General features: G+C 42.1%; 1 protein-coding gene and 3 long non-coding RNA genes across 6 annotated transcripts; 2 read left to right on the top strand and 2 right to left on the bottom strand.

The window, feature by feature from the left end:
* Positions 1–48,087: 48,087 nt before the first annotated feature.
* LOC119141672 lies at positions 48,088–56,702 on the bottom strand. 2 transcript variants are annotated; one of them, XR_005102007.1, is made up of 3 exons: positions 54,026–56,702; positions 52,485–52,713; positions 48,088–51,086 (listed from the first exon to the last, which is right to left on the bottom strand). It is a non-coding gene; the product is annotated as an uncharacterized LOC119141672 (long non-coding RNA). The 2 variants fall into 2 exon arrangements; XR_005102006.1 differs by having other exon boundaries at positions 52,485–56,702.
* Positions 56,703–59,934: 3,232 nt separating this feature from the next.
* LOC119140955 lies at positions 59,935–64,874 on the bottom strand. The gene is made up of 3 exons (XR_005101796.1): positions 64,792–64,874; positions 63,024–63,084; positions 59,935–60,057 (listed from the first exon to the last, which is right to left on the bottom strand). It is a non-coding gene; the product is annotated as an uncharacterized LOC119140955 (long non-coding RNA).
* A 15,799-nt stretch (positions 64,875–80,673) lies between these two features.
* On the top strand, positions 80,674–140,277 carry SLC1A1 (solute carrier family 1 member 1). Of its 2 annotated transcripts, none has more exons than XM_037373221.1 (12): positions 80,674–80,742; positions 96,531–96,671; positions 118,109–118,201; positions 120,131–120,245; positions 122,499–122,541; positions 124,313–124,420; positions 125,572–125,756; positions 127,791–127,898; positions 133,675–133,797; positions 134,331–134,525; positions 135,003–135,137; positions 138,144–140,277. In XM_037373221.1, exons 2-12 carry the CDS (start codon positions 96,545–96,547, stop codon positions 138,388–138,390), a joined length of 1,479 nt encoding a protein of 492 aa, XP_037229118.1. In that variant the 5' UTR covers positions 80,674–80,742; positions 96,531–96,544; the 3' UTR covers positions 138,391–140,277. The 2 variants fall into 2 exon arrangements, with proteins under 2 accessions (XP_037229118.1, XP_037229117.1); XM_037373220.1 differs by lacking the exon at positions 80,674–80,742 and adding an exon at positions 80,989–81,235.
* Positions 129,774–132,365, top strand: LOC119141215. Its single transcript, XR_005101875.1, has 2 exons — positions 129,774–131,324; positions 131,632–132,365. It is a non-coding gene; the product is annotated as an uncharacterized LOC119141215 (long non-coding RNA).
* Positions 140,278–144,179: the final 3,902 nt, after the last annotated feature.

Genomic DNA, 144,179 nt, shown 5'->3' with positions numbered 1-144,179 from the left:
TAAATCTAAAAGATGTGAAGCCAATTATTCACAAAATCAAGTACACATATCAAACAAAAAGAAAGACTGTAGATTTCCAATGCCAAATATATGCACTGTTATGCCTGCATTTTGCACTTGACTTCTATATGAAAATATCTAATATGGGTACATAGAAGTGTACACTCCTAAAAAAAAAAACCACACACAACAACAACAACAAAAAGAAAACAAAACCCACGGCACTAGCACATTTTTCTGTACTGACAAAAATCTATCATGATCCTGTTTTATGTTTCATATGCACAACATAGTACTAGAAAGCATATTATACCATCAGTACCACACAGGAGGTAAAGTAACTGAAGTCAGAGATGTTCAACAGTACCCGTTCTGACTTGCTTTTTTTTCCTCCATACAGTAACACAGCACAATGTGCTTCAGGTTCACACCATGCACAAAAGCGTAAGTTTCTCTTAGTGTGACATATGCGGCATCCTTTCTAAAAAGCATCCCCTTTCAAAGTTTTGTAACATTATATAGGATGCAGAGAATTTTCATGCAAAGTGAAGACTGCATGTTGTGGTTACTGTAGATTATTACTGTTCTCTTTTTATGCATTCAGCACCACCTTCTGTCAAAAAAAAACCCAACACCCCTGTATAAAAAGGCGGCACACAATTGGATTGCTCAAAACTATTCTGTTCTTTCCTCCATCCCAAACTGAAGCTCCTGGGTTTTTCTTTAAACTGTTTTAGCCATTATTGAAAGAATGCTGGGAAGCTATTCCAAAACCACCACCAAGTCATTTACTTGTGTATCTTGCTGTTTTTACTATCCCATGTGTTTTAAAGTAAAAAAACACAAAACAACAAAAACATAGTGCAAACCTCTATAACTGGTATTGAGACAACTGCAAAAGGAGAACTGTTGTCTTCTTGAAATTTAGGTTTAATTAAAATAACTACCTACCAAAATATGTTTCCCTCCATGTACTCACCACTAGAAAAGGACAAAATATGCAAGAGCTACACAAGCATAAACTACATAAATAGTTTTATAAGGTTTACAGTCTTATTTGTATACATGCCATGAATTATGCAGCATAGCAAGGTTCAAAGTTTTAGCAAATTATCTGGGCATGACCAAGTGAATGAGTCTTAGCTCTTCTATAGTGAGTAGATTCCCAGTATGCCTGATCTTCAGCCCTGTGAGTGGTCCTGCTAATAAGAGCTCAAAGTATGAGGAAGATACCCCAGTCCACAGAAACACAGAATCTGAAGTCCATCACATCAGAAGTCCACAGTATGTTGTCTAACCAGCACTGTTTATACATAAGCTTTCCTAATACCAGCCCTTCAGCTGAATTGTCTACTCACTGTCCCACAAAACAGCAGACCTAATCAGGCCAAGAAGGAAAGATGGAAATGGCAGAAGCTAGGAACAGGGCAGTCAGGCACAGCAGATCAAAATCCCCAAACGAAAGACATTAAACTAGGTGATGCTCTCTTCACCCTGTGATGCTGCTCTGCAACACATACTGCAGGTATATTAGCTATTATGTTGGGCTATTCCCAGCATGGATTCCCTGGTTTTAGGCATGTAATTTTGAAGATGGCAAGAACTGGGCTCTCTACCTGTAGTGAAAGAGACAGAAAAGTTCCTGCAAAGCTCATCACTTGAGGAGTCCACATCTCTTTGCTGCAGCAGAAGCTTAAAGCTATATACCGCGAATACCACCACCACCAAAGCCAGCACCAGATGGGTGATCTCAGAGGTCACCTAATGAATATGCATATACATTACCACTGGTCTGACTGAGCAGAGCACTAAAGCATGCAGTTAACTTTCAACTTGTTCTGAAATGATACTGGTTTGAAGCCTGCAAGCCTTGCAGAAGGGGGATGAGCTTCCTAAGTTTTCAAAGGGAAGCAGTGAAGGAAAACAGAAAACAGAGAGGACCACCTTGGAATAAAATCAGAAATCTGTCTCATTTTCAGCACTTTCAGTTGGATATCAGCCCAAGCTTTTCTTGGTATTTTAAACCATTTAATTCTTTTCTATGGATTAAATTCTTATTTCTATGTACATTCAGTTCCTAAAGTATGATACCAAAACTCCTCCTAAAGAGTATCCCCATCTCTAGCATGACCAGAGTCAAGTAGTACTGAAAACTTAAAAGTTCTGGTTTGACTTCAAAGACCCAAGAGCGGACATCTCATCTGATGCACAAGCACTTACTCACAGAGGACTAACCTTCACATTTTGTGAGGGCTATGCATCATTATTTTCTACAGCATAAACAGTGGTTCCAAAAATGGATTCCAAATCTATGATAGGGGCATGCTCCAAAGTGCTTTACAGCTTGTCCAGCCTAAGCACTCTAAAAAAAGCATGACTACATTGCTGCTTTTGTCAGTAAGCAGCTGTTAGTCACCAGTGGAAAGCTGTGTTCATGCATTCAAGAAGGAGTATTTCTGATAGCACTCACAAATTTCTGGTGCCACAGAACATAAAATGACTATCTGGATTTGTTGAGTCAAGAGGTTAGGTTAGCAAAGCAAAATCAAACTACACTATTTGTAAAGAATCTAAGGACAACTCAGGGATTCTGAGCAAGTGCAGTGTAGTACAAAGCCCCTGCAAATAATCAAACAATTAATTACTTTTGTGGAAAACAGCAAAACATTTTGTTTCAGTATGTCTTCCTTTGTAGTAAAAGAGTAGTAAAGAGACTGGATTCTGTCCACTAAAACCAACACCATATCGGTATGTGATACTGGAGAAGAAATGCTATTACTAATAGCAATAGAAAAAGGAGTCTTACCTTCACCAGTGCATGGGGAGAAAGTATTTCCAAATTCTTGCTGTTTTGGTTTTAAAGACCATGAGGCTGACATTCCTGGGGGCTGTGGGACTTGTAATAAAGGCTTTCCATTTGTAACCACTTGTTTCCTGGGACTTAGAGCAGGGAGGTGAATAGTACTGTCAGTGATGCTGCTCTGGTGAGCTACCCATCCTCCAAGGGGCATCTTTAAGTATAGGCTGGCAGACAAGTTTCCAATAGCTGGGCCTGGGGTGTTGCTATTTGAAGATGGGCAGGGTGTTCCTGCATGAACTCTGCTACATGGGGTCTGCTGTCCACTGATCATCCTAGGTCCATGAGGAACACCTGTTGTCCGATGGCTCATACTGCAAGACCTCCCATTCATTTTTAAGAAGTTAATGTAATCAAAGTGTGTTTTTACAGACCCCACAGCTATGACTGATATCAATCCAAAGTCTGTAAGTAATCCACTGTGTATTACGCCTGTTATAAAAAAATACATAAATAAAAATAATTTATATTGTAGTAAATTATGCATGAAAAAGGACTGCACATGACTGTTAACTTTGTGACATTACTGGTTACAAGAAACAAAGTACAAGCGCTGTATGGTCTGTCAGGGAGAAAGAGGAAAGCCAAGCAATGACTTAGAGCTCTTACACGGAGAAAACCTGCCTCTTCAAAAGCTGAAGTTTGCAATAAGGTCAGCTGCCTTCACATTAGCTAAACCAGCCATGAAATTAAGTGAATGCTGACCAAGTGCAAGAAGGCAGCTCGGAGTGAAAAGAGCCTCTGGTAAGGAGTCAGGATGACCCTGGGAGTCATTAGGATGAACAGAGCTATCGCCCCTTTTCCTACCATGTCCTCATTCTATTTATGAAAATGGCGTGAAAAGCACACACAGTAGGCCAGCACTATGCAGACACAGACAAAACAGGGAAGATATACCAGTTCATATTTTAAAGCATGTGCACACAACAAAATGAAGAGGGAGCAAAACCATAGAAATGCCTCTATGGCCCTTCAAACTCTGTGGCACTTCGCAGTAGAAAGTATTGCAAGAAAGCACAGCACAGAAGTATTCATAAACATAACTGCAATCACTTCAAAAGTGGATGCTTATTGTAAGCCTATAGATCTGCCACAATTTAAATGTAATCACACAGTAGCAGATCTTCAAGGACACCTTTCAAATTATACCAATAATTTTTGAACTCTGACTTTTTGTGACTTATGTTTTCCTGCAATTTAAATCTTAGAAGACAAGACTGGTAAGCGTTTGAGAGATCATCTCAGCCACAACCTAGCCAAAGGCAGAAACAACTAGATCTAAACATATCCTGACATAAAAAAGATTTGTAGGCAAAAGCTGCACTTGTCAGTGTAAATCACTGGGCTAAGATATCACACAGATGGTGTAATTTCAGCTCTAACTCAGATGAACAGCACATGCCCAACTTTCATCACTAGGTTCATATGTTTAATATTAAGCACATGTTTAAGTAGTTTGTTCAGTCACAGACTCAGTGCCTAATTAACTTGTTCAGACAAACAAAATAAGTTGACAGAAATAAAACTGAAGTACGGTTTCAATTATGTTTTTTTGTTCATGTATATACATTAAGGTTTTAATTAAGTATTATGATCTTGCTGAAGCAAAACACAGAACCACAACTTTTACCTTCAGCACCCAAGATTTTCAACACTGAAGCCAGTAAGATTATAATCAGTACATTCATGATTGAATTTCATGTGAAACCTTTATACTTAACCCCTCCCATACTATGATTCTACAATGTCTCAATTTTGTACACCTGTGAACTGTCAAAAAAAAAACAGACAAAAACATCCCTGTTTATTTTGCAAAACTGCATTCGTAGCACACTTCCAGATTAAAGTCACCCAACTGCCTGTATAGACACGTATGCATAGATATCCACACACACCCTCCAGTTAAAAATTACTAATAATGAAAGGCCTAAGCATATTATCTTCAAAGGCAAGAGCAAAATCCCTACTGACATTAGTAAGACAGATATGCCCTAACCATACTTAAACAGTCATAAAAGGTTTTTTCTACATACTATTTTTCATTGTTACATTTTTGTTACAGGAATAAAAATTGTAAAGCACACCAATTAAAAGCAGTATTATTTATTTTCATGCCTGGCTGAAGCATAAATCACCCTCTGCAATTCAACCAAGGACAGGGAGAGCTGAATGTTCTTAAATTCTCAAGAGTTTGTTTTAAAAGCAGAATGTACCTTGACCTAACACAGGTGACTAGATCCTTAGAAAAGGGCATGCAATCAAAGGCAGTTGTTTTGCTGGCCAGCCTATACACCATGTCACTATAAATTGGCTACAAATAAAAATCATTATTGCCTGTAATTCTTGTCCGCAATTTTAACCACTTTAGAAAAGTACTAATATAATCAAGAAAAGATTACACATGACAAATGCATTAGCTTTACTCAACAAAAGCACCTTTAGTTTGATCAACAGAAGAGTATTTCTACATAGCTTACACAGACCTACCAGCCCTATAAAATCCAGGTCAATATACAACTTGTGTTGTTAGTAGGTTGGTGTGCTTTTCTATTCTCTTCCAGTAATATTATATCTTACAGTAAGTAACAGTGTTCTCAGCTATCGTCTCAATTTTATCATTAGCTGATGCTGGGTTTATTTTACACTTGAAGGCAGGCCTCTGGATCTGTAATTTCTTTCCTCATGCTAGTAAACTGTATTTTCAAATATAATGACCTGGAAGTCCAAACAAACAACCTTTTTTATGAAAGCAGAAACAATTTTTCTACAACTTCCTGTAGTCTCCTTCCTGATTCTATCATGAAAATGTGTAACGCTAACATGCAAATCAGTGCTTCCTTTCTCCAAAATATCAAAGCACCTTGGAGAGCGTAACTTTTCCCATTTTTAAAAAATTATTGTTATGTGGTATTTTCAATATTACTTACTTGTTCATGAGCAGCCTTTCATTAATTAGATTTGTTTAGTGTCAACTTCCATCATGATGTCAGGGGTTGTCAAGCATTGGAACAGACTGCCCAGGGAAGTGGTTGAGTCACCGTCCCTGGAGATACTTGAAAGACATGTGAATGCAGCACTTAGGGACATGGTTTAGTGGTGGATTTGGCAGTGCTAGGTTAACAGTTGGGCCTGATGATCTTTTTCAACCTAGATGATTCTATGGTTCTATGACCTTCTCATATCAGAGTGGCCAAACTGATTCAAACCAAAACAGCAGATTACCTAGAGATGCGTTAAAGTATATATATAACCAACTAAATGCCAACTGGACATGTATTATATTCTAAAATTCTAACTGACTTTTGCATCAGTACATACATAGCTCCCAATTATAGCTACCTGTAATAGTAAAAAGACATGATAAACTTCTAACCAAAGTGATCTTGGAAACTGTAGGAATACAGCAATAAATACAACAGCTTATTTAGAAATAAGCTTAGAAATCCTGAACAGGATTGAAGCTTAATGTGCTATGTTAAAACACAAAAATAACACAGAAAAGGATACTACCCTGAGACTGAATGGCTGTGCTGACAAATTACTTTGTTCTGCCAAAGGAACACAAGCACTTGCCACCTTTTTATAAAATATTTCTGTCCATCAGTGAGATACTGTAGTGACCTTTTCATGCTCCCATGGATGTTAGAGGAAATAAAATTACATCCACTGCTTCTAAAGTCTCTTTTTTGTAAGCTAACATTACTCAAAGCTCTATGAATCTGCATTTATCAACAACAGCATGACAACATGATTACTTAAAATCCATAACAATGATTCATAAATTCACTTTCAGAAAGTCATGTAGTAAAACTAAAATTCAAGGGTCTGAAGCCCTGGAAAAATCCAAACATTAATCCTTCAGAAAGCAAAACAAAAGAGGAATTCACAAATCTATGCCTGCAGCACAATACGCCATATACTCTACTTTTATGGTCCAGATTTGAAAAGTAATCAGAGTTGGTTTACCGCTTCACCCACTGAATTAAGTAGTAAGATACATTTCAACTTCAATAAAACCTGAATTACTCCACTGCAGAGATCAGTTTAAGGAATCCTAGTAAATCCAGCACAGGAGAGGCTTTCACAAAAGTAGTTATCAGACACTGGCACTTTGCACATAGGGTAGCAAGCAGTATCCCAAGCCAATGGGCCCAACTGAAAGACAATGAACCGAACAGTCCCTCCTTTCTATTCTTCCACTGGAGACACTTCACCTCTACAACAACTACCATACACCACAGAAAGCCAACATGAACCGTAACACCCTCTCTTGGGACTTGTGTGCTCAAGGCTATTGAGTGCCTTCCCTCATCACCATGGCCAGGGACAGCCAAGCCTCAATCCATGTTCCCCTCCACGATCTCCTTGGCACAAGTCCAGGAAAGCATTTACCTCCTACTAGGGCTGAGCTATTCACAAGGCCACCCAAAGCAGCTATCTCCCCTTTAAGCTCTGCTCTTCCCAGCCAGTCCTTCCCTCCTTTTGTGGCCATGGTATTTGGAGCATCACCTGTCAGTGGCACCATGGTGAAATACTCAGAAGTCACTCTCTCCGCTATCACACCCCTGATGAGTCAATCTGAGTGGACACAAGGACTTCCATAGAGAGGGAGAAAAGACAGCCAGCAAGAGCCACAGGGATGCCTCACCTCAACCTCACTGACCACTCACTGTCTACACAAATGGGGCGCTGGAGGCTCAGGAGGTTTTTGTGTCTCACAACTGCTTGTGACAAGGACACACCCTAACACAGGTGTAAGCCACCTACTCAACAACTCAGTTTCTAAAAAGCACACACATACATATAGGAAGTGTTGGTATTACAGCTTTTTTACAGTTATCTGGCTATAGCTCACAGACCAAAGCATGCTAATAAATTTTTCTTTGGAAAGGAAAATGACACAAAGATTTAACTAGGAAAAAAAAATTGATAGCCGAGAGCTCAAAGCTAGGCTTGGAGCAATATGCACATTAAGGATCACTGCTGCAATAAAGGAAGACAATGTGCCTTCAAACCAAAACTACAAAATAAGCTTTCCACTCACTTTATAGAGAATCTCTTCCCCACCCTCCATCACAGCCAGCATCTCAGAAGTCATGCACTAGTGAGAATAATAAATTCCTTGCATTAGCATCCACTGCTTTGGTCATTTGTATCCATTTCTTGACAATAGTACTCTTGGACTACCACAGGGGGCTTAATTCCAAACTGCAGTACTCTGAAAATATCACATTTTTCTTAGGCCCAGGTGGCCAGCCAAGGAAAACTAGACAAGGGTCACACAATCTGAGAGTTTCTAGTTCTCAAACACCAGCAGAATGCCTTGTTAATACAACACCAACAAGCAAGGCAAATGAAAGCTAAAGGAGGTCCTCTACAGCACTGTGAGATAATCAGTCCCCAAACATGACTGAGTTTCTCAGAGCTAGCGTAATGAAGTATACTAATTACTTATTACTTGCATCACTATAATTCCTAGGAAGATTAGTCACAGAAAGGAATGCCTTTGTGTGAGGGACTGTACAAACACAGGGCAGAGCATAATCACTGATACTGCTGCAACTGCTATAAAAAGAGCAGCTGTTATCAGTGGACAGGATGATGTATATCCTAGTACAGTTGGGACCAAGCATTTTTACCATTCTGCCAGAAAAACCTCAGGTTTTTATTATGGTAATTAAGATCTCCTAGGCTTTTTCTGTATCAGGACTGTAAGTGTCAGAGCTGTGCTACTGCAAGCAATTGCTGTAACAGAACAGCATGAGCTTTCCAGGAGCAATGTTACTGTCGTTAGACCTAGCTACAAAGTTCAGACAAGCTGCTTGAAAAACCCAGTACCAATCTGGCTGCACAGAGGAACAGTCAGAGGCATGCTTTCTGTTATGCTGTCACCAGTAACGAAAAGCTCCTGCAAACCTTGCCTTGTGCACCTTTTACTCACACTGTTGTCCTGCTAGCTTTGCTTGTAATGACTTTGGTCTTTCCAGGAGCACAGCCACAATTGCTAACGTTGCAGCATCAGCAACAGGGAGAGCTTCAGTGCATGCAGAACACGGGAACCCCCCAACATCGTCCCCAAGAGAGGTGGGGGCAATGCAGAGGCAGAGGGCCAGCACGGGCACCTGCCCTGTCCTGGTGCCCTCGCTGTGACTGCTGCTTCTGGGGCAGTGTGGGCACCCACCACACTGCAGGGCTGGCAGCCTGGGAGATACCCACCGCCACCCTTCATCACACCATGGCTTGTGCCACAGACCTCGCAGCTGAAGCACCAGCAGCTTCCACCAGGACCAAAGGCTAACAGGGGTCTCAGGAGCGGTGGGCACCGCTGAAAGCCATGAACTTCAAGACCATTACGTTTAAGAGACTGGAGTTACCAGCAAAACACACAGGCCCGTGAATGGGGCAGAGCTGTCACCTCCCTGGACACAAGTCCGGGTTTTGTGCCCGCAGGGACACTGCCTGGATGATGACAGCAAGCCCCGGGCAAGACACTGCTCGGGACGGGGGCCATGGGCCTGTGTGGGGCAGCCCCACCGGCCGCGCATCGCTCTGGCCGGCACCCCCGGCCGGCCCCGGGCCCGCCGCCCGCGCTGCCCGCTGCCCTCCCGCTGCCCCCCGCGCTCCCGCCGCCGGAGGGGCGGCCGGCGGCAGAGGCTCGCCGCTCGGCAGCCTCGTCCTGCGGGTACCTATCTCCGCATATTCATCAGCGGGATGACAGATCTCCCGGGCGGGTGTCTGCCCCGTCCTCCCAGCCAGCGCTGCGTCCTCATCTCCGCGTCGGGCGCGTCGGCGAGGTGAGTAACTGCGAAGCGACTTCGCCGCAGGACGGTTTGTTTTGCTCTTGCTTCGCCTCCCTCCCCTCCCGCTCCGCGCGGAGGCCGGGACCCGCCGACTCACCCTCTCCCCGCCCGGGCCGGCGGCGGGGGGCGCGGTGCAGCGGAGCGGCGGCGGGGCCCAGCCACCCCTCGCACGCCCGGGCGGCCGGAACGGGCTGCGCGGCACTCACCTCCGCCTCCCCCGCCGCCGCCCCCGGGCCGGGGCTGCACCGCCGGCCGCGAGCAGCTCCGCGCAGAGCCCTGCCGGGCCGCGCCGGGCCGGCCCGTGCCCCGCGGCTGTCATGTGCCCGCCGGCCCCCGCCGTTAACCCTTGCCGCGGCCGGCCGCGGTGGCCCGCAGCGGTCGCAGCTGCGCTGGGCTCCCCTCTCCCCGCGGAGCGGAGCGGCGCTGGCTCCGCCGGGCGGGGGGCGCGGGGAGGTGCGGCCGCCAGCGCGCCCCGTGGCCCTGCCTTGCCCCGCGGGGCGGGGGGGGCGCGGCGGGGGACGGCCGCGGCGGGGCTGGGGGACCCGGCGGCTCTGCGGGCGGTAGAGGGGGACCCGGCGGGGTGGCTTTGCAGGGGCTCGTGGAAGACGCTGGGGGGGAAGCTGGGGGGCTGCACCGGCGCTGTAGGGGCTGGGGGTTGCCGAGAGGCTGGAGGTGGTCGCACGGGGGACCGCGGAGGGGCGGCGGGGGGAGCTGCGGGGCGTGCGCGAGCGCTGGAGAGGGGACGTGTGGGAGCGCCCCAGGGACGGCGGGCGGGCTGGAGGGAGCCTGGGGGCTTCGTGCGGGCGTTGTGGGGAATTGCGGGGGGGCTGTATGGGGGCCTACATGGGGCCTGGAAACTGTGTGGTAGGGCAGAGGAGCAGGTAAACACTGCGGGTAGTACCTTGGGGTGGGGAAGAGGGTGAAAGGGCTTGATGCCTGGTGTCACTTTCCCATGTGCATCTCAGAAACCTGGTGGTGAAGGCAGGACCTCTTCTCAGTTATAAGGTGAGGATCCTGCTTGCAAATACCAGAAGACTAGAAGTGGAATAAAGAAAAATTGAAAGGAAAATATTCAGGCACATCTGCTGCCTCCATCCCCAGGGATATTTAGCTCCCAGGCTGATGATCTGCCTCTTGCAGAGACAGTTGCTGCCCAGAGGTATGTGCCGTGAAGAGTACCCGTCACTCAGGAGGAGTCTCCTACCCATTGAGAGGCATGGCCCAGTAACTGAAATGTTGGTTGTTTCAGTTCCCATGGGTTTTATTCCCTGCTGCTGTAACTGGGGAACTGGGAGTCTAAATGAGTTGAAGACAAGCAGCTGAAAAGCCACGCACAGACAGCAGCGGCTTGCCCCGTTAGTCTAATGGGCATGAACATGCAAACCTCATGGCAGGGCACCCTGTCAGCAGAGAGGTCTCCATGCAGGAGAGCCCACCCGCATGCATGGGCACTGGAAGAACGCAGCAGGCTCAGGCCCTTCATGCAAAGCAAGATCAGCCCAGCACTCAGAAAATACGTTAACTGCAGTTTTCTAAGAATGAGAGTGGCGCTGTGGCTGTTGTGATTGCTCCTCCCAAGGAGAAGGGGAGTCTGTGTCCCTGCTGCACTGCGGGGGCCTTTAGGTGGAGGGTTGTGGAGGGGGGACATGTCATGGTGTGCCCAGATCACTGGGCTCCTCAAGGCCAGCCTTGATCTCCTTAGCAGAATAAGCTCTTCTGAGTTAAAGCTTCTTTGCCGTTCACTCATACTACCTCAATTTAATGTGACTGTGAAGTTGCTAAAAGAACACTGTATGTTCTTTACCCACCCAGAAAACATAGTGGAGATGTTGAGGCTTCAGGCTTTCTTGCAGAGTTACACTGCTTTCCAGGCTTTTTGTTTCTGTGTGTATGGATGTTGAGGCAGTGAGTCACTTCTAAATAAAATTACTATAGTTAGCCTATTTAGAACAAAAGTATTTTTAAGCTGTGCCTCACTTTAAAAAGCATATTAGAACTGATAACGGAAGAATGGGTCTTTACCATTTGAAAGCACAGAATTTCCTTGTGAGCCCAATGACTTAAGGTATCCATTGTGTTTACTGTCTTTTTATTGGTACCACATGTCAGAATTTTCTATGCAACTACATATTTTAATTGGAACTCATCACTAAAAATTTCAAGGATTATCCCTGGACTGACATAGTAGCTACTGTAATGATAGTGGTAGATTTACTCATACTGCAAATGAGAATACAGGTTTAGCCAACAAAAAGGCTCATTAAAAAAAAAGGAAATTGTCAAAGTACTCATTGTAATTCAAATCTACCAAAGCAACTAAATAGCTTGCTTTAAATAAATTGGTTTACATAAACACTGTCAATATTGTCAGAAAATGAATTTGACAGCCATTAAAAAAATACATTTTCTTTATTGAGTCATATCAAAAGCAGATTGCCTCAGTTCTTCAACTGAAACAAGTGATGGATCCTAGCTAGCAATGTACCACCTTGAAAAACACATGGTCTAAAACACAAGGTAAAGGCAGCCTTTAAACACAGGATAAGAGTCTTTGCTGGTGTGATTCAAGTCCACTGAGAAATATCTTGAGGAGGGGACAAAAAGGACAATCCAGATCTCTTGTTTCCAAAGTCAACATTAGACACTGCAACTCACATCTAAAGATCATCCTTTATTTTTTGATGTGCTGAAGAAGCAAGTGAAGTTTATACAAAATAAACCAGGTAAGACTAGTAAGTATATTAATAGTGACTACATATAAAGTTTTCTTAGTGGGTAACACCATTGCATGTTCATACCCATCAGTCTAGGCCCATACTTATTCCACACATCATCCATTTTGATGATGAAAAGGCTATGCCTTAGTCCTTCAGAAAGGACTCTATTACATCAAACTTGGTTTTCTCTATTGTAAATTTTCTTCCCTATAGTTAAGAGCATGTATCTAATGGAGGTAGTGGATTCAGAAAAGGACTCATTAAAGTTCACTGTGTCAGAATCCACAGGAACATCAGTGAAGTTACTCTGTCACCCAGCCAAGTCCTGAGGGTAAGAATTGCTTGTTGTCACTTCAGTCCCAACTACATTTTCTGAGTTCAGTAATATCTTTTGGTTGTCTCTTGAGGAAATGTACAGTTACATGCTATATGAAGGTACCGTGAGCCTTAAATCAAGCCTTCACAGAAGCATTTTTACACAAAATTTTTTGAGGAAAAAAGTGCTCTCATTTTTCTGTGTCCCCCCCGCCCCTCACAGACTGCTGGAATAACACAGTCTTCAAAAGTTCTAGCCCAGTCTCTTTCTAGCCTGATTTGGGTTGCATTGTGCAGTCAGGTTTGTTGTCCAAAAGAGTGTTACTACCAGGCATACTGGAAAAGACATCTGCTCATATAATCCTTGTTTCCTTTGTCCTATAAAAAGACCATCTTTCAGGGTGAGCCCTGGAAGGAGATGCTGAGTGGCTAAAGATGACTGAAAAGAGCTTATTCAATGGGGAGAGAGAAACTGCATGAAGAGAGTCCTCATTTTGTTTGCTGGTATTTTTGGAGGGCTATTTGAACAAGGGAATGACTCTGGCCAGTGAAGCATGATTTATGGAAAGTCAAATTATTTCCTTGAGGGCCTGAGGAAAATCATTGTAGCAGAGGGAACAGAGAACAAGGAACATGACAACCTGAGGATACGGCTGGTTTTAGTTTTCCTCATCTCTCTCTTCTGTGTACCAGCAGCAGTACTGAGTTCTTAGGAGAGAAAACTAAGCAGAAAGAATATAACACAGATTAATTTTGTTGCATTTCTGTAGCAAGACTGATAGAATGTTTTGGACCCCAGTGCTTTGGAAACAGTGTCAGTCAGGCTAACTGGAGGACAAGATCACCTCTGAAAACCAGGAGAATCCAAGAGAGTAGCTACAGTACAATTATACTTGGTTAGAGAAAACTAACAGAACTAGAACTGTTTGCTTCTTGATGCCTCAGACAGACTAGAATGAATCTAAGTTTGAACATTCACTGCTCAGATGCAAACAGATCCACAGAAGCTTTTTCAATGTTTGTAGGGCAACTGAGAAAAAAAATCTCACCAACTAACAATTTCAGTCTAATTCTTTAATTTTTCCTCAGATCTTCCATTTCATATCTATTCTATTTCCATAGTTACTGTGTAACTCAAAACAGTATTTTTGGTAGTTGAGGGGACATGACAAAAAAAGTAATCACTTTTGCATCTTGAATAATATAATGTATAACAGGTATCTTGCGCTGACACTAATATATTTGAATATCATAATATTGGGTTTTCCTGGTTTAGCTGTAAAAGTAAATCTTGCACCTCCCCCATCTTAGCTTAGGCTGACTCCCTGGCAAGAAGGAGCTCTGCCAGCATTCTCTGTTTCCCGTCATCCATGGTCCAGCATCTCAGGGCTGATACCCCTTTCTATTTAGTAGGAAGGTGCAGCAGAGCGGGTGGGATCTGGAGATCAGAGGTCTGGAGGAACAAGTTGTGTATCGTGGGCATCAGTTCTGAGCCCAGTTCGTTTTTCTTCGTCTTTCCAAACACAAGTCAAAGGTTGTATTCACCCACTCCTCATATGAGACCAAGGAGGGCTGTCTGACACCACCATGACACAGCAGGGCCACTGAGCTTTGTTTTCTATGTAATTCTATTTCCCATTTCTATATCTGTATTTCATAAATAACACTTTTCTAGTGAGTTTTACTTGCTACACAGGAGACAAGGCAACATATTTCTCTTCCCCTATGCAATACACCAACACTACGAAAGGCATACTGCTAAGATTTCCAAGGCTCCTAACAGCATCTAGAGATCCTTGCAACAAATCAGTTCCTATCCCTGTAGCTCCAGCAACTTGTCCTGCACTGTGATGTGAAGAGATGTATGAAGACGGTTCCATTAACATTTTTGAATGTAAGCTGGCAGGTGGAAAGAAAGTTGTCTGTGGAATAAATACGAAAAAATATATGCATTCTACTTACCTCCTCAAAGAAACAGAGTTGTATTCTTATACAGACGAAACTGGCACTGGTAAACAGGATTCATTTAACTAAAATGTAGTCCAAATATATATGGTATGAACATAGGTGCAGAACTGTTTCAGGACAATGCAGTCACTTTGTGTAACAGCATCTGGTGATACTGTGCAACTCTTTAAAGTCAGAAACTAAAATTATAGGTGAAAATTAATTGCAGGGGAGTTCTAAGTTCCTACAATGTGCCTGAAGAAGCTGGAACTGGTTCTGATGCATAAATTTTCCAACTCTCAAAATAATGTAATCAGGGAAAAGACTTGATAGCAGCAATGCAGTTTAGCTAACACAGTCAGATATTGGTAGTTAACTGACACTTTTCACTAGGTATTTCTTACAATAGTTCTGTTCACAAGGTGTGAACATCACATACATCAACAAATAGGTGAAGAGAACAGAGAGACCACATTTGCCTGGGAACCTCCGTCCTCATGCCTGAACAGAATTTGAAGTCAAATTAAGTTTGATGTGGACCAAATTATAATAAACCAAGCCTAATTTCCATTCAGAGAGTATAAAAGATTTCAGTATCAAGAGCTGGTATGACATATATTCCATTCCCTATTATCTATTGGCACTGCTACAAGTAGCATGATAGGTAGGATGCTAACTGAGGGTGAAGTAAGAAGCAAAGAAGGAAATTTCCCACGGTCCACCTAGAAACCTTAGAAGAAAATGCTGTGATAAAGTGGAGCTACTGTTTGTTTGTCCTGCAGTAAGATCTTCTGATATTAATAATGATTTCTTTTGTAGGCCCCAGCAATTTAAGATTGAACAGCTGATAAGTGCAATGTTGAAACTCACTTTTCTTGTTTGGAGAGTAAGCATTTTATTAATCACTTTTGTGGCATGTACATACCACTGCAGTTTTAATCCAACTCTTGTTTCTGTGCCTGCTCACTTCCACGCTGATTTTTCATGTTGAATTATACTTCATACCCTGTAATAGATACCTACACGTATGTAGTTAGCTTTCATCAGTACAGTGCCTTAGGATTTTTCCACACAAGGAAATAATGTAGTTCAGAAAATACTGGTGGAAAGCACCTTAAAAAGTAGGTCCTTCATCAATCAGAGGAACAATTCACTCCAAGCCTGCAACACCCACATATATGGCTACTCATGGAGAGATCTGTTCCCTTTTTCCAGGTAATGGGCTTCCTGTGGCCATACTATACATGCAACAGCAACGGCTTCATGGACATGCTTTCCCCAAACCCTTTTTTAAATTACTTGTCATCTTTGGGAAGAGGCACACTGACTGCTGGAGGTAGCCCCAGATTTTCAGAAGTCTGCCCGCTGGCAGCAGGAGAAAGTTGTTATGATCCTTTCACACTGTCTAAGATATGTACAGTCTGACCGTGCCCATGTAGCATAGGTTTTGCCTGAAGCCCTAGAGGGAGAACAAGAGTGGGCTGTCACGTCAGGGAACTGATTTGAGATGACCAGTCACCTTTCCTGTGTTTAAATACAGTAGGAGAGGAACACAATGATGTGTCATCCAATCTGGTAGATGAAAAATCTAAAAGGTGTAAAATTAAACTTTTTGGTGGTTTAGGAGCAGAGAGAGGTTAGCCTCATTATAAATAAATATTGTTTCTCAGGCTTGTCCAAACAAAGCTAAAACCCAAGTAAAAGGTGTCTTGACTTTGTACTTTCTACCATGTCTTTAAGAAAATTACCCAGACTCCCTTATTTTCATTGTTTAGTATGTGTCCACCATGGGAAGATGTGCAATTTAAAAATAACGTGAATAATTTGATGCTACCTCTTTTTTGTTCCATTTTACATGCAATTGATTCCGATGGATTGGAAGACTAACTTTTTCCTAGGATCATGTCTTTCACTGCCAGAATTTGCTTCTCTCATGTCTTCTGCTTCTGCATGGTTGAATATACTTCCTGTATTTTTTATTTATATAATAAAGACTTCTGTAGTCTTTATTGAAGTTAAACCAAGTACCAGATATGGGGCTTATCACACAGTATTCTCAGAAGTTTCTGTTTAGACATATGATAGAAATTAGAAAGATGTCTACATGCTAGCCAAGTCTCAAAATACTGACTTTCCTGACTGTTCTTACAACAGTACACAATCATGTGCCCAGCACTATTTATATAACTGTGTAAACATACCTTAATATTTAATTAGCTCTATGAGTATAAGAATCTTAAAGTACAGGGATACAGTGGTTTAGAAACCCAGATCCTAAGTCTTGCCTTGATCTTTGCTTGATAAAGCAACACCAACAACTTACCTCTTTTCATCCATTTGTAGAATGGATATTAAACCAGCTGTGGTGATCTAATATTACAATCTTTACTTAATTCCATTTTCATTTTGTATTGTAAGTTGAAATAGTGTACATTGCATAAAAACCATGTAGCTGTTGCTAATTCCCTATTATACTACTTTGTTCTTGTTAAAAGGACCCTAAACAGAAAAGAGTAAACAGGTCACATGCTCCACTCTTGCTAGGGATATGATGTGTCTCAGAAGTGACCAACAATCCACAAATGCACCTAAATTTATTAGTAAGCTATGGATTATTTAGTGTGACATCAGTAAATTTGGTATGTTTAAAATTTAATACTGTAGTATTCTGCACTGCAGAATTGCAGAAACATAGTTTCTGTAAAAACAGTGAAATAGATGTGTCGTCTTTTACAATAATTTCAAAAGTGCAAGAAACTTTCAGAAATCCATTATTTCCAAATTTTGGGTTTTTTTCAATTGCAAAGGCTTTCAGCTTAACTGTGGTTCAGCACATTTGCATTACAGCAAATACTGGAGATTAGATCCCACTATTCTAGTTTATATTTTCAGACTTCTACACCTATGTTCAGCCTATAACTCTGAGAAGCCATGGTGGAAAGTACTTCACAAGACTTCTAGGCAACAGCATGAAACCACATGTTCATGCAATGAACTTGAAAATTTATCTTAGTCACTTCAACTTTTGAATGCTTCCTGCTGCATTTTTACTTACTATTTCTTACACTACACGAAATTCTGGTTTGATATGTCTATGCAATTCACTAACTTCTGTGAGCATGACAGTACAAATCCATAAGCATAAGTTATTTAGCTACATTTCTATCCATTTTCTCCATATTGCTAAAAACATATTCTTATCCCTCTAATATGCTGCTTTTTTATGTACTTAATTTATTCTGTAAGGACACTTGAAGCTCACTTTTAAAATCTCTTCATTCAAAGTTACTAGTTTTCTGTGCTCTGTAACTGAAGGGGTTTGCACTTCCTCTGGCATTCATAGATTTAAGATGGATCTGACTTGGAAAAATGACATTGTCAGAAAAATTCTACAATATAAGGATTAGAAAAACAAATCTGGTGAACTTTAGCTTTAGAAGAAAACTCTTCCAAGCTCTCCAGAGAAGTGCTGTGATACTTAATGAGATATCTGACCTTTTCTGTTCTAGGTTCCCATTTATACCTGTAAGGAAGACAAGAATCAGAATGCATGCAAATTATTTCTTGTGCAGCTGAATTCAGACTGCCTGTTGTTTCTGGGTAAGATGCAAAGTGTAATACATGCTAAAATGTTTTTTTATTTCTAACAATTCTGACAACACACAATGTTGCATAGCCTGGGGACACATAAATTGTGGAAAGACTTGACCACAGAGAAACAGGAAGATTAAATACTAATAATCTTTAAAAACCATAGTGTCACCTTTTTCTTTCCTATTAGCATCTGAGAGCTCTGGCTCAAGCTATTTTTTTTCAAGAAGAGGTACTGTATCTCTAGAGGGAATATATACACACATATACACATATATACATTCAAGAATCCAATCAAAATTATTCATATTGGTATCTAATGCAAGCCTATACCCATTCAAATAAAGCAATAGTGCATGTCGCTAACAACTGGCAATACTTGTGAACATTTTTGTTGCAATGCATTGCTAAAGTGCTGGGGTTTTTTCTTGGAATTTTCACAGCACTGCATGTTACTATTACTGGGAAATGTTTCTGAGACCTGAAGAAGTAATAGAATTGGTTTGGATTTCAATACAAAAATTGGAAAATATTTAAAATTAAACAAGTTTTAAATGTTTAGCTGGATTGCAGCCATGATTTTCTGTGCCTCATAAAGTAAAGATGCTAGCAAAGAAGGAAAATAAAGAAATACAGGCTAGCTAGAAAGCATGGGTGAACTGAAGGGCTTTTCTCAATCTAATGATTTTACAGAGCATTTCTATTTATGTACTAGCATAAATCAAAACCTGACTTCTCAAGTAGATGCTCATTAGCTTTCATTGCTGTGCCATGAAGGGTTCAGGCTGGTTCGGGCTCCTCACTCCATGGAATATATTTGCCCAGGTAGGACTGTCCTACAGGACCTAATATTATTGGGAAGGAAAGACAGTAAGAAAAGGGCACCCAAACATGAGAATGAGGCACTGGGTCTTCCATACTGAGAGTTTGGCATCACATTTTTTCACTCAGGTCTTACTGGAATTCTTGAATAACTGTACCTTCAAAGACCATACCACTTCAGGGCTTAATAGAATGACATTTTACTCTCTCTTTGCTTTGGATGAGTTATTTTGGAAGTTGGCCAACTATTAAACTTCAATGATGAATCTTTTTAAAATTACAGATTGAACTGATAGATTAGTAATATAAACCACATGGTAAAAAAATCCCAGCCACCTCTGTCTTCAATGCCCGTATTGTAATCACAGGTCCTAAGATAATTTCTGTTACATAGCATAATAAGATCATTAGGTGATTTCTCAAGTTCCTATGATTATACAGCTCAAGACGGAGCAGCTGTTACATCATAGCTTCACTCTGAGATTGATCTGCTTCTTACTCTACACCCATTACTGCATGGACCACAGAAGATGGTGACAGCTCAAATAACAGGTGTAAAATCAGTGGATTTATTTTTGCCTGATATTCAAGCATGGCAGACTCTGGAATCACCCTTTGTTATTATAAAGTGGCTATATTCAAGTGTCTTTGTTCAACATTCTGCATTTCACTGTACATTTATTTTTTTTCTATGCTTTAAAGCAAATCAAAAACCAAGAGGGTTTATTATTTAGAATCATAGAATCATAGGATGGTTTTGGTTGGAAGGGACCTTTAATGATCATGTAGTCCAACTCCCCTGCCATGGGTAGGGACATCTTCCACTAGGTTGGGTTGTAAAACCAGACCTTGGACACTTCCAGTGGCCGGGCATCCATAACATCTCTGGGCAACCTGTTGCTGTGTCTCACTATCCTCATCATAAAAAAATGGGTTTTTTATATCCAATTTAAATCTACACCCTTTCAGTTTAAAACCATTGCCCCTTGCCATATTACAGCAGCCCTTGGTACATTGTCTCTTTGCATTTTTCTTACAAGGCTCCTTTATACATTGAAAGGCAACAATGAGGTGTCCCAGAACCTTCTCTTCTCCAGGTGGAACAGCCCCAACGCTCTTAGTGTTTCTTCACGGGAGAGGTGTTCCATCCCTCTGACTGATTTTGTGGCCCTCCTCTGGACCAGCTCCAGGTCCATGTCTTTCCTGTGCTGAGGACCCCAGAGCTGGGCACTCTACTCGAGGTGGGGTCTCACAGAGTGGAGCAGAGGGGGACAGTCACATCCCTCAGCCTACTGGCCACACTTCTTTTGATGCAGACCAGGATACAGTTGGCTCTCCGGACTTCAAGCACACACTGCAAGCTCATGTCCAGTTTTTCACCTACTCTACCCCCAAGTCCTCCTCTGCAGGGCTGCTCTCAATCCCTTCATCCCCCAGCCTGAATTGATACTGGGGATTGCTCCAACCCAGGTGCAGGACCTTGCACTTGGCCTTGTTGAACCTCATGAGATTCACATGAGCCCACTTTTCAAACCTGTTGAGGTTCCTCTGGATGGCGTCCCTTCCCTCAGGCATGTCAAACCACACCACTCAGCTTGGTGCCATCTGCCAGCTTGCTGAGGGTGTACTTGATCCCACCGCCTATGTCACTGATGAAGATACTAAGCAGTACTGGTCCCAATACAGACCCCTAAGGGACACCACTTGTCACTGATCTCCATCTGGACATTGAGCCATTGACTACTACCCTCTAGATGCAACCATCCAACTAATTCCTCATCCACCAAACAATTCACCCATCAAATCCATTTCTCCAATTTAGAGAGAAGGACATTGTTGGGGACAATGACAAAGGCCTTACAGAAGTCAAGACAGATGACATCATAGCTCTTCCCTTGTCCACTGATGTAGTCACTTCATCATTGAAGGTCACTAGGCTGGTCAGGGAAGGCTTGCCCTTGGTGAAGCCATGCTGGCTGTCTCAAATCACCTGCGTGTCCTCCATGTGCCTTAACTAGCTTCTAGGAAGATCTGTTCCATGGTCTTCCCAGGCATAGGGATGAGGCTGACAGATTGGTAGTTCCAGGGTCCTCCTTTCTACCCATATTAAAAATGAGTGCAATGTAGCTACCAGGGACTTCACCTGACTGCCATGACTCTTCCAGTATAATGGAGAGTGGCTTGGTAACTACATCGGTCAGTTCCCTCAGGACTCTGGGATGCATCTTGTTGGGGCCCATGGACTTTTGTATGTTCAGGTTCCTCTGGTGGTCTTGAATCTGATCTTCTCTTACAGTGGGAGGGACTTTGCTCCCCCAGTTCCTGTCTTGTGTGGGAAGACAGGGAAGTTCGGACTAGAAATAAGTGAAAAGTTTTTCACCATGAGTGTGGTCAAACTCTCAGGAACAGAGAAGTTGCGGAGTCTGTCCGCTTGTACAAGGTTGTGAATAACTTGGTGTACTTGACCATGGAGGGTAGACAGGGTGATGTCCAGAGGTGCTGACCAGCTTCAGCCACTGTGGTTCTTTGAAATGGCTTCTACACAAGATCACGCCAGGAAATCAACACTGATTTTTTTAATTTGCTGCTCTTTAGCACAAACCAACAAAAAGAAATACCTATGCAGTTTCTAACTCTAGATTCTGAGAACAGAAGTGCTGCACTGGCAAGTACCATGTGCCTCATGCTTGTGAAACGAAAAAACTTCAGGCAACACTGAGAGTTCAAAGGCTATAAATAACTAAAAGAAAAAACGTTGCATACTTTTCCAGTTGTAATTATCATGAGCAGGCACTCAATTTCAATGAAGATATCCTCAAGATATACTGAATTAGGAAATGCGTATTGAACTGAGACATCTATATCAATCTTGCTTTTACCTCCAACTATGTACCTTAAAAGGTAAGTCATATCAGTGCTGAAAACCCCTAGAGCTATTAGGTGTATTTAAATGCTTTTTCTGTTGAGATCACATCAATTAATGGCAATACAGCTGGTGAAAGGATGATCTGTATTTACAGGATAAAAGCCTGGCTGAGCCTGGCTGTATTTACAGCCTCTCTCAGCAACCTTAAGGTCAGTACTGCGGTCTTTGCCTTGAAAGCTACCAAGGAGCAGGTCTTCAGCAGTCACCTATAACATGAGCAGGAACAGAAAAAGCTAGGTTTTTTGCATCAGCACTTATCTTGCAATTTCACATCATCATGATTCACAAAGTAAATTGCTATTCCCACAGCCATTTGGGTGATCATAGGAACAGGGCGCACACAAGAAAGAAGGGCTTCCTGCAGCACATAGAATCACAGAATGGCCAGGGCTGAAAGGGACATCTGGGAGATCTTCTAGTCCAACCGCCTGCTAAAGCAGGTTCATCTAGAGCAGGCTGCACAGAGTTGCGTTCAGACGGGTTTTGAATGTCACCAGAGAAGGAGACTCCACAACCACTCCAGGCAGCCTGTTCCAGTGCTTGGTCATCCTCAAAGTAAACAATTTTTTCCTCATATTCACATGGAACTTCCTGTGTTGCAGTTTGTGCTGGTTGCCCTTTGTCCTGTTGCTTGATACTACTGAAAAGAGCCTGGCCCCATCCTCTTGACAATTTCTCTTAAGATATCTGTAGACATTGATAAGGGCCCCTCTCAGTCTTCTCTGCTCCAGGCTAAAGAGGAAAGGCTCTCTCAGCCTTCCCTCATAAGGGAGATGCTCCAGTCCCCTCATTGTCTTTGTAGCCCTAACACAGGAAACTGGTGCCTGAATCTTGTTGAAGACCATGTATCTGTTCTTGAATCGAACCCTGTCTCTCCACCTCCACAGACAAGCATGGCAACACCAGCACTGTCCACCCAACAATCTGGATTTCACAGCCTACCATGTTTTCCTTTCTGCCCAGCACCAACTGGGCATTACCAACACATCCCAAAGACCTGCATAATCAAATAGCTCTAATCTCCTCATCAGCCATCAAGGCAGAAGCCCACAACGACATCCACTGAACACAGCCTACTTGCATGGCTTGTACATGAACAGAGTTGCTTCATGCCATTTTGTTCCTTTCCAGCCCCTGTACAGGACACTATCTGGTCCCTGCCCAAGCACATCCCTATCAATTCTCCCACTGGCAGCAGAAGGTGCTGCACCCAGCTGCACCACCGCTGAACAGGCAATAAGCTCTTCACACAGCTGTTGCTCACCTACATTGACACCTACAGGCCAGCTGAATAGTGGGGCTTTTTATCTGAATAAAATACAGGCCCATGCCTCCCATACTTTCTCACGAGTTAGTCAGGGCTCCACATACAAGGGCTTACTGGTTGGAGGGATGTTCCAGGTTGTACATGAAAGAAGTGACTCAGGAACAGCCAGACTCTGGAAGACATTGGCAGGGATGCCACAAGGACTAGTGAAATAGAGGCAGGACAATGTGCCACAACAAAAGATGCTCTATACGGTACATGGTGTTGGCATTGACTAGGGTGACGTGGAAGACTTCAGGGGCTTCAAAAGTGAACACCAATTTCAACATAATGCATACTCATTGGGCTGCAGGTATGATTGGTGAAAAAAAGTGTGGACAGAGAAATGCGTCCAGGGCCATAACCTGTTAGCACAATTCACTTAATAGTGCAAGAGGTGGAATTCAGAGATCCAATCACTTTCACAAGTAATCTTTTAGTTTGTTTGCACACGACTGATTTTTAAAAGCTATTCCTTTCAGAGCTCCCGGGTTATTTTTGGTGGAAATAAAATGTTCTCTTATCAATAAAATGAAGTTACTCAGCAGACTGGGAAAACAACTTGGATCTCTGAGCATAATTTTCCACATTAGAACAACAGATCCACTAATATGTTATTCTACCTTAGCTGACAAACAAAAATATTAAGTTTCTAGTTTTAGTTCCTTTGACATTCAAATAGCCTGCAAGTAGGAATGCTTCACAAACAGCTTATGGTGACCATCATATCTGAGACTGGGCAATGCCTTACTCAAAGTTCCCACTGTGGAATAAACACTCGGCTGATCCTGCAGGAATTTTTCACATTAGGTTCATATCCTCTTTTCTGAGTGGTTGCCTACAACCCTGGGAAGACCAGAAGCCCTACCTGGCCAAGTATCTGAGGTCTGTCCCCTAGCCATGCCCTAATCACATTTATACGGTGCACCTGTATATGTTTCAAAACAGTGTTTTCACTTCCCTGCTGCTTCAAGCTACCTGTGAGACAGCAGTAAAGCCTTCCCTAAATGCTGTTAACTTTTCTTGAGCATCATTGTTCCCAGAGATAATCTCACACTTAATGCTCAATTTCACAGCAGATCTGTATAAAAATCTTTGTAACTTGTCAAACATTTAATATAAAAATTTTCTGTTATATGTTTTAGGCTTTATTCTTTTTTTATTATTTTGTATGGAGACTGCACTGATTTAATGGCTTTAAGGCTAGGCTGTCTTTGTGTGAACAGGTTGGAGGTGGTGTTAAATTTTCTTTACTCAGAAACTGAATTACATCTTAGATGTGGCATAAATGGGGGTCCCTGCATGGGCAAATAGTGACAACACGCAGTGGCAGAAGTTTGAGATATCTGAGATGGGAAAGACACTCCTGGCAGGTGAAACAGTCCCTTTGGTAGAGTAGAATGGGGAAGGTGTCCAGCCCGGAGACTCATCTGTACTGCAGCAGCTGACCTGATACTCAGTATGCCTCTGTCAGAATTCTGTTGTGTCATTTTAATTTGATGCTGTTCCCTTCATAGATTTAAGAAAGGAAAAAAAAAAAAAGAGGAAGAAAAGAAGACAAAACTTTATATAAACCAAGTGTTGAACAGTTGGGGAGGAAGGTGTTTCCTTGTCAAGCTAGAGGAGGAGGAAAGTAACAGGAGAGGATGCCAGAATCTACCATTTAGCTCGAGATTTCTCAGGTAAACCCTCAGAGACACTCCTTTAGTTACGTAAAAAGTAACAGGAACCCAGGTATTCCTGACTCATTGCTAGCTCCTAGCTCTCCCATCCAAAAGGAAACACCTAGTACCTGGTGCTGTTCCATTGCCCTGCCAGGCAGTGTTCCCAGCCCTGCCTCTTCAGAGGGGCAAAGAGCAGCTAACCACTGCAGCAGTTGCTTTTGCAGCTGTGAAGTTGCCAGCAGGCCTCACTGACTAAACAGATTTGGAAAGTAATCTGTTAGTTTTCAGCTGCTCTGACACTGTAAACATCCTGAGGTAAATTCAAAAATCCTTCGTACGTGGTTTACTGGCATTTCTTCCCTTGCGAATGGCACAGTGTGACAGGCGTAAGCAGTCAGTATAAGTGCTTAAATCTGTATGTGGGGTAACATATACTATTTATCGTTCTCAGTGTTACGTCTTTGTAGACCTTCAGCTTCTGCAGCTTTGGAGAGCTGCTGTCAGGCAAGGAGGAGCTGAAGGGAGCCATAAGGGTGTGGTGTGGCCCCATGGAAGCCCCAGCAGCTTCTAATGAGCATGATCTCTTGACCCAGAGTGCCTCAAGCCTTGGTTGCAATGGCCTGTTAATTAGGCAGGGCTAAGTGCCCTTTTAGCTCGTGCTTAGTTGAGGCTTAGACCACAGGTCCCAGGGTACAACCAATAGGCACAGCAGTTTGTAAAGAAGAGGGCCTCGGCTGAGTTTGTACCACAGCAACAGCCTCAGACATGGTACCGACATGCCACAGAGCGCTTTCCCCAGCAGGTGTTGGAGTAGTTGTCCCTGTTAGGGTAGAAGCTTTGACACAGGCTGAGCTCTGGATGGCAGGTGGAGTGCGTCTCTATGATGCCAGGTGAGATGGTTCTCTTCCTGCAGGAGGTATGCTGTCTTGGAAGATCTGTGCTGCCAACAGGAGGAGTTACAGGAGGAAGTGAGCAGGCTGCACAGCATCAGGGAAGAGGAAAGGGAGATAGAATCTTCTCTGAGACTCAACAGCTTGAAGAACCACAACCCCTAGCTGCAGTAGAGAAGCTGGCAGTCTTCACCCCTAATATTAAAGTAAGTGCAATCTCTGGAGAAGGGAAAGGATGGAAGCTGGTGACATCTGGCACAAAAAGGAAGGCTTCTACCTCACCTAAGAGCTTGCAACTACAAAAGAGGTTAACCACACTCAAAGATGAAGACGAGCCTCAAGTGCCTTGAAGCAAAGGATCTGGCCCACCTGACCCTAAATCATGAAATACCACTAGATATTTGTATTGGGTGACTCCTTGCTGCAGGGGACAGAGGCACCCATCTGTTGACATGACCTGTCAACTAGAAAGGTTTGCTACCTGCCAGGGGCCAGGACCCAGGATCTTGTGTAGGGACAGCTAAAGCTTGTCTGACTCTCTGACTACTGCTCCCTGTTGATCTTCCATGGAGGCACAAATGATACCACTAGGGGAAACTTGAACAGTATCAAAAATGACTACAGAGCTCTGGGGTCCCAGGTGGTAAAAGGAAGAAGAGGAAGAAGGCACTAAGGGTACATGTCAATAATTGGCTGTGGAACTGGTGTTGGCGACATGGTTTGGGGCTCTACAACCTGCGACCCTGTTTGCAGATGATTCTCTGCTGGGGATAGACAGGATCCACATCGCTAAACAGGGCAAAGCTATTTTTGCCAATAGAGTGACGGACTTCATAAGAAAGGCTTTAAAATCAACAAAATGGAGCATAAGTGGGGTCACATCCAGCATTTGCATATAACCAAGTAACTGCGGACATGCACAATTATGGAGTAATCCCCCAAACCTCTTCTAGGAAGTGAACATGCTGGGATGCCTCTCTAAAGTGCATACTAATGCATGCAGTGTGGGGAATAAACACAATCAATTAGAGATCCATGTGCAGTGGCAGGGCTATGATTTTGTTGGGATGACAGAGACATGGTAGGATGGCTTCCATGACTGGAGTGTTGCAATGAAGGGATATCAGGTCTTTAGGAAGCACGGGAAGAAAAGATGAGAGGCAGTTGCCCTTTACATGGGAGAGCAGCTGGACTGCATGGAACTCTACCTGGGGGATAGATAAGGAGCCAACTGAGAGCTTATGGGTAAGGATATAAGAGTAAAGATGATGTTATACTCTGTGTCTACTACCCACCACCTGACTAGGAAGACCATGTGGATGAGGCCCTCTACAGACAAATGGGAGCAGCTTCACATCTGCAGGCTCTGGTCCTCATGGGAGACTTCTACCACCCTGATATCTGCTGGAAGGACAACACAGCAGTACATGAGCAATCCTGGAGGTTCCTGGAGTGCATTGATGATAAATTCCTCTTCCAAGTAACAGAGAAGCCAACAAGGAGAGGTGCTCTGCAGAACCTCATACCCACTGACAGCTTGTTGGGAATGTGAAAATCAAAGGCAGCTTTGGCTGCAGTGACCATGAGATGGTGGAGTTCAGGAACCTGAGGGGAGGAAGAAGGGTAAAAAAGCAAGCTCACAAGCCTGGACTTAGAAGAGAAGACTTCAGCTTCTTCAAAGATCTTCTTGGAAGAGTCCCATGGGATAAGGTCCTGGAGGGCGGAGGTTTCCAAGAAAGCTGGTTAATACTTGAGTGTCACCTCCTCCAAGCTCAAGAGTGGTCCATCCCAATTAATAGGAAGTCAGGCAAAAATACTGGGAGGTCTCTGTGGATGAACAAGGAGCTCCTGACCAAACTCAGGCACAAAAATGTAGCATACAGAGGGTGAAAGCAAGGACAGGTAGCCTGGGAGGAATATATTCTCCCAGAGAGACACATTCTCCGACCATGCAGGAATGAAGTTAGAAAAGCTAAAGTCCAATGAAATTGAATCTGGCTGGAAATGTGAAAGAGTGTAGAGGAATGAAGCTGGGTTAATTAGCATTGATAATGTACAACTGTGGTTTGGCTTCAGGGGCGGTGGGTTGACCGATGTAGATAAGGTGCAGGTGTGGCTGGTTAAGTTAAGTCGTTGAGAGCCAATGAAGAGACAGCAGCCAAGGAAGAAGCAAGAACACACGTCTTGGATGAGATGAGGAGAAGGCAGCAGAGGGGCTGTATGAAGAGTGTGTTGGTATGAGATGGTAAAAGACCTTGCTGTAGCTTGATAGTTTGGAGAGTGCTGAGACAAAAGAGTAAGAAGAGCTCCTGTAAGTATATAGGTGACAAAAGGAAGACTCTGGAAAATATGGGCTTATTGATGAGTGAGACAGGACTGGTTACACAGGACATGGAAAAGGCTGAGGTACTGAATGCCTTTTTTGCCTCAGTCTTTACTAGCAAGACCGTCCTTCAGGAATCCCAGAGACCAAGGAAAAGATGTGGAGCAAAGAAGATGTACCCTTGGTGGAAGAGGATCAGGTCAGGCAATACTTAGGCAACCTGAAATATACCAAAGTCCATGAGCCCTGATGGGATGCACCCATGAGTATGGAGGTAGCTATCAGATGTCATTGTGAGGCCATTCTCAATTATCATTGAAGATGATCTGGAAGAGCAAGAAGAAGGACCAGGGGAACTAAGGCTGGTCACTCTAACCTCGATCACTGGGATGGTGATCGAACAGCTAATCCTTGAAACTTTTTCTAGGCACACGAATAATGAGAAAATCATCAGGAGTAGTTAGCACAGCTTCACCAAAGGGAAGTCATGCTTGAACAACTTGATAAACTTCTATAATGTAATGACTGGCCTGGGAGGTGAGAGTAGTGGGTATTGTCTACCTGGACTATAGAAAAGGCATTTAACACTGTCTGCTATAGAGAAGCTGTTAATGTGTGGTGTGGATGGGTAGATTGAAAACTGGCTGAATGGCTGGTGTCAGAGGCTGGGTACTAGTAGGCCAAGTTTAGTTGAAGGCCAGTAACTAGTGGTGTACCCCAAGGGTCAGTAGTGGGTCCACTTCTGTTTAAGATCTTCATTAATGTTCTGGTTGACAGGGCAGAGCGTACCCTCAGCAAGTTTGCTGATGATGCAGAACTGATACACCAGAGATTGTGCTGTCCTCCTGAGGGACCTCAACAGGTAGGAGAAATGGGCTGACAAAAGCCTCATTAAATTCATCAAGGAATGAAGGGCAAAGTCCTGCACCTCAGGGGGAAAAAAACCCAACAGGAACCAGCACATGCTGGTGTTCATGTGCAACACCAAACTGAACATGAGTCAGCAATGTGCCCTTGCAGCAAAGGCAGTGAATGGTATCCTGCACTGTGATAGGAGGAATGCTGCCAGCAGGTCGAGGGAGGTGATCCTTGTCCTCTCCTCAGTGCTGGTGAGGCCACACCTGGACTGATGTGTCGAGTTCTGGGCTCCCCAGTACAAGAGAGACATGGACATATGCCAGTGAAGGGCCAGGAAGGTGTTGAAGGGACTGGAGCATCTCTGCTGTGAGGAAAGGCTGAGAGAGCCGGGACAGCTCAGACTAGGGAAGAGAAGGCTCAGGGAGGACCTCATCCATGCATATCAATACCCGAGGGAGGGTGCAAAGAAGGCAGAGCCAGGCTTTTCTCAGTGGTGCCCGGTGACAGGACCAGAGGCAATGGGCACAAAATGAAACACCCGAGGTGCCCTCTGAACATCAGGAAACGCTTTTTTACCATTAGGGTGACTGAGCCCTGGCACAAGTTGCCCAGAGAGGTTGTAGAGCCTCCCACATTGCACATATGCAAGAGCCATATGGACACAGTCCTGGGCAACTGGCTGTAGGTGGCCTTGCTGGAGCAGAGGCATTGGACCAGATGACCTGCAGAGGTCCCATCCAACCTCAGTCATTCTGTGAGATTCATAGGCCAAATCGGTAATATGTCTTTATAACAGAAATGACAAATAACTTCCATTTCTTTTTCAAACTTAGGCCTCACATGATGATAAAAGGCCTAATGCTGAAAATGTCTCTAGCCTCTTTAACCAGTTTAAAGTGCCATAAGAGGGAGCAGCATCAGGCCAGTGAGCAATCCTTATTAGGTGATTTTGCCATTGCTTTCAACGGGGCTAGTATTTAGGTAAACATCTCTGAGAGTCTATTTTGTAATTTACTTCTGCTATCAGACCTAGATCAGATTGCTCAAAACATGAGCAGTTCAGACATGTAGTATTCTGTGCACAAACTATAAGATATAGAATCCCTGATTCTAACACTATTTTTTATTTTTTTTTTCCTTGTGGTCATGCAAAAGCTTTTGTGCAAATGTTTATCTTAATCCTTCTCTGGATTTCTGGTGTTCCCAGAGCAGGGTCAAGTACTCACTCATCATACTGTTTCTGTATATTATATGTTCTCTCACTAGTAAGCCTAGAGTATTTCAGCCCTATATACACCGATGCTTTCTTTAATGTTAGGATGTTACTGGTACCAGCACAGACTGCTATTCCCACCAACACTGATCAGTTAATTGAGCGCTTGGGCTGTGGCTTGGTAGGGGACACTTCAGAGGTCCTCCTCATTAAAATTTCAGCACCTAACTGAAATCCAAGACTACACTGATGTTGCAGGCATTGCAGTTCATGTATTGCTAAGCATAATGCCTCTGGGGAGCTCTTAAAAACACTTCTCAAAAATACATTGTTTGCCCTTGTATTAACTCACAGAGTCAGGTTTCCTTGGTCAGTATTCCTGGGAGCTGCACCTTACTTCCCATTGCCATTCCTAGCCCTCCCACATGTCACTCAAAACATATAGAATGCCAGTGGAAATTGGCTGGAACAACAATAAAAAAACCCCTTAACCACTTTTCCTGAAAGGGCCAGATAAAGCTACCCATGTCACTATGACCATGCCAGGCAGCCAGAAAGTTATTTCTCTTGACAGTTTGGCCTGCTTAACTTACAGTGACACTTCCTTTCTTGTTAGCGATCAGGATAATGTATTTTGGTTTAAGATGGCAAGCAAAAAACTCAGTTTTTTACAGGCTTCATCAGCTGATTTCTCTGTACTGTACTAATGCTGATAGTTCTGGTATACAGTGCGAGTCTGATGTTAACTTTTGGGGAGCACAAAATATCCAAGTCATTTTACTGTAGCCAGATCACACACAAGATAGGATGCTTAGGACTGTGACATTTGCAGTCTCCTTGGTTTGGCAGCTACATAAATAGCTCTCCATCTATTCCATAGCTTTATTAACCAGTCCTCTTCATCAATAAATGTTTAGCTTTCCAGGTATGAATAATGAACTTTCTGGTACACATTACTTAGAGCTATAACTGGTTTGAATTTTTTTCCTCCTTTCTATCTATGGCTGGGGTATGAGATTTCTTTTGACTCTTAACTTACACAGAGCTATAACAAACCAAAGGAAATTTAGCAGCATAACAGGCAGAGAAAAAATTTATTTTCCCAGTATCTGCTGTCTATTAATAAATAACTGGCAGCCAGAAGGATGAAAAGTTTTGCCTAGACTGAGGATGTAAAGGTGTGAAACTCATTTAGTAATCCCCTGCATCAAGTGATCTATCCTTGAAGTTAGTTTGGTAGCATCTCCTAGCAGTCTGAAAAACAGGAAATCTAGCAGAACATCAGTAGTAACTTCAGGTGCCTGTAAGCATTTGGAATGCCACAAGCTGCCAGACTGCTGACTTGACACAGCTGCCTTCCAAACCAAATGCAGTTCCTATTGATTTAGATGGGAGCTGAATGAAGGCAGTGCTGAGGCGGTCATCACTGTTCAGCTGATAACCAAAAGAAGATAATCTTTTGGTTATCTTCTAAACAAAACACAGAGATCTACACAAGCCTACCAGCAATCGCGTGGCCCATGTTAGTATGTTAATAAGCTTATACTAAAATGCTGGCAAGTTTTCTGTCCAGGGACATAAAAAGTATAAGACCTTGCCAGTTTTCACATAATTAGTACCTTTTTGTTACACAGCTTTTATACTGTATCTAGACAGTCCAGCCTGGAGGCCAAGTAAACCCCAAACTACGGAAGAGACAAATCTGAGGTTCCAATTTTGATTATTTTCCACTAAACACAAGCACATCCCTGTTGTTTATTCTATAATAAAAACAAAACAAAAACAAAAATATGGAGAACACTGTAGGGTGCTTGCCAATATATAGACGCCAGAAATCAGCTGTGACGATTCACAGGCAATAACAAAGCATACCGAGACCCTTAGCTAGGTCTTTTTCTTTCCAGTGACCTAAACCAATTTTACTTGTCTACTTTTGTTAAAATATGTACTATCTCACCAGTCTGAAGTTACATACTCCACTTTTATCAATTGCAGAATACCATCACACAGCAATAATCATGTCTCTGCAGAGCAAGGACAGCAAAAGCAACAGGTGTGATTTACCATGAGTCAACTTACCACAAGATGTCACCAGTGTCAAATATAAGAAAGTGTAAGACAACTTCACAGACTTCTTCAGCAGCTGTATTTGCAAAGCTGATTTACAAAATACACATCCTGTCAAAATCATCATTATTGTAAAAATCAGGCCTGTTAAAGGAAGAATTTTTATATACGTACAAGTGACTGATGGTACACCAATGTATATTTTTTTCTAATTCTTTTTTCAATCTTTCTACTGTTGCCTGTTTACTAGGCCAAAATGATTATAAATGTGGTGTTTATTATTTATGCATCCTGCTGAGTACATTCACATGGTGTCAATAATACCGTTGCTGTGAATAACTAGAATAACTAAAAAATCCACTAGGAATGGAAGTTCAAGACATTCAGGCGCATGAGAGGCGCATTTGTTAGCTGAGGGGAAACAGATACCCATCTACCTCCCAAGTTTAAGTAGAAATGTTCTCTTAACTGCATTTTAGATCTGAAAATTTACTTTGGCAATACTGTGAAGTGAAACGATTAATTTTTTTCTAGAATTAATTTGGAAAGGGCAAAGCATATTCCTAGAACAATTTTTAGGGATGAAGGGTGAAATATTTTTCAGTGGTGGATTATGGTACATCCCATTAAGGTAACCATTGCCTATTCACAGTGGTCATCCAAATCAAATTAAATGCTGTTCTCCTGAGGCGTTTGCTGGTAAACACTGCATTCAGTATCACTCAAATTTATTTGGAAAGCACAGTGTTGCAAGGCTGTGGAAAATTTGTCATAGTCCTGAGGTGCTCAGCATGATCACTATATCTCAAGGCTTGCATCTTTATAGGGAGGAGGAATCAGCCACCAAATGTTGCCTCTCAAACTGGCAGTCTTGGTCTTTTTGCAAACCAGCAAGGCAGGGCACATAAGTGTCATGAACAGGGAAAGCCGCAGGAGTGCCTCTTTTCTTTGACATTTGTCTTTTCTGTCCCATGACCTGGTTTGGAGTTGTCTTTAAAATCTCTTTTCCAAATGCCCCAGATACAGTTAAATTGCACAGGGTGCAGTCAGACTGTTTGTTGCTTCCATGTGGCAGCTTGATGAAAATCTAATTCTCTCACCCTTTCCTGATGTCCTAATTACAGCAACATTGTTTGTTCCATAAGATCCCCTATTAGGTATGTTTCCTCCCTTATCATCTACTAAGGAGATATTCAGACGTAAGTTTTACTGACTGAAATTGTCACAGGGGGCCATAATATACTGTGAATACTAGCAATACTGGAATTAATTGGTTTTGTATGAATAATGGGGTGGAAGTATAAGCAACATGAAAGCCCACTTGTAGCTTCGAAGCATAAGTATTCAGCTCTGCGCTGTTCAGCTAGGCACTAATGATAAAATACCTGGGTAGTGTACAGTGGGTGTACTGTGGAGCAGTATGTATTCAATTGTAGTGAAACTCTCTTAGACTCACTTTTCCATATGCTTCACCTTGTTGTTGTACATATGATAGCACAAAGCACAAGCCTTTCACCGGTGCTGCCAGTTTTGTTATGAAGTAATAATCTAATTTTGGAGAATGTGAAGTGACAGTGTAAAGAGAGCTTTTGCTGACATCAGTGACAGACACAGAGAAGAATGCAAAACTTGCAAAACTCTCAGGTCTAGTCCCCGCAGCCTATTACTTACAGCAGTTCTTGGCATTGGCTTAAGCAGTCACCAATCTCTCCCTCTGTCTTTTCTTCTTACCTGAGAGGGAGTCTTTTTACAAACTCATCTTCTTAAAACAAACTGCATACTGCTTGGATGAATATACATTGGCAGGAATATTCTCCATTTTCTGCAGGTAAAACTGTTAAATAAACATATAATATTGACATGACAGGTGTTTTTTCCTTTTTATTTGCATTATACTTGTTTTTGAATTTATTCTGCCAACAGGATTTACTAATGTATTAAATAGAAATATTCAAAGTTCTTGTTGCTTGTTTAGGATGAAGCTAAATGTGAGGATTCAGAGAGTTGTTCCAGTGTTCTTATTCACATGGTGGAGCTGCCAAATGGACATTTGATAAGGTAAACACCTTATCAATAGCATATACTCATCAGTCTCATTCTGTGCCCAGTCTTTCTCCTAGCTTCTGACCTCAGAAGGTAAAATGTTAATGCATTATAATATGCAGTGAGAAGGATTTATCTGTGCAGTGCACCGAGGAAAGAATACTGAAAGGAAATAACTGAAATATAAGGCCAAAGTACCAAGAAATTCAATAACTGGATGTAACATCAACATATACTTTTGAAAAAAGAAAAAGGAAATCCCATCCACATACTGTACAATAAACTTCAAAGAAGGAAGGATTTGCAGGTACTGTACCATTTCTTGTCACTTTGACTAAAAGAAAGCACCCAGCCATAAGTTGTTGAAAGAGTAGATTCTGCAGTAATCTCTGATCTTCTTGAAGGAAGAAGAAAGATGCAGAGGACTGTGAAATCAAGCTACTAAGAAGTTGATGTTGTATGAAGGACAGAATGAAAAATTTTGCTCTTTCTTGCAGAGGAAGAAGCCACCCAAATTTTGCAAGTCAGTGCCAAGAATCACCAGATATTTGTTTTAGAAGTTCCAAGAGCTCACCAGTCACCATTGCTGATTTGCAGGATTTAAAATTGGATTTTAAATGCCTGACTTGCCTCATGTGTGTCATAGAAGTATGCGTGATCTCATCAAACCTGTTGTTCTGCTTTTCTATATCTAGGTATCTGTAGGAGCTCATTTCTCAGCACTGCAGATAGCTAGACCAAGGTCAAATCATGGGGCCTTCATTGACTCAGCATTTCTAGATGACTGGCCTGATCTCAGCTAGCAAAGCTGTGAGGATACTTATTCAGCACTACTGCTATGATGGGTGAATGCCAACAAAGAGGTCTTTGTGAGCCAATTTGCTGAGCACCATCAATTTACTACTTGAAAGTCAAAGGGATTTGAGATGTGCCTGGTTATTGTCTCAAAAACAGTGCCAGTCTCTGGTGCTATGTCAAGAAAAAAAAGGTGTAATGTTGTTATTGGACTGACATATAACATGGTTACATGCCCCTAAATTCATGGACAAAGTGATACAGTGTGATTGCTATGAAGTTCATTACTTCCTTCTCTGATGTAAGGGAGGATGCAGCACCAACTTCTTTCCTATTGGTTTCTTTAAATTTGAGTTGAAGAAGTTGTTCAGACTTGAGTTGATGTTTCTTTCAACCTTGAGTTGGTCCATTATTTCCATTATGCTCACTTTCCTAGGGGTTTTGAGCTTTTTGGTTGTTTTGGGGTGTTGTTTTTTTTTTTTAAAAAAAAAAAAAAAAGTCATTCTGAGAGAAACGCTGTTTAGGAGTTACACAGATTTCCTTACAACAACCAGGCTGAAGAGTGGCAAAACACTCAATGTATTCCAAGCAACTGTCCAAACTAGTTCATTGTTACATTAGATTCATGTGACCCAGATATTTCTGCTTTCCACACATATTTTCTTTGCTTGGTATACAAGAATTTAGTTTACAGTTGCTGCTTGAATCTAAACCAGTTTATTGGTTTTGTTTTTAACCCTTTATCACTTCCTAAAATATGTCTTCAAGATGAAATACTGACCTAACAGTACTGTGAGTAGCCAATATTCATTCTGAACATTGTGCGCTTTGTCAGTGAATTTGTTTCTGAGCATTGACTCTGTGAAAGATTCTAAGATCTATTAAGAGGATTTCCAGAGTAATGTCATAGTAGGAAAGATTTCCTTTTTTTGTAGGCTTGTTTGGGGTTTTCTTTTTTTAAGCGATGTATGCTATGTTTGGAGACACTGCTTGACATCTTGCATTTTAAGGCATTTACATCAGCAGAGTTTGACGCATTATCCCTCTAATCTGCCAGTGGTTTGTACCTGCATCGTGTTAGTAAAGTGAAGAAGACATAACGAAGATGAAAGGTTGTGGAGTTACAGTCAATCTCTTCACAATTCCCTTCTTCCTCTTATATTTCTTTCAAATGGGGGCAAATTCCATGTAATAAATGCATTGTGTTTAAATAATAGCCCTTAACTTAAACTGTACCTATTTGTCTCCATTACAGAGTTGTTCTATATGAAAAGTCATCATCACAGTCATTTTAGTGGCGGACATCTCCATTTTTCTTTGCTGTCATATAAAAATAGGGGAAATAGGGTAAACTGCTCCCAGATGGATATAAACAGGACCCTGTCCCCAGCACTGATCCATCAAATGACTTGAAAGGGGAGGTTCTTGTTCCGCCAGCAACTTCAGCAGGCAAACCAATAAGTTAGAATTCCAGGAATGCAAATATTGTTGTTCTACGTCTACTTTGAAGTCTTTTTCTTCTTCCATACTTTAAGCATATACAGTCATCTCAATAGCCCTCAGTCTTTTCAAAACTCTCCCTCTGGAGGGTTTTGATTCTTATCATCCTCCTTGTAAAGCACTTTGAAAAGTTATTTCCAATGGGGCTGTGCACATCTTTCCATGAAGAGTGTTCTCAAAAGGCACTTGAACATTACAGCTCAAATGGAGATTCGGCTGTACACATTTCTGCCACCAAAAGGGGATGTCCCTGTCTCTCCATTTGGGTGACATGCTGATTTATAATCATCATCATATGACTATGCTGATCCTCAAATGTAATGGTTAAGTATTGAGATATTTCTCCTGATTTTAGAGCTACATGAACCACTCCAAGGTGATCAAAAGGCCAAAAGCCAGAGAAGCATCACTGAAGCAGGAAGTGTATGTGAAAAAAGTCAGGAGCCTCCAGTACCAGCAATCTTCATATCTAACTGAAGATCCTGCAGTACATGACTGGCAAGAAGACATAATACAGACGCCTGGTTTCATAGTAAGATATAGAGCAAAGCCTTGCATGAGTCAAGGGCCAGGGACCAGGGCTCTTGGCTATGGAGAGTACTTTGAGTCTTTCATCCTACATGTCTCTATGCCATGTCTCCAGTGTGGGGTCGTCTGCTACTTGCCTGAGGTCTGGAGGTTAATCTTTCCATCCTGAGCCTGGAATTCTCATTTGGAACTGAGTTCATGGGGGACTGGGCTGAAGTGGATGCAAAGATAGCAAATCCACCTGTACTGCAATCACTGTCACAGACTAACTGTTCACTAGGAAGAGGTTTTTTGGCAGTCACATGTACTAGTCAGAGCTCAGTGGCTTTCTCATTTCATATGGGATCACTGCAGGCTACAGTCCTATTGCTTTTCCTTATTGTTGTCATGTGCATGTTCTTCTGAAATTGACTTTTTATTCTGCTTTTCCATTATTGCAGAAAGTGTTGCATCTTGCAGAACCATACAAAGCCCCAAGTCTGCCACAATAACTCTGCATGACCAGCCTCTAAAGCCAGATGTGGGGGCCTCCTGGTTCAGCTTACTTTGCACATAATGGGATTGCACCAGAGGCCCCTTGGTGGCCTCTTGGAAGAGGTCTGTAGTCCTCAGCTATGTTCTAACATGTTTGTATCCCTCCACCTATTCATAGCCCTCTGCTCTCTTGATGTCTCCTCACTCCAGACATGTAGTGCTTGTTATGGTGCCTGGTAAAGTTGAGAGGCATGAATCCTCCTTTTACTTTTCCACAATTACTTTCCATTCACATTTGTACTTTAATTATTCATTTCATTAGCTATTATTAAAGAACATTTTATCCATTTTATTACTATGCTTTATAGTTATATGCACATAAAAGGTCTTTACCTTTATAAATATATATACACATACCTTTATAGAGTTGTATATGTATAGAATAGTGTATCTAAGTATAAGTAAAATATATATTTATACTATTTTGTACACTATATATGCTTGTACTATTTTGTACACTCCATTATATAGATACATTTTTACATATGTGTAGATATGCCTTGGGTGCTCATGTGTCTCAGTAAGGATGTGGGTGCACAGCAGCCCCTTGGTACCTAGTCATGGCTAATCTGGAAAGACCAAAGGCCCAGGCTTTACTAGACAGCATGATGTTATATGGCATGGAATAGGCTAATTTTAGTTTGATGTCCCAGCTGCATGCCCTCCCAAACTCTTGACTATTCACTCAGGGACATGCAAAGAGAAAACGCTCTGCGTTAACCATGGGATAGACATGGTGGAGGCCCAGAGGCTAAAGCCTTATGCCACCTTCCTTCCATACATTGATGGCATACCATCAGTGCCCTGCTTGCAAGGGGATCCTGCCCAGCCCTCTTCTCCCAGGGTGCAACCAGCTTCCCCCCTCTATAGGGCATAACCATCCCAAGGTTTCTCTTCTTGCTTATGGTCTGGCCATGCCCCTGGTTTATCGACTAGAGATGCCTCAGCCCAGGCATCACCACCATGTGAGTAACACATGCCTCTGGTGTGGATGTGCTCAGCTGTGTTCTGCAGTGGGTCCACTGGAGCTGGTGGGACTGGCTGTGTCTGGCAGGGGGGCAGCCCTGGCCTCAGCCCACAGAGGGTCCCTCGGCAGTCCCCCTGCTGCCAGCACCTGGATGTGGACACCCAATACACTGAGCGAGGGTGTCTGGAGCAGCGCAGGTGCTGGGCAGGGACAGGCAGCAGCCTTGGTGGAGGGACCGCAGCAGATGGAGGAGCCAGGACAGGAACATCTGCACAGGCCTTCCAAGGTTTGTCTTCTGGCCAGGGCTTCTCTTTGCTTGCATGGTTTCTGAATTTCAGTGGCATGAAACTGGCTCCTGAATTTTGCTCACATTGTTCCTGAATTTTATTTGGTCTTCTGAATAGAAACTTAAAAGGAGTTCATTTATGACCTGGGTTTGGGTATTACCTTAATTTCCACAGTGCTAATGGCAAAGCTTCTGTCCATTTCAGTTGAGATCTCTGCAAATTTTTGCCCATTTACTCTTTGGATTACAGTTCATTCTGTCTACCTGTACCAAGGATTGGGGGTGGTAAGATGTGTGCAGTTTTTCTCAAATTCCTTAAGCTTTTTACACGTTTTCTTATATTGCAGCTGTAAATTATGTTCCTTTATCCCAGTTTATTTTTACAGGCACTCAAAACCATGGTATGATACCTTTCATTAAAGCTTTAACCGCCACTTGAGCAATTGCTTTTCAGGTAGGGAATGCCTCTACCCAATGGGATAATTTATCAGTAATAACCAGTAGGTGCTTTTGTCTGTCTTTGGACATGTATCTGTGAAGTCATTTTATAGTTGCTGGAATGACATCCACGCCCAAGGGTACCCTCCTCATCCATCCCCCCACCCTCCATTTTTGGTTTGGGTTTTTTTTGCCTGTGTTTTAGACTTTGCTTTATATTCTGCACATATCTAGCATACTTTTGTGACTTTGCTTGGGTTGATCCACATGCCACCTATGACTGAGACCTGATTTTCTAGATAAGATGGTCCTCCATGTGTCTGACAGAGAAGTTCTCTGACCAAAGGTATCAACATAGGCCTGGGGAGAAAAAGTTTTCCCTCTCATGTCCAGATTCCATTTACTTGCTTTGCTCCCAACCTTCAATTTCTTCTGTGGGTAAGGTTTCATGTTCTCTTTTTGATTCTTCTTCATTTATGGTCACTGTCATTTCTTCTTGTATTTTTAGTTGGACCTGTAAGGTTTATAAGGCTGTAGTCTTAGCCCCACCATTGTTGAGACTGTTTTCTTCGGGCAGATCAGAAGTATCTCACTGGTGGGCTTTGTGGTATAATATTGCTACTTTTTTTGAGTTTTCCAGAGCATGCAGAAGATCCAAAATTTGTTCTTGTTGTGCTGGTTTGTATCCTGCTTACACTAGAAAGCCTCTTTCTTTCCAGATAAGTCCTGTTGCAAACACCACTCCTAGAGCCTATTTGGAGCTCTACATAGATATCAGTGGTTTGATTTTCTGCCAAAACAAGTGCTTGAGTTAATGCTATTAATTCTGGAGCTTTTGCCGTGAGGTGTCCTGGAAGAGCTCTTGCTTCTGGCACCATAAAATGCATGGCAACAGCATATTCTGTAACTTGTCATCCCTTTCCATATAGAATGATCTATTGCAGAATAACACCATGTTCGGGTTATCTAGGGACTGTTCCTTTGCATTTGGCAGCAGTGTTGCTTTCAATTCCAAAATCTTAATTCAATTTCTAGGCAGTCATTAAGGGATCCCTGTCCTGGCTGTAGTATTTCTGGCAGTTAACACATCACACTGTTCTAAGGTAATACTTGTTTCAGTTAGTAGTATCAATTCATAATGGTGCAGACATTGACAGGTAAATAAGTGATCCCTCTGATTTAATACAGCCTTTGCTACATGGGGTGCCATTAGTTGTTACTGGGTGCTCCAGGACAGTTTTTCATGCTTTCTCAATCAACAAAACTGCTGCAGCAACAAGCCAGAGTGCATGAAATCCTGACTTGAATTACAGGGTCTAGTTGTGCTGAGTATGCTATGGCTTGGAGATGTTGGGCTGTTTTCTGGGTGCCATGTCATTGGCTACTCCTTTCTGTTCATGTAAATGTAATAGAAAGTATTTTTTGTAATCTGGCAGGGCTAATGAGGCAGCTTCCATGACTGCTTATTTTAGATCTTTACAAGCTTTTGGGGTTTCCGGAGTCCGTACAGTTTGGTCTGCCTCTTCATCTTTAGGTTATGTTGTCAGGGGTTTTGCTTTTTCCCCAAACCCAGGTACCTAACCTCATCTATTAAATTCACCTGCACCTCAGAATGCTCTGATCTGTCTCTTTATTTGAGGCAAAGGTATCTTTTGTATTGCCTGTATTCATTCTGATGATATCCTTTCCCCAGGCTGAATTATTAATGTACTTGTTACTGCCACAGCTGCATCCTGGTAAGGGAGACTTCATGACCCTTTTCTGCTAAGGCAAATACCGTCTTGGTGTCCCATAAACAAACATTACAGTCTTTGCTTGCAATTAACAAATTATCTACATACTGTATTAATACAGCGTCATTCAACAGCATTATTGCCTGTAAGTCCTGCTTTTATATTAGTGAAAAGAGTGTGGGAGAACCAGTGAATCCCTGCAGCAGTCTTGTCCAGGTATATTGTTGTCCTTTCCAGGTGAAGGCAAAAAGGAGCTGTGATTCTTCGTGAAGAGGTATACTAAAAAATGCAGCAGTTAAATCTAAAACTGTAAAACAATTTGCTTCAGAAAGTATTTTGGTGAGTACCTGTATTGGATACGGTACCACAGGGCACAGGAGATCTGCTCTTTTGTTTAGTGTTCCTGGATCCTGTACAAACCAGTACACAGGTTTTCCATCTGGCCTTAGCTTTGGTCTTTTAACAGCTAATACCGGAGTGTTGCATGGGGATATGCATCTAACTAAAATTCCATTTTCCATTAGGTCGTTAATTACAGGTTCAATCCCTTGTTCAGCTTCTCAAGGAAGGGGTATTGTTGTACTGATGGCCAATCATAATGTTTTACCAAAACTTTTACAGGCATAGCTGATTTTGATAGTCCAGCCTCAATTCCAGCTGTAGCTCATTCTCACTTAGGGACATCTTTCAGTTCTTCGGATATTGGTTGGAACTTCTCAGCCATGATTATCTGACCAATTACTTCTGGCAGTTCCAGCAGTACTCCCTGGTTTTTAAAGATAACTTCTGTCTGTAATTTTTCCACTAAATCCCTTCACAGTAAATTAATTGCACTGCTTTCCATTATCAGAAACTGATGGTATAATAAATATGGACCTACTTCTACTAGTAAAGACTGTTATCCCCAATGTCATGAGGGGGACCTCAATTCCCTGCACTTGTGATTTCTCTTGACTTAATTCATCCAGATGCTGATTTAGCATACAGCAGGTCACACCCATGTCTATCAAAAATTCTGAAGTGTGATTACTGACTTTTGTCATTATTTGAACACAATCTCCTACCCGCTGGTTTGCATGCTGCAAGGGTTACAGGCTCTCCCACCATCAGTCACTGCTGAGAGTCATACTGAGGGAATTCTGCCAATTCCTCAGCATTTTTGCTGCTTGCTGGTTTCCAAACAGGAGGATTCCAAGTCCTCTGGTTGGTTGTGGCTGAACTAGACATCTCTCTTCCAGTGGCCTGGTTACTTACAGTAATGAATTTGCTGTTACCACACCCCTCCTCGGTCCTGTCCTCTCATACTCATTCCTCTTTCTCCCCTTACTAGAGTACTTCCCAATGATACCATCAACATACTTACTTCTTGCTTTCTTCTTTTCTTTCTTTTCTTTTTTTGACCTGCTGCCATACACATAGACTGACAGATACGCTACCTTCTGTAGATCCCCCCCTGCCATCCCAGAGTATGCTTTACAAAGTATTGAGGAGTGTCTAGGGCTGTCTGTTGAATGAATACACTCACGGCCAATTTTTCCTTACAATCATCCTCATTCTTTCCTTCATATTGCAACCATGCTCGCCACAAGTGATTCCAAAGTCGCTTGGGTGTTCACCTGATCTTTACCTCACTTCCTGAACTCCTTCTCAGTTAACACCAGTTTGTCCAGCAGCCTTTATTGTGAGAACCAGATAATGGCAAGCTGTTTCACATACAGCTTGGTCATTTGCATGGTTATAATCCCAGTTAGGTTTTGCTTCTGGCCATGTCTGTCTGTTTCCATCACAATTTGCTTATTCTTCATCTTTTTCCAGTATCCACTCTTTGTCTCCAACCAAAATATTTGCTGGTACAGCACTCAAACATCCCTCCGACAGAAGTGATGTCCCTCTATTATTGCAGACAATAGTTGGTCAGCCTTTTCCAGGTCTCATACTTGGGGCATCTGTTGTGCCCATTGAGCCAAATCTCCTGGAGCCCATGGCCAATAGACATGGGCATGTTATGGAGCAGGTGGTTGCCGTCCTTCTGCCACAAGCATTCCTGCAGCCAGATTAGCCATCACCAGCATGGGAGCTTTCAAAGCAGAGTGTGATTTTCAGGTGGAAGCAGTGAGTACAGCATAGGCACCCGAGAAGCAGGAGGAGCAGGCACAGGGGCAGAGTGAAGCAGAGCAGGGGCAGAGTTTAGACTCGAATATCCCAGCATTTGCTGTGCTAGCATCTGCCTTATCTTAGCTGAATCCCAGCATCCCTTGATCATTTAAAAGCCCAGTTATCCCAGACAAACCAGTAGTCCATTTGCTGAGGTTTCCAGTCCTGCAAGCGTTGACACAGGAAGGTCAACTTACTCATATCACATGAACCTTCCAGGGGCCACTGCTTAGAGGGTGTACCCTCCCGAGTCCCAGCTAGCCACTCATCCTGACAGAGTACTATGGCTCAAATTTTGCTGCATCCTGGAGTACAAACAATTTCGCACCAGTTTTCCAGAATCTCCACCAGCCACTAACCCCGTTTTATCTTACCTATTGACACCGCCCCACACACACACACCCAACTTATTCTGCACCTAGTTTTAGTACCTCTCTGATTAATGTGAATCCTGCAAGGACAATCAGGTGAACTCACCCAGTACCAGCTGTGTCATATGCAGTAGCCATGCTCACCAGGTTGGGAACCTGCACAGTCTCACCTGGGTCACCAAACTGTTACCAAAATGGATTTGCTTGCATTTTTCTTTTCTTCCAGGTCGTGCATGGGTACTGGGAAAAAAAAACAGACAGCAGAAGTATGCACTAGCTAAACCTTCTTTTTATTACAAAAAAAGTTCCTCTCAGCTGGGAGACAAGGACCCCATGTTACAACTCTTGATTCTTCATATGCAGTTTTCAGAATATTTACATATTCGTTTTTACAATTTACATAATCAATTGGCTTTGGCCATGATACCACCATGAGTTACCATTCACTTTTTACTATTTCTACATGTCAACCCCCTGTGCAAGCACTCTAAATGCATATTTATTAGCTGAGGTTGCATGATTTTGTTGCAACTTTGCCACTTTCAGCTGGTTTGGTCTGGTTTCTTCTAGCAGCAAAACCACTTGTATAGGCAAGGTCACTCTCCATCAAATTCTCTCACACATGCCTTCCAACCATCTTTACATTTGAGCTGTTGTCTGTATCTTACATAACACTGGCCCCAGAGCCAACATGGACACACACAGATGTAGGAAGCGCAGCCAGGAAGATTCTTTCAGACAGGTCCCTTCTGTTTTGGACAGGCTACTGCAGAAGCTCCTGTAACCCATGGGCTTCCTGACCATGTCCAAGTCACTACAGAACCAGTGGTCTCCCAGCCATGCTTCTCCTTCTGTGCTTGCCCAAAACCGCTTGCCTGGTCTGCAAGCCTGTGAGGGGAGGCTTATGTCTGCCCAACTTAGCTGGCATGATCAGAACATGCACGAGAAAGACAGACGGGCAGAGACAGCAGGAACAAACAGCCTGTGCAACTGTAAGGGTAGGTTGGAGAAGGTCCTTCTCTCTCCTGGAAATGAGTGCCAGGTTGTAAGCCCATGCAGGGACAGCCCAGCTCCTGGGATGGTCTACAATGGGTTCTCCAGTAGCCCCTTGCTCCGAGGTGTGTTGGGAGATGCAGAGACAGCGACAGACAGACAGGGCCAGACATTCCCGGATGGCTTGGGAAGAATAGCTGAGCTGAAGTGAGGCTGGCATTGGTGCTCAGCACAGAAGAGAGGGGAAATGGGGCATAGCTGTGGGGCATTAAGCACGCCCAGAAACCAGGAAACTAAGGAAAAGGTCAGCATTTGGAGCCTAGTCATCTCTCTGTCTATTCCCAATGTTCTCAGCAAACCTTTTGACAGTTTGGTATGGGAAGAGACTCTGTGACTACGGGGATCATTAGAAATCTTAGTCAAATAACTTTTTCAGTGACATGAATTACATCTGGTTGCCTGCCTGGGCATGCAACACTACTGTGGCAGAAAGATGGGACATAAGCTTGGAGGAGAGCTTTGTTTCTCCCCAGGTTGAGGAGAACAAAGTCTCCTGCAAGAGCACAAGGGGAACTGAGAGCCCTCTGAAGCAGAGGCCTCACACACTCAGTCACAGGAGAGCTCGGCCCTTGTTCTGCTGGGCACCTTCAGCCCCATGCTGCTGTGGCTGCAGGGTCCTGGTGAGTCTCAGCTGTGGAAGAGGAGCCTCAGGGGGATGTTGGAGAAGGATTGGGGTGGCAAATTTGGAGAAGGGCTATCACTCCCCTATCCCCAAAGAGCACCAGGCCTTCAGAGGGGGCAGGTTGGTGCTATGGGGGCCAGGGATGGGGGGAGCTGGTGTAAGAAGTGGCTGTGCCACTCTTACTCTGCTGCTTCTTCTGCCCTGTCTTGCCATGGTGGGGATGTCTCCTGGCTAGCTTCCCAAAGCCCATCTTCTGGCCAGGGCCTTGTCTCATGTGGCATGGAGGCAGTGCAAAACTGGGCTCCCATCTTTTTTCCTCCCATAGGTGCAGCCCCTGTCAGGAGGCCAAGGACACCAGTCAATGGGGGGCCATCATACTGTTGTGCCAGAGAAAATGGGAGTGGTGGCCTTGCCGAGCCACACGGTACTGTGAGCCACCACTTCCAGGCTGGGAGGAGCACACAGTGGCTGTGTGCTCATAGCAGATGCCCATGCCCCACTGTAATACTTTTGGAGCTCTGCCCTGAGTGGCCTCCTGGGGCAGACAACACTCCTGCAGCAGAAGGAAAGGGCATCATAAGCCTGCATAAGAGCTTTGTGTCTCCTCAAGATGAAAGAAGAAAGGCTTTTCCAAGAGCAAAAGGGGCATCAACAGCCCTCTGAAAGAGAGAAGCCAGCAGCAGCCCCGCCAGATGTGCAGTGGGGCCCACACAGCTCCTAGAGAACAGGTATGTGCATTTACTCCTCCTGGGGACATGAGCAGGTTTGTAGGGCACACACCCCCCAATGCAGGGCTGGGGGAACAGGACAGGGAAGCTGGGCAAAGCAAGAGACGTGAGGCTTGGGAGACCAACTGTAAGTGCAGAAGAAGCTCAGCTCTGCCTGAACTCAGCCTGAGAAAATGAGCATAAGTTCAGCACTGCCTTTCATCCCACGTTTGCACCAAGCCCGCCTGGCTCACCTGGGACCGATGCTCCTGCAGAACCAGCGTCATCCTGCCTGGAGCCACCTAGCCTATGTGACCATGACAAAGCTGGCTACCATGTCCATGTCTACTGCAGTAACCTCAGGATGCCCCAGTACGGTAGAGGCCAAGAGGCCAAAGATTCATCCACGCTCCCTCCCCAGCCATGCCATCAGTGCCCTGCCTGTGAGAGGATGCTGCCTGGCCCTCTGAACCTGGCTCCCAGGGTACAGACAGCACCTGCCCTCTCCGGACCATAACTCTGGCCCTGCCCCACAGGGAGGGAGTGTGTGGGACCAGCGCTCACTTGACTGCAGGGGCCTGGCACACACCCTGATAGGTGTCCTTAAGAAGGGTCCTCAGGGTCTCCTCTGGTTTCTTTGCCCAGGGTTGGTCTTCCGCATTGCTTACAGCCTGGCAGTGGCCATGCTCTGTGTCCAGAGATGCCTCAGCACAGGTATCTCCACCTGTGAGAACAACATGTCTGGAGTGAACAGGAAGACAGGGGTTCTCCATGGAGTGGATAAGGGTGAGCAGGGGGAGATTGGTAGTGGTCCCCACCAGGAGACACTGGCTCCTCCAGATTTGCTGCTTTTCAGCTTGTAAGATAAAATCTCCCTGTGCTCTGCCTTTGAACATTGCTAACATCAGGTCTTACTCTTTTTCAGGAAAGATCAGCACCCTGAAAAAGGAAAGGCTCTTCACTATCCTCTTTTTGAAGAGCTTAGGTGCTTTTGGTGAGTATTTGCACACTGACAGCAGAGGCATGGAGGCGTAGGGTGCAAGCTTCAGCATGAAGGAATGGAGCTGATGAAAGGAAAATGAACAAACAAAAACATTGAATAAGATTGTCACCTTCCCTGTTCAGCAGTGCAGTACTGTGTAAATCTGTCTGAACAGAAGCATGGGCTGGGCTGCATGGTGGTCCCTTCTAGGGCCATGTCCTGAGACAACTGGTCCGATGATCCAGTGTCAAGACTGGATCAACCTTTTCATGCCCTTATTCTGGGTTAAGAGTGCAAGCAAGTGCTTGATAAATATCTTAGTCATCCCTGCAGCAAACGTTTCCTCGTCAGTGACCCATTTTTCCTAATGAGGCTGTTTTCACATTACAGGTTTAACTGAGTATTGAGGCAGGGAGCAGCACCACCATCTGGGCAACACCCCATCAGCCACAGTGGTTTATTATGCATGTAGTAATACTGGTCTCAAAACCTGCTGTCTGTTTTGAGCAAGCTTAAGATACTAGTTTATTTTTGAAGATCATTCCACCTCTTTTTATCGTATTATTTATTGTTTACAACATGGAAGGTGTTCATGTTCATAAAGGTCACCTTAAACTTCATTGCAGTGAGTAAGAAGGGCTACATTGCCTTCAGAGGCATCACAACACAGGTTTGGTGCAGGTTGAGTTGCAGTTTTGTCACAAACTCTGCAACTAGGCAAGTGGCTTTGCAGTCACACTTGAAGGACAAAATAATAGGACTGAGCCCTAGGCAAGGTGCAAATAATCCCCAGACTCTGAGGGTCCCGACTGGTAGCCTTACAACAAACTTTTCCTTCTGCATTCCAACAGCAGGGCAGGAAAGGCAGGCACATGCTGCTGGGACACAATAAGCTCTGCAATGCAGGCAGACTCACCAGAAACAGGCATTTACAGTCCACAAGTGAGTTCCTAGGTCATCTCTGATCTTTCATCCCACTCCTTTCATTCCAGAAATTACACCCAACTTATTTCAGGTTGGATAAAGACTATAAAATGGGGACTTTCCAAGGAAATTAAAAGGAGATAGCACACTAGTCTTTGAGGCTGTACAGCGTTTTATTATAAGCATGAGATAAAGCACATTTTTCTTAGGCGCATCAAGTTTTTATGACATTCTGCTTAAATAAAGACCGGTCATACAATGAACCTTTACAAAGAAACAACTCTGTCTAAACAAGAACTGCCTTTTCCAAGCCTTCGGGTACCCTGTTTTGTATTGGCATGACATTACACACAGAGCTACACACACACACACACACACCAAAGAGTATGTTAGGTCATTCAGTCAAGCCTTCAAAAGACAGGAAATAACTAAAATCAGGCTGGTAACATGGGCAACGATTTCTGGAAAATAATGATGAAAAGTTTGAAACCAGGTGTTTAGTTGATGCCAGGCTGCTCGTATGCAGCCTCCCATAGTGGCAAGTAATTTTGCATTGAGTCAGACCTCTCACCCACTCTGACTGTCTTTCCTATCATACACTTGTCACATGCAGAGTTAAATCTTACAGATTTTTTTTGTAATACATGAGAAAACATGACAGTGTTGAAATTTGGAAGGTTATATGTTGCAACATTAAACAGCATGAATATTGTGGATAAACAGTTCTGGGTACAGAACGCATGACTTAGGGCTTTGCTATTGCCCTGCTTTTGTGCTAATTAGCACAAAGATAAAGAATTAAACTGACGTGTTCCAGGAAGTTTTGTACTACAATCAGTGATAAAGATGTAACTTCAAAGGCATTGATACAAATATCTAAAAGCAGTGTTAACAGTGGCACAGTGCAGTGTGTGGCTATTCTGTTCTGTTTCCTTTCTTAAGATGGTTCCAGCGTGTCTTTTTGTAGTACCGATGTGACATTAGGGACCAGTTCAGCCACTGAACAGAACGGCACAATACAGAAAACAAAACCAAACCCTACATCAAAAGGTGTTTGAGATGTAAATCTCAAGCACTCAGAAGTCAGTAAATACCCACCCTGATTATAGCACCTGTATGGACTGCTTCCCTTCACTGTGGGTGTCCACACCAACAAAAAGCACCACATCTACATTGTGACTGAAAGCACAAAAATGCCTAGCCCTTCACCCCTGGCTGCAGCCTCCTTTTAAACCCCACACGTCCAAGAATGTGGGTGTGGAACTGGCCCAGCATGGTAAGTACGTTGTGCATTTTTCTATTCATTGTGTGCAATGATCCACAATGAACCACTTCCACAAATAAGCAAACCTTGACAGCATCACCTCTCTCTTATTTTTTCATTAGCTTCATAGATACTCTGACAGTTGTCACTGTCACATATCAGCAGTTACTCAATGTTTAAAATAACAATATACAATTGGCATTGTGGGTCCCTAGGGAGAAAAATTTTAGTTTTGAGTGAATTTTGTGGACTCACTGTTTAATTGTCTTCTTTCACACTGGACAGCACATGAAACAACTTAGTGTTAAAAAGTTGCTAAGTCTCCAGACTCATGCATAGCTTTAGTACAAAAGTTTGGAAAAATAATCAGCCACCATGCTGTCTTCTGTTCCCAAAATTGATAGTCATGCATGGGAATGCCCTTCCAGTTCTCTTCATCAATTATGTCTCTTCCCATTTTCATACCTGGTTTGCACACCAGTGCGGGAGAGGCAGGTTAGACAAAACTGTATTGCAAATGTGTCTTTGTATGAACCCCCTTCATTCACAGCCATGTAAAAAGAACTGCAATACCATCAAATTTGCTCTTTGCGCTGCCAAACTATAAATGGAAGGCTACTTTCTAATGCATCCTGTGACAGCAGGAGGTGATGACAAAGCTATACACAAGTAGAATTTGCTTTCAAATAATAATACCTCTTGATGGCTGCAGAAGAAACCAGGAAGATCTAAGCAGGATTCCTCACATCCTTGTGCCTTCCAAGTGCAGTGCATGTAGCCTGGAGGTGTGCCACACCACAGGGCTGACAGGGAGCTCAGAAGGTCATGCAATTCCCCTTTCTGCCTAAGGCCAGCATCAGCAATGCCTAAACCACAGGTGCCAATCTTGAAAATCTTCACAACAGATTCAAAGATGAGCTATCACAAAGGAATGATGGGTTAGCTGCCAAAGTCTCACTAGTAGTAGTTTGGAAACTTGGGTGTTTCCTCAAAACATGTAGCTAAAACCAAGAGGGCATAGCATAAATGCTGGCTGAGAACCTACCGTCTGTCAAGAATAGAGACCTGGATGCTTAACACTGCGAGGAAAGTGACACTACACTTGGAATTAGTTTCACAGCCCTACCATGACTGAAGCTATAGCTTTATCCTTTTCTTGTTCAGCATGCTACCATAACTTAAACATATAAAAATAGCTACAAAAAGACAACCACTTACTGAATTTTGCATAGTGTAATACCACCTTTATTGTCTGCAGCGCTGGCTTTCAGGATTTTCATAGGAATTGTGATGCACAAGAGATTTTAATGTTTATTTGGCAAAACCGACATGCCAGATGGATGAATCATGTGAAGACAGTGGAGCTGTTGTTTACTCTGATGGGAAAAAGTGTTTGATTTCAACAGCAGCATCACACAAAGCTCACAGGCCAAGGGAAGAAGTGATAGCAATTGAGGACAACATCATTTGGTTGAACCAGTGAAAGTACAGTAACATACATCGGTGACTAAACATTAATTCGTCCCTGTATTCCTGTTGAGGTACCGCATTGAACTGTCACGATCTCTGCTCACACAGGAATAGCACCTGACACACTGTCCACATGACTGCAGTGTGGCCATCTGCTGAGCCCTGCATGACTGCCTGGGGAAGCACTGCAATGGGAAAGCTCTGCTGCCTTATTACTGGTGAGACACTGGTGAAAGAAAAAAACACCTGACCAAAAGGTACTAGGAGCAATCTTGCTTGCCAGCTTGCGGCTGGGCTGTGTTCCTCCTCACAGCATCTCTTGTGAAAAAGAGATCCTTTGGTTATTTCAGTTTGCTGATGTTATTTCCCTCTCCCTTCACCAGGGCATGTTGAATTACTGGAATGGGCAGGAGTGCTCACTGTAATGTTTGGAAAAAATTCACTGACAGGGGAAAGGGTGGAGGCAAACAGAATGCAAAAATTATAGAATCATACAATCATTTTGGTTGAAAAATACCTTTAAGATCACAGAGTCCAACCGTTAACCTAGCACTGCCAAATCCATCACTAAACCATGTCCCTAAGAGCCACATCTACACATCTTTTAAATACCTCCAGGGATGATGACTCAACCACCCCCAACCCCCCACCCCCCCATCCCCAGGCAGCCTCTTCCAATGCTTGACAACACTGTCAGTGAAGAAACTTTTCCTAATATCCCATCTAAACCTCTCCTGGCACAACCTGAGGCCATTTACTCTTCTCCTCTTACTTGTTACTTGGGAAAAGAGACCAACACCCACTTCACAGCCTCCTTTCAGGCAGTTGTAGAGAGCAGTAAGGTCTCCCCTGAGCCTCCTCCTCTCCAGACTAAAGAAACCCAGTTCCCTCAGCTGCTCCTTGCAAGCCTTGTGCTCCAGACCCTTCCCCAGCCCCGTGGCCCTTCCCTGGACACGCTGCAGCCCCTCTACGTCCCTCCTGCAGTGAGGGGCCCAAACCTGAACACAGGGTTCGAGGTGCAGCCTCACCAGTGCCCAGTGCAGGGGGACAGTCCCTTCCCTTGCCCTGCTGGCCACACTGCTCCTGACACAAGCCAGGGTGCTGCTGGCCTCCTTGGCCACCTGGGCACACTGCTGGCTCATGCCCAGCCGGCTGCCGACCAGCACCCCCAGGCCCTTTCCCACCAGGCCCTTTCCAGCCGCTCTGCCCCAGCCTGTAGCGCTGTGTGGGGCTGGTGTGACCCAGGTGCAGGACCCGGCACGGAGCCTTCTTGAACCTCATCCAGCTGGCCTCGGCCCATCGGTCCGGCATGTCCAGATCCCTCTGCAGAGCCTTCCTGTCCTCCAGACAGGATCAACACTCCTGCCCAGCTCGGTGTCATCTGCAAACTTACTGAGGGTGCACTCGATCCCTTTGTCCAGATCATCAATGAAGATATTAAACAGGACTGGCCCCAGCACTGAGCCCTGTGGAACACCACTTGTGACCAGCCACCAGCTGGATGTAACTCCATTCACCACCACTCTTTGGGCTTGGCCATGCACCCAGCTGATTTTTTTTTTTTTGGTTGGTTGGTTGGTTGGTTGGGGTTTTTTGATCAGAAAAAGGAAGTATTTTGCCTTTTAGCATTTACCCTTTCCCTGCACACAAAATAGCTGTGCTTTCTTGCTGCATGTTCCAAAGTCAGAAGCTCTGCCCTTTTTTAATTGGTGTACACAGCCTCAAACTGTCTGTTGACACAGCTGGCTGAGAGGTTACACCAGGGTAAAAATGGGATATTGTCAAATAGCTACAGAGTAGAAATCAGGAAAACTTACCATCTGTCTAGGTGCTTGCATTATACTCATCTGAGCTCCCAGGCTGTTTCAACACCAGTACATTTCAGGGGGTTGAGCCTTTGCTACATTGATAGAGAACTCTAAAGTTCTGAAACTTCAAAATGCTTCTGCCCCAGCAGATCCCTCAGAGAAGGTGAGACAGGCTGTTTCTCAACACCTCTTCCTTGAGGAGTTCCCCAGCAAGACTGTCATCTTCATGCAGGACTTCCTTGTAGAGCAGAAGTGATAGACACTATAGGTGATCATAGAAAAGATCTTTGCCAGCCCTTTACTGTGAAATTAAACTGTCTTGTTCAAGGATAGTGTGTTGAGGGCATTCTTCCTTCCCCAAAGGCACACATAACATCCTCCACTCTTAGCGCAAATCAGTTACAAAAAAAGCCTGTTGGAATATGAGGCTGAGAGTGCAGATTAGTTGACCAGCTACTAGGAATGACATCAGAGCATTCTAGTCACTGTGGCAACAGTCCCCTATTAAGAAGCATAATTGTTCTGATCAGTGGAAAATGCTTTCATTTCCTATACCAAAAATCCAATCGCCATTTTAAAAACTATGGCTCGTGACTTTCTTACATCTTAACACTGCTCTATTATGAGCTGTCTGTTATTAAAAAGACACAAGCTCATCATTTACAGCCAATGTCTACATGTTCTTAATACTGTGGGTTTAATTCATAGCATGTATGTAATCACTGTTAGAAAGAACATAAATTAATTAAAATAATCATTTAGACTACCTACAACAAATCTGAAATCCAGTGTTTACTCATCTTACTAGATACTAAATCTAGAAAATGGCTGCTAACTTGATTCCCACTGACTGGCATTACTTTCTTTCCAGATACACTCTCACTTACAGTATCATCTCCTACACAGCACATTGTTTATATTTTGTTCCCTTATACAGTCTTATGAAGTTACAAGGCAAGGTAGGTAATAAGCCAGAGCCATACAGCCCAGTTTGCACATACTTGGTGCAAAAGCTCACTTAATAGCAAGCCATTCCTCTGCTGTCATTGCACTGGGATGTTATGCTGTCATCATCTCTCTGATTAAGAAAAAAAGGGAGGTTTTCCCCCCTTCTATTCACAACTCTTCTGATGTTGCATCAAAAGAGTTACATTCTGCATATGTAAGGACCTCGTTATCCAGTCTGTACTTGGGAAAATCCCAACCTAAATAGCTTGCATGAAACTTGTAATATTTATCTCCTGCCTCTCTGCCCTGCATTTCACCCCTTCGCAGACGAGTGTTGTGCAGCCATCTTCCTGAAATGGGACTTTGAGGGTCAAGGCCACTGACCAGCCTGTTGTGCCAGCACTTCCTGGACAAAAAGGACAAAAATCAAGAGGGATGGTTTGTGGTTCTGGGCCATGAGTGAGAGCATGACACATATGAGGATCTGCACTCACACAAGCCCCACTAGAAAACTCACTCCCGAGGTGGAGCCTGGCTCCAAGGCACAAATTTAGGCACCAATTTTGCCATACTACTCTGTATTGTTAATAGAAAGTGGTTACCTTCTTTTGCTTCTAGCAGTAGCAGCTGTACAGACCGGTGATGGGTGGTACCATGCCCTCTGAGCAGCAGCCAATCCTTCCAAGCAAACAGACTCAATTTTTGGGAAAAAAGAATTAAAATATAAGTGATAACATCTGATTGTCAACACTCTAAAAAAACCACTGATATTCCCACTCATATACACATAACAGGAATAATTCTGTCCATAAGCTTATCAGAAGACTTCTAACTGACCTTAAGTGCAAGCACATTTTTTTTCCCGTATCTGTGATACAGTTTAGAAATGTCAATGAATTAACCTTATTTAAATGATAATAACGTATGAATTACAATGAACATTTCTTACATGAAAGCAAAATTTATGGAACAAAATGTTTTGCAAGGTAGGACAGAGTCAACATAGGATGAAGCAAAACTCTGCAGACCAACTTTTGCAAGCTTCCCAAATAACTCTATTTACTTCACTGAAATACTTTTTGAAGATGTAAATTACCACAAATTGGGGTTCTACACATTTACACTGAAAAAGAGATTTGAATGGATGAACAGTATAGTTCATCATTTCAGCCAAAATAATTGTTACCTCACACAAAAAAAAAAAATAGTGCTGAAGACAAGGAAAATGCCTGAGGCAAGACTGTCATTTTGGAAACAGTGCTTGGAGGAAAAGTACGAACCCCACTCTAGGATTATATCAAGTTCTTCAACAATGGAGAATGTCACCATCTTCAAGGGTGAAAGTAAACCACTAAGGTGATGCCACATACCAAGGACACTCCTCTTAACAGAGTAAATCAAAGAGTATGCAACTGACATATCCAAAGCCAAGAAGTTCAATGATCTGAACAATTAATGAAGCCTCACTTCTTATGGATCTGTCTTACATTGTTTCCCCAGCAGGGCTCTGATGACATCTGTCTCTCACAGACACACAGCATCATGACTCTTGCAGGAATTTTGTATACTGAGACTGTCTTAGCATGTAGCTGGGATCGTCAAGGTGCCAAAGTCATTCCAAGAGGAGAAAAACAAACAGACATACAGACACATACAAACACATTCACAGACATGAATGCAGGACCAGATAAGCCTTATTCTCTAGGAAAGAGAACAACCAAATATGTTCTAGTGATAAGCTCCACAGAAACTCTTTTAAATGAATTAAACAGATGAGCTCTTCTACCCTGATTTTGGTCAAATACCAGTCCAGTTGTCATCTGATACCTGTTTAGTGGCCTCCAGCCCATTTCTACTGAATGGTGGGCTCTAAGCTTCATGAGCTTCAAAAGCTGCAATAGGTATTCTGTTAAGTTATAGCACAGAAAACAGGAAATCAGTGCAATGAAAAGTCAGCTCCCCTTTGCCCCAACATGTCAGGCACCACAGGGTTCCTAACATTGATTGATGTGTCTGTTGGACATAGAGGGTGACACCCCCTCCTCATCTCCCCTGACTGTTTTTCCTGAAGAGCCTGTATCCTTCCATTCCAACATTCCACACATGGGAGCCATCCCACCACATGTCAGTGATGCCAGTAAGATCACAGCCCTGCAGACATGTGCACATCTCTAACTCCTCATGTTTATTCTCTGTGCTACAGGCATTTGCATAGAGGCATTTAAGTCAGGCCCCGACGAAGCTGACTTACTGGCTGGAGTGGCTGGAATTCCTCCATGCTGCTCTTCAGGTGCTCTCCTGCTGACCTGCAATCCCTCTCCAGAATCTGGGCATCTCTTGCTGGCAATGGCATCAAAATGGTAGGAATGGGATGGACTGAAGTTCCCCTCCACCTGCAACTTTAGTTTAAAGCCCCCTTTGCCACCTTGGCAAGCCTATGACTGAAGAACTCTTTGTCTCTGACAGATGGACCTCATCAGCCCCCAGCAGACCAGGTTTCTCAAAGCACAACCCATGACCTAAGCAGCTGAACCTCTGTCTGTGACACCTGCCCTGCAACCATTTGTTGATTCGCTAGATTTGACTGGTCCTTTCAAACCCCCTCCCTTTGAATGGAAGGGCTGATGAAAAAACTATCTGTGCTTCAGAGTCCCTTAGCACCACTCCCAGGGCTCAGTAACCCCTCCTGATATTCCTCTGGCTGCTCCTGGCTGTATCACTGGTCCACCCACATGAAACAATTGCGGCTGATTAAATAGTGGACTGCATGAGGCCTGGCGGCCTCTCGGTGACTTCCCTGACATGCGCCCCTACCAAGCAGCACACCTCTCCAAAGAACACACCAGGTCAGCTGAGGCGCACCTCCCAGGAGAGCCGCCTCTGCTGTCACCGTCGCCTCTCCTTAGCTGCGCTGGCCGTTACACAGGCAGCAGGCCGGGCTGCCTCAGGCGGCGCCGCCATGTCTCCTGCGGTGGCCGCCGCGTCTTTCCCTCTCACTCTGCAGAGCGGTGAGGTGGCCCTGACAGGGCACCGCAGCCTTTGGGGGAATCTCTCCCTCCTGCAGGTCCCTGCTGTTGCACGCTTCCCTTCTTCAGTATCACCGGCCCCCTCCGCCCCCTCTGCGTGTGCCAGCAGGGGTTTTCGGCTGTTACGCCGTGGACCCGCGGCAGGCTGCACCGGGAACCAGCCATCTAACCCCGCCTCCGCCTCCCTGCCCTCAGGCTGCCCTCCCACCGCCTCCTGCCGCTCAGCCGCCCGCTGCGGGAGGGCCCCCCCCGGGCACACCTGTCGCCTGTCCCTGCCCCAGGAGGCGGCTCCAGGTGCCCGCTGCAGGCTCTGCCCTCTGCGGCTCCCGAGGGAAGGGCGGCGGCGCAGAGCCCCCCAGCCGGAGCTGCAGCCTTGGCTCTCTGAACAGTGCCCGCCATTCTGCCTTGAGGCCCAGGTGGAATGAGCGCCCGTCACCTGCGCAGGTGGGCACTGACCGGTGCCCGGCTGCTGCCCTGCGCGCACTTCTCTGCCCCGGCCTCCGGCAGCCGCCCACGTCTCGTCAGCCGCTCTCGCGAGAGCTGCGGCCGCAGGGGGCTGCGCGCCGCCGGGGTCCCCGCGGCGCAGGGTCCCTGTGCGCGCCGGCCGGGCTGCTGCGCGCGGGGACACGGCTGCGGGGCCGGTCGCCTAGGGGAGCGGCTGTTGGTGGCGCTGACACCGCGTTTAACCTGCAGTCTGAACCAACACCAGATTTCGGTGAGACAGAGCTCGGTCTGGGTATAGACCTCCAGAATGCCATGGTTTATCACCACCTGCAGTTGGAAGAATAATTCACAGTTCTGTCTGTTCTTAACTAGCTGCCAGCTAGCTGCCAATATTCTCCCAGGTCCAAAAATTTTGGATCTGGGACCTTTATGCCTTTGGAGAAATTTACAGGCTAGTTATGGCACACTTCGTCAGTCCTTCACACATTGAAAACAAAGAGCCAGCAACATGGTCCTGGAACAAGGTGAAAATAAACACCTTCCCTCCTTGCTGCCTCTCCTCTGCATTGAGCAGCGCTACAGAGAGCTGGCGCACTGAATCGTTTGGCCAGCTATGTTAGCAGCAAAGGTTTTCTCCCCTCAAACTGGGTGTAACTGGAGAGGTCTTAAGTCTGGCCCCACAGCAAGCAAGTGCATACTGATGTTTAGAACGGGATCTAAGCACAGGTTGTATTGCTGCTGCTAAGCATACACATCTCAGTGGTTTAAACTTCCTAATTTAAGCACCTTTGCATGATCTTCTGTATTGGAGAAGGGTAAGTTTATTATTATTTGGAAAATTTATCATTGTTTTGATCTGGAATTTGTAACTTCTGAAATAATTTACATTTAAATGAAGGACTAAATAGCTGCAGAACATTTTCTTCCCATATAGATAACTTAAAATAATGAATTAGACTTTAAAGTGCTCGTGCTGGTCTTACATTCACCATGATGGAATTTTATTTGATGGAAACTTCAGAAGAATCTGTATAGGATTTCTGAATTTGTTTCCCTGTCAAGTCAGCTAAAAATACTTTCTGCGTGACACATTAAAGAAGCAGTAAAAATGAAGATAAATATATCCTTGGAAGAGAGGCGCCATAAGCAGAAAAACTCCTTTCCAGGACTTGTGGTTTCCATGCTGAAAGTACTGGCCCTCAGTCTACACATTCAATTTGCTCTCAGAACACCTGAGACAGCACAAGCAGGAGAATGCATTTGTCACTACTGAACTGAGCACTGCTATCCTTTGCTTCTTTTTTTACTTCACCTGGAGCACAGAGACATTTAAAATTTAGAGCCGCACTCAGTAGCCCTCATTTAGCTGATTTGGTACAGAAGGTGTGAGATGTAATGCACTAGGTGGCAGACAAAGAGTATAGACTCAGGTCTGGTTTTCCACAGTAAAGGTAAGCTGACTTGGCTGTGCATTATGTTCCCTTCCTGCCATTTCCTCTTCAGCATCTTCCTGAAGTGTTCATATTTACAAATAAAAGATCGAAAACCCTTCCCACTCTGTAAGTTATTATTCAGCTGGGTTAAGAGGATCAGGAAATGCAGCTAGGGCACTAGTACCTCCCTCATCACATAAATCACAGCCTTCAGACAAAGCAGCATGTTGCAAGGTGACACCTCCTTCTAAATGCTCAAATGTAGAATAAAGCCTGCCAGCCCACTCTAAGCCATTACAGATGGCAGGTAAGAGCCAAACATCCTTGAGACAGTATCCACTGTTCTACAAGTAAAAGAACCACAGTTCTGCCTTGACCTTAGGAGATTCACGCAAAGACAGCTGAAGGATGCAGAAAGGATGCTGTAGACTTCTCTTCGCTTCCACACTACACACCTTTTCTGTGGCTTAGAAACAAGTTTAGCAAGTACTGACCTTTTCTCCTGCTTTCCCATGCATGAAGTTTTGGTCGGTGTCTATAAATATAAGAAAAATTTACCTCAAATAAATGCCCCTATAGCTGCAAAAGCAACATTAATTTATGTTGGCCTGAGCCAAAGTCAGCCATGCACACCACTCCCTGGTACAGTGTTTTCTTGCAAGATTAAGAGTAATTGGTGTAGAGAACTGAGCAGAGGCCGCTGCAGTGCCAATGGTAAAAAAGGATATGCATCCTTTAACCTTCAGAAAATGTCTTAGTAAAGTACAACACGTCTGTCTCCAGCTTTCTTTAAGCAGCTTTGGCCCAGTATTATTTTCTGTCAAACCATCGGGTCTTTTAAGCAGCACAGCTCTCACCTGCTACTCCTTGCACTTAAAACACTTTACAACTAAGCTAATAAGTTCATTCTTCCCACAAGCTTGTTCCATAAAATACATTTTTTAAATGCTGTAAAGACATGAAGAGACACAATAGTGGCCAAAACTATACGCTGTGGACTGGTACACTTGCTAAATTAGCATGCCTTTTCCCATTCTGATGACCTGGCTTTCAGCTTTTCTAGTGCTATTTAAATTTAATCACACAATCTGAAACTGTATATACCAGCTGTCTGTCAAGGACTGATAATTCTTCTTAATTTTAATGACAAAATTTTGCCAGAAGTGTTTTGTTATTTCTAAGAATAGGACTAGAGAATGTGTTGCTTTGCTGAAGTTAAAAAATGCTGGCAACACATCCATGGGGAACTTTAAACTCTCCCTTAAATGGAGTAGAAACATAGTATGTTATGGGTAAAAGGGCATCAGAAGAGAAGGCATATCACAGAACAACTGTCAGCCTGTTTCCCAGCCTTGATGACACACAGTGAGGCAAGAGCTTCTCACATCTGCTGCTGAAGAGCTTAGTCAAGCTGTAGGCACAGCAAGTAAACTGGTATTCCAGTAAGGAAAGTAACCTTCCCCATTCCAGCCAGTCTCAACAGCTTCCTCTTCTGCCCTAGGAGACATGTAATGCTCTCTTTCATACCAGGTAGAAGATGGCCAACAAAAAGAACAGGAAATAAATACAGCTGATAAAATTAAAGCCTTTCTTAACACTTGCCACTGCTTCCATGATATGTTTTTTGCTTTCTATGAACCGTCAATACAAATTCCAAAAAAACAAAAGGTGGCTGTTGGTTTGGAGCAGGCCAGTGCTTGTAAAGCAGGTCTGAATATTTGACTGGAAATGCTGTGAAGAGAGATCATCATATTATTATCTGTGCCTTTAGGGGTCTGTTTATTTCTGTGAAATCACTGCTCTGATGTTCTGTAGGAAAATACCACATCATTGCGATTAAAAACTAGAAAGGAATCAAAGTCCAGTGGAAACTAATCCTGGAAGCTACTGGCTTTTGAAGCTTGATTATGCAACTCTAATAAAACTCTGATCGGGTTGGATCATGTAGCTATAATTGAAAATTTTGGAGGTACAATATTTACTGTATTTGAAGATACATGTATATAAACTGCTCTGTTGTAGTAACTGAATCTGTAGAAATTGTGATTTTTTTTGTTGTTAGTGATAAGCATACATACATACACACACTTCCTTCATTAGCCCACTCAAACACTTCAGTATCAATAGAAACAGATACCTTATCCCAGGTCCACCCTTGAAATCCCTATATTGCAACACAATGGTCTTCCAATTAATTGTCATTCCCTTACCTTATCTACTCAGAGTCTGAATTCATCCCTGGTTAAGCTTGTTGCACTACATTTTGTTTGTGAGGCATCCACTCTGTGATAACCAGCTGTTTAATGATGTCCTACAAGAGGATTTAGGTTCATGGATTTTTGACTGCATCCTAATTACAAGCTAAACACTGCCTAAAATTACAGCTTTGTTTCCATAGCACAAAAATGGACACACCTCTGTGAAGTCCTTTCCTTACTATGTCACAGCATTCATAAAAATGTTACATTATAATCTGCTCACAGTTAATTGAGAGTTGTTTTGATGCTTTCTGTTGCATCTGCCTAGCAGTATGCTGTGGTGTTATCAAGCAATTTACTGTCTTTTGTGTGTCTTTATTTTATAAATTTTAAAATCACTCATTGTTTTCCTTTATGAAGTTACACTTTGCTATCACTGTTTGCTGGGTTAAAAACTGGATGGATGGATGGACCCAAAGAGTGGTGGTGGATGGAGTTACATTCAGCTGGTGACTGGTCACAAGTGCTGTTCCCCAGGGCTCAGTGCTGGGGCCAGTCCTGCCTAAATCTCTATCAATGATCTGGATGAGACGATAGAGTGCACCCTCACTAAGTTTGCAGATGCCACCAAGTTACAGGGAGAGTGTTGATCTGCTTGATGGTAGGAAGGCTCGGCAGAGGGATCTGGACAGGCTGGACTGATGGGCCAAAGCTAAGGATCTCTGCTGTTCCTCTGTACTATAATCCATGTCTAAATGTATTTAAGGTGATACTGGGCAGGTTGCATTTGGCAAGGTAGGAACCTTACAGAGAAACTGAATTAGGTAGGAGTTTATTTTCACAGAATTATGTTTGTTGTTGAGGTTCAAGAAGGCTCAGTGCCAGGTCCTGCACCTGGGTCACACCAGCCCCACACAGCGCTACAGGCTGGGGCAGAGCGGCTGGAAAGGGCCTGGTGGGAAAGGGCCTGGGGGTGCTGGTCGGCAGCCGGCTGGGCATGAGCCAGCAGTGTGCCCAGGTGGCCAAGGAGGCCAGCAGCACCCTGGCTTCTGTCAGGAGCAGTGTGGCCAGCAGGGCAAGGGAAGGGACTGTCCCCCTGCACTGGGCACTGGTGAGGCCGCACCTCGAACCCTGTGTTCAGGTTTGGGCCCCTCACTGCAGGAGGGACGTAGAGGGGCTGCAGCGTGTCCAGGGAAGGGCCACGGGGCTGGGGAAGGGTCTGGAGCACAAGGCTTGCGAGGAGCAGCTGAGGGAACTGGGTTTCTTTAGTCTGGAGAAGAGGAGCCTCGGGGGAGACCTTACTACTCTCTACAGCTGCCTGAAAGGAGGTTGTAGGCAGGTGGGAGTGGGTCTCTTTTCCCAAGTAACAAGTAAAAGGAGAAGAGTAAATGGCCTCAGGTTGTGCCAGGAGAGGTTTAGATGGGGTATTAGGAAAAGTTTCTTCACTGATAGGGTTATCAAGCATTGGAAGAGGCTGCCTGGAGGTGGAGGGGTGGGGGGTTGGGGGTGGTTGAGTCACCATCCCTGGAGGTATTTAAAAGATGTGTAGATGTGGCACTTAGGGACATGGTTTAGTGATGGATTTGGCAGTGCTAGGTTAACAGTTGAACTCCATGATCTTAAAGGTATTTTTCAACGTAAACAATTCTACGATCCCATGATGGGTAAAAAAAATAATAATTATTACTTTTTTTCAGTATAAGCAAAGCAATTTAGAATACTGCTAATATCAATGTCAAATAAACAGTTCCTTTTCTCCACAACAAGCATTTGATGTGTTCGGAAAACAACAGAGGTTGTAGTTCATTTATATTAATAGAAAGCATGAAGAAAACTGTCAAAAGCTTCTTTAATGATCGTTCCCTGCTCTTTCCCTTCCCACCATTGCTACCAAATAACACAGTCCAGTCGCTTTAACGTCTGTCAGTATGGTTCTGTATTCAAAGCCCAAGAGAAAACAGAATACACATTGGATAAAGACAACTCTGTTAATCACTACCTGCCTTTCATTATAGCTCTTTCATGCTTGTTTTGAAAGCATCTGTTGATTTCTCTAAGCAATGAATAAAAATCCTTGATATTTTTGCAAAGAAATAGAACCAGTTAGTGAAAAGGTACTCCAGAACCCATAATACCTTTTTTCTTGTCTATTTGGATCTCAACGAAGAGACATACGATATAAAAATATAGATGTGTTTTAGCTAAGCCACGGGAGGGAGCTGGTGCGTAGGCTGACAACAGCAACGACAATCCTTTTCACTGCTTTTGCAAGGCTGTTCTTACTGATGCTGCTTGCACACACACTCAAAATCAGCCTTCTTTAAGGAAATTTCCTAGAATTGCATGGAAATCTGAAGAGCAACGACTGCCTACCTGCTCACAGCCTCCACCCTGAGCACATGGATCACACTCCTTGAGCACACCTTCAGGATCACTATCTCTGAAAAGAGCTTCAGGGCAAAATGTAGTTTAAGGCAGCACAGGCTAACTTGCACTCACTTGGAAAACAACCAGCATAGCCTGAACCTGATATTTTCTCACTGTGTGGAGGAAGGAAGACCTGAATGAGACAAAAAGCATAGTTTTTACTTAGGTGTGCACTATGTACTTATACAAAGAGATCTATTTCTGAAATCTGACAACATTCCCATATATGGAAAATATGGATATATGTTTCTTATAAATGTTATATAGAAGATTGTGCAATAAGCACAATTGAAATATATACAGATTACAGGAATGGCTTTGCAGTTAATGTCAGCCTCATTGCCAAGGTCTTGTGAGAATGTTGACAGTTTATATATCTGGCAACAGCAGCATGACTGACTCATTACTTACAAAAGTATTCCCTCTCATTTGTCCTCTTTCAAGTCTGGAGCACATACAGAGGATATCAACTCTTCAACCAAAATCAGATGCTGTTTTCAAGTACTTTGTAACTGATCCCACAGTTAATTCACAATCAGATTCTCTCTTTCTCCAAAAGAACTTGGATCAAAAATAAATAACAATAGCCAAGGAAACATCATTCTGTGAAAATAAACTCCTACCTAATTCAGTTTCTCTGTAAGGTTTCTACCTTACCAAATGCAACCTGCCCAATGTCACCTTAAATACATTTAGACATGGTTTATAGTACAGAAGAACATCAGAGATCCTTCCTGAGTCTCACTGAATAAAGAATTTTACACTGTAGGCGCTAAAGACTTTCTAGTCCTTTGAAACATAAATCTCTTAATCAGGCACTTAAAGAGGTCAGAATAATAGTAGAGCACAATCCAGCTTGCTGAAGTTAGAGACTTCCATGGCAAAATCAAGTGTGGGACTGCCTTGTCTCAAAGACATTCAGAAGAATATACTTCTTTCTTACTGTTTTTAAAGTAGGATGCCTCTGCAGTTATTTCTTAGAACAGCATTATTATTGTGATTGCTTGTGTAAGCTGTTGCGACGCAGCGAGGTGAAACAAGTGCTTGACGGTATAAGGACACTTTCACTGGCCACGAAAAAAGACAGACAAATCCATCATGCTTAGCCAGCAGATCCAAGTGCACAAAGCAAAGTATGCTGAAAAACCTACCACACATGCTAATAAAAGCAACAAATGAAAGCACAACGGATATGCATGGTAGGAAAAAATGAGGAAAATACAGCATTAATGACCATCCCTACTGCTCTCAGGAAGGAGCCAAGGCACAATGGTCAGACCAGTATTTTCAAAGCAAGAAGTGGAGTGTTCAGTTGAAAATACTGAAGCCTAGTTTTCAAAGTGCTGAAGATTAGTAACTCAAAGGCAGGCATAGCATAACAGAAAATGAGCCAATCTAACTGCTGAGAACACAAAACGTAAGCCATTTTGAACTATTTGCAGTTGAGTCCCTATTTTCCAACTACTTAAAATTCCAAGGAACTGCATTTTTAGAGTCCCACTCAGCAATAAGGAATCTATTAAATGATAGGGAGTAATGTAAGCGGTTAGAAGAAGTCACCTTATTTTAAGATGACAGCTTCTAAGAAAAACAGTAATACAAATCTTACTCTTGCATAAAAGCATTAGAATTATTTTATTAGTTACAATTATGATTATATTTATTATCTTACAATTTCAGCAAAATAAATTATACCAAAAATTATGCTATGTAAATAATAAGAAATAAATCAGCACAGAAAAAGCCAACTATTTAAGAACTTCCTGTTGTTATTGTAGTCTTTTGTTGTGCATGCTTACATTTCAACTATATTAAAAAGGGTGGGGGCTAATATACTTACATAGAATTTTCTCTAGTACAATTCCAGTAATCCCACTGACAACAATGAGATTAGTTCTATGATAAAACTGGAAATCAGACGTATGGGACTGGTTCCTAAGCACACACAAAGTCTAAGAAAATAAAACAGGACAGACAAAATAAAATAAAACAAAATAGATACTAAGTTAATTAATATACATCTTTTAATAATGAATTGTAACAATGCCAAATAGTTGATTTTATTGTGTGCATATATTCAGTGAGATTGTCCTCTCACCAAGAAAACAACAAAGGAAAAATTGATACCAGCACGCCTGCAGTGAGCAAGCCAAAGGAAAATATTTTTCTGTCTTCTAATCTTCTTGTTTAAGCTTTTTATTTCTTTACTTTTCTCTTCTGTGGCAAATCCCCTGTCAGTTTTTACTGACACTTCATCAAGGATCACATTGCTTTGCTACAGCCTATTGGATGCATGAAAGGGGCAAATGTGAAAAAGGCGTTAAGATCTTGATATATGCAATGGCAGAAGGCCAGCTGAACCCACAGACTAGAGAAACTGAAGGGTGGCCAACTTACAGGCACCATACTGATAGCTGTACACAGCCACAACTCTGAAATTGACTTGTCAGTCTGCCGCAGACCTGCAAAACCCATAAAACATTTACTGATAATTTAGTATGCAGACAACCCAGCTAAAGACTTTTCGTAATTCCAGCACTATTGGTATTACCCAGAAGGTATCTTCAAACAAATTTTTTATATTTAATTACACACAACAGCTTCACAAGAAAAATAAGTGACCCTGATATACTTACAGATTTCAGATTTGCTACATTGGGCCTGCCAGAGCATGTCCTCACTCTACCAGCAGAAAATATTAAATTTCAAAGACAAGAAAAGTCACGCCATGTCGTTTGTTAAGGCCTTTTTATATGTAAGTGAGGACATGGCAAAGCTGAAGAAGACTGTGCTTTTTCTAACTAGTTCATAAGGAAATTTCTGCAGGGTTATAATGAGCAAGTCTGAAAAGATCTCTTCACAAAGTCTTCTAGCACTGTTAAGTCTATACCATGATGACTGCCCTCATGATACAGGTGTGATTTCCCTAAGAAAATTAGGACCATGTATTCCAACTTGAGTTCACTTGTAATGATACCATCCTTACATTACCTTCTCTATTTATAGCTGTAAATTAAGGCAAGCATTTGTAGGGACTTGCAATTTTCCTCTGGCTCCAGAGTTTTTTATGTCCCATCAGAGAAAATACCATTGCCTATCTTTCTTTGCTGACTAACTCCCACCCAGAGTGTTTATCTTACTTTCTACGTGTACTGAAAGAATAACATGGTCTGTCCTGTAGCAGATACGGGGGGAAAAAAGGGTTCAGTCTAGTCAGTCAAGCTGCCATGGACTAGTCCTCCTATGTTTTGGATCATACATGCAGACCGTGCACTCCCAAGTCGATGCTGACCCTCTGGTCGTTTGATTCACAGGAATGTATTGGTTTGACTCAACTTCCTCTGTTTTGTGTTCAGGTCCTTCTCTTCCAGAATCCAGAAAAACTGTAATAACAAACTTCCAGCACCACACTTACAGCAAAGTGACAGTTAATAGTAATTGGGAAAACACTTTAAACAATGAACTGCAAACCTTCTTGCCAAAAAATTGCCCCTACTGGATATTTAATGTTTCATTTTTCAAACTAGAAAAAACCTAGGCAACCCAATTCTAAATAATAATTAAAAAATGACTGTTTACTCCATTCAGTAGATATTATGGAAATTATTAATTATTTAATAATTAATTAATTATTAAATTGCCTAGTTAGAATAATTTTACCAATAATACTGTCATACAGATCTTCAGAACTTAACTGATTCTTTTAGTTGAGCATATTCAGTTTTTCTCTCAGGACATGCGCTCAGAAATCCCATGTTCTGCATTTTTCTGCCTTGTTCTGTCCAAGTTGAATTTTGCAACTTGTGATTGTAGTGGCACTGGATTTAAAAATTAAGTGACCAGCCCACCACTGAAAGTCCTTTAACTGAACAAACACCTCTGCATATATGTCAGAATTTTCTCCTTACCTTCCTCTAAAGGTAACATGACAAGCCAGTAGAAAGGATTATCAGTCCCAAATTATGCACACATTCATTTACCACAAAGTAAGAAATCATTAAATGCTTATTTTTAACATACAGCCTTTTCCAAAGAAACTTAATACACCTGATTCATTGGCTTTTTCTTGGGATGGTGTCACAGTATAAGCTCTATATCAAGATCCTGCTGTTGACCTTCATACAAAATTTGAGACTAGGCAAGTCAGTGCTGTAACAGACTTCATTCCTGATACCAAATTTTTATTTGGAATGCAGAATGTACTTTTATTTTTAAGAAAACACATGGTCTCAACCTGAAAATAAGAGCATTTAAGGTTAATCAATATTTCTTTAAACTGATGCAACTGGAATACCCCACAGACACATTGAACGAAAAGGAGTTCCCCAGTGTCAGCCGACCTTAGAGGACCATACAATGAAATGGTTCCTGTGATGTGACTCCCACTTTAACAAAGAATATGTTCTTAAGAACTCTGTTCTATAGCAGGTGAAAAGAGGGCAAAAGTAGAGGGACACGCTGGCACAGAGGTCTCCTCACAAATTGGGCTAGAGCAGGGAGAGGGAGGCAGAGTTCAATGTTCACTGCAGCATACACACACACATATATATACACACGTATGAATTTATATACATATAAAGGAAAATGTGCAAAATGCTTCTTGAATACTTTCTGCTGCTGCCATGGGAAAGAGCCATCTTCTGCAGGCTTCTGAACTAGCTTCTGAACTGACGCTGAGCAGCAGTGTGGGGTCACTTTCATGCAGTCCTTTTGCTAGCACAGGACAAAATAAGCTGCTCACTTGTTAAAATACTTCTGAATTTCAGTCAGTTGAAAACCTTACCATGCATATTTGCTGGACTGCAGTTAAGTCCTGATGCGTGGAGGGACTTTGTGTCCTCTAGGATGACAAAGAGATCCCACTGCTCCTTCTCAGAAGAGTTTTGCCTTTCTAAAGGCTGTTTCCAGAAATATTTGTTCATTCTTAGAGGACATTTCTGTCAGAACTGGGAAAATTTGCTTAAACTGCCATGAATATATGTAATTATAAATGTTGCTAAAAACACAGGTTGAAGTCCTGTGGTGAGGTTCCTGCTGGTGACTACAAGTTTTTGGCTGGCTGGAAAATTCAGCTGCTTCAAGCCCAGCAGCATTTCCGTGACAACATGGTTAAAAAACTTGTATTTTAACACTTAAAAAAATAAAAAGGAAACTTGTTATGTTTTTCTTTCTATCTCCTACTTTGTAGTTTACTGATGTCTAGCTAAAGCATTTCTTAGCAGCTAATTACCAGGTAGATGAAGGCAAAGCCTTGAGACTTCTCCTTTGACTACCATCACTAATAAAGTAGAAATACCTACCCCTGTACGGCACTGTTCCCTTACTGAGTGTTAGGTGGACCTCTGGTGAGAAGTAAGCATCATCATCCTCATTTCACAGGCCTAAGAACTGAAGCACTGAAGGTGTAAACAGGATTGAAATAGTTACAAGGTAGAAAAGAAGGCACTAAGAACGACAGTAAGTCCCATGTGTCCTGTGAACTACTATCAACAATATCCCTCACATGATACTGAAACAATGACCATACCAGTGTACAAACTGCCTGCATAACTTGCACTAAAATATAGTCTCATGTATACTAACAGCTGTGTGTAAGATTTACTTACCACACTGACTGAGCATTCAGCTGGCTCCTCTGCACTGCACTGCATTCATTTCTCTTCCTTGTTGCTAGCAGGTTTTTTCTGCAGTTAATGCACTGAGACAGATGCTTGGCCATTTAAGGCAACCATGAAAATTTGGCCTGTGACTTTCAGTGCAGCTGAACCAATGCCCAAAGTCTAAACTTCAAATCTCAAAATAATATTGCCTCCAAACCACAGGAATTTTTCAAATACCAGCTATTCCCTTACAGCTACACCTACTGGTGTTCATTTCATCGCAGTTCCGGGAGGGCTGTAATTTGTCAGCCATCCCTTCACCTAAGTTTGTGGAGGCATGCTAACATGAGGTGGCCACCCTGTTCCTCCTGGGGTGATACATGCTTTGCCAGCTTTTGTCCCCCAGCTCTTGCAGAAATTCTGTCTTTCTCAGAAGAAGTTTAAAAGCATGGAGAATGAAAGCTGTAGGGGTCAGTTTTATCTTCCATTAGCAATCCTTCATAGTTTTGGGAGGGTATATAGAGTCTTCCAAAAGTCTCTGAAGTCTCTATGTTTTAGAGGAGGGCAGAGGTCTTTTCTTAAGACAGAAAAGCTGATCTGCTGCTGCTTCTCGTCCACCTTCCTTCTTTCTGCCATGCATGGTTCCCTGCCATTTCCAGAGCCGTGGTCATACCCTGGAGCTCGATGGTATGGTGTGAAGGTGTTAATACTTGTGAATATCAGTCATCGGATAAGATTGGGTCACAAAAATATTTTTAGTGAGGAAATGTCAAAGGAAAAATCTGCTTCAGACCTCCCCTATAATTTGCCCCAGTAACAAAAGAAAAATGGCTTCTCTGTTTTTCACTCATGTAGCCCTATTAGATAGGGATGCTGCTTCCAATTCCTGTGTGACCCTGACTGGCAGGTAACACTTCAAATGTTTGCACTGTTTTACTAATCCTTCTAGACCTACTTTGTTTTCTAGTCTTTCTGAAAAACACAAACAGGCAGGTATGACTCAATGGCACAGTTCCAATGCAACATCTTACACTCCACCTATGTTTATCCTAAATTTCGAGGATCCATAGTAACCCCAGCCTCAAGTGTACTGCTGAGTATTCTGCAGAAGTTTATTGTCAGAACCCAATTACACAATTTTTCTGAAATCTCCTAATTTTCTGTCTGTTGCAATTGGGCCATTACAGGTATATATTTTCCCAGACAAAAAAGGAAATAATATGCATTGAATTTCAACATGATTTTGCTAGTCAAGCTAGAATTTCAGTACTCCTGGATGAATTCAGCATCATTTTTATTCTGCTGCTCTCCAATTTTTCTGCAAATCCACCTTCATGTACTGATTTCCTGACCTCTGCCATTAGTCAGTACTTGTCTATGCCATAGACATTAGTCAGTACTATGTCTAATAGCAGTGCAAGTTACATATTTTCCCCCGTACTGCAGGCCAAACTGTCTGCCAGAAAACAACATTATCACCCCTTTCAAAGACAAATAATATCTGCAAAATCATTTCAGCAATTAGGGTTTCCTATCGACCTCACCAGTTTCTTATGTTGATAATGCTGAATAAGTAAGGTATTTGGGACACAGAGGCCACTGCAAATGGACTTCCCCTCATTATTAGTTAGAGGATGTAGTAGTAGTAGCAGTAGTAGTAGAAGTAATAAATAATAATAATAATTATTATTATTATTATTATTATTATTATTGTTGCTGTTGTTGTTGTTCTGAAAGTGCACCAAGACGCAGCTGTGGAGCAGGACTGTATTAGAAAAAGCAATACTTAAATACAGACTGAAGTGATGTCCCTTTCACAAAGTCTTTACTGTCTACAACATAAGACTGTCAAGAATAACTACAGTTCTCCAGATGTGTACAGAACAGGACTGCCAACCAAAAGTGTTAAAAAATTGTGATTCCGTAGAAAATGGGGAGGCTGGCTTAAACATCAAGAGATTTTAAAAAATTATAAAAGATGAGTTCTGCTTGCCTTCACAGAATCACAGAACAGTCAGAGCTGGAAGAGACATCTGGGGAGAACATCTAGTCCAAACCCTCTGCTAAAGCAGGTTTATCTATTCATCTAGAGCAGGTTGTTCAGGACTGCATCCAGGCAGGTTTTAAATGTCTCCAGAGAAGGAACTCTACCACCTCTCTGGGCAGGCTGTTCCAGTGCTCTGTCACCTTCAAATGAAACAAGTTCTTCCTCATTTGTGTTTTTTTTTGTGTTTCAATTTGTGCCCATTGCCCCTTGTCCTGTCACTGGGTACCACTGAAAAGAGCCTGACCCCATCCTCTTGACACTTGCCCTTAAGACATTTGTAGACATTGTTAAGATCCTCTCTCAGTCTTCTCCACGCTAAAGAGGCCCAGCTCTCTCAGCCTTTCCTCATAAGGGAGACACTCCAGTCCCCTCATCAGCTTTGTAGCCTCTGCTGGACCCTCTCCAGTAGCTCCCTGTCTCTCTTGAACTGGGGAGCCCAGAACTGGACACAGCACTCCAGATGCAGCCTCACCGCGGCAGAGCAGAGTGGGAGGATCAGCTCCCTGCCTCTGCTGGCCATGGTCCTCCTCATGCACTCCAGGGTCCCAGTGGTCACCTTGGCCACCAGGGCACACTGCTGACTCATGGGCAACTTGCTGTTCACTAGAACTTCCAGATCCTTCTCCACAGTGCTTCCTTCCAGCAGGTCAGCCCCAGCCTGTGCTGGTGCCTGAGGTTGTTCCTCCCCAGGTGCAGGACCCTACACTTGCCCTTGTTGAACTTCATTAGGTTCCTCTCCACCCAGCTCTCCAGCCTGTCCCGGTCCTGCTGAATGGCAGCGCAGCCTGCTGGGGTATCAGCCACTGCTCCCAGTTTAGTGTGATCAGCAAACTGGCTGAGGGTGCACTCTGTGCCTGCGTCCAGGTCCCTGATGAGCGAGTTGAACAGGACTGGAGCAGCACTGACCCCGGGCACAGCGCTGGCCTCAGCCTCCAGCCAGGCTCTGCGCCGCTGATCACAGCCCCCCGGGCTCTGCCGTCCAGCCAGTTCTCAATCCACCTCTGTGTCCGCTCACCTGACCCACACTCCTGAGCTTACCTGGGTGGCTGTTGTAGGAGACAGTGTCAGAAGCCTTGCTGAGGTCAAGGTAGGCAACATCCACTGCTCTCCCCTCGCCTGCCCAGCCAGTCACTCCATCACAGAAGGGTATCAGGTTGGTCAGGCATGACTTCCCCTTGGTGAATCCATGCTGACTACTGATAGCCTCCTTTTCCTTCACATGTTAGAGATGACCTCCAGGATGATCTCATCACCATTCTGGGGATGGAGGTGAAGCTGACCAGCCTGTAGTTTCCTGGGTGTCCCCCTTCTTGTTCTTTTTGAAGACTGGAGTGACACTGGCTTTCCTCCAGTCCTCAGGCACCTCTCCTGTCCTCCATGACCTTTCAAAGATGATGGAGAGTGGCTTAGCAATAACCTGCCAGGTCTTTCAGCATTTGGGGCTGCAGCCCATCAGGGCATATGGATTTGTGGGTGTCAGGTTTGCTTAAGTGATCTCTAACGTCATCCTCTTCAACCAGGAGAAAGTCTTCCTTTTTTTGGTCACCCTCTCTTGCCTTCAGGGTCTGGGAAAACTGATGGCTGACCTTGGCAGTGAAGACTGAAGCAAAGAAGTCATTCAGTAACTCTACCTTCTCTGTGTCCTTTGTCACCAGGGCACCCATCTCATCTAGCAGTGGGTCTGCATTTTCCCTAGTCATTCTTTTCCTGCTGATGTACTTGAAGATGCCCTTCTTGCTGTACTTCAATTCCAAATGGACTTTAGCCTTCCTCAATGCCTTCCTGCATGTTCTGACAACATCGCTCTATTCCTCCCAAATGGCCTGTCCCTTTTTCCACATCCTGTAAAACTTCTTCTTCCACTTGAGGTTTGCCAGAAACTCCTTGCTCATCCATGCAGGTCTCCTGCCCCCTTTGCTTGATTTCTTACTCATAGGGGTGCACCAATCTTGACCTTGGAGGAAGTGATGCTTGAATATTCACTAGCTGTCTTTGACCCCTTTACCTTCTAGAGCCCTAACCCATGGGATTCCTCCAAGCAGGTCCTTAAAGAGGCCAAAGTTAGCTCTCCTGATTGGAATCCTGCCTGTTGTCCTGCTTCCTTCATGCAGGATCCTGAACTCTTGTGGTCACTGCAGCCAAGGCTGCTCCCAGCCTTCACATCCCCAACCTTTGTTTGTGAAGACAAAGTCCAGGAGCATGCCTTGCCTCATTGGTTCCTCCACCACCTGCATCAAAAGGTTATCATCAATGTTCTGCAGGAACCTCCTAGACTGTGTGCCTGGCTGTGTTGCCTTTCCAACAGATATCAGGGTGGTTGAAGTCCCCCATGAGACCCAGGGCCAGCTGACCAGGAGACAACCTCCAGTTGTCTGTAGGCAACCTCATTGACTTCCTCTTCCTGGTCAGGTGTCCCCTGACAGTGTCCCCCATGTTAATCTTTACTCATAAGCTCTTGACTTGTTATGCACCCATCCTTAGGGAGAGCTCGATACTGCAGGTGCTCCCTCACATAAAGAGCAATTCCACCACCTCGCCTTGCTGGCCTGTCTTTCCTGAAAAGCACACAGCCATCCATGACAGCATTGCAGTCATGCGAGCTATCCCACCATGCCTCTGTAATCGCAATGGGGTCATGGCCCTGTGACCACACACAGATCTCTCATTCTTTCTGTTTATTCCCCATGCTGCGTGCATTGGTGTACAGGCATTTCAGAGAGGTCATCAAGCACGCCTGTTGCCCAGGAGGGGTGCAAGAGGATCCACCACAGCCACACGCACCATTGAGGTGGCTGGCCACCTGGCACTCATCGTGGGAGACAGCTAAGGCACAAATATTGCTGCTGTGGTTGGGACGGCTTATTCCACAGTTGGATGTGATGGCGTGAGCATTGCCACATTGGACACCAGGTCCTTCAGTATAAAGCCCACCTCATCAAGCTGGCCAGACTGCTGCCAAAGGTTCCTGTGACTCTTTTAGACAGATGGATTCCATCCCTCCAAACAGGCTATAGTCAACGAGTTTCCTGTTGTCATAGAAGCCAAAAACCAACCACAAAGCCAGACGTTGATGTGCATTATATGTCTATTTCTGGCAAAGTGTTTACAGTGCATTACCATTATATCTTTCAATTTTTTCTTTACATTCTTTTGGGCTAGAATCTTAGTTTACAACTGGATATTAATATTCTAATGTGTTCAGGCAACTAAAAATGCTGAGGCTTAGACACAGCCTGCTAATACTCTGAATCTTGTGATAAAATTCCTGGTGACAAATTGGCAATGCAATGATTGTTCAGCTCTGGCTAGAAAGGATGTCAAGGGCACCAAACATTTTCAGGTTCTTGAAATAAGCCAAAAAGCTCAAATAATCTGCATCTAACTCATTTTTGAGGATTGAATAGCCAATAATTCTGAATGCTTTTCTCCACTTCACCCTCCAGATCTTTGGGTATGTAAGTTAACCTATTTCCTTGAACATGCTCAGCATTCTCCAAATTAGTGTACCCGCTCATTCATTTCAATGTGTTACCAGGAGACCTGAGCCTTAAAATCATTGGGTCATTTACTCTCATTATCTTCTGTCAATAAAGTGTTCTGCTTCATTATGTCTTAATTACAATAAGTCTCCAAATGGCGTGTGGGTGAACAGAGCCCTTCAATTCCATTTATTCCATTTGTGAAGAGTGGTAAAGAGCAGCTGTCTGCAAGAATCACTAATTTTGTAATTACATATGTATTACAGTAGCTACATGTAAGATATATCACATATTGAGTCATTCTGCAGAACTGCTGGAGCAGCAGTAGAATATTATCCTGTATTTTGCCCTTTGTTCACTTTGCCCATGTATTAATGCATATGCACTTTGCACACTATGGAGATAAAACAATGTTACTCCAATATGGCAAGTCAATATCATCATCTTCATTCGGGAAATAATTTATTATTCTACTAATAGAATGGTATTGGTTCAACATACTTTTACCTCTCAGTTTTTCAGGATGGAAATAGCTACTTATGGGTACAGTGAGTATCCAGCCTTCTCAACATGTTCCTGGAGGTCAGACACCAGTGCTGCTGTGAAGTAGCTCTTGCTTTTAGGTGGAGATGCCTTGCAGGTATTGGTGTGCCAAACATCAATATTAAATATCTTTCTTACTTTGCAACAGCCAATAGCAAGTCACATCTTCAAACAATAATGCCTGATCCATGGCCCAAAAGTCTTGGAAACATGGGTTAGGGGCAGTTCAAATTCCTTTTAGTCATTTGCCTGAAGCAAGAAAGTGTACATTTCTGAGTCAGCAGGTGGCAAGCTATTGCAGATGTCAAAAGGTTGGCCTCCATTCCAGATGTACGTATCTTCTCTGTCTGAACTTGTCTTACTCAAATCTGGACCCACCCATCAGCTGAGGACAGAATCTTTATGGATTTCTATGAACATTTTACAATTGGTTACTGAATACAAGTTTGCCCATGAAGACATCACCCTTCCACACAAATCTCATCCTTGGCATGCTGATGTTATCTGCCAAGCATTTTTAAATGCCTTGAAGAAACTCAGAAATTTTTAATCATCATGCAAAATCAATTACTTTCTTTTTACTAGCAGAACTTCTCACATGAGGCTAAAGAAGAGTGCGGTGAGAAATATGTATTGTTCATAGCCATCCTTGACATTTTGTGTAATTAGGAAGGAAAACTGTTTGCGATCATGTTGGTCTACCTCTTTCCATGGACACCTAATTGGCTGAATGATTTTTAAAAAAGGGAAGAACCATTTCTAAAATCATTACCACAATATGAACCTGGATTTACAAAGCTGCTGGCTCATGATCACTTCACAGCTATGTCATCATACTTTCTAGGCAAATGAAAACTGTTGGACTTTCAGATGTATCAAATGTATCTACCCTTGACGACTTTCAGAGCATGCCTTTCCTTCAACCCTCTCTAAATGGTAGATGGCTACCGCTTAGATCTCCATTTGTGAAACACTTTTATGCCACCTTCCCACACTGCTTCCTTTCTTATAACGTAAAAGGTCTGCAGCCAGGCAAATGTATAAGCATTGTATGAAATGTTTACACTACTTAAAACAAGAAAAAAAATCAAAACATTTCTCACTGATACAAATTCCTTTAATTATCACAGGGCATGGTCTCTTCCAGCTTTCATCAAAATCTGTGACAACATTCACAGTATTCTTACTGGGACCAGAAACACAACTTAGAAAAAAATAGAAGTGATCTAGAACATAATGTTCCAGGTTTTGAAAGTGTTACAAGTGCATCATTACCAAGGAATTCTCATAGTTTTCATCATTACTCTTTTACATTAGTTGAACACAGGTGGGTTGTTCTGATTTCGCAGTGAAAAATGGCTGATAAAACACTGATATTTAGTTGAGGTGGAACAAAACTGGGGTTTGGTATGAACAAGGTATTCAGCATTAGAGGACCATAAACCAGCAAATAAAAATCCCATCTGTAGTGGTCATCTTCCTCCCAGTTGTGATCCAACAAAGTTGGATCCAACTTTGGAATGGCTCTAATAAAGTTAATAAATCCCATTGATTTGGCACAGGATTTCATTTAATTAAAAAAAAAAAAAAGAAAGAAAGAAAGAAAAAAAACCCCCTCCTTCTTTATTTTAGGCCAAATCCAGACTGTTTTACTTACAATTAATAAATTTTGACCAATAACTCAACAATCTTGAAAAATCTCGTTTGAGGAAAATACAGAGAAGAATGGCTGATTTTGTAAGGTTTAGAGTGTCTTTGGTAAGACAGTAGAAAAAACTATGCAAACAGAAGATAAAGCATCTACTGGTAGTCTTACTGGAAGTTATAGGTAGGTAACAAGGATCCCTCTGTGTATTCAGAACCATAGAAATAGATCTGCCTTCAAAATTAATGCAGTGTGTTGGATTAGTTAAATACACCAATAAGGATCTGGTAGCTTATCTACCTACACTGGATTGAACAGGATCTCTGTGCAAAGACATTACTGCCATAAAACCAACATCCGCTCCAAAAATAAAACCCAGCACCCCTTCAGCTCTGCCCCTGGGGACAGTCAGAGCACCTGTCAAAGAGGTCTTATTTATTTATTTTACAGGTCAGCTCAGCACCAGAATATTCTTCTTTTGGCTTATCCAGCTATATTACCTAGTGTATATGGCAGTTAAGCTTCAAGGTCAGATGTCAGGAGGCACAGGTTCCAGGCTATAAAGAAAAATCCAGCAATTTTGGGTGCTTAGTTACAGTATTCTTATACACATAAGAATGTGCATTTCCCAGAGCCTCATTTGGCTCTTCACTGAACTGCATCCAGAATCACACTTTTCACTTCCATCTCTAATTTCAGCCTTCATATTGGGCTAGAAAGCTAAAGAGTAGAATGAAAGCAAGGCAACTTTGCTAATAGCCTAATTCTGGAATTCAGAGATAAAAGCATTGTGCTTGATGGCTCATGCTTAGTTAACTCCATAAAGATTTTACTCATCAACTTACTGTATTCCGAAGACAGAAGAATTTTGGTTACTTTAATGATAAAAGAAGCCAGTATAGCAACATGGTCCAGTGCCAAAGGGTGACAGCTGGAAATATTCACAGTACTTAGAAATACCATCCTTTTTGTTAGATAATTTTCTTATTAAGATGAGATATATTAGACAGGAATTGATCACTCTGTGATTTGAAATTTTGTATGTGCTCCCTGGCTTCATGGTATTAAAAGACAGTTGCAAGCTTCTCATCTGGTGGACTAGCCTGAAACAAAAAAGGCAAACTCAATTATTCTGTCTGCATTCTAGGTGAATTATTAGCACCTTTTTTTAAGATCTTTGCTAAATACTGTTGTTTTACCAAAACATTTAAAAAATGCAATACCCACAGTTTCAGCAATTCTCTGTGATGTAATTTCTTACATATGGTCACCATAAACTATAAGGAAAAGTCACTTAATTAGTTTTCTATGGAGCAAATCAACTGTCATGAAAGCTTATACAAATGACAATAATAGACTGACCTAGGTATAAAAAGATGAAGGACTAAATGAGTAAAACTCAGTTGGTTTTTCCTCTCTTAACTACCATGTCTGAAGATATATTTTAAGAAGTATGAAGAGGCAAGCTCCCACTTGCTACACTGTGCACTACACTGTACTGTACATGTTCCTGTAGGAGCTCTGCCTCTCCCAGCACTGAAACACTCAAATGCCTCAGCAGAAAATATTCCTAGCCAGTGAAATTACTAGCTATGTTCCTAAGAAATTCACTTAAAATGTTGTTAAGACAGCACTACAGATCAGAAATGAATGTTGAGACACAGGTCTATGTACCTATCAGGTCACCATGGGGCAATAACTTGTCAATGTGTTAGTTGTTTATGTATTTATGTATGATCCTAGGTCTGCAACAAAGTAACCTGGATTAGCTTAGCCTTCAAGAAAAAAAATCATGTATGTAAATGCATGTCATTTTTTCCCAGGCAAATGTTCAGATCTTCAAGACTGATTTCTCTGTATGATTCATTAACATTAAAAAGATTCTTAAACACAAAAAATAAAACCATATTGTCACACAATACTATCTTACCCATGATATGATCTGAGAACAGTGAGCAGTATAGCTAAACAATGCATTCCTATCCTCTATACACATGAAGTGTATTGACATTTTTTCACACGTGCATTCTATTAATTTCATAGTTATCCCAAGATGTTTCAAAATGGCACAAATCTAAAAATGGTTTAAACAGAATTTAGATTTTTGTTTACTTAGCCGCTGTACTTTGTAGCTGTACAGGCAGCTAGTCCCCCAAACTGTTAGTTCCTCTGGTCTTTTTTCATAGCTGAGTTCATTTTTAAAATAACTTCAACATTGCAAGAATGATCCACGGTCTTGGGCTACCTTTAATTCTTTTCCATTTTATTGGGACACTGTTATTACAGGGTTGTTTTTTTTATAGCTCCCCATACAGAAACTGCCAGCTTGACTCTACCTCCAGGATCAAAGCCAACATCTGTCATTCTATAATAGGAAGATCAAATTAAAACCAGCTTGCTCATCAGGATGTTTAAAACGTCTCTATTTCACCTGCCTAAGTATTTTTTAAAATGCTTCTTTAAGTTTCTATGGATGCCATAAGCTGTCAACTTCTTTTTTCAAGGTCACGTCCATGGAATTACAGTTGATGAAGTGAAAAAAAGAAAGACAACTTACTAAGAAAAAACCCTAGAATTTTGGAATGCTTTTTTTCTTAAATATTTGTAGGGACAAAACACTAGCAGAAAAGAGCAGAAACTTTGTACTTGGACAGGAAACAAAAATATGCGAAGGTCTTCAATACAAGTCAATATATATTGTTCTACTGTTGCAGAATATGGAAATAACCTATGTCTTTAGCTTTCACAAATTTTATAGCATAACTGTATTATGTTTTTTCTGAGGTTGCACAACTCCTTTAAAATATTGCAAGCCCCAGGCGGGCATATATCAGCTACAGTCACATTGCTTTGTACCAGTAGGAGAACATTTCTTTTGTGCTAAGAGTGCTGCAGACAATTCCAGCTCCTCCAGAAAAGGACTATCAAATCCTAAATGTGAAAAAAGGATACTTACAGCATTAAGAGAAACACACAAATGATGGAAACTCCATGGAAGAAGAACTCTAACTTTATTTTAGCTAGTTATCAGGAACCGTCGTTTTGCAGTTATCACCTCTAGCTCACCAAAACAGCTCAAAAGAAAAGCAGACTAAGTTGCTGGAAGGGATGCATGAGAAAGTGAATAGACAGAAAACTAAAGGAAGGCCTAAACTCTGAAGTTGTCTTGCCACTGGTTTTGTTGTTACTGTCCAGAGACACACCACCTGACCACCTCCTGGGACAAATCAGACCATTTATCTACTGAAAGCAACATCTGACATTCCCAATATATGTGGGAGAAAATAAAAAAATCTCACTTTGGCAGTGAGAATTAAGCCTACAGCTCTTCCGCACAGGGTAAGCCTGATCCTGCCCATCCTGAAACTATGTGCGCCTTTTTCTTCCTCTGCCTCTTCAATGCCACTTACACTGCCACATTTCTATTCCAAAGTCTGGACATAGTCATGGTGTTTCTTACTGTTTCTTTCAATTAGTTATTTTTGGGTTGCTTTTTCTGTGGCTTTGTAACATGGTAGCATGCCAGCTTTCCTTTTAAGTGGTCTAGAACCTTTTATGATTTAATTAAACTAATATGATGCTTATTCATCTGCTTCCTTTCTAACCACTAGGCTTCCTTTTATTTTTTTAATTAAATTCTCCTGATGGTGACAGATGCAGACAAATTACTGCAGTTGCCTAACACATTTGAAAAATAAGGCCACTTTTTTAGAAGTCTTTACATAAATTTATGCAGCTGGCTCCAGGTTTTAACACTTGGGATAGATGATGGCTCTTGCTCCTCATCCAGGTGGATTTCAGTGCTCGTCCCTGCCTCAGCAAGTCCGTATTTGTCTCTTTCCCCAGACTGCCACCCAGAACAGCCAGGTCCATGTGACAAAGTTTCAGCTGTGGTTTTTGCTGATCAGCCCCAGGCCTGAGTTACCCAGTCATCAGAGACAGAAACCATGCAGACCTCACTAGTGTACATTTTGGAACGGATGGTGTGAAGTGTAATTAAATAAGACAGACTTTCGTTCTGCACTCTCCTTCATGTCATTCAGCAGGACAACAGCAGTCTCAAACCACACACATACCCCCTTACATTTACCAGTTGATCTCCAAGTTTGAAAATCGTAATCAACAAGGTTATAAACAGATACTGAGAGCCCTGCCATAATCCCACAGGGAATCGAGTCGCAATGTTACACACACCTTAACCGTGCTTATGGGTGAGGAGGGGGAAGGAGACCAGTGCCAAGGAGTTGCAAAGGGAAATAAATGAATCTTCACAGTTTTGGTGTTTAAATTTAACGGGATAAAACCCCACCAGGAAATCCTACAAACCATTTCTGTACTCTCCACCCCCAGCTTTCCCACCAGGAGTAGAGGGCAGGGTATGTCCCCTTAATATTTAACCAGAGATGATCCCCAGCCCAACCACTGGTGTCTTTCCAGCAGCCACCAACACCACCCAGGAACAACTCCTCTGCCTGAGGTGCGGGCCCCCACACCGCCCGCTGGTGTCAGAGGGGTGAGGGGCTGCCCTGCCCCCCGGGAGGGCACCGTGCGCCCCGCACCGCGCCGGCGGGCGCCGGGGGGAGGCCGGCGAGGAGGGGCGGGCCGGGCGGCGGCGGCGGGCCCGGGGGGCTGGGAGGCGGCGGGCCCGCGGCGGGGTGGGCCGGGCGGTGGGCGGGCAGCCCGGGGGCGGGCGGAGGGCCGGGCTGTCCCCTGCCAGGTGAGGTGAGACACCGCTGCCGGCCCCCTGGCAGCGTGCGGCAGTGCGGAGCGCACGCAGGCGGGCGGCGCGGCTGGGCTGGGCAGGGCTCGGCTCGCCTCGGCTCGGCTCCGCACGGCGTGGAGCTCCCTAGGCCCGTCGCCCCCGCCGCCGCCCCCCGCTATGGCGAAGGCGGGCAGGAAAGGATGCGGCTGCCCTGGCTTCCTGAGGAAGAACTGGCTCCTGCTGAGCACGGTGGCCGCCGTGCTGACGGGTGAGTGTGGGGGGAAGGCGGGCGGCAGAGAGGGAGTGCGGCGCCGCCGTACCCCGCCCGGCCTTGCCTGGCACGTTACAGCCCTGCCCGTCGCAAGGCCGGCGCGGCGCCAGACCGGGCCCCGCAGCGGAGCGCCCGGCGACGCCAGCGAGGGGCGCTCCTTGGCCGCGGGAGCGGGCGCAGGCCGGGCGGTGCGGGACGAGCCGCGTCCCCTCGCCGCTCGCCGGTCCCGCCCGCCGCCGGTGCCGCGGCAGGTTAACGGCCCTAACGGCGGGCGAGGGGGCCGGCTGCCCTCCCGCGGCGGCCCGCAAGGCCGGCTGGGGTGCTCCCGGGCGTCGCGTAGCCGTGGCCGCGGGGGACGGGTCCGCAGCGGCGCGGTGCCGAGGCGGCCGGTCCGGAGGGGGTTTCGCGTGTGAGCGCGCAGCGGCCCCCGGCCCCTAGCGGTAAGGCCGGCAGCGGGCCGCGGGGTGCCCGGGGCCGCCGGGGCCTGCCCCCCTGCAGGCGTCCGTCCCGCCTGTGTGACAAAGGTCTGGTGATCAGCAGTGTAAACCCGTGCTAAGAAAAGCCTGCCCAGTGCACCGGGACACGGTGCGCCCTTGGTGCGTGGGTGCTGCGGGTCCCCCCGGCCGACCCGAGGCAGGCTGTGCCCCCGGCCACGTTTGCGGCGACCGCGGCATGCCGCGTCGGGACTGACCTTCGGCTGGTGTGCTGCTGGCGGCCCCGCAGAGGTGGAGGCTGCAGGGCAGGACAACAGTGGCAGTGGCATTGGGTGCTTCTGATGGCCTGAGCCAAGCAAGGCAACTGGCCAAGTTCAGCGATGCCACCCAGGTTTCAGCAGGATTTTCAGGGGTGTCACTCTAAAGAGAGGGGAGTTCTCTGCTTGCTGACCAGTTTCTGGGGGCAAAAGGAGTCAAACACCATCTTATTAAGAATATATTTGGGCAAAAGGGCCAAAAGAAGCCATCACATGACTTGGCCAAAGAGACTTTTCCATAGGATGTAATTTTGGTCACACACCCTTTTCATTTTCTCCTGGTGATTATTCTGATGCTAAGCAAGGAGAGCTTAATTTGCATTATTGCTCCTGTAGAGAAGTGTGGCTTTGAGTACTTTCATTTTCAGCACTAGCTGCTTGATTGGTCTCTTTCAGATTACTTTTCTGCCGATTTGAATTTTGACTGGAACGTATCTATTTCTGTGCATGTTTGTTCAGGAGATAATTACTCTTTTTGGAATTCCACCAAGCTATTTACAAGCTGAAATCAGGGGTGTACTTATGTATACAAGCATGTTTTCCTCCACACATTCAGTATGTGAAAGATTTTTTCACCTCTTCGATAAGTGGATAGATTTTTGTGAGTTCTGTATACCAAGTGCTGAGGGCTTGCTTTGAAAATCTGGTTGTGCAGTTGGAGGGGTGTATGTGTGTCTCTCTGTGTGTGTACAGTTGGTTTTCACGTACTCCTGTCAGGTGTGTTTCTATGAGTTGACATACTTCCTTCTCAATTACAGGAGTGGTTAAGAAACATTACCCTCTCATTGTCTTCCATGAACATAGGTAAAACTGAAGTGTGTGATATGATCTTACAAGCTGATCAATCTGAAATGAAGTTTCCCTGAGAGCCAGACGGGAATTCAGGGTGGGAGGGTGACAGGCAGCCAGATACCTCCTATGTCTTTGGAATTCTCTGCCTGCTACACTGTAACTAACAGTCCAGAACCCAGGGGAGCTCTGTAACATGGCAAAGAGAGCTTTGATAAAAATTTCTTCGGTTTTGGTCCAAACTATATTTTGCAAGTAGCTGTGTATCTGCTACATATTCAGTATTTCTTGGAGGTGAAGTAAGTTACACAAGGAGAACAGTGAAACCCTTGTAAGGATGGGTCAATTAATTGTATGTTGTCTTTTCATTACAGCTTGAGGAAAGTTTCTATTATACCTGGAGTCCACAAACCCTTCATAATTAAATTTACTTATTTATTCCTTTAAAATATATACTGGGAAATTGCTTTGAGATTAATACATCTACTTTGTTTGGAGGAACAATGTAACGTTCGTGGACAGAAGAGTATCGCATCATTTTGAAAGCAGAAAATACGTTTAGACTTTTCAGAAAAGTATGCATGAGTGAGGAGTGGAAATACCAAATGCAGCAAGCTGTGGCAACGCACTGTAAAAGCTGTCCAGTGTGCTGCAAAGTGGCTGATATTCCAGCAGTATCATACGGAATCGTGGGTTTTGCTTATCATTATCAGAGCCGTGGTCAGCATCCTAGTGAGATTTGCTTATCTTTGCTAGTAGTACCCTTACTAATTTGAAAAGTTCTCTTGATTACATCTTGTGTGTATCTCTGGTAAGAAGATACAGAACCAGACAGACCCCCCTCAGGAGTCCAAGCAATTGTTCCTAAGAAGAGTAAGGATAGAAGCAATTATTTTGTGTGTTACATTTGAAGCATCCAATCATTTACCTGTCACATTCTCAAAAACATTGGAATTTCTTTTATAGCAGTTGGGGGAGATTATTTAAAATCTGCACACAAAATATACTAATGTCACATCTTTTTGGTGGAAACAAGTGTATGTATTATTAAAAGAAAACAAAACTTGAGACTCAAGAGGGTATTTTTCTTCCCTTAGTGAGATTGTGTTTCAGACCACCAAACTGATTTAAAGATCTTTGAACTCAGATTTGGAGTCTGAAACTGACTGGATTTCAGATTCAGGGCTAATTCTGAGGCTTGCAGTTTGTATAATTTCAGTGATAGCTGTACCTGAACACTGGGCCTGAGGAACAAGTTCGTTGTTCATTGGTTTGTAGTGTATACTGAGGGCATGCAGTGGGTCAGCTGTGCTGACTGGTGACACCTATATGAGTATAGGAGAGATGTGGGCTCATCTGTGCCTCCCCTGGGTCACTGCCCTTCTCTAGGAGGCAAGAGGGGCAGGACAGTAGCAGTCTGATGTAGGTAACTGCAAAAGGAGGGATATCTTGCATCTTTTTGCTCTGCTGGCCTTATTGAGCCCAAAGCAGATGAGCTAACAAAAGCAATTTAAAAGTCAACCTAATACAAGTGCTTCTTCAGGCATTAATAAAGTTATATTGCTTCCAGTTTGCACAATCAAGTCAAAGTAAACCAGAAGTATCCCTGAAATTTACTCATCCTGAAACAGGTGTCTAAAGGACAATTACAAAGGGAGAGATTAAGTCACACTTCATAGGATTCTGATAGAGCATCTATTTTTTATCATCACTTTGTCTCCAAGAGATCACTGCTGCAATGCAACCAAACCAGTTGTGAGGGTAAAAGGTTGATGACGTGTAAATACTTATTAATTAGTCTGCTAGTCATAGCCTAATAGCTTGTAGTCCTGGGCAATTCTTCAGCACAACAGCTTTTTTCTTACAGTGGAAATTAAAATGTAAGTGATTTGAGTATGTATGGCCTCAGGCACTGAATTTCAGTAGAACACTGTACTACAGCAGAGATCTTTTACATACTCAGTAAACACAAATAGGTTGGAATTTTTTTGAGTAGTCACAAATTTTGTAATCTGTTAGACCATTACCTTTTTGTAATAGTTTTGTGGCTGGGGAACATGATTGAGGGAATCAGTTTGCATAAATTTGCAGGTTACAAGTGTTTTTCTTTTCTTGTTGCTTAATGGAATGTCTGTCTGTCACTGCCTAAACAAATCCAGAACTTCAGATACCTGTAAGCCTGCCTGTCACTTGAAGCTTTTTCTTTCAACAGCACGTGTGTGGGACACTAAATACGGCATTTCTCACATCCTCCTCATGAACAGCTGAACGATTTCAAATTAATACAGCCATCAGTCACAGGAGATTGTGAATGGCAGGTATCCCTTCTCCAGCCAGCCGTAAATCGTGCTCGTCGAAGGCGTGTAAGCGCTGTTCCTGTGTGAGGCCGTGACGAGCGCTGTGCGCTGCCGTTAACTTGCTCCTTCGTCCTCCTCTTCAGGTGTACGGGTGTCTCTCGGCGCCCTTGTGTGCGCCTCGGATCTGCGGAGCGGCGCGGGGGGCGGCGGCGGGCGGAGCTGTCCGAGGTGGCTGCGCCCAGCCCGGGGAACGGGCCGAGTGCGGGGCAGGGAAGCGGCAGCCGGTGGTGTGAGGCCGGGGTGAAGTGACTGAGGGAGGGAGGGAGGTGGACATCTCCGGCATGCCCGAATACCTGGCTTTTGCGCCTCTGAAGTGACGTGTGTCCTGCCTGTGCAGGATCAGGCACCTTGCTTGTGCAGTTCCTTTGTTGGAAGATTGAGGCTGGCATCAGACCTCCTTTTCTCTCTGCGCTTGAGAGCAAGATTGAAATATACATAGTTCCTATCTGTAACACCAACCTTGCAGAAACTTTGAGTGGTGCAGCTATAGCTATTTGCCAGGATTTAATGAGTGATGAACAGCCACTGGAGCTTCTGTTTTGTGCTTTATGGTATCACCCCAGTAATCCATATGTCAAAAATTGATTCTCTTTAGTTTTGATGAAAATTATTATTTTACATTATAGTATTAACTAGTAATATCTCCCTATAAGAACACTTTATGTTCACAGGCTTGTGATTAAAAAGAGGAAACAAAAATTGTCCAGTGCATTCACAACTACTAACTGAGGGCTGGACACTGTAATCAGATACAGGGAAATTGACAGCTGCTTTTATAAGCACTAGTTCCTTCTAAAATTCATCCATGTGAGCAGTGTCAACACATGCTAGCATTACTGGAAGCTCACCAGTGCATTCTTACAGGAATGAATGTCTTGCAGGGCAAAGATAACAACAGAACAATTAGTAACCTATCACTCTATTGACAGCCTCTCACCACATGGAAGGCCACCCTGAATCTAGGGAGCTCACCATACTCCTGAGGATAGGAAGTTTCTTTTGCAAATGTGTCCTGAAGCCTCTAAACCCCATGAACATATAAAGTCTTTCAGTTTCGAGCAAATTGTTTCTGTCTCTTGACAAGTATAATTTAAAAATAAAAAGCCCATTCTGGATATGGAGTAAAGCTTCACTGTTTTTCATTTCCACTTCCTTGTACCTTTACCAAGAAGTGGCCTGTTGGCTTAGTTTAGGCTGTCTTCAATACCATTTCTCTTTGCTTGCACAATACAGTGTGAAGGTTACAAACAATGAAACAGATTTACTGCCTCTTGAAATACACTAGCAAAACCAGAGCTCTTTTCTTCACAACAGGAAAAAAATTAAAGGGTATATACTAAAGCAAAGGAATTATTGCCCTGTCAGTTTTTGACAAGTATAGTTATAAAGCAAACATCTGATTCCTTTCTTGAATGCTGAAGCATAACATTTTATTAGTTTGAAATTTATAACATGTGAAGACCAGACATCCTGAATAAACTGTGGTATCATGGAAATTTAACAGAAGAGTCTGGTTTCTTGCTGTTGTGATTTAGAGCTGCATAAATGATACTAGCGGCCTTTTATGCCTGTTTTAGACAGTTGTGATACTTGTCTGTGTGTTCTTTTCTGTTACACTGCATACAGTTTGATACAGGATGGGGACTGTTCAGAAGTTTGTGAAATGCAGCAATTCTGAAAGAATGTCTAAGTTTAATTTTAAAGACAGAAAGTAAAATGCGGAGTGGCTCAACACTTTGATATATTCATTAGTTTCAGAATAATGATGTTTCTGCATGTCACTGTCTGTGTCTCTTTAGTTTCCACTAAATTGCCTTTCCAGCTGCTTATCTCAATTTGTTACAGTCAGAATCATTCCACTGCCCTTTCAGCAAGGGTGTAGCTAGAAAGTGTGTCCTGTGTATTGTCCTTTCCTCTCAACAACCTTCCAGCAAGGAGACAGCTAGAACAGTATGTCCTGTCTGTTGTTCTTCCACCAAGGGGGCAGCTAGAACGGTATGTCCTGTTTATTGTTCCTTTCCTCTCATCACAGTTTAAAATGGAGGCTGTAACAAGGGTCAGAATCTGGCAGATATTCCCAGTTACTAGCTTTTCACGCTTCTTATACCATTGCCAACCCTTTAGTTTCTCGTGTTTTTAAGGGTCTTAAATGAAAATGTATTTTTCCTGATGTGCTGTATTGAGCTAGTATTTCTTGGGCTGTGTAGGATGCACAAGCGTGTTCATATAGCTTTGGGATACCAGACAAATGTTGTGGAAAGAGAAGAGAAGACCAGTGGGCTTTTACAGAAAAGAATGAGAAGCTCTAATTTTTTGGGTGGCATCAGAATTGTGACATTGGTGTTGTAATATGTTAGGCCATGTAAGTGAAATGTTAGACACTGGAACTGGACACATGACAGTATCTGAAATGAGTGACAAAAGGTGTCCAAATGAAAGCACTGTTTTATAAAATTGAGTGGATTTAGAAACGTATGGAAGCAACAAGACCTGTATGTGTCTGGATGACTGCAGAGAGGTCGTAGTTATGGAAGGCTCCCAAGTTACAGATGGGTGAGCTGAAGGAGAATGGTTGTGGTTTCAGAAGTAGCAGCTGAAAGGGGTCATGGGGAAGGTCTTCAAACGAAAAAGGGCAAGTTACTGTTGTCATATTACATTCCATTTTTACTGTAAAACAAAGGAATATGGGATAGAAATATACCTCCTGGGTGATCATATCTAGTCTACTGCTGCATCAGGTTACACCATTTTACATAAACTTCTGTAACATCTCATGCTCCACTTTAAAGCTGGATAGGCTTCATTGTGCTGCACATCCTCCTAGGAAGCTATATTGATCAGTCTGATTGTTGAAAGCCTTACAATTTCCAGTCTAAGTGTATTCAGGATCAATATGCATCCGTTTGTTAAAACATTGCTCTTTCTCTGCTATTCTAGCTCACTCATCCCTGTTGGACAAACCAAGCTCTTTAATCTCCTTTCAGAAGGTAGTCTCCTCATTCTTTCCATCACTCCACAGTCTGTCTTTGTGTGTTGCAGTTTGAGTTCACTTTTGCTGAAGCCTTAAGGAGTTTCACATGGTATTTCCCAGCAGAACAAGGGCTTTCACCAGGACACATCCAAATTTGTGAGGAAATGTAGGTTGTTTAGCTGCTGGGAAAGAGCTGTCTTTTTCCCCAGATTACTTAGTTTATGATATAATCTTGGTAATATGGCCTTTGTTATCTCAAGGTTGTAAGTGCTGTACTTCACAAACCTAATGAGTCACCAAGTTTGTTGAAAAGCTGTGAAAGAGGCAACTTGTATTTCTCATACAACTTATCTTAATAGAATTAAGGACTAACCAAGGAATTAATTCTTTGCAAAACCTGTCTGTATTTTTTCTGTTAATGGGCTGTCCCTATAGGTAGGTTCTGTATGGCAGTTTTTGCTAGTGTATTGAGATACATATACAGATGAAGTGCAATTGAGAAGTTTTTTTCTTTCCTTCAGCTGTATTCTTTTATCCTGGCTTTCTCAGATAGAAGTTACATCTGCATATGGTAAATATTTGGAAGATACATACACATGAAATTTATCTACAGCATATTTAGATAAATGAGAGGAAAGTAAGGGTCCAATAGGAGACACTGTTAAATTACCAAACAGTTTAGTACATTGGTGTTCTGGGGGAGCACTGCTTCAGCACCTGGCAGAACTGTGGTCACTCATAGTGACAGGAGAATGGCCACTATTTCCCTTTTCCTGGCTGAATGAAGTAACTGCCCTTGGTTTGATTAAGGGTGATGTGGGTCCTGTGCAGGGCTGCATTGCAGAGAGGCGGCTCTCTGTTATCAGTGACTGCTACATGCTGCTCTGTGTTACCAGCCCTAATACAGACCACTGCAGCGCCGAAAGCAGCAGGAGTTATATGACTCGGTCAGCTGCAGCAGGCTTCACACATGCTGTAAGGCGAGTACCCCACACTGGAGAAGCTGTTTTTCCCCCCTCTGGGCAATGCCATTCGTGCCTTCCCTTCATTCCTGAAGGTCCATCACAGGGAGTCACTGTCCACCTGAACTTTCCTCACACTGCAGTCAGATGACAGTGTGTCTTTTGTGTGAAGGAATTTACAACTACTGCACTGTCAACAGGTTAATCAGAGAGGACACAGGGGCGTCTCACTGCAGCAGAGGAATGAGCACACCTTCCTATAATACATTCCTACTACAGATTTTTCAATACACCAAGATCTGACTTGGGAACTTTCTTCTGGAAGATTTCTGAGGGAACTTTTCTTCATGTATCTTTGTAAGCAAGCTGGTAGTCTGGACACCACCAGCATCCACAGAGTTAAGATCAGTTGCCATACAATTATACCCCAGAGAGTCTAAATCCTACCTCAATAGTTGCCTGCAGTTTTCTAAGAATCTTGTTTTTCCCAGTAACATCAGTATGTTTATTGGAAGGAATATTAATTGTCAAGTAGAGTGTAAACCAGTAAAATGAATAATATTTAAAAATATTAAAATAAATGCAGAGACACCTGAATTAATAAGCTGAAATAAGTTTATAAGTGTTATTATAAGTAATAATTTCCTCTACGTCCTCTATTTTAGTGTTCTGTAGTTGGCACTGTGTATTTCATTGTAGTTAAGAGATAGCCAGTGATAGTACAGAAACTTCAGAGAAACAAAATGGGTTTTATAAAATATTACTAGAGGACTCGGACTGTATCACAGACTGCAAAAATCTTGCCTGCCTGTGCTGCAATTGGACATATTTGTATTGAATGTTTTGTATTGTGTTTCAGATCAAGTCAGTGAACTTTGTTAGCCTTGTCAGTCCTATGAATCATCTACTGTAATGATAATCCAGTTAAGACCCACCAGTATGATAGAAGTCATTGTATTTTAGTTTGTAACGTGAACAGCATACCTTGTGAAATTATGAAGAGCTTAATCACTTTGTTATTAGCACAAGCCGTGTTGCTGCAGTACAATTAAACAATATCAGGTTTGAACTATGAGACGTGCCCATGTTTTTCCTTCCTTCAGTGCTGTATCAAAGCAAAATTTCTATAATTCCCCCAGTGTCCGTCAGTATCAGCCAGAATCACAACCTTTGCTCCAGAGAAAGAGTTTCTACATGCTGGAATTATATGAAAACAGGAAAAATAAATACCACAGCTGTTTACAGAGAGGGACATGGTGTAATTCAGAACAGACCATTTTATGAAGCAGTTTTAATTTTGTCCAGAAATATGCACAGGATTTTTTTTCTCATTTTCTTTATGGTTCATTCCTAAGGATCGTTCCCATAATAAAGTCAGTGGGAGTTAAAGGTGATGTGCTGTTTCTGTGGTGTCATGCACACTGACGGAGTGAGAATTCCCTGCCAGTTAACACTGTGCATCCCATACACATTGTCATTGTTGTCATTCATGAGTGAAAATAACACGTTAGGGAGTCCTGCCAGTTAGATACTGATTTCACCTGCCTTATATTCTCTTTCAGTGAGAAATAGGACCAGGTATGCCTATGTGTGGACTTCAGTTACTGGTTTCTAAATTGTGAGTTGTTTTACCTGTGAATGAAGGTAAAGAAAGTAAAGGTGCATAGTGTCATGCCATCTTGTTATCAAAGATGTGATCAGGTTCTGAAAAGTATCTAACCCACAGTGGTAATGACATTAAACAAGTAATTACAGACACGTCATACTGCATGTCCTGAACAGATATAGCTACCCAGGTTTTCTGAGTTTTCAAATTAAAGATCTGAATTGTGTTGACCCCACATAATTATACAAAAAAGGCTTCAGGATTTAGCCATCACTCCCTGAAAAACTGTGAATAGTCTCCACGTGTGGTTGCTCAGGAGGCTGCTGAGAGGGCAGCACATTTTTATGAGTTTACAGTGTTGTGGGACAATCTGTGACACTCCTCATGTGTGCTACTACAGATGAGCCCAGAGATTATGGAACTTGTCTGAACAGGTTCTGTGTTTCTTTTCTTACTCATTTCCAAATATGTGTCGTGAACTCCAGTACAGTACTTGAAGAAAACTATAGTACTCCTGTAGTTGCTCCCATGCAAATAATTTGCCTTTTTCCTGAAACATCACTTCAGAAACAACAGCAATATGCAAAAATACATACTTTAGATGTAGGGCAGATTGTGATAAATGAGTGTACACCAGATATCCAAATGTCACAGTTAGCTTTGCAGAATGCAGAACCTGCAACGTAATGGTCTCCCAACACACATTTTACTTAATTTCTGTGGTTCACTCACTGGATGCACATACAAGGCCAGACTGGTTCTGCCACATTGCTACACACAGCCATCATCTCCTGGGCCTTAGAAAGCCTAAGGCTTGGCAGATGTGATGGATCGAGTGCTGGCTACATGCAGTGCAGCCAGTTGCAGGTGCTATCCCCTCGCAGTGCTTCCTGCTCCTCCTTCCCTGGGTAACACAACAAAGAATGGGTCATCCCCGTACAATTGTATTCCCTCTGATTTTTCATGCTAGACTACCTGAAAGATGGGTGCCAACAGGTTTCTCGTGGTGTGCTCATGTTGAGTCATTTTCTTGAGTTCTGCTTTTCTTCTCTTGTTCTTCTCACCTTCACCCCTCAGTTCTCTTAGTTTGCATTTACAGCCTTTCTTTGAAGGATTTTCTGTCTGTTACCAAGCTTGCGAAAAGACTGTGTGCCACCTGGGAAAGTAGCACCAAGCAGTCAAGGCATGCGTTGTTTCATATGGGTTCAGACAAGAGAATTGTCCTGTGGCCTCTTCATCCATTGCAATCCCAGGGACCCAGACTGCACCTTCCACTTTCTGTGTCTGGCTGCTGGGAGAGAAAATGTAGACACCATGCTGTACAGCGTGTGCTGTACTATGTGCAGTTGCAAAGGGTTATTTGCCTTAGAAAATAAAAATAAAAACACATGATTGTACTGTTTTATCCACCTTAATTCTTCCCTTCTGCCCAGCATGCAGAAATCTGGACCTTGAGCAGTACATAGCATTGAGCTGTAAGTAAAGGATTGCTTTTGTGGTGTAAATCAGAACCTGACTTAGCAATGTGAGCAAGAAGGAAAAGCAAGGAGAGGAGATGGAAAAGAAACAAAAACAATTTAGCGTGGACAAGAAGAAAGGTGGAGTAGTTGAAACTGAGGAAGGAAGAAGAGGGCAAGCAGGAAAAGTGAGGTTTTGCTCTTTAAAAAAAAGCAGAATTAAATCATTCCATAAATGAAAGAGACAAATGAAAAGAAAGGAAAAATCCTAATATATAGTAGCAGCCTTGCCTACTATAGGGTGTTTTGTGGTTGTTAGAAGTAATTACACATACAAGAATTAGTTCCAGAAATGGTGGAGTATCAGTAGCATTCATGTAGAAAAATTAACATTTTGTAAGACTTCCATCTATGCTTGCTTATGGCTGCAGTAATCAGTGTGATGTTAAAAGCGCTGGTGACCATGAGAAATATGTTTATAGTGGGCCACATTTTTTCCTGTGCATTTTAATTCCCAGGAAGAAAATTCCAGTTGAACTTGATATTGAGACCAGGATCAGGAAGTTCTATATTCGTCCATTTCCAGTACATAAGCAAATTTATTCTGCTAAATTTCTAACCTTTTCTTGTTACAAAATGAAATTTCTTCTTACAGTCATATGGTAAATTCAAGCAGCATGTGCTAGATGGTAGCTCCAATTAAAAGGTAGCTGCATTTTACTGTATTTTGGCATACTACCCAAATTAATATAGATACAAGTGCTCTGTCTGGTAAAGGAATAGTATGAACAAGAAAGTGAGAGCAATAATGTATTTTCAAGAGATTGTTGGAATAAGGAAGTCTATTCTCAGTTACTGCCACTAGATAAATAATACCCTCACAAAAAAAAAACCCACCCAACATTAAAGGGATATAAATTTATAAGGGAAAAAAATTAAGGAAAACCTGCTAAAATTTTGAGAGCACATGGAAGGTTTTTAGAGTAAAATCTAAAGTGGAAAAGAGAACTCTGAAGAACAAAAATGAGGGTGAATCTTCCTACCTGGCTAGTAATCCTGCTAAACGTACAATGATCAAAGCTCCCAGCTTCCCACAACAGTCACCACCTAGAATGAAAGGCACATGGTTAGAACGTGTCCTAGACACACCTTTGCAAAGTAAAGTGGCATTACACAGCTTTTAATAAACATACAGTGTAGTCTTGCTGTAATTTAAGCATATGCCTGCTGTAAGCTGTGTGAATAGTTTGAGACATGGAGATTACCCGTATGCTTAGATTCAGCTATTTGTGCTGCTGTTTTCAGGATCAAAGCCTTGGCAACATACTTCAGTACATGTAACCATTTTACAAACAGAGGTTTATCTTGCTGGGGTTTATTTTAAAGTGCAGGCTAATTACTTTCCACACTTTTAGTTCAGTCACTAGATTGGTAATAGACATCATTGTGTCTTATCATTCACTGATCAAATACATTTGCATAATACTGCAAATACCTTCAAGGCTATTAAGATTCAAGATTGACGCAAGGAATTTAAACTGTGCGAGCTCACTGGCACTGTAATGGGTTTGCATGGTAAGGTATTTAGGGGTGGGCTACAGGAGTGGCTTCTGTGAGAAGATGCCAGAAGGTTCCCCCATGTCCCATGGAGCCAATGACAGCTGGCTCCAAGATGGACTTGCCATGGGCCAAGGCCAAGCAATGGTGGTAGTGCATCTGGGATAGCATATTAACGGGGGTGGGGGTGGGGGAGGGGAGCAGGAAATATATGCACCAGCAGAAGAGCGGAGTAAGAAAGACTATTGTGAGAGCAACAGCTCTGCAGACACCAAGGTCAGTGAAGAAGGAGGGGGAGGAGGGGCTCCGGGTGTTGGAGCAGAGATTCCCCTGCAGCCTGTGGTGAAGACCATGGTGAGGCAGGCTGTGCCCTGCAGCCCATGGAAGTCCATGGTGTAGCAGATATCCACCTGCAGCCCATGGATGTCCACAGTGGAGCAGATCTCTGCCTGCAGCCCATGGAGGACCCCACGCTAGAGCAGGTGGATGCCCAAAGGAGTCTGTGACCTGTGGGAAGTCTGCGCTGAAGCAGGTTTGCTGGCAGGGCTTATGACCCCGTAGGGGACCCATGCTAGAGCAGTCCATTCCTGAGGGGCTGCACCCCATGGAAAGGACCCACAATGAAGCACCATGTGAAGAATTGCAGCCTGTGGGAAGGACTCATGTTGGAGAAGTTCACGGAGAACTGTCTCCCATGGGAGGAACCCCACACTGGAGCAGGGGAAGAGTGTGAGGAGGAAGTGGCAGAAACAGCGTGTGATGAACTGACCACAGCCCCCATTCTTCTGCACTGCTTAGGGGAATGAAATCAGGAATAAGTTAAGCTCAGGAAGAAGGACGGGGTTGGGGGAAGGTGTTTTTTTGTGATTTGAATGGTAATAAACTAATTTTCCCAAGTTGGGTCTGTTTTGCCCGTGATGGTAATTGCTGAGTGATCTCCCTGTCCTTATCTCGACCCAAGCGCCTTCCATTATGTTTTCTCTCCCCTGTCCAGTTGAGGAGTGAAGTGATAGAGTGGTTTTGGTAGGCTCCTGGCATTCAGCCAGAGTCAAACCACCCCAGGCATAGATGACATCTAAATCAGAAATTCTAGTAGTTAGTTAGAGCAGCCTATTTGCCTGAAAAGTTAACTTTTTCTTTTTTCATCTCTTTAATTGCAGGAAAGACTTGTTAGGAGTTTATAATCTGCCTGTTTTCTTTCAGCTTGTTTTTGCAGATGCAGATAGAGCACAGAAAAAATGTTTCATTATCTTTTTGTGCTCTCAGAGACAAATTCTGTGAAGCTATTAGTTTACATTTCTGCATCAACTAACATGCAAATAACTGTGTGAATTAGCATGAACCACAAACATGGTAAATCTTTAGGGAGAATTTTTGCAAAAATCTTAGTTCCTAGAAAAGAATGATGAGTTTCTTTCTTTAGTAGAAAATTGGGTATGGGATCCCTGTCTGTTTCCTTCAGTATCAACAGTAGAGACCAGTTGTCTGGATTTGTCTAAAATGTGGTTTTGAACCTGCTGGTATTGTCTGCCTCCACAACTTCAATCACTTAAAATAAGGAATGTGTCCTATAAGCCTGTGTAGTCAAACTTTACACCAGCTTCTTGAGCAACATCTAACTTAAATGCCTTGCATGCCATCAAAAAATAAAACTGGGATAAGAGGTGTATTTGGCTTGGGCAATAGCAGCTTTCCTGGGATGCTGCAACTTTACATGAGCCACTGAGGCTGGTAAAGGTAGGCTGGTAGCACCTTTTTGTGCTGTTGTAACGATTGTGCTGCAAAATATACACCATTGATGTCATTAAAATATGGAAGGGTGTAAATAATTCCATTCACTTCAGTGAGGCTATTCATATGAATAAGACCTTTCAGCACTCTGTGGATAATGAAGGGTTCAGAGTTGCTGTGTCTTTTACTGAATCCAGTTAGAAATTGGATCTGTTGATACTCAGTTTAGCCAGGACTGAAGCATTACAAAGTTCATATGTGGAACAACAGTCATAATGCTTTCTCAACACTGATCAACACATTTCCTATACCAGTGATTTTCATTTGAAAATCATGTTAAAGTGGAAAATAAAAGTATTGCCTGTCAGACTGAAGATATTTGTCTTTCGGTCTATAATTAATTTTCTTTTGGTAGAACTCTTACCTGTGGTATGTCTCAGAAGCTAAGCTGTCTGTTAATTCATCTAATCCAGAGATAAGAGGAAGTATCAAGGTGCCTTGTGCCATGGCTCAGTCACTGATAACCTTATAGTATGGTATTTTGTAGACTGGTCAGGTAGTGGAATGTGTGTGAAATAGGCTGAGTGTGTTTTTGTTGATCGGTTTCCTGGAAATTAATTTAGTGATTGTGATCACACTCCTCTTTAATTATATAGAGCACCAGTTACTGAAAGTATTGCTGCTGGGTAGATATATTTTTGCCAGTACAAATTATCTACAATATTTATACCATTTACTTGCTTTCTTTAATTTTGGTAGTGTCTATATACTATATTGATTTTTTCTTAATGCCAGTTGTAGGTCTTCTAGAACTAGTGAAAGCAGGTAAAAAGTCACTGCTAGACTGGACTGATTGAATCAGATTTGTCCAAAGATACACCTGAAGACATCCTTCAAGTTCAGAATTACATGTGTTATTACTGTGCCTATTATCAATATATAGAACAGAAAAGGAAGCATCTCTAATTTGCTTTAGAAGTTCCACAATGGCTGTAAAAAAGTGTCTGTTGCTCGCTCTTTGTGTTTTACTGTTCTTATCCTATTTTTCCTCCTTTTCCCCGTGTCTGTAAAGTACTGCTAATTTATGTCACATTTTGTATGTGCTTTTTAGGTATTGGAGTTGGCATGCTGGTACGGGAATATGGCAAACTGTCTAACCTGGATAAATTCTACTTTTCCTTTCCTGGGGAAGTGCTGATGAGAATGCTGAAACTCATCATTCTGCCATTAATCATATCAAGTATGATTACAGGTATGACTGGAAATGTACTGTTAGCTGATGAGATTATCATTGTGGTTTAGCTTTCTTTCTAAAAGAAATAACCTTTAAAAACAATATGATGGAACTCTATAATGAAACGTATAGATTGCATATATGTAGATTAAGCTTTTGTGTGTATAAGAGTGGATTTGGAAGGCTTAGCACCATTATCTGGTAATTAAGTTATAAAGAGCTGTGAGATAACAACTTACATGTTTATAGATTCTTCTGTCTCTTTTCTCCCCATTTTCAGGAGTGGGTTAAACAGTTGCAAATTGCAAGCCCAAAGCTGCAACTGCATATTCTCAGGTACAGAGTTAACTACTGTAAATATTCTCATGCTGCCATTTCACAAGAAGGGGAGAGCTGATCTCATAGTTTACTGATGTAAAAAGAGAAGATCCCTCACTTACACTTCCCTGGTCTCAACAGACTCCCACAGGGTACCTTGCATGAGCTCTGGCATTTGCTGGATCCTTCTGTGAATCCATTCAATTCACTGACCTGACAGAAAACCATTAATGAGGACAAAACCCCCACAAATCTGGTATGCTTAATGCAAAGGAGTTGTGGGGAAGTGTAAGAGAGTGGGGAGGGAGATTGTGTGGCCAGGAAGGGGTTATGGAAAGAAGAGCAAAACTTCCCTCTTTTGCAAGGAACAAGCAAGCCGCTATCTGGAACCCCACCATGGCATGCCAGAATTTGCTAACAGCTCACACAGTAGGGAAAGATTTAGAAAGATTTGCCAAAGCAAGCCCAAAGCAAAGGAATGTCAAATAGCCTTTCTTAAAAAAAAAAAAGGTAAAGAAAGCCAAACAAACTTGTCTTTATTCTTTAAGCCTTTGCTGAGGGAACAAAGGTTGTGGCTATCTTGTTTTAGCTTCCTACAGTTCATCAGGACACATTTGTCACTATACTGTCCCCTTTCAACTCCACAAAGCCTCTATTTCAGGAACATATTCATTTCCAGGTGTTTGTTGTTTGGTTGGATGGTCATGGAAATACATCAGACATTTGACTACAGAAAAGGAGAGCATCTTGTCAAAATGAAAGGTGAATTTAGATCATGCTGTGAAAGTGCTTTCAGAAATAGGATATTGCATACAAACTCCCAGTCTCCTCAAAGTTCATGGCCAAAAGTATCACTAATTTCAGCAGCGCGCCCCAAAGTGGGCCTGTGACAGGAAGAGCCTAAGGGAAGCTGCCAGGGCCCTTGGGGTGTACCTGTAATGCATGATGACAGGCACCCAGTGTTAGAACTGAAATGGAGAATTTCAACAGCTGCAAGACTGAGACATCCAGAAAGGAAAGCTGCAAGAGGCAGAGTGAGAAGTGGCAGCAGAAAATAACCAAGGGCTGTGTCCAAAGGAATGAAAGGAGATGGAACAATTTTTATATGTAAAGGAGAGAAGAAAAAAGACAGGAATAAAAAGGGCTTGGTGTTTTAATTAATAGAAAGGACAGCAGCATTTTTACAGAGGAGGAAACGAGACTTAAAGCAAAGGAAAACTGAACTCTTACCATGTTGAACTGGAGTCTGTGACAGGAGATCCAGGAGAAGCTACCAAGATAAGACTAATGTATTACTTTTTTCAAGCAAGCCTTTATTTGTGATTGTAGTTGGGCCTATGTCTTCAGAAATAAATAACACCTATATAAATTATATCATTATTAAAATAAGTTGTGTCATTAGCATAAATGTATCCCTGTCCAGCTCTTGTAGGGAACAAGAATTCATGCTGTTAAAAATACTGTGCTGCTTTTTAATATTTAACATTCCAGTATGAGTAAACTGCATTTGTAACTGCTAACCAAGCTTGGATTTTAAAGATCACATATCACAGGAGTTAAATTCATATACAGAGATGAGAAGGAGATGCTCTGATTCTGTCCTTGACGTATCCAATTTATATAGAAAAGATGAGCTAATTTTTTCTGCACTTTTATGTTATGTTTTTAGGCAAGAAAAAAGAAACAAGATTGATAAAGAGCAGAAGTTACTTCAATAGAATATGTAGAGCTTTGCTGCTTTTGAAGAGAAAAGCACGAGCTGTATCTATGCAAGTAATGCTGAAATGAGTGACAAGCAAATGGACTAGGCATGTCTGTGTGTGATGGTTTTCACTGTTCACCTGTGTCTTTCTTCAGGATGTTTGACATATTTTGCCTTTTGTAAAAGAAATGTGGTAACCTTCCAAGCATCACAAATGCACATTTGAATTGAATAAGTAGGCCTGTGTGTAATCGTAATGCATGCTAGACATGTTTCCTCTTTCAGAGAGTCATACAGAATGGTTGAGGTTGGAATGGACCTCTTGGGAACATCTAGTCCAACTTCCCCTGCTCAAGCAGGGTCAGCTAGAACATGTTGCCCTGGACTGTGTCCAGTCAGATTTTTAATACCTTTCAAGCATGGAGATTCCACAACCTCTCATGGCAACGTGTTTGACCAGCCTTACAGTAAAAGTGTTTTCCTGTTCAAATGAAATTTCATGAATTTTAATTTTTGCCCATTGCCTCTTGTCTTGTGTCTGGGCACCACTGAGAAGAGTCTGGCTCTGTCTTCTTCATTCCCACCTATCAGGTATTTATACACATGAATAAGGTCTCCCTGAGCCTTTTCTTCTCCAGACTCAACAGTCCTAGCTCTTTCAGCCTTTCATCATGTGAAAGATGCTCCAGTCCCCTAATTGTCTTCGTGGCCCTTCACTGGACTTGGTCCAGTAAGTCCATCTCTTGCTGGTACTGGGGAACCCAGAATTGGACACAGTACTCCAGGTGTGGCCTCATCAGTGCTGTGTTCAGAGAAAAGATCACCTCCTTCCACATGCTGGCAGTGCTCTTCATAATGCTGTCAGGAGGCTGTTGGCCACCTTTGCTACAAGACGTTACTGTATCATGGTCAGCATGTTGTCCATCAGGACCTCAGGTCCTTCTCTTCAGAGCTGTTCTGCAGCCCGTCAGCCTCTAGCATGTACTGGTGCCTTTATTCTTTCCCAGGTGTAGAGCTTTGCATTTATGCTTGTTGATCTTTCTCTCAGATGAATTCCCTAACCCATCCAGGTACCTCTGAATGGCAGTATAACCATCTCACGTATCAGCCACTCCTCCCAGTTTTGAATCGTCTATGAACTTGCTGAGGGGGCACTCTGTCCCATCATCTGGGTCAATATGAAGATGTTAAATAGTATTAGCCCCAGTATTGACCTCTGGGGTACACCAGTAGTGACTTGCCTCCAATCAGACTTGTGCTGGTCATCAGAACCTTCTAAGTCTGGCTATTGAGCCAGTTTTCACTTCACCTCACTGTGCAATTATCTAACCTGTACTTTGTCAGTTTTTCTGTGGGGATGTTACGCAAGACAGTGTCAAAAGCCGTACTAAAGTCAAGGTAGACAACATGACCTCTTTGCTAAAATTCTGAATTTTAGTGCCAAAGCAAAATTCACACTTCAAAAAAATACTGTAAAGAATAGTACAGAGGTGAATGAAAGATCTAAGGAGGATCCAAGGTGTGTCTTCAGCTATGTCTGTAAACAAGGCAGGCACCTCACTGTTAGTGGCAAAGGCACATCTCTGCATTTGGCTGTGAACCTTCCCTGAAATGAGACAGAAAAGTATTTTGCTCAAAAGTAACCTCCTCGTGATTATCTAAATGCAGGACATATAAGGATAGCACCAGAACCTGCATGCAAGTTGCCTTTGGTGGTACCAAATGTGTTCTGAATATCCACCTCCTGAGGATTTGCATATTATGCAGTCCCATATAGGGCTTATATCCAGTGATCAGAGCTTCAGACCTGTATGTGCACACATGCCCAGTGGCAGACATTTAGGGCCCCAATACGTAAAAGTTACTGCAGTAAAACTAGTGACAACACGTCAACTGGTCCTGAATGACTGTCTTTAGTTCACAAGCTAAGGGGATGCTACTTACCTCACCATGGGAGAAAGTTAAACATTAAGTCATGTTGTTGTGCCTTTGCTGCAGGCTGAGTGCACGCAGAGGCAGTTGCAATGGCTTATTTGGTGCATAACTGTAACCAGACCATGGTGCTGGTTCCAAAGGCATCTAGGAAGTTTTGATGCCTACAGGAGACTATTTTGTGAATGTATGTGATGTCAAAATATTGGATTTTGGTAACTAGTAACACTTTTGCACAAGAATCACCAAGAGGTTGAAAATACAATCTGTAGTTTTGTTTTTTAGGTTTAGAATGTCTTAAAAGGTAATGTTACATCCTGAAAAGCATCAGCTTTTAGGACAGTGAGTTATGCACAAATGCATGTCCCATGACCAGATCCATGTCCATTTGGACATAAAGATATAAATCAAGCATACAGCAAAGACAGTGATGGGGGGGGGAATCACTACTTGAGATTCCAGGAATATCTGCAAAATTTAAACTATTAGTAATTTTCATTTTGTTGACGAAAGTCCTGTCATAGTGGAAAAACTCTCACTGACTTCTTCAATTAAAGCAGGAACACTTTTACTCTATTTTCAAATTGAAAAGGCAAAATTCTCCCTCTGGTTAAATAGAGGGCTTTGTAGAATATGGTTTTCCTTTGCAAACCAGGTTCCTCAGCGTGTAAAAGAGGGAATACATTGTTTACATCCTTATTTTGTGTAGCCTACCTGTTGCAATTTGTGAAATTTTCCCACTGGCCTGCCTCAGGCTGAACTGTAACCTAGTAAAAACTAACATAAGCACTAAGCATTTATTTATTTGGAAAAATTTTAAAATCATGGTTAATAGGTCCTTGCTTAGGGGACAGAAGAGTCTGAGTAGTGCCATGCTCTTTCAAATTATTCTTGGTTTACCTTACAGCCAAATTTTAATTGTTCTGTTATCATAATTATTTTAATGGATGGCAGATGTAATTTTAATTTACTCAGACCCATAAGTCCAGAACTGATAATTCAGTTCAAAAAACCTAGCTCTTTTGGATCTTCATGAGATTTCTATCTCTCAAATTAGTTAATAGTACACTAATGCATCATGCATGTGAAGGAATTATTTGTTTCCTCCTGTAGTGACAAGAGAAAATTGAAAATGAAAATCAAAAAGATTTTGTAATTCAAGACCATTTCTGTGACATCCAGAACTACACCTGTACTGAGTGTAATATTCCACACTCCAAATCCACTTCTTTGAAGTAATGCTCTGAAAGAAGAAATTATTAGGCAAATACCAAATATATATTATTTTTAGGTGCCCTGCAGGGAGAAATAATTGAGAGGAATCTCTTGTGTGCTTCCTGGGAGTTTTGAGGCTTAAATCTAATCATTCTGGGAGTACTTAAAAGCCTATAAAATGTCTCTGAAAGTCTTGGAAATTCAACACTCTCAATTTCATTCAGAGAATGAAAATTTTATAGAATTCTGCAGTACATTTTTTCATATCTGCATACTGAGCAGACTAGTCCCCTTTAATCACTTTTAACCTTCTTTTTAATGGACTGAGATTCACAGGGTATGTAATGGCAGTAATGTTTGCAGGTGTGTTTTCTGTCTGGATCGCATCAGAACTTAGGCTGGAGACAACTGTCCAATTTCCTGAACAGTTGTTCCTCTGTACTTGGGTACAAGCTGGCACAGTGAAGCTGGGCCATGTGACTTTTCCCATTTGTAGAGACTATTGCTTTCCCTGTGGAAAGAGGATATTGAATTGTGGCTGATGGATGGGTATCTTGAGTAGGTTATTTGTTCTTTTCCATTGTTCAAAATTCAAGTGTCAGTTTCCTACCTTGCATCTATATTTGGGAAGTTACTAGTTTGCTTTATCCCAGTGCCACCGAGTTTAGTTAATGGAGACAAAATGTACAAAATGGGAGACAAAGGAGCTGGAATGCAATGAGAAAAAAAGCAGAATAGAGTATTAATCAGTTTGTTCTTATTTCTCATGTGTATCTATCTTTGAAAGTCAGAACAGATCAGACTTAAACAACTTGGGATTGTTTTGGGTTTTTTTTTGTCCGGAGTTAAAACACACTGAGCCTCTGCCTGCGCTCAGGAATAGACCTGCTAGTTCCATTAGATGCAAAACATCAAGAGATTTGCAGTACTGTAAAGGAGCACAGACAAGGAAATGGTGGGAGAACAAATCTGTTTTGTTTCCTATAATGCAGGGCTTCTAAATCAATTTTCCTTTGGTATCACCATTCCTGGGGTGGCAGTTGCTTCAACAGTTTCCATTTCTGCAAGTCCAAGAAGCACAGCTATTGAGAGGTGCTCTGTGACTGAGGCATCCTTAACAGGCCCTGTGCATCACCAGCAATTACACTAGTTTCCCATTCTTGGGGAATCCTTGATCTACCTTGACATACTCAAGAGACTGTCTCTTGAGATACCTATGTGTTCCTTGCTTGCTTTTCTATGTTTCTGAAGCCAAAAGAACCACCAAGAAAGCAGGTCCTATGTATATTAGTAAACTAGTTATCTGGGCTCAGGTAGGAAACTCACCTTGTCCCTTTGTATCATGTACATTGTGCAAAGGACAGAAAATATTACACCACTGTTAATGAGTTTTGACTTCAGTTGTACTGGTGGATGCTGAAGGTCCTGTTCCTGCTGTCAATGTGCAGTCATTGAGGCAGGGAGGACTGTGGAGTCATGGGCTATTAATGGACAAGGCTTTGTGCCCATCCTCTTTGGATTACTTCTATCACAGTCATCTACTCCTTTCCCATCAATATCAGTTGACCTTATGCAACTGAGACAGCCCTTACATTATTTAAGGTTTTAAATTATAGTCATAAAATCTCAAAGTGCACTTCTGGTTCATGGAGCATGATTACCACCAGCTCTCAAGGGCAAAGAGCCCTAACACAACAGCCATTCTGTAGCACTGGCAGTCACTGCCTCCTGTTCCAGCCATAGCACTGGGGGGTTGCTGGTGGCACCGCTATGGATGTGTCTGAAGTGAGTCGGTAGCTTCTTCCTTTCTGTTCTGGATCTAAACAGATTCTGGATTTAAACCACAATTCCACTATATAAAACACATTGCATTTGCTTTTTTCTCCATTTACTGGTGTGTGGACTTTATAATCAATTAAAAAATGTAGTCTCATGTTAAAGTTTTCTTTTTAAGAGTCCAGAAGCTGAAACTTGTCCACCTATGTTTTACCACCACTAATTCTGAGGTAATTTGAGTACTTCCAGTACTTCAGGTTTTCTGTATTCACTCCATATATATTTCACTGCAACAGTGCCGAGTCTATATTTCTGCTACATCCATGAACCGAACCCGAGTTCTGTTATGAATGTTGCTAGCCTGTCCATCTTGGCAGATTGATGTGTAACCTTCCTGCCTTATCAGCTCTTATTATATTCCACCTAAAGAATATCATATTTCCTGAAAAGGCATTAACTTGAGATTATATAACCTCTAAGAGCTTTCTAGAGGAAAATTAAAATTTTCCTACAAGTGATAGTTCGCAAACAAGAGTACTAATACCTTCTTTCTAGGCAATGTACTCCAGTAAGCTGTCAAGGGAAAGATGCTGCAGCACTGATTGTGCCAACTGCCTACAGGGCAGCACAACCATCCCTTAGCAATCCAGGGTCAGAAATTTTTCTTTACATCTTACCTGAACTTCCTTCCATTTTATAATTATTTCATCCCTTTCGTTGTCATAAACAATGTATTAATTTCCCATTTATTTCTCCCTTTCTATCTATTATTTAGAAAGGCTCGTAACAACTGCTCTTTCAGCCCCATCCTACTTAATCCAGGACAGCCCTTTCGGTATTTGGAATACTCTTTGCAACTATTAGTGCATTCCATTAATTAATCTGGGTTTTTAAAAATAAGTTAGTATTTTTTCAATGCCTCTTCAAAGTTAGAAGACCAATATTTATCATGCTAAGCCAGTGGTAGTTTCACTAGATCGTACAAATAGGAACTGAGAATTTGCTCATTTAAACTTTTTTTGTGGTATTTAAATGGAACTAGCAGATGCTTACTTGTTACTTGTATGCATCTATCTCTCTTCCTCCCTCTCCGCCCACCCCAGTTTGCTAGTTTTCTTCAGTTCATTTGAAAGGCATTTTTCTGTTGCATTTACACAACAGTACTAGTGGAATAACAATTTTTGCTCCAAAGAAGAGATTTCTATCAATCTATTGAAAAGGTAATTGCTACAAGCTGTCATAGAAATCTTTTTCCTTTACAGTAACAATGAAATTTGAATAGACAGGATAACTGCTGTTATAGAGGGACTGGCAGCATAGGAATGGAAGACTCTTAGTAACAAACACTAAAAACACAGGTAGTGGGTCACCAAATATCTCATTTGAGAAACTGCTTGTCGCAGTGTCTTTGGGGCTTCCGTTTGCCATAGCTTCTTCATTACCTGATCTTCTCTGCCAACATCTGACTCAAAACTGTCCTCCTAATGAGACTACAATAACAATATGTCATTGTTAGCTAGTGGAAGACTAGATACAAGAGATAATTTAGAGCCCCATGACACAGTAAACAAGGAGGATAAAATAGAATTATATGAGATGCAAGTGCAAGATGGTTGAAAATGCTCTACAGGTAATAACAGGTAATTATTACAAGTATAATATAACAGGTAATATAAAAAAATACAGATAAAACCACCTGTTTCTCAGATGATGCTCAGTGAAGTTGTGCATAAATCTGTGCTGTGTGAAGTTCTGAATGTGGGCAGTATTTCAGTAGACAGATGTGAAATGCTTGTTCAGTCCTGACAGTCCTGTTCGTACGCAAGGGATGCAGTACTGCATTTCCTAGAGAATTACACAGAGCAAAGTGAAAAGGAGCAAAAGTTTCACTGTTCAGCCCTTGGAAAGGCAACAACAGTATTTCCTGTTGAACCTGATTTTTAAACTTAGATTTCAGGGAGAATATGAAGTGAGCTTTCAGGAGATTAATCACAGTCAGGGTAAACTTGTACTGTAAGATCATCCCAACTAAAGGGGTGGAATGGGGGAGAAAAGGCTCAGAGTCTGGAATGGGAAGACGGAAATATCACAGATGAGTCAAAGATGGCTTCAGTAAAGTACAGGGTCTGAATTCACTAGTGTTATGGTGATTCCCCCTGCAGCAGTTATTGTCTCAAATGTATACAGCACTGTTTTGCCTTCAAAAAGTGAGGATAGGCCAAGGACAAAAGGACAGAGGACAGCTGGCTTTGGTGATCTTCCTTGTTTTTCAGAAACCCAGAGAGGAGCATTTTTCACACAGGAAATGAAGAGGTAGTAGTAGGATTGCCTTGCGAAAGCAGGCGTCCAAAGAGGATATAGCCATATCACCAAGAGACTGGATGGGTCAAAAAAGTTTGGATTAGTTGGCGAATTTAACATTTAGTCTGTCCATACCCTTTCTGAGTCTCAGGCAGTGTGACTCCAACACGTATCCTTGTTGAGGAAGAATCACTGTAGACTAATGAACCACAAGAGAGATTGCATAGGTGACACCAGGCACATTCAAAAATCTCTCCAAGCCTGACTTGATGTTGAACTGTCCCCAATTCGTAGAACAGCAGAAAGGACCTTTCCCTGCTGTGAAAAGGAAACCTCCCCACTTGTATCCATCACGTGGCTCTCAAACAGTGATAACATTTACATGGAAATAGGATGAAATCTAATCTTAGAAGTGAGATTCTTTTCTTTCCTGGCAATAGCTGATTAAAGCTGGAGGTAGCCCATGAAACAAGAATGCAAATTTGGATTCTCTTAGACACACAGAGGAAGAAGAAAGTAAACAATAAGCTTGCTACACAAGTCAACACTGGAGCAGGAATTTGGTGTTCAGTTCCTCAAGCAAAAATTACATGTCACTTCTGAAGTTACAGGCCAAATACTGTTTTAGTATTAGTAGTGCTTCCCATTGCAAATAGAAGAAGAGTATGGCAACTAATTCAAGATTGTCACTTGCCTCTAAGAAAGATTGCTGTTATGACTTGGCCACCAGCTCTGTGATGATTGGAGGATTCAATGAGAATGGCCAGTACAAGGTAAATGACATTCTGAAAAAACAAATTAGAACGGAGAGGTCATACCACACAGTCAGATGCAGTTGAGGTTTTGATACTGCTCATGCCAAACGCTCCCAGCTCCATCTTTTAAAGCCAAGGAACTTCACGCATTTCAGTCAGCTATCCTTTTATCAAGGGCATTGTGTCTGCACTGCTTCATTCTCCTGCCCCCAGTGTTTTTCAAAGAGTAAATCTTACATTTTTGCATCAACACATAATATAGTGCATCCCTGACAATAAACCAACATTACTATTTTTATATGAAACATTGTGGTCCCCTTAGAAGGATTGCTTACTGAAAGTCTCTATAGGCATTTTAAGATTCTCTGATGTTTTCGTATTTTCATATGTCGGTTGTAACATTCTGTAAAAAACTTTTAAATGGACCTGACTACCCTGGATGTCCATCATATCACTTCTGTGGTCTAGTGACTGCACATTACAGGCCAGAAGAGCCAGGACGGAAGGGAAAAATTAAAACATGTACAACTCGGAGAAGTTGAGAGTTATTTTGTGATTCCTCTAGCGTCAGCAGAAATTTCTCAGTTAAACCAATAAGGCTGATGACAGTTTGAAGCAGTTGAACTGTATTTTGACCTTGAATCAACACCTTAGTTGTAGATGAGAAGGTGTAAAAGCCATAGTGTTCTACTTTTCAGGAATTTTTGTCACTGTATTTTTGTGACAATAGTGAATTAGATGTCAGAACACTGGGAGAATTGTGTACGGTTGATGTGTGCTATACTTCACTTATTTCTCCTGTCCTGGTTTTGGATGGGATAGAGTTAATTTTATTAGTAGCTGGTGCAGTGCTGTGTATTAGCTTTGGTGTGAGGTCAGCGTTGAAAACCACTGATGTTTTCAGTTGTTGCTAGGTAATATTTATACTAAGTCATGGACTTTTCAGTTTTTTGAGAAGGCTGGAGGGGCACAAGGAATGAGGAGGGGACACACAGGCCAGCTGATCTGAACTAGCTTAAGAGGTATTCCATACGATGGGATGTCATGCTCGGTATATAAAATTGGGGGTCGATGGGGGCAGACTGATGGTTGCTCAGGGACTGGGTGGGCATCAGTCAGCAGGTGGTGAGCAGCTGTATTGTGCATCACTTGTTTTCTTTCCTCCTTTCCCTTTGGATTTTATTCTTTTTCCCCTCTCCCTTCTTTTCATTATAACTTTTATTATTATTACTGCTCTTTCATTTGTATTTTATTTCAATTATTAGATTGTTTTTATATCAACTCTCAAGTTTTACATTCCTTTCTGATTCTCCTCCCCACCCCTCTGGGTGAGGCGAGAGTGAGCGAGCAGCTGTGTGGCGCTTTGTTACCAGCTGGGGTTAAACCACGACGGCCCTTTTTGGTGCCCAGCATGGTGCACAAAGGGTTGAAATAACAAGAAGTCTAATCAGATTGTGTTAGAACAAAATTGTTGTTGGTATTTATTGGATTGGATTAATAATCATTAGCCACAATGCTGATTTCTCTGCTCTTGAAGTTGCTGCCCATGGTCTCAGGGTTGCATTATTTAATTTGCTTACAGTATATGTTCCCTGTTGTGCGGTTTGTTTTCCATGGGACATGGCCTAAACTTATCATAGCGTTGTACTATATAGTAGTGTTTTATGATATGATGGACTCAATGGTTATAAAACTAATCTGGTCTGTGTACTCAGTGTTGTTGTTGCCCCTGTGTGTCAGGTGGTCCCTGGCAGGGAGTGCCAACAACTGCATCTTCGGCTTTGTTTTCCTGGAGAGTCAGCCTGTGGGTGGGGTCCACGACTCCCCCTTGTCCCCAGAGCTAATTACTGAAACATTTTGGATTTTTGGAAATTCTGAATATCTTTGGTCCATCAGAAGCACTCTAGCACAGGTCCTGACCCTCTTGCTAGGAATACTGAATGTGGAAAACTCTCCACCTCCTGAATCCGGTGGAGATACACACAATCGGTTGTAACTACCCTAGCCTCAGTGGCAGAAACAACAGCTGTTACAGCCCCTGCGGCCACTCCAGCCGCATGACAGGCAGCAGCTACTCCAGCCCCTGTGGCAGGCACGGCACCACAACGAGTGATGCAGAAGACCAACCTGTGTCAGTGTCAGTGGCCCCTATACAGAAGAAAAAAAATAAAGGGAGAGCAGCTTATTTGGGAAAGGAGGACAATGAAGCAGGCCCATCACAGGAACAAGATGAAGACAAACAAGAGGTAACCTCTTGATCCCTATGTCTGAACGAACTGCGGGATATGCAGAAAGTTTATGCCTGTCAGTCAGGTGAACACATCATCACCTGGTTGCTTTGATGCTGAGATAATGGGGCTAGTAGTACAGAAGTGGAGGGTAGGGAAGCCAAGTAGCTGGGGTCACTTTCTAAAGCAGGGGGCATTGACAAGGCAATTGGAAAAGGAATGTGAGCCCTCAGCCTTTGGAACCAAATCCTGTCAAGCCTTAAGGAAAGGGATCCCTACACTGAGGATATTACATGTTGCCCAAGCAAGCGGACTGCACTGGAGGAATGTGTCTGGTACTTGAGTGAATTAGCTGTGAAAGAGATGATTTATTATGACTGAGGCAATCCACAGTCACCCACAGATCCCACTGATGTCCTATGCACACAACCCGTGTGGCAGAAATTGGTACAGAGCGCACCATCATCATATGCCAGCTCATTGGCAGTAATGGGTTGGAAAGGCAACGCACGACCAATTCCAGGACTGCCTTTGCCTGAAGCAGGAATGACCCAAACTGTTTTCCCAAACATATTTTTAAGGTGTACTACAGGAACTTTATCCCCTTCTACAGTATTTGAAAGCTTTGACTGGGCAGGGCCAGCTCAGCTGGCAGATCCTCTGGTGTTGACTAACCAAGTGGCCTTTGCTAAATGTATCTCCCCGTGTTTGAAAGTTCCACCACCCATTGCTTTCAGTGCAGTCCATTACATTGTTAAATTTTCCCGGAGGCTCGTGCATGATAGGGGATGTGATGTATACACTCAGTGCCATGCTCTTTGGCCAAAACGTCTATGAGATTGGTTCAGAAAGGAGTTCCGTTGCCTGATTCAGTTCTTTCTGGGGTGCCATGTCACCACAAGACTTTCTCTGTCAAGGCCCAGGATAGTGTTCTGGGCAGTGCCATGGGGCACAGGGTATGTTTCCAGCCATCCAGTGGTTGCTACCACCATTGTAGGCACATGGCGCTTGCCTTGGCATGTCTGTGCAAGTGTGATACAGTCAATCTGCCAAGCCTCCTCATATTTAAATTTTATCCATCAACCTCCATACCAATAAGGCTTTAACCATTTGGGTTGCTTAATTGCAGCGTGTGTTTCACATTCATGGAATACCTGTGCAATAGTGTCCATGGTTAAGTCCACCCCTCATTCTGGGGCCCATCTGTATGTTGCATCTCTTCCCTGATGGCCTGAAGTGTCATGAGCCCACCGAGCTATATATAATTCACCTTGATGTTGCCAATCCAAATCTACCTGAGCCACTTCAGTCTTGGCTGCTTGATCTACCTGCTGGTTGTTTAGGTGTTCTTCAGTGGCCTGGCTATTGGGTACAGGAGCATCTACATGATGTCCTTTTACAGCCAGGTTCTCCACCAGGGCAGCAATATCTTGCCATAATGCAGCAGCCCAGATGGGTTTACCTCTGCATTGTCAAATACTTTGCTTCCATTGCCATAGCCACACACAAAGGACATTTGCCACCATCCATGAGTCAGTATAGAGGTGAAGTGTTGGCCATCTTTCTTGTTCAGCAACATCTAAAGCCATCTTGATAGCTTTCACCTCTGCAAACTGACTTGATTCACCTTCTCCTTCGGCAGTTTCTGTGACTTGTCACAGGGGACTCCATACAGCTGCCTTCCAGCTGCAGTGCTTTCCTACAATACGGCAGGACCCATCAGTAAACAAGGCATAGTGCTTCTCACATTCTGACAGTTCATTGTACAGCGGGGCTTCTTCAGCACATCACATCTTCCTCTGGTCACATCCCAAAATCTTTACCTTTCGGCCAGTCCATAATAATTTCCAAGATTCCTGGATGATTGGGATTTCCTGTTCAAGCTTGTTGCGTCATCAGTGTGACCCACTTACTCTGCATAGTATCAGTTGCGTGTAAAGGAAACCCTCCCTTTAAACACCCAGCCCAGCACTGGTAACCGGCACACCAGGAAGAGCTGCACTTTGGTACCAATCACTTCTGAAGCAGCTCGAACCCCTTCATAAGCTGCCAGTATCTCTTTTTCAGCTGGAGTATAGCGAGTCTCTGGTCCTTTATACCCCTAACTCCAAAAGCCCAAGCGTCAACCTTGAGTCTCCCCTGGTGCTTTCTGCCAGAGGCTCCAGGTAGGGCCATTCTCCCTGGCTGCAGTGTTGAGCACACTCTTCACATCTTGCCCAGTCCAAGCTGGCCCAAAGGCTACTGCTTGAACTGACTCCCGTTTAATTTGTCCAAAGGCTTGTCATTGCTCAGGACCACATTTGAAATTATTCTTCTTTCAGGTCACGTGGTAAAGAGGGCTTACAATCATAATGTATGGAATGAGCATTCTGCAAAAGCTGACTACACCTAAGAAAGCCCGAGTTTCTTTCTTATTAGTGAGTGGACGCATAGCTATTATTTTGTTGACCACATCCATTGGGATCTTATTATGTCCACCTTGCCGTTTTATTCCCAATTCAAATACTCCAGTACACTAATTCCAATTCAATACTTCCCATTCAGAAGGGTTTGGAGTATTTTCTCCCCTTTGTCAAAAACTTCTGCTGCTGCATTGCCCCATGATGTTATCAATGTCTTGCAGATGTTGGGGAGCTTCACCCTGTTCCAGTGCGGCCTAGATAAGTCCACAGCAGGTGGTAGGGATGTGTTTCCACCCCTGGGGCAGTTGATTCCAGGTGTGTTGGACACCCCTCCAAGAAAAGGCCAACTGTGGCCTGCACTCTGCAGCCAAAGGGACTGAGAAAAATGCATTTGTGGTACTAGTGGTGGCGTACCACTTGGCTGCCTTTGATTCCAGTTCACATTGAATTTCTAGCATATCTGGTACAGCTACACTCAACAGTGACTCCATTCAGGCCATGACAGTCCACTGTTAGCCTCCCTTAGGCTTTCGCACTGGCCGTATGGGGCTATTAAAGGGTGAACAGGTCCTGCTGGTCACTCCTTGGTGCTCTAGTCCGCAAATCAGCTTATGGATGGGAATCAAGGAGTCTCTGTTGGTATGCTGGTATTGCTGCCAGTGTACCGTGGTAGTAGCAGTTGGCACCTGTTGTTCTTAGACTTTCAGTAACCCCACCACAGAGGGGTCTTCTGAAAGACCAGGCAAAATAGACAGCTGCTTGATTTCCTCTGTTTCCAAGGCAGCTATACTGAAAGCCTATTTATACCCTTTCAGGTATCACCCTATAATAATCTGGATATCACCCTATAATTCATGGATCACACAGTTTCAGTTTCAACCAGGGTTGGTACCTGTAGTACAGAGCAAATGTTCTACCCCAGACAGTAGATCTCTCAAGTGTTGGTAATTTTTCTGTGATGATAGCCACTGCAGTCAGTCCCTTGGCTATCCATGCTGTGCTGTATAAAAATGTAGTTCTATAATGGATTTTATTATGAGGTTCCCAAGTGCTGTTACCAGCATAAAATTTCTATTTTATGTGGGAAATATAAGTCATTCCACCAGGCAGGAACAAAATAGAAGGAGGAGCTAATGGGGTAATAACCTTTCAACATCTTTGAAGGTTTATTAATGCACATCTTTGAAGGAAACTGCTCTGCAAGTGGTTTCCTCTCCTGCACTCTGTTAAATAAAATCAAGATTAATATTAATGAGTACTTGTTTTTTTCACCTTACTTCATAGGTTGCTTCTCAGGAACTGCCATCAGTTCTGAAGTCTGTGTTAGAGGTCAGCTTCAGAGAAAGATAATATCCAGATGCAGAATAATTTCACATCACAGAGGTTTCGGTGTAATCTAGTAGCTTGATATTGCTATAAACAGACACAACTGGTTTCTTTATCTTTCATGTTTTGTTAACTGTTGTGATTTTGGATATTTCTACAACGTCTGTATAGGTTCAACACCTCTGTCTCCTGCTTAGCTCTTGGCCTCAGCAACACACAAAGACAACACAGTCTGCAGTTTAGTTACACAGGTGATGAGAGGTGTTTCCTTACAACTGGTTTGAAATTGCAGCTTGGCAATGTAGCTAATTGGCGGCACTTTCCACTGCTCCTGTATTAGGAGAGGAAGATAATAGAAATTCGCTGTTTTCCAAATAAATGCCTCAGACATAGTGAGTGTGAAGCACATTGCTCTGGGATTTGTTAAAAAGTCCACCATTCTTTACCTGATACAGAGAAATATAATTACACTGCTCCACAGCAGGTTCACTGGCACACTAGTGCAGGCTTCAAAAGATCCTAGCTGGATTTTTATTCAGTAAGAACCTGTGGGTATTTCAGATTTCAGGGTCCATTTGGGAGTGGTGGACAGGTTTTTTTGGTGCCTATGAATTTGTCTGAATTCAGTTCACCAGAGACTAATACCTGCAGAGTTTTTCGATCAGCTACTTGGTTTCTTTTACCTGAAATGTTATGTATTATTTATATTCCCAAAGATCTGAGTAACTGTTTTTGAAAACTAAAAGGGAATTACAGAAATCATTGAGAATCTTACTACACTTCCTAGGAAACGATAAGAAAGCTGTAGACCAACCTGGAAACAGTGAAAAGAAGTTGACACTGTTGGCAGTTGACTAAAGACACTCATATTTAATGGGAGTAGACGTGTCATTAGTGTCAGAAGAGAGGACAAAGAAAGAAAACTTGAGGACTGGTTTGTGTTCAGAATGTTCCAAAACAACCTTTCTAAGCAGCAAGGCAAAGAAAAACAAGTGTTTATCACAAAAAAGTTTAGAAAATCAATTTCCTGTATTTTCATGAAGCTTCAACCGTGTCGATACCATTTAAACATATTTCAGTGATTTTTCAAGACTTCATTATAACTTTTCAAGCACATTCAAAATTATAGTTTTGTTTAGGAGCATTCTCCGTTCCCTTGTGACACCAAAACAGGAAAAAAAATAGGTTCTTGTCAGAGAGAAAATGAACAAGTGAATACTGGTATTTCACAAAGTGTATCCTTGTGTTACGCTTGTGTTAAGTCCATGAGAAACTGAAAGAATGATTCATGCTTTTGTTAGTGGCTACTGGTAAAAAATTCTGGAACACCATGTTTCATATTTAGGCTCGGTTTTGTTTAAATCAGACTCTTGGGTAAAGTAGCTTTATAGAACATCATTTCAGGGAAGCAGCTCTAAATATGCACAACAAAACGTGATTATGAATGACATTTTATAGGGACTTCAAAGGTTGCGGAAGGCTGATGGCACTTTGATGAAAGCACCTAACAGGACTCTTGTTTTGATGTACTTAACTAGGTAGATAGGGATGCTAAAGTATGAGTCAGCGAACGAGTCAGCGAACCTATGTGTCTAACCTTGGCAGCACAACATATTCCACATGCAAAAATCAGTAGTTGAATGGAAGGCAGGATTAAACCGGTTAATTGTAATCATTCAATTTTTCCACTTCTAATTTTTCGCAGGTTTCACAATATTGTCCTCCTTTCTGGTTATTTTTTAAAGAGGAAAGTCCTGGGAATCCTCTAGTAATAGAGAAAAAATAACAGCTGTAAAAAATAAATTAAATTGACAGGCTTCCTGGCAATACCAGCCAAAAGCTTCAAGTAAAAAAAGACCGTATGCAGAATAAAAAATAGTTATTGGAATGTGAGGAACAGCTGGATTATTTTTCCCCAGCATTTAAAGTGGAGTATCTATATATCTTACCCAAAAGTATGTGTCTTTCCTGTTCTGTTGAGGGTCCTGTTTCATCCTCATTCCTGTTGTGCTTTCATGCCTTCTAATACTCTGTCAAGCAAAATTATTAACATCAGTCTTGTTATTTATGCTCCCATCCTTTCCTCAAAAAAAAAAAAAGAAAGAAAGAAAAAGAAAAAAAAAGTGTATATACAGTATTTCATTTTGATAGGATTTTAAGGTCCTGGGACATGAAAAAGATGTGAGAGACTTATTTCACTGATTGTTTCCTTTTTTATTCTTTTGCAAGTGTACGTGTTGCAAATAAAAGAAAACTGGGCAAAAAGAGAAAAACAGTAAAAAGAGCTTTGAGTTGGAGACTGTAACATAGAAAACACAGAAACTAAATTGCAGAAGGCTGGGCAAGTGAACCCCAAATTTGGCTTCAGCTGTTAAAACCTTAACTCTGTTCTGCTAAAATAATATGGGCAAAGAGGTGATAGATAGATAAACAGATTTTACCACCAGTGGATTTCTTTTGTGATCATCTCCCTTAAGTCTTTTGTATCACAGCCACAGAACTGCATTCCATGCTTCAGTGGCTGTAGCTAAATTAGAACATGTCTTGTAGGAAAATTTAAGGAACAAATCTGAAATACTTCAGGTTTGAAATGCCCAGGTATGGAGAACTCATCATGCCTGTTTACATTCTGTACAGTAGACTACATTTACAGTTCTATCTGTTCAAACCTGTTTAAACAATTTAAAATGTGGGCATAGGCCGTGGGAGGGAAGAGCAAATAAAATGGTTATAAAAGTTGAGTGATAATCTACAATAGACACCCAAGATTAATTACACTGGGTTTGTGATCATATCTTTACTTGCAACACTGCAAGCTTTCCATTTTGAGTGGCATGTGTGTCATTATAGTTTGAGAAATAAGTTTTCTTATGAACTGAAATCAGTGTTAGTTATATGCTTTGTTTAATACATCTTACATTAACTCTTTCAGTTATGCCCAAAGAAATTATAAAGCCATGATATTATTTCAAAGGCAATTTAATTTTCAGTTGGCTTGAGAAGGTGACCAGTAGCTATCAATTACATTAGATTCTCAATTGCTCACTGGTTACAGTTAGATATATCTGGAGGGAAATTTGGTTTTATATATTGTGTTTTCCTACATGTAACAAGCTAACATGACCAAAATTAGCAGCATAAAGCACCCAGTGCAAAGCTGTGTCTGTGGCAGTTGTAGTGAATGCTACTTCGTTCTCTAAACAGAAGCATAATTCTGAACATAGTTTTGTTTCAGAGTACAGCAGTTTTCAAAACAAAAAAACCCTACACCTGTCATCCTCAGAGCGTGCTCATACTTACTCGCCATGTCTGACTGATTTGTGTGTTTTTATGGCTACTAGCAAAGTAGCACGAACATGATGGTGGACGCACAAGCTGGATTCTAGCACAGCTCACTCACTAGCAGGATCATTATACAGTTTAAAAAGGCAGGGGCAAATTTGTCCCTTAATTATATATCTGTAACTTCTGTGAGCATAAGAGTTTGCAAAGGGATTTCATTTGGAGCCAGAATAATGTTGTCACAGTGTCATACTAATTGTGGAATCTTTATAACAGTACTCCAGAGAAATAACCTTGCATGATTATTAGGCTCTTGGCTGAGTCAGCAAGACTGCCAGCAAAAAAAATCTTAAGGCAAGCTTTGTAAGGTACTCCATCCCATGAAAAGATTGTTATCCTACCTCCACTGTGTATGTAACCACTATCAACAGTCAATACAACGAGTTTTAGAATAAAATCCCATGTTTTCTAATTTTTATGAACTTTTCATTAAAATGGAACTGTGGCAATACCAGTTTGCTAAAACATTGTAAAGTCTTCTAAGTAAATACATCAGGTGTAAAAGTTTCAACATTGACAGCCTTTGAAACCAGCTCTTCTATCGTCCACAGAATCCATTATTTATTACTATCCATTCTCAAGAGTTATCACTACCATAATTTCCACAGCTGAGCCCACAGCAATGCAAAAGACCTCTTTTCTACCTGGTTTTTCCCAGTTCCCAAGGTCAGAAGTAAAAATGACAGCCCAGATTGTGTCCATTTTGTTGTTTGTGCCTGAAACAATATCATTAGTGCTGACAGCCTCCTGTGATAGCTGTGGTGTTGCTTTTTTCTGTGCACTGGTCTGTATTCCCTTGCCGTGTGAACAGTTCTTTTATTATCCTGATTTGCTTTAAAAGTGAGATAATCTTTACATCATTATTTCTGTATGTATATGTGGTTCTTCTGTGCTCAGTCTGATGATACACTGTCCCATGAAAGACCCCCAAATAATCAAATAGATGGTGAAATAAAATAACCTTCGTTCTCCCCTCCCAGTACTGTTTGCATTTTGAATAACAATTAACAGAACAAGTAAGGCATTATAGGAATGCTCTAGGCACAAGTTGTTACTGTTGTTAATATACCTTCTGAAAGAGACATCAGCTCACGGTTGAAGTGTGCTGGCTAAGATCCTTTTTGAGCTCAAAGATCAGTAAGTTACTATTGTGTCAGAAAGATCTTTTGATTTTTCTTCCTTAGCTTTAGGAACTTTTTTTTTTTTTCCTAAAAATTATGCCTATCTGAGGTTAAATATCCTCTTGGTATTTTTACTTTTCTGTACAAGGGAATCTGGCCAGTCTTTGATAATTTGACTCAATAAACATGAAGATATAAATGGATTACAAATGTATACTAAAGAGATAGTGGTGAATTATTAACTAGCATGGTTATAGACAGTCCAGTTTTACAATTACAATGTTCATTTTACCCTGGTTACTGAACTGTATGTGTACAGATGTAACTGTGAATCTTTTAAACAATTAAAAAATACTTCATGAGTGGTTTGGTGTAATATTGTTGCCACAAGTTAAGTTGACCTCATTATAACACCTGCCTCAGCACTTTCCCTACCTTCATTAACAAAAACTGCCCTCAATTCCTGGCAATGGCAGATACAGGCAAGAGTGGGAACAGCTCAGACTTCAGACAAGCTTTGGTCAAAAAAAAAACCAAAACCCAAAACACCTGTTAATGAAGGCAACCCCCCTCCACCCACCCAGGAATGAGCCTTAGGTGTCTGTACATGCCTTTGAGCAACCTGGGGTAACAACCTTGAGCAGCTTCCTTCCCATGGCTTTTAGTTTTAAAGCCAAAGTGTTACAGATCTGAAGAAAGTGAAGCTATTATTAAAGTGAATATGGAAATAAATTCTAACATACTTTCATAAACCAAAGAAGTCTAATTCATCACAAACATCAGGGAATGAGAAAAGTTAAATTTTCTTTTTCCTAGAATAACCCTAGGAAACTGGATTTTTGCAAGGAAGCAGAAGCAAACATGTTGGTCTGCTACGGAGTTTTCAGAAGTGCAACTGGCAATTAAGTATTTTAAAATACCTTGATTAAGGAAAAAATTCCTGCATAGACATTAAAGACAATAAATGTCTCTACAAAAATAACAAGTTTCTTCTGAGGTTGTTTTATAGTGGTTTGTTTTTGTGGTTCTTTTTGCAGGTGTTGCTGCTTTGGATTCCAGCGTTTCTGGGAAGATTGGTTTGCGAGCAGTCATATATTATTTCTGCACTACAGTCATTGCTGTAATACTAGGTACTCTGTGATACTCTAACTTTTGGAACCATCAGCATCACTTAATTACAAGCATACAGCACTGTGACATTACTAATTTCACAAGACAGGATGGAGAGAAGAGACAGGAGTCATACCAAACCTCTTGACATACTTTTAGCCAAATACAGGGAGAAGTTAGTCCCTTTGTTCTCAAGTTGGGCTGTATTCATATCCAGTATGAAGCCACAGGCAATTCCACCATACATTTCAGCTCAGGGAAGGTTAGGAGCTGTCTGCTTATGTGAACAGTGACCAGCAGCAGGAAAGCTGAATGAACATCAAAGGCCAGCCTTAACTGCAAGGTGAATCTCCTCAATAGCAAATTGACAGGTTGTTACTTCTTCTCAGATGCGAGAATGTATGTGTCTCACCTGGAAGAATGACAGAAAATACTGCTTTCCTTGTAGTCTCATTTCCTTCCTGAGAGGTTTTTGTCCTCTCTGTCACTGCCTGGCTCCACTCCTGTCTCTCTGAAGTCCACATCTCTTCTTACATAAAGTTCATTCCCTACAAGCAGCCGTGAAATCTTCCATATTTGCTTAAACAAAGATATTTAGCCTGCCTTCTTAAATAAGAAATAAAATTAAACCCTCTTCTGCCAACAGTCACATGTTTTGTGGCCTGTCTTTGTATTTTGTTGAGCCTAAGTGAATGCTGTGCCTAGATACCCACTAAAAAGAAATATGTATTTATTTGAAGGACAAAATGTACATCATACGTGGCCTACTTGTAAAGCAAAGCAGTATTTAAGAATAGAAAAAGAATCACATACAGACATATAAGGCCAGATTAATTTCTAGAGGCTGCATCATAGAGAATAATATATCACTGCAGTTACACCGTTCAGGCTAGCCCATCAGTCTGTGAATTTTCTGTGAAAAGAGAGAGAAAAATTAATAAAGACTAACATTAATATGTATCTAGCTCAGTCTGTGAATTTTCTGTGAAAAGAGAGAGAAAAATTAATTTAGACTAACATTAATATGTATCTAGCTTAGAAATTGTCCCGAGCCCCCAAGTGGGGGATTAAACCAGACAATCTCCAGAGGTCCTTGCTATTCTAAATTATTCTATGATACTATGATATTACTTGTTTCATTGTGCAGGGTTACACAAATTCATTGCTGCTTTTATTCACAGCTGTCGTTAGAAAGCCTTGTTCCTGGCTGGTTGAAGGATCATCCAAATGCCTCTTTTTCCCTGCATTGAGATTTAGTAGTTTCATTTGCCTTAGGTTTGTTTGGACTTCGGAGATTAAATAAATTTAAAAAAAAATGTATATTTGGAAAGGTCTAGTATTTCATAGAATAGTAAAAATTCCTGAAATGAAGCTACTAAGTTAAATGGAAAATTTGTCACTGATTTCAGTATCCACAAGGTCAAAGCTAGTATTTCTTGCCCATAATTTTTTGTTTGTCTATTTCTGAAGCCCTTGTCTTTAACTTGATTGCTAACTAACTTTACCAAAACATCCTGTTGTACTTTGGGGTCACAGGACAATGCACTTGTATTCCTCTCTGAAAGCCGTTAACAAGAGCTGCATAAGGTAAAAGGTAAATAGCAATTCAAGTTATTATCATGCAAAAGTTGCAGAATGCTTCAGCTGAAACCCAGCTGAAGTAATTTACCCTCTTGGTGAGCAGTAGCGATTTATTACCATACATGCAAAAACAAAGCTAGATGCTCAAGTCCAGTGGCAAGACCACAAGTAGCTCCTGTGTTGGGGGAACCGGCACATTTAAGGACACCACCTGTAGACTTCTCTTTTATGAACAGCTCTACATGAGCACGCAGGGAAAACATTTGTTCAGTTTAGCTCATGAACAGTTTAGCTACACGGGATAGCTAAGGCAGGGCGCACCAATGCTTCTGCTTGCACTGTAAGCTCTTCTGGTTCTCCTTCTGCAGGGATTGTCTTAGTTGTGACCATTAAACCTGGAGTGCCTCAAACAGCAAATGAGATTGACAGGGTGGGCAGTACCCCAGAAGTCAGTACTGTTGATGCCATGCTGGATCTGATCAGGTGAGTTTTTCTTTTTTAGTTTCCATACCCTTGTTGCAAAAGTCCAAACAAATACAAATAAAGTTGTGATGTGTAATGCAATAAGAATGCTTTCTAATGTTGTTTGGATGAATAAGGAGAAAATAACAGATATTCCAACAGGTTAGGCATTTTAGAGTCTATTCAAAGCAGTTCATTAAAAAAATTTCTCTTTACGTGATAGACTTTGGTTAATAAACCAATGACAACAAAAATTCCCTCCTTTGAAAAAATTGATATGCAAGATTTACACATTATGAAGAAAGTATCCAGAAAAGATTGAATGGTTGGCAGGTTACTGACTGGCAGCTTCTGTGTCATCCAGCATTGACAGCCAGCTGAAATTGCAGTTTTGTGTTTCCCCTTCTCAAGGCAGGGTGCAGAGTAACAAGATGCAGTAGGCAAAGGTTTCTTAAGGCTGCCCAGTCAACAAGTTTGCTGCATCACTAGTATCTAACCAGGTATCATCACCTGGAAAATGATAGACACTTAAAACAGTTGCAAGAAAAGCCCTAGAAAAGCCCGAAGAAGACCTGAGCAGATTTTCAGAGTTAATGTGTTCAAGGAATAAGAAAAAAATTCACAAAAAAGAGCTGAATTACCAATAGTTGCTAAGTAGTTCCCTCAAAAATGTTTTCTCTGGATTATCTTATTTGTCCAGCTGCAGTTTGTTCTATATCACTATTCCTGCCCACTATTTTTTTTTTTTGCAGAAATTTTACTTAACCTATCATGTAAGAATCAATTGCCATTCATTTGGCTTTCCCAGCATTTTTAATTTCAGGAAATGTGACTGGCATTTGCAGACACAACTCCAGATACAGTCTTTGACATTGGTAAAATAGACACATGGGTATACATTTATATATAGGTATATGTCCGCCTTGAAAAAAGTTACTGTCCTATTTAATAGCAAATGTCTGCTGTCATCTGGGGCTTCTCTGCCCCGGCACAGATCACGGCAGATGTCTTTAAGAATGACTCGGTTTCTCTGAGGTTTATATACAAGGTAGTTAAACCCAAAGCCCCATGTTAAACAATCCACAGCTCTTCCCAGCCTCTGCCCCCTCCTGCCTGTGCATGACCAGGATGGCAGCACCTTGGGTGGCTCATCTCATTCGTTATGGTCACTTGCCCAGGAATCAATAAGAGGAACTGCCATCAGCAGTATTATAAAACCTCATGCGGTCTGTTACCAGTAACTTCCACATAAATATTTCCACACAAATTCAACAGGGCTGATATAGTTCCATGCATTAAAAAGTCTTCCTATAGCAAGAAGTGGTGTGAACTGTAATTCAGAGTGGTCTAGGGTTTTGCTACAGTTACAGCTCAACTTCTTGTAAACAAGTTTAAGACTATGAATTAGGAGTTTGAGATCTGAAATACTTTTTAAAAGGAATTATAATTACTTTTTTGTATTAATCAGATTTAAGATCCAAATCCAGGAAGTCTTGTAAAGATTAAGGAAATTCCCAGGCTTGTACAAACTACTCTTGCCTTTGAAGGAATTTTGCTGTGAAAACTTGAAAAACAAAGTCAAGGGTTTGTGAAAGATCTGGAAGGAAGATAGAGACCTGCTTCAATATATAAACTACCTTTTTCCACACTGGACTGGGTAATCAATAAATACCTAATCAATGCTATTTTCTGCAATTGTTTGAAACCGGAATTGGCAGTTGGCACACAACTGGATTGCACTGATTCTGATCTAATTTCCTGATTTTTCAGTGTGCAGAAATGGTTCTTGACCCTGGAATGACATGTGGAAATCTTCCGTCAGCCAAGATTAATTTCTGGATTCAGAATTAGAACAGAGCACACCACATATCTGATTCTTCCAGCACAGTGTTTATATGAGGGGTTTTATTTTCTGCCTATATTTGACAAATCCTATAAAAACAGTGTGTCCTGTATTCCTCATGCAAATGATGAAGATGATACAGTAGAGAAAAAAAACACTGGGTTTAGTAGCTTACCAACAGAAATGTCCAATACTGAAAAATAAGCCAAAAAATCCAACTGTAGGAAAACAGTGAACTGGTCGTTAGGAGTCCTGAACTGTTAATTTCTTTGGGCTTTATATATGATGGTGCTAAATACACTGCTTTCTGGTTAAAGGGACACAGCCTGATCTGCTTTTCAAGCAGCAGATTTTATTGTTTTGTTTATATAAACAACTTGTTTTACTATGCTGTTTCAACTAATGTTGAAATGCTTATACCTTTTTAACAGGAACATGTTCCCAGAAAACCTTGTCCAGGCCTGTTTTCAACAGGTAAGTTTGAACATTGCTCTTTCCTACTGTAGTTTTTATTGCTCACTGCAAATTATTCTTGGTTTATGTCCCCAAAAACTATGTCAAGTAAAAATTATTTCTGAGAAGTCCAGGAGTATCTTAATCGCCCATAAAAAGACTTACTTTCAAGGCATCTTGGTTTCATTTCCGTTGTGATAAATGCTCTATTTTCAGCTATTAAGTCCTTGATCATCCTTTGCCAAAAGACACTGTTAGGAGCTGGGTGCAGAACCCAAGATGCATGTGAGAGGATTTTTACTTCTGGGATGGGTGTGAAGACCCTCAGTGTCTAATGAAGTCTGTGTAACTAGCCCTCACCCCGACATGTCTCACATCGGATGCCCATTGCCAGACCTGATAATGATCCATCTTAAGGAAAAGGCAGCCAGTTGGGTTTGTTTGAGACATCTTTTGGAGAAAGTGAGGTATGCAAGATGAAAGAGGAAACTACTGTCTATGTATCAGATTTACTTCAGATTCTGTCATCTTTATCTGTAAATATATCAATCGTTTTTTGTAATGCTCTCTGCTTCCCTTTTTAGTCTTGTCTAGCAGCTGCCTACCAGTTTATCTGAGGATTGTATGTGAGGTAGTTAACTTTTCCCAGGAAATTATGGTAACTGTCCTGCTGTGCACAGCACTGAATATATTTCCAGTTTATAAAACTTCTTCATATAGTTCTTCTTATATGTTAATTACTGTCACCTGACACTAAGGCGACAGATCATTTTAGGGTTCCTTTGCAGAATGATGAGGGCACTAAATTGTAGTTAGAATTAAAGCTTTATTTTCTTAACAGGATATTATGATTAGTATAACACAGAATTTATAACGAGAATAGCACAGGTTTTCTATAAACAGGGTCAGTGTAGTACAATATTGTAACAGCAGACTGGGTCAAATCTTAGTGCTTGGTTTACTGTATCAACATAGACTCAAAGAACATATAAAAGAATACAAATCCGTCATTCTGCAGAGGAAGCAGATGGCAGCAGAGGCATCCCTGGCCACTGGGAGGGTCCTGGGACTCTGTCCAGCAGCAGCTCCCGTCCAAGTTTCCCCTTAGGACTTGTAACAGCTTGGTTTTATAGACAGTGCTCTGGGTGCTGTTTTACTTCTCTGCTCAGTGGTGGGTGCCTGGCACCTTCAAGGCTGGTAAGGAGAGGACCAGCCTTGAGGCTGGTGGGAAGGGAAAGAAGAAAACTGGTTCATCTACTTGGAGCACAGGACCTTCAAGGCCTGATAATAAGGGGAAGGGGGACTAATAAAAGACCAGCTCGACCACAGAGAATGGCTTTGCCTTATATAATGGCATTAGTAACACTAACCACAGTACTAGAGATCTGGCTGTATCAGGTGCACCTGGCATCTGCTCTACAGACCTTTCCTGGAGTGGCTGTCAGCAATTTTGTCCAGAATGTTTGTCCCTGCAGAAAGTCCCCTTTCTATTGTCAGGCGCTGTATCTCATCCCCCAGAAGGCTGCACCAGGTCCACAGGGTACCCAAGAGCCTGGGGAGCAGAATTCATAGCATGTTATCTGTGAATCACTTGTTTGATCTACAGCATCCAAAGTACAAAACTGTGATGGCTCACATGAATTGGGAAATAATGTTTATCTATGTTTGCTACCCTCAAGTCAGATTGATTCCTTTTCCCATTATTTTTAATGGGTGAAGGGAATGCCTTTATTCATTCTTGACTTTCCTCATGTTTCTAAATAAGTTCTGTTTTTAAAAAAAACTTTTCCAGTATAAAACCAAACGTGAAAAGGTTGAAGCTACAACTGGCGTGGATAAAAATAGCACCACATTTACAGAAGAACCCATTACAACTGCTACGACAGCAGAGACTTCAGAGGTGTGACCTTTATTGTTTTATTCCTTTGTAATGTATGAAGTAGGGAGAAAGAGCAAAGAATAAATTTGGTTTAGTTGGTGTGGTTAGTGATTGGGAAAAGGAAGGAAATGGTACTTAGATTTTAGCAAGGGCACAAAACTTAATAAGTAAATGCTAGAGGATAGTATGAGGATCTTCTTCAATGGAAAGCAAGACAATGGAAGGCATTTTTAAATTAATAGTTTATTACTCTGCAAGAAAAAATGTAAAGAGACAGAACTGAAGAAGAGGTTTAAGAAACATCTGATTAGAAGTGTGGAAACCTGGGTGTTGATGGTTTATAAAACCTAGACTTACACTGGAGGAGATGGAGAAAGGAATTAAATAGAATATGAACACAGGCTATGAACAGTACCAAATCACTATGCATTTTATTATACTTCTTCCAAATTTCATCTCACAGTAATGAGAGCATGGGAACATGAGCTATATGAAAAGATAATAATTGAATTCTGAAGCAGGAGGTAACAAAGAATTGCACTCTTTCTTTCATATGTTCATACTGCACAAACACAGAGGAATGCGTGAATACCTACCTATGTAGGACTTTCATGTTATGTGCATCCAATTCTGCTATAAATTATGCAATTTCACTGGTTTCAGATGATCAATAGATTGTTAAACTTGGGGCAAAACTGGACACTATTGTCTCAGTTCTTATGCAACAAACTATTTCTCTTAAATCCAGACACAAACCCTCAAATTCCTCAGAAGTAACCGCAAGGATTCTACATCAGCTGTGGTTTTTTTCTCCATGGTAGGGATTAAGTCTTGAGTGTATTGAAGGTATGACTGTGGATACCTAGACTTTGCCATACTTTGTGTTGTAAGTCTACAGAAAGGGCAACGTAAATTAAGAGGTGTTTTATCCACTGCTAGGGTTTGGTCACATCGTTGCATAACTTTAAAATACAAAGCTTGGAAAGATAATTTAGTTCTACCTTCGTTACTGAACTTGCCCATTTGGCACTGCCAGAAAGGGAATAGAGTGACTGCAGAAGAGTTCTGTGTCTTTTCAAAGAAAGATCTAAATATGTTTTAATTTTAGAACTCTTTAAATTCAATTTGATGTTTTCAGATAGTAACATTTTTCTCTTGAATCTGATCTATAGAACAAAACCCAAGAATACAAAATCGTGGGCATGTATTCTGATGGCATCAATGTGCTGGGGTTGATCGTCTTCTGTCTTGTTTTTGGAGTGGTTATTGGGAAAATGGGAGAGAAAGGACAAGTGCTGGTGGATTTTTTCAATGCACTGAACGAAGCTACAATGAGAATAGTTCAGATAATTATGTGGTAAGTCCAAGGACACACTGGCATTTGCTAACAACTTACTTAAGTGGGTTTTGTCATTGAAGAGGTAGGAGAAGACTGACACTTCATGTTTGTTTTTCTATAGTGCTTTACAGCAAACAACTTTAAAAGAAAGGCTGGTAAAAAGTTTCCTTTCTACAGAATTTGATCCTTTTGAGGAAACTGGAGATAGAGCTTCCACTTACTATATACTAAAGAAACAGTCCTATTGGTATACAAGAAACCCAAGTTTTTCAAACATTCTTGCTAGAGGTTTAGATCAAACCAGTACAGCTGCACTAGTGATTTCAGGACTGTAGAAGCATAACCACCCACATGCTGTTCTCAGTCTGGAACACTACTCGTTGATAGCCATTATGTTCCCCGGATAGCAGTCCTTGGAGCTAAGTTCCTTTAGAGATATAAACTAATATACAAGCCACAGCACAGAGCAAAATCCAAAGTGATATGCAAAATACAACTTAACATCATTTACCTTCTGCTAACAGGTTTTGTGATAGAATATTCTTGCAATATTCTTTCACAATAGTCTCAGATGGGAAAAACAATTTAAAGTGTAATAACTCATCTGACAGTGGTTGGACTTCACTGCCATTCACAGAGCTTTTGTTCGTGCAGATCACAATTATGGGATCAGAGCTATAAACACACGCAATCCTTTCCAGAGTTTGATCCTACATGTCGTGTGCCTTATGCCATTTACTACAATACTTCCCTCACATCCGTATGTTTCACGTAAAGAGTAGCTTATTGGATCTGGCCCTTCCATGGATTTTTCTTCTGTCACAGCACACTGAGATGCCTGTAAAACAGCAAACCTGTCCAGGGTTTAGTTGCACACTGCCTTTAAAAAAAGGTAAATCAGTTCTAAAACTTTTGTGCTAGGCAGCTGGTTCAGTCCCCAGCTGAGTTACAGCCCCATGAAACAGGCTGCCTCCCTGTGCAGCAAGTTACCACTAATGAGGCACAAGAGTCAGCACATGCTACAAATACAGGATCCTACTCAGCAGCTGACTGTCTGTTGTCTTGCATGTGCCTGAAGCTGTGGCTACAGGCTGCCTGGCTTTCTATAGATGGGGGATCCATTGTCTTGAATAAGGTGAAGTCTGATGCTGGCAGTGTTGGCATTAGTTCTGCTTTTGCCGAGTCCAGGGTTCCAGAGGAACTAGGAGTCCCTACTTTGCACAGGGACAAGGTACCGTTTTATTTGTGAGATAACACATGCACACTGTATTAATTTATACTTTTAAATGGATACATTTTACATATCCACAAATTTATAAATTAATTTATTATTACTCAAAGCTCTGAAGTGACAGCTTGTCTCTGTGACAGCCTGCTCTCTGGTACCAAAAGGAACGCAGCGCAGCTGGTGCTAGTATAAGTCCTGATTTTTGCCTTGAATTTTCTCTAGGCAGTAGCCCATGCAGCTATTCCTGTCTGTAAGGCATGGTCTTGTGTAAGTTTACCGGGGGATGGAGACCTCTCCATCAAGCAACACACTGATGACTGTATTATCCCAGCATACTAAAATCACTCTTTATTTTGTGCAGGTGACACATATATAGCCCCTAGTGCTGCAGGGCAGCAGCTGTAAGCACAAGAGACCTTCCCTATCTGTGTGTGATTGCTGAATGCAGATATTGGTCTCAGCCCTGCACACTTCCACCTCCAAGTAAGCTTATGGCTATGCATAAACATTTGGTGCAGTAGGGCAAAGCCCATGCCCCTTGCCAGCTTCTGTGTATTCTGTGATACCAGGTCATGCAGTAGTTCTTCAACTACACAAATTTACTCTGGTTTTCTAATTTTTTTTTTTATCACCTCTGTTGTAGTCTGCTGCAAGTGACTAAAATTTGTTGTATAATAGAATACATAAAAAGATATTCAGTTGTGTAATAGAATATTTAAAAATCTACATATTTTGTAAAGTTATACTGTATGAGATATTATTCTGTGTTGAGCACTCAGTATTTCTGAGAGTGCATTTTTAATCGCTTTATTTTTGCTTTCTAGGTATATGCCAGTTGGTATCGTGTTTTTAATTGCTGGGAAGATAATAGAAGTTGAGGACTGGGAAATCTTCCGTAAACTGGGTCTTTATATGGCTACAGTACTAAGTGGGTATGTTGTTTGTTAACAATGAAATAAATGTGTGCAGTTTTTAGAGCTCAGTTGATTACAACTCAATTAACCATAACATCCAGCGTCTTCTATGTCAGAGATAAAAATCCTTGTCAGTAAAAATTATGTGAGAATATTCTGAATGCACGTTTTGCTGAATGTATATTTTTTTAAAAAAAAGTCACTGCCTTGCATTCTGGGGGAAAAAAAAAAACCCCAAAGGCTGTTCTTGTATTCATTGTTTAGTTTTCTCAGCTTGGTACTGAAACAGATAATACCATTGTATTTTTGAGAGTAGTAATGCTTCTGTTAGATACTAGAAGTTGGAAAAGTGTGAAGTTGTGAATTATGGCATATTTGGGATTGTCAACCTATTGAATATACACTGGTATCTGGATTAAGTTGGGAGCCTCCATGGGACCTGTGGGGCAAGGTGTACCAGCATAGGCACAGCACCACTGTCCAGCACAAATGCCTGTTAAGTGCAGGGCACAATAAATGATGTCAAAGAGGAAACTGACCCTTCCCACCTCAGAGCAGAGCAGGCAGCTGACATCAAGAGAAGTGCTGGGGGTTGCACTGTTAATCCCCTCAAGGCAAAGGTAGCTGGTGAAGCTGCAAAAGCGGCAGTTGCTATCTAAATAATTTAGTCAAGAAACAAAACATTTTTTTCTAATCTTTTTCTAGACCTGTGGCTGTGTAGAACAGTCTGGGCTGGAGGAGGTTACACCTGTGCTATGTGGAACCTTTCAGATGTGGAGACTTAGAAGGGCAATTTACTGTTCCAAGTGATACAGGTTATAATACTAGTTCATTATATATCTCTGAAGACTATCCTACAAAGAACCCTTTTGATAGATAAATGGATATTACAGTCCAAATAAGTTAAATGCATTTAAATTTCTGGTTCCAATTCAGTGAAGCGTAACTTCTAGGTTGTCTTGGTTCATTGCCTTAGCAACCACTTCGGTAATTCCTTCAGTATACTAAGGATTTATTCATGTTTTGTCTAGAGGCTAGATACAAAGTCGTTCAAGAGCTTATTTCCCCCCACGTTATGCATACACGTGCTATTCTTCTGTTGTCACTCATACACTTTCTGACAACCAAGCAGAAAGGTAATATGTTAGTATGTATATATATATATATATACATAGACTATATAGCTCCATAAATAGTGAAGAAGGAGTGTAGGTTTTTTGTTGGTGTTTTTTTTTTACAATTATCTGTGTCATGGTTTAACCCCAGCCAGTCATTAAGCACCACGCAGCCGCTCACTCACTCCCCTCTCACCCCAGGGATGGGGAGGTGTTGATGCAGAAGGCTCAGAAACAACTTATACGAGCAATGTGATCCAGTTAGTGCCACTTTAAGGGATGCACAGCAATTTATACTTTACAGATGCTATTAATAGACTCACAGCAATTTATACCCTCAGCTAAAAACACACATGCTACGCTGGCTTGTTATGTAAAAGGTGACAGGTTAAAACTACTCATTCACACGCTTCCACCTCCCCTATGACTGGTCCCAGTGTGGTGCCCACACACTGCTCCCCCCTTGCGCAGGCATCCTGTTTTTTCTCATCTTTCTGTCCAACTCTTTTATTTCTCTGCAAATACACGGTTTCTTTGTCTCCCTTGGCCTTACATATGTTCTTCATAACACCTGCAGCTTGTTACAGCCTTGGCCTGCTATTACAGCAAAGTTACTTGGTCTGGACTGCTCATAATATGTCCGTTGTCTTCCAGCCACTCCACAGGGAGGAGAGGTGGAAAGCAATGTAAAACTCAAGGGCTGAAATAAGAACAACTTAATTGAAACAGAATAAAAATTAAAGAACAATAATAACAATGATGACAATAACAGTTATAATGAAAAGGGGGAGGGAAAGAATAAAATCCAGAGGGAAAGGAAGAAAGGAACATGTGGTGCACAGTGCAACTGCTCAGCGCCCGCCGGCCGATGCCCAGCCAGTCCCTGAGCAATGACCTGCCCTCCCCAGCCAACACCCCAGGTATATATACACCAGGCATGGCATCCCATGGTATAGAATACACCTTTGGCCAGTTCGGGTCAGCTGTCCTGGCTGTGTCCCCACCTTATTCCCTGTGCCCCTCCAGCCTCTTCGTTAGTAAGGCCTGAGGAACTGAAAAGTCTCACATCAAAGCCAAAACGGCACTGCACTAGCTCCTAAGTAGATGATTAAGTCCATCCCACCTGAAAGTAGGACAATTTGCTAGATAATTGTATTTATTTAAAAGTTGTTTGGGTGGGTTTTTTTTATACATAAGCCAGTATGTTTAGACTAGTTGTTAAAAATCATTTGAGGTATAATGACTTCCTAAGTAAAAATTACAGCTCCAGAAATAGTACTGGATCATGGCTTTTTCAAAATGTTACAGAGGTGAGTGCAGGTTAACATTTGTCTAATGCATAATCCAGTTTTTTGAGTTTGCATTTAGACTTGGAAAACAAATCAAATTTTTAAAGGGTGCAAAAGCTGATGTTTGCCAAGAGACTGTAAAACAAAAGACTAATAGTTCTATATAAAATATACATGAGACCATGACCGCAAGTAACGTAGGAGTGATTCATAGAATGACAATGTATCACTTCTGCAGGTTTGCTATGTTATTAATCAGAGGAGGAATATGTTGAATGGATTATTACTGCCCTTGGACTTAAGTTTTAGATCACATAGCATGTTTAATGACTGTTTACCGATCAATGGTTATTATTTGTACTGTGACAGAGTGTATCTTCCTTAAGATGTGTGTGAAGATACAGTGCCTTCTCCAGAGTGCAATTGTAAAGTAAACTAACACCACGTATTACCATTCAGCTGGTAACCATGGGCTTGACAGGTACAACAATTTAAAATAGGTTCTGAGGTGCAATCAAAAAGGTTGTAAATAATAAGGGTGCCCACCTGCACATCCTTGGAGAGAAAAAGCCTGTGTGCCACCAAACTCCCTTGCACATGCCACAGTTTTCCCTGACGGGTGCTAGCATAGATCTTTGCAGCATTTCTGTCTCTTACAGAATGGCCTACAGCAGGTGATGCTCAAGGTGTTGTGGAGAAGGGCTAACAACAGCACATTCTATGCAAAACTGGTGATTAGGGAGAGCATGTTGGAACTGGATCACAGGAAGAAAGATGACAATGTATACACAAGGCTTTAGGCTTCAGGGGAAAGGTGCTATATTTTCCAGCTGGCAAGAATACTCCTTCTCCCACCTCGCAGCGAACAGAAGTAGTTGTGCTCTTTTTTTGTTTTGTTTTCTTAAACACTGCTGTTCCCACCATCTTTTTAGTTTTCATCCTTATTTGCTTGACCTTTCCTGTTTGCAGGTGTTCTATTCATCAGCATCTTCTGTAGCTGTCCATCATCCTGTCTTTAAGCTTGATCCTGAGAATTACAGGTTATTTTAAACATATTTCTTGTATTTCAAATCAAGAAAAATGTACAGGAGCATGAGGGCTGGTATGTCTTATCCTCCTCTTCCTTTGCTTTAACTTCCCTCCCCAGCTCATCTTCTATCTCATCTTCATGCCAACTTTATTATTCATGACCTTTCACATTCTCAGCTCGATCAACTCTCACCCACTATTTTCTGCAATGCATCTCAGCCTTTATGTCTTCTTCAGATCACCATGAGAGAACAGACTTCCCCCAGTGCCTCTGCTCCAGTTGGCCACTAAATATCTTCAGCCTCTCACTTTTAATAGTTGCAGGTTTTTAATGTCAGGATGAGGACATGTTAGCAGTCACAGAAGAGGAAGATCAAAGTAGGAGGCATAATACAAGTGCCAGAGGACTCACAGCCTGAGGTAGACAGGAGGAAAATAAAGAAGGAAGCTGCAACAAGCCAACTCTGTCTTGTCTATGCCTTTGCCTCTTCTGAAGCGGCAAGGCAGCTGCATCTCTGGACACTAGAAGGAATGCCAGTTTGAGATTCTGAGGGACAAGAATCTTCCTATCTTAAAATTGAACGTTATTAGAATTTCTTTTACCAGTTGCTGATTATGATTTTTGGTATAAAAATTTCTGCTGCTTCCTATGAGTTGCATTTCATGCATGAAACTAAATATTACTTTGAGTTTCATGCAAGTCAGTAGTAGCAAAACAGATATGCACAAATACTTTATTTTGGATAATGTCGTGTTCATGCTGCCACTAAAAAAGTGCAGATCTAAATTTTTCAAAATACCTACTTGGAAGTCAGTGTGCTCCTAGATGTAGATATACTTGAAATGTTTATTGTCTTCAACATTTATTTAAGATGCTGAATGGCTTGATTTTTTTTTCTTTATGTTCTGCAGAATTCAATTTCTGAATGCCTGTTCTCAGGCACCATTGTATAAAATGTTATGCTTCTTTCTAGAGTTCTTTACAAAATTTTATCAATACATGTTGCATGCTGTTATTTACATTCCACTAAATAAATAATTTGTTCACGTACGGAATGAAAACTCTTGTGCCTCTTGCTTTTAAAAAGGCAGTCTTTCCAAGGAAGCAAATAGTTAGGTTTTGTGCGTGATTTTTAGTTCTGTTGTGGATTTCTGTGCTGTGGCTACTGCTCTCTTAATTGCCTATTTTTGGCTACCGTGATTTATTGCTATCTTTATCAGCTGCTCTGAAATCATAAGGCAGTATTAAAACACAGTAATGTTCACAAGAACATCTTGTGAGGACAGAATAAAAATCCTAAGATCATACATGACAACAGTTCTGGGCTTTATGTTTCCAGGCTATCATAATTTCTTTTCACAGGAAGCTGATGTTGCTGTAATTGCTTGCAACCTTTGAACAAAGGAAATATATCACAGACCCTTCATGTATATTTCATTTCAAATATATTCACAGCAGGCTGTTTGCCTCTAACTTTAATGCCCACAAAGATCTGTATTCATATGTATTCAGGATTAATGCACAATGTTCAAAATTAATGCACAAGTTGAAGGGTGTATTTGTCCCTGAAACCTACTCAAATATCCAGTCAGATACAGCTGAGCAGCTAAAGGCAAGAGGACAATTTGATCTTTCGCATGTCAGCACACTTAGTTTCAGAAATTAATAGTTTCAAAAGACAGTATTTCAGTATTTTGCAACATTTAAGATGGCAACACTACATGTATCTCATTTATACACTCTGAAATACCTCACTGCATTTTAATTATAGACATAAGCTTACACAGTTTGCTACAAAGTAAGTGGATTTTTTTTAATAGGATCATGTTTGAAGTTTCTGCAGAAAGATGTGGACTTCATCTGCCCCTGACTGGGAACCATACTTACCTTTAACTGCAAAACATGTTCTATAATAAAGCCAGAGAAACTTAGAAAAATAATATGATTTGTTTTTCTGATTTGTCTCCAGTCTGCATTGTAAGGATTTGACAGGAGAGTGGAGTGATTTGGTGTTGTTTCAAATGACCCTCTATATATCAGTTTTAAAATTATTACTTTAGTTTTCTCATCTTCATCTGTTTACAGTTATTTCCAATATATTTCCTGTTCTACTTTGGAAAGAGAGACTCTCTCTCCCTTCCAAAAGAAAGTTTAGAACAGCACTAGTCTGCTTTTCTTTCTTTTTTTTTTTCTTTTTTACGAAGGCATACTCTAAATTTTAAACATAGGTGTCACTAAAGTCACCTTTAGTGTTTCATAAGTGTACTTGAGGGCAGAACTAGATGCATATTATCAACATCTTACTAAAACAAGGCAATGAGATGGATCCATTTGTTTAACTAGTCTATTTTATTTTGCAGACTTGCAATCCATTCCACTATAATTCTGCCACTGATCTACTTAATAATAGTAAGGAAAAATCCATTTCAGTTTGCTATGGGGATGGCTCAGGCACTTCTGACAGCCCTCATGATTTCCTCCAGGTAAACAAAAGAAACATTTATTTTCTGTAATGTTCATAGTAGTGATTGCATTGTTTGTGCTCTGACGTTATTGTTAGCTCCTTTGTTTCATACCTGATTTTGTCTGGACAATTCTGAATCCACTGGAGCTCGAAATACCACTTTCATCGTTATTTCTGTAGTACCCAAAGGGGCACTATAGACTGCGCTGGCCTTACACCAAACAAGCATCTGCTCCTCCCAGGAGTAGGAAGTTCTTTGCTGTTCAGTTCATTAATCACAGACTCTAGTGAGTTTAAGCTGTTGCACTTTTTCTGTGACTACATACGTCATAATGATTTTACCATGTAATTTTAAGGATAACTAAGACTTTGTTATTTCTACCTGTAATTAGAAGAGATAACAGAAGATACTTGGTTTTTCATGGTGCAGCCTTCCTGCCTACCTTAGATGTCCATTTGAGTCTTAAAGCAGATCAGGCTCTGAGGAAAAGTAAAGATAAGGGAAGTGGTATACTGTTGCCTGCACTTACTTTGTGTTTATCTGTGTGCCAGTTCAGCAACTTTGCCTGTCACCTTCCGCTGTGCAGAAGAAAAAAACTTAATTGACAAAAGAATTACCAGATTTGTTCTTCCAGTTGGAGCTACCATCAACATGGATGGCACAGCTCTTTATGAAGCAGTAGCAGCTGTGTTTATTGCACAGCTGAATGATTTGGAACTGGATATTGGCCAAATAGTTACCATTAGGTAAGACTAAAGCCATCATAAGGGTTTTATAATGAATGGTACATTAACTTTAGATACCTCGTTGAAGCTATCGTTCACAGCACGGGGGGTAACAAACATTTTCACTTCTTGGTTCAAGGCCTTGCCTGTGCAACGTGGTGAGGAGGTGGGGTGGGCCAGGACACACATCTAGTATACAGCATGGTTTTGAAAATTGCCATTATTCTTCCACTGCAAACACTTGCCAACCCACCTTGGCCTCTGCCTCTGTCCAGTTTGATGGTTAGCCATGCATTGCCTGTTACTCTGCAGTGTAACTATGGCAGTGTCTATACATGACTTGAACCGTAAACCAGTTGAGTAGATACTATTCAAGACAAAAACTGGAACATTTGGGCTTCTTCTTGCAGTGAAATAAGTCTATTTGTGCCAGAAAATAAAGTTTCTATAAGCAACATGTATTCTGAATGCCTTTTCTGGGCTTTATTTGGGATTTAGTGTCACAGCCACAGCTGCCAGCATTGGGGCTGCAGGCGTCCCCCAAGCTGGACTTGTCACCATGGTGATTGTATTGAGCGCTGTCGGTCTGCCCGCCGAAGATGTTACCCTGATCATTGCAGTTGACTGGCTTCTGTAAGTTTAAGGCACTTGATATTGAATTTTGTTTGTTTGTTTGTTTTTAATGTTTACATAAGCTGTGTGGGAACATGTAGGTCTGAGAAAGCAACAAAATCATTTAGGACTGTTGCTGGATTTGTATAAAGATTCTTGGCTTGTTCGATTGAGTTGAATGCAGTAGCAAAGCTGGTCCTGAACTCCACATGCACACACATGGCAGCCTGTACATGGGTCTTTGCTGCCAGCATTACTTTGCTGGGGCTGTTCCTCACAGAGAGTTTCCTAAAGACCCAGTCCCTTGATCAACAACGATATGCATGCAAACTTGGAAAGCATTCCTTATGCCTGATCCTAACCGTCTCACCTCGGAGCACATCAAAACCCCTCAGTCCCATTAAGCCACTCTTTCTGGAGAGAAGCATTTTGACCTGAAAACTTTTCTGTTCAACTTAGCAGGGAAACATCTCTGTGTTTTTCAAAATACTTCAAAAGACTGAAGAATCACAGAGTGTAATCTGGAGTTCAGAAGGACATCAGCATTCAGTTTTATCCCATGATTCACTAGAAAGAGTAACAGGATTCACAAGTCTGCCTCCTAAACTGTGTGAGCTTTAGTGTTCACACCAAGGTCTCGTTTGCCTGCAGTAACTCAGCATGGATGATATTTCACTGGTATCAATGCAGAGATCTCAATCATTTTATAGCCTCTGTATGTCATCTTCTTAGACTCATATTTACAGTCAAGGTAAATGCATTCCCGTTCCTCCCCCACGCTTCCCAACCATTTTCTTGGAAGGATTTCCAGCAGCAACTTAGGCCTTTCACAGTTTTTTATAATTTATTTGATTATATAACTCAGTTTTGCAAGCTGTAGAGAGAAATACCAGTCTCCAGAAAACCAGGGCTGTTCAGTGGATCCAAGAATCAATTCAATTTCTGTGTAAGCATCATTGCTCCAAAGAAACCAGCTCCAGCCACAGGTGCATTCTCCCCATCAGCTGTCTGCAATAGAGTCTAATAGATTTGTTTGTGCTGCACAGTAATTTTGTTTTCTCCAAATCTTTTCTTTTCTGAGTGGGCATTTAGTTTTGTTAAGGATGGTGAAGATCATGACAAACTACTGGCTCAGAGCAGGTGTCTACAGAAGAGTAAGAACAGAACAAATGTATATTGGTTCTTTTCCCAAGGTACTCTCCTAGACTCCTGCAAATTGCAGATCTCACAGTTCCTGAGCTAGAGGTGGTGTTTGCTTTTAAGAGTTCTCAATAGATTTCTTCTTTTAAAAGCTTTTTAAAAGCTTTATTGCTTTTAGGACCCATATAAACTTCTAGATTTCTCTAAGTTCTGAGAGGAATTCCACAACCTAACAATATGTTGTTCAGAGACATATTTAATTTTGTTTGGTTTAATCTACATCCTAATAATTTTATTTCATATCCTCTAGTTATTTGGCCGGGGAGGAGGAGAACAGTAATCTCCTGTTTCTCATAGTAATCATAATTTTATGGATCTGATTTCGTCTTTACTTTGAAAGTCCAGAATTAATGTTATTCTTGGGCACAATACAAATACAGTGAAGCTACATGTTCCACCACAAAATAGACAAAGAATTCAAGCTGTTTCTGATTCTAATTGAGATATTTTACAGGTTAATGTGTCTTGCTGTGTAAAGCAAATTAAAGATTAATGTCATGTACCAGGGATCATTGCCAGTGCATTTTGCACCTCAGCAAATGGAATGCACATCATGATGCTACGCAGATTATTAACACTTTCACCTTTTGTACTTACTGCCTAAAAGGTATTATTTTGCAACCTGCTAGCAGTGGCTTATTAACAACTTCTAGTTAATTCTGAACTTACCAAGATTTTATTGCATAGGCTTGAGGAGTACTTCCATGCTTTTAATGAAGGATAGAAATATTTTGAGAATAGAAATATTATGAAGATGAGTTTTCAGTGCTGTTGATTTTCTCACTTGTCACGCTTATCCTACTAGAATTTTACTTTACCCCTCTCTCTTTTTTTCCTACCATGTATTTCCTTTCCACATGGAGAACACATGGCACTTTCTAGCACTGGAGTTCAGCAGTTGTAGTAGAATATGTGTATGACACATGCCAATTCACTATTGTTTCTGCAGTCACTTCTATTTGAGAATATATTTACCTCAACATCTCTGGACAGGCAGAGTAACTTGTTCTGCCATAAAGCCCTTGAAGTGGTGTGTAGCTGACAAGACAAACAGGGAAGCATGACTTTCCACTGTCCCTGCCTTACTTCCATGCCGATTTTCAAACTTTAGTACATTGCATGGTTTTGTTTCTCGATATTTAAGACCTGCAAGTCACATTTCTTTTGGGGAGAAAAATCAACAGTACAGAAGTGTCATATTCCTGTAAGTGACTTGTTTAATACAACTTTATACTTCAACCCTTTAACAATGAAAGGATTGTTAAAATAGCCGACTGTTAAGGTAACAGAAGATAGCCTTTCCCATTTGCAGCATTTGGGCCAGAATACTGAAAATACTGAGCTAGGTGTTCCTCTGGCTGGGAAATAACTGTTAGAAAGACAAAATGCACAACACAGACTCTTTTGCTGCACCCTACAGTCTCTCTTCCTGACAAAAGCAGTCTGATCACAAAGAGAACCAGCTGTGTAGCATACTTCAGGACCTGAGATGTGATCCCTACAACATTTTGTAAGGCTGTGCACAGCAGTGTGATTACTACTATAACAGACTAGTGATGTGACTTGCAGCTTTACAACACTTTACAAAGTAATTTGTCATGAAAATGACTCCAGGTTTGTTCAAATACATGTGCGAAAAATTCTGTTTCTTGCGAAAAATTCTGTTTCTTGTTCTACAACATTTTTTTCTTTTAATTGCAGAATTGCTTGGAATCTGCACTGGGGAAAAAAACCAGATCTGCATTTGCTAGAGTAGCTTACTTTCACTGAAAGGATTTTCTAAGGAACATAGAGAATGGTTTGTCTGACAACATTTTTGTTCCATAGGGATCGATTCAGAACAATGGTGAATGTCTTGGGAGATGCCTTTGGTACAGGGATAGTGGAGAAGCTCTCTAAAAAGGAGTTGGAGCAGATGGATGTCACCTCTGAAGTCAACATAGTCAACCCTTTTGCCTTGGAAACAACAATACTTGATAATGATGAAACAGAGACCAAGAAATCGTACGTCAACGGAGGCTTTGCTGTAGATAAGTCTGACACCATATCCTTCACACAGACATCTCAGTTCTAAAGCCAGTAGCTTTCAGGTAAAACAGGAGCACTAAAGGACATGGCCATATGCAATATCTCAAAAAGCTTAAAGGGTAATTAAGAATTAATTACATCTCACATGCATTTGATTAATACACAGACTCTGATTCTCCTTAGGAGTTCTGCCCCCTTCTCATCACCTCTCCCAACAATCTGAACTCACTACTTTTAGTCCTTGCTGATAGGTTGAAGACAGTTGTAAAATACTTCTGTTTGTTTGTGTGTGTGGTTTTTTAAAGAGTATACACTACTGCTGAGGGTATGAAATGCCTCTTTGGAATCAGCATGCTCATAAATGGGTATCTTTGCTGGGGCAGCCAAACTTGTTATACTCAGGAGTAGCACAGCATTTCGTGTCTTATCCACATTACAAAGCACCTGTATGAAATCCCTTCTAACATCCTTGCCTTCTAAACAGATTGCACTGTACTTGATATCTACTGTAACTTGATCATGTGCCAAAATACTCATTTCTGCAGCTGGGAGGATACCACTTGGGTGATTCAGGAAGGAACAGACCAGAAAGGCCTTGTAATAAGTATTTTACTATGAACAGGTTTTTTTGTTTTCTTTAATTGTGAAATAACTGGGCATGGAATAATTTGTAGTGTTTATGTAGCTAGGTTTCCCTATGTCATTCATGTGAATGCCAGCTGCTGGGATTGGCCTTCAGCTGTGAAATAAATTGCTGTGGATTTGCTTTTCTGGCATTTGAAGAGTTTTTGTAAAGTGATACTTCACTGATTTAGGTCGGCTTTGATGGCCTCCTAGTACATTTCCATCAGAAGCAGAAATAAGTCTGTTTACTGTTGTTCACCTTTGACTCTAACCAAACATTAATCAGCCCAGAAGTAGGTAGAAGTCATGAAGATGAAAATAGAATATATAGTAACACATAGTGCAAATTCTAAACATTTCCTCCTTGGAATAAAACCAGATATAATAAGAATGTATGAGGCATACCTTTTTCTAGAAGGAAGCCACTGTTGTCAAACCTTTTCTACAGTCTGGTTGGTTTTTCACTCCTTGGTTTAGTTTGCCAGTTGAACATGCAAGTTTGTAGCTGCAGTACTACTACAGTCCGAACATGTCAGTTAAACTGTATCTTATGATCCAGGACCCAGAGAGTCATGTCTTCAGGTGGCTTGCTATAGAGTAAGAAGCACCAAGAACTTCCTCATAAGAAATCTCCATTTTCTAACACATTTTATACAATATTTCCATGGTGCAAAACACTCCCAAAGGAGGAATTGCTGTAACAAATTTTTTTGCCTTGCACATTAAAGTCATCAGCCATTTTATATGTAAACTGAAATTCATATGCAGTTCTTTGTTTGTAAATAAGCTTGTGGTAAACCTAAAATTGCACTCGTTTGCTAACAAAAAAATCTTCAAGTCCTTGCAGTGTTACATACTCAATTCAGTCCTACACTTTTTGTATTTAAATAAACCAGAAGCGTGCCAAAGAGAACTGATTAAGAAAACAAGAAATATTTACTGTAGATTTTGGTAAATTGCACCTTAAATCAACAATTTGATGAGACATAATACTGTATTTAAATTAAACATTGTAAACTATATGGAAGTGTTAATCTAAGTATTGGTACGTTTATAAAAAATGAAGAAAATGTACAGATTAAGTAAATCCATGTTTTACCTGTGCAGAAATAGTGTGAGACAGCCTTGTACAGCTTTGCTTATGAGAAGAAAAAACCCCACCAGTTTCCACAATTAGCCTATAATCTATGCATTGTCTTTGCTTTTTTAAGTCACCCTTTTATGATCACTTCATTATACAGTCACTCTGTTATGATGTACTGTGAACAGTGTTCCTAATGTGTTCTATAATAAATAATTTCTCTCTTTACTTTTGTTTTAGCCTACCATCCTCTCCTCACTGTAGAATATTCAGTTCTTTAGCTATAGCAAGGAAAACAAATTTAGGATTTATGTTATCTTCACTAGTGACTTGGCTGTAGCTTTAGCAAGAATTACTCTTCTTCCAATAAAATAAACGCTTAAGAGCACAATGCTGAGATTGCAAGAAGGCCCTCTAACTACGGGTGATTTGGGTTGGGAGTATACTATTAAACACACACTACACACAGGATTATTTATTTATATGGATCAGATTCAACTAGGCAGGGGTTGATGGTGGTGTTTTGCTACTTATTCACCACCAAGAGACCAAACCAGATGCTGTTAAGTCCAAGGATGCTTCTCCTGACACAGTATTCTGGGTATGTAGCTTCTGTATATGTGGAAACATCCTGCATGGGCAATGCATCCTCTTTTCCATAGTCTCCTGGTCTGGAAGCTTTGGAGAGTGGTGGAGAGACTCCCATCAGAGAAACACCTGCAGATTTTGGTCCTTTAAACCATGTTATGTTCCTGCAGGGTCTTTGCGGCTGCAGAAGTTATCACAGGACTGGACCCTGCATTTTAAATAGCATGTGTGGCTTTAAATTATGGAAGACATGGTTACCCACTCACATTCCTGCTGAAATACTCAGGGATTTGTAGTCCACTCTCAGCACTGAGAAAAGAAAGCACCTGGACAGAAACATGCACGGGTCAGCTGTATCCTCTCCATAAGAGTTTAAACTGCATTAAAAAGTTATGATACATGCAGTTCACTTGTTCTTTAATCTTCCCTGACAAGAACAGAAACTGTGCAGTTTGATATTTTCAAAGACGCAACCAACCACTCCCCCAAACTCATGATTAGGTTCCTCTCACAAGTTACAATTTCAGGCCCCATATGACTAACTACAATGTACCTTGGAGCATCTCCTGTCACCAGCAAGTGTGATGCCAGACAATGGAGCATGCACAGCTGTGCAGAGCTACAGCCAGGCAGAGTTCTCCTGTTTTTCCTTTTTCCATGTTTTCTACATGCAGCTTTTCCTTGCCGACACCTGGTGCACTTGGTGGACTGGAGAGCACAAGGCAGGCAGGGTTGCCAGCGCATAGGAGGAAGACCAGGCAAGGAGCAGCAACAAAGTCACAGCACCATGACCACCAAACTAGTATTGCATGCTGAAAGTGCAGAAAGTGTAATATACTCTTTCTGAAAGCCAGTATCTCCATTGGCTGTTGGCAACGGCAAAATCTCTTGCACTGTTCTTGCCTCAATTAGGCCCCCCAAAATAGTTGAATTTATGGAGATAGATATATATTATAAATTAATGTATCTAATATATATTGGCCCCAAAAACCTACATCACCACCACCATTCAGAGAAATGCATGAGGAAGAAGGAGCAGCACAGAGGAGCTGTTGCAGACTAACCCTAATCCCCATTCCCCATCCCTCTGCACTGCTCAGAGTGGGATGGAGGTAGAGGTAGAAGACTCAGGAATGAAGAGGTGAAGTTGAACGTGCGAAGAAGAGGGATTGGGTAGGAGGGTGGTTTAGATTTTGTTTCTCACCATCCAACTGTATTTGTAGTTTGCAATAATTAAATTAATTTTCCCCAATTGGAGTCTGTTTTGCCTGTGACAGTAATTGGTCAGTGATCCCCATGTCCTTACCTTAACCCATGGCCTTTCCCATCTTGTTTTTCGCTCCTGTCCTGTTGAAGAGGTGTGAGAGAGTGGCTGGGTGGGCAGCTGGCAGCTGACAAAGGCTAACCTACCACAATGATATATACAATATATACATATGTAGAATTATAAAGGGATGTGTACATTTTTGTAGATACAGGTTTTATTTAGTTATACATAGATACACTATACACCGTACTACATGATATAGGTACTACTACTATCCTACACTATATAACATGCACACATTTATCAATATACAGAAATGTATATAGCCCTAAAAGCAAAGATATAAAACATTCTTTAGTAACAGCTAATGGAATGAATAGGCCAGGTTGGGGTCCTGCACTTTAGCAAGCTGCAGAACAAGCACTACATGCCTGGAGTGGGAGGATTTGAAAAGGGTAGAGGGACACCAAAAGGGTGGTGGGGCACAGGCATGTTGGAATGTGCCTGAGGGCAATGGACATCTCCCAGGAGGCCACCAAGGTAGACCACCAGCACATCAACACAATCAGCACTGAAGTAAACACTGACCAGCATAAGCACATCTCATTTTCTTTTGGGTAAGTGATTGTAGACTGCATCTTCATCCCTGGAAGTATTTAGTATTTTAAGAAACCATACTGAAGTGGTAGTGGTAAAAAATTACCGGGATCCAGCCTTGCATGTGAATTATTACAGAGCCCAGGCTGGCAACAGTCTCCCTGGTTGTCAAGCTGTTTGTGTGAAGCATGGTGTGGGTGTTGAAGGTATATTCTGTAGCCTGTTTAGAAAGACCGCTCTGCAACTGAAAAGGGGTTTGGAAAACTTAAGCTACACATTAACAGCACCACTCAGGATACTGCAAAACACATCCTGGGACATGATTCCAAGGTTGTCCCAAACAAGTTGGAAATGCCAGCAAATCAGGAGGGCTTAGGACATGTTTGTATTCAAATAAAAAGCCATAAAATAAAGAAATGCATGCCACACCCCCAGAAGAAAGGAAAAAATCCAGCCCTTTAAAAGAAAAAGGAAGGGGTACACCAGACAGTCTGATCAAGGCAAGAAGAAAAAGAACAAGAAGCCAGGCTGAATGGTGTGAAATGAACAGAAAATCCAGAGAAAGAGGTCCTATTCTACCTATAGAAAAGGCATACAGTTTAAGAGGAATGACTTTCAGTCATGGCGGCTCAGAAGAATGTGCCAAATCCAAGCTGGATTTGTTTGAAGTATCTGCAACAGAGACTTGCTTTGAGAAAAGCCTTTTTATTGAGGTGCCTTCACTTTTTACTGTTGCAGAAAGTTGGTACGTCTGGACTTTTTCATAACAGAACGGGGAAGATTACATAGGTCTGAACGACACCCTGCAGTACCTCTTCTGCAAGATCGTGAAAGCTGACAGGTTCAACCTTTGTGCTGGTGATGCTGTGGGCCTCGTGAGTTACCCACTGGACTCTGCAGCTAGCTGGACATCACGCTGGGGGAGCAAATGCCACACCCTCATTGAGTTGCTTCTCGGCACAGCCATGACACACTGTCAGCACATTTCTCCATGGGGTTGTTCTACAGTGACAGAGCTGGGCAGCGGGCATGCTGGGTCACATTGGCAATCAGCAGTTTAGGCAACAGTCAGCTCTGGTGGCCCAGAGTAGGGCTGAACTATTCGGACTGCTCCGTGGTGATCTGTTCTTTCAAGGCAAGCTTTTGTTGAATGGTGTGAATGTAAAAATTGAGCTGATGTGCATCGAAGACAGCTTTTGCCTGATCAGCTCCCCAGCAGGGAGGAGTTCCTTTTCACACTGTGAAGGAAGTGTGAGTGGCACCTCGAGTGCATTTGTGGCACACTGGGGCATTACTTATGGCTGATGCAAAACAGCTAGTGCCCCAGATGGGCATGAAAGTGTCCAGTGTATGAGCCACCAGTCATATCAGCCACCAGCAAAATTCATCTCTGGAACAGCTGCACAAACATCTTGTTACTGGGTTCACAGATAATGATTTTAGCATCTATTATGTGAAGAACCCTTTCAGTTTCAAGCATTATGATGTAAGTTTTGTGTCCCTGTATGTGGATGGTGAACTACTGCCAGTGAAACCTAATGCCAGTGCTGCAGCCCGATTTTGAGTATGTCCTCTGTGTGAGAGTAGATACGGCTCATTCAGATGACTGGCAACCATATGAAAGGCCATTCCCTGCTGGCTGGCAGGGAAGAGTTCACCAGTGGCTATACCCAGTTTG

The sequence above is a fragment of the Falco rusticolus genome, chromosome Z, assembly GCF_015220075.1.
Source record: "Falco rusticolus isolate bFalRus1 chromosome Z, bFalRus1.pri, whole genome shotgun sequence".
NCBI lineage: Eukaryota > Metazoa > Chordata > Aves > Falconiformes > Falconidae > Falco > Falco rusticolus.
This window is presented reverse-complemented; position numbering and strand designations above follow the sequence as displayed.

Coding starts and splice junctions, on each gene's coding strand:
- SLC1A1 (XM_037373220.1), top strand. CDS start 81,145: ATGGCGAAGGCGGGCAGGAAAGGATGCGGCTGCCCTGGCTTCCTGAGG. Junction 81,236..96,530: donor GGTGGCCGCCGTGCTGACGG/GTGAGTGTGGGG, acceptor TGTGCTTTTTAG/GTATTGGAGTTGGCATGCTG. Junction 120,246..122,498: donor GCCATGCTGGATCTGATCAG/GTGAGTTTTTCT, acceptor CCTTTTTAACAG/GAACATGTTCCCAGAAAACC.